Consider the following 144,179-nt stretch of genomic DNA (forward strand, 5'->3'; position numbering starts at 1 on the left):
TGACCAAACGTTTGGTCACCAATCCTAATATCTCCTTACGCCTCGGTGTTGCATTTTGCTTTGTAACACTCCTATAAAGCAGATGTTATTCTGTTTAAATGCTTCAGAAAGTTCTTTCCGCCATCATCATTACTGGAAATTCATAATATCACGGTACGGGCGGCATGGTAGCACAGTGGTTAGCACTGTTGCTTCACAGCTCCAGGGTCCCATGTCCGATTCCCACGTGGATCATTGTCTGTGCGGAGTTGGCACATTCTCCCCGTGTCTGCTTGGGTTTCCTCCGGGTGCTCCGGTTTCCTCCCACAGTCCAGAGATGTGCAGGTTAGGTGGATTGGCCGTGCTAAATTGCCCTTAGAGCCCAAAAAAAAGGCTTAGGTAGGGTTACTGGGTTACAGGGATAGGGTGAATGGTGTGGGGATTGAGTAGGGTGCTCTTTCCAAGGGCCGGTGCAGACTTGATGGGCCAAATAGCCTTCTTCTGCACTGTAAATTCTGTGATTCTATGATCACAGGAAGCATCTTCTTCATAACAGCAAAATCCCCAAAGCCAACCCAGGCCCCAGGACCACATGAGCAGGCAGGTTGTCGTTGACTATTTCTAAGAAGCCTCATTCCTATAATTCAATTCTCAGTTACATATGTTTCCAGTTCTTTATTTGATTGATCCAGTGCGCATAGCATTGACAATCACCTAACTGTCCTCCAAATCCAGCGCTCTGAAACTGAGGTGGATGAAAACATTGAGCCTCTCTTGAGCTTTGCTCCCCTTGATTCTTGTGCACGAACAGTGAAAATTAAATAATGTGCGTGCGCCTATAATATTAATGCCTCTCAACGACCAGCATCCACTCCAAAGCTCTCCCAGCTAATTTGCATACCAATACTGTGTTTAAAGGTATCACTTCCATCGGAATCACAAGGTATATTTCACTTGCATCCTAAAGTTACAGCCTTGAATTTTAATCTCTCCCTGCCTCGAGGATGTTTGCAATGCTATTACTATTTTGATTCACTTTACTAGATTATTTATGGCAGTTGATGTTGCATCGTCTTGTTATAGTCAGTGTCAGATTGTTTGTAAGCAACATAATAATTGCATTAAAGAGGGAAAAGGAGTAAATCTTTGGGCGTCCAATTTCAGCCCGATGGAATTCTTCTTGTGCTATTTGCTATTCGAATGTGACGCCGTTGAAGCTAGGCAACTCTGAAAGATTACTGATACATTCATGATGGTTTCGAGCAAATTAAGAAATGGCAAATTAAGATTGAATTTGATTAAATGCAAAGTAGCACATGCTGCTGAGAACACGAGAAACATATTGATACCCAGAACGGCAAAACATTTGTGTATGATTGTTAATTATGTGTTATTGGCATGAGGTTATTGTCCGGATTCATTCAGCGTTGGGATGCAGGGTGTGCATTTGGTCTCAACAGATTACGAACACATTATTTGAAGTTTTGGGCAATATCCCATCAAGGAATATCGATACCTGGGAGAGGGTTCGGAAGAAAAGCAATGGGTATGATTCAGTGACTTGACTAAGTTGTGAAGACGGGCCTGCAGAATTGAACTTGTTTGGTGGAGGCTGGTTTAGCACACCGGGCTAAATCGCTGGCTTTTAAAGCAGACCAAGGCAGGCCAGCAGCACGGTTCAATTCCTGTACCAGCCTCCCCGAACAGCTCCCGGAATGTGGAGACTAGGGGCTTTTCACAGTAATTTCATTTGAAGCCTACTTGTGACAATGAGCGATTTTCATTTTCAAGATGTCCAGAGATGAGCAACATTTGAAGAATGTGCAGGGTTACCAGGGAGATGACGAGGTGATGACACTGGGTGAATTTCTCATTCCGAGAGCCGGTGCAGACATGGCAGGTTGAGTGGCTTCCTCCTGCCCTGCAACAATCCTGCGATTTTAACCCCTACCTGCCTGGTGAGAACTAGGAAGACGGGTAGCTGCAGAAGTGGTCGAAGGCTTCCCACAGTATTCCCAATGAATTTGCATTGGCCTGTCATTTTAACCTTGTTAACTCTGGTCGTGCCCACCACAGGCTAGCGTGAACTCCAACGATATTTTGAAAGTGTTGGCCTTCTTATCTGGACCCTAATGCAATTAAATGACAGCACTGTATGCAATTCTCAATCCTGGAACCATCATTGATAGCTGGCCGCAGAAAGCATGGGGTCAGAAGAGGCCCAAGTAAGTTGGATCTTTTTTTGAAGGACATTTTGGACTTCTGACCTGAGTTTCCACTTGCAACCCTGATTCTCACCATACTCTCCTTGCTAGTCCAAGCCCAGTGCCAAGAAACCTTCACTCCTTTCTCTAGGAGCATCGTCTTGCCCCCAAAGGTAATCCCACTCTAACCAGCCAGTCTCCTTGATGCTCCCACCATGTTTAGGCAGGAGTAAGCGTTTCAACATTTAGATGAGGCCCATGCCTCACAGCCCCATGATGACAGCCACGTCCTACATGCTGTACTTATTGCCTGACTTATAACCATGACTTGTTAATCAGTTTCTTAAGGTGCGGAAGGCATTGATAATTGGGCCACAACTTCCTCGGAGTGGCAATCAGCATCGGATTGCCACCTCGTACCCACTTACCTGAGCTAAATAGTTTCAGTGTCTGTCTTGCCCAACCTTGCTGACTCAGGCTGGGTGAGATGCAGGTAGCGCTGCGGGTCCCTGAGACCTGCGCCGGAGTCTAAAAGGAGCGGAGTAAAGGAGGGCATGCCCCCTTTTTAGAGTACGTGCTGCCTTAAAGCAGGTGAGTTTAACTATCCCAATTAAAATGACAGGCCAGGGAGAAGGTAAGTGTCTACGGTATGTTAATGAGATTTGGGGGTGGGGCGTCGGACGTGGCAGGGGTCGGCGATCGGGGGTGGGAGTCAGACATTGGGGGTGATGGGGCCAAACATTGGGACCCCTGGACACCTGTGGGTTGGAAGGGGTCGGACATGTGGGGTGAGGGTTCAGACTTGGGGTTTGGGGGCTTCGGGTCGGGTCAGGTAGCTGAGCCATCGGTTGGGGTCAGGTCAGGTCAGGTTGTCAGGGTGGGGGGGAGCGGTCAGGTTACGGGAGGGGATGCGAGGAGGTGACGTAGGGTTGGGCCAGATCTGGAAGGGGTCAGGTTGGATCGGGGCGGGTTAGGTTCTGACGGAATTCAGGGGTTGCAGTTAGAGTTATTGTGGGGGGTGGGAGGGGCGGGGGTGGTGCAGTGAGTCCCGTGTGGCTCCAGTTTGGGTATTTAAAATAATTACACTGAAGTTATGTTTTTAATTTCCTTCTGACTCTTTCAGACTAACGATTGGTGTAAAACTAGCAGAAATATTAGTGATTTAAATCACTTTGTCGGGCGGTTCCCAGGGCAGCTCAATTGTCCAGGGGAGGTATGCACTTCTGGACAATTGCCATGTATACCCTTAACTGGGAACGTCTGAGAGGGAATTCCCAATGCATCTTTGGGGTGACCCCCATATCTAACGCTGAGGAATCAGGAAGTTATGAAACTGTTTATTTAGCTTACATTTTCAATACAGAACTAGAGACACGACTATAAGAAGAGACTTCAACAAAATCCTTTGTCAATTAACTCGTTTCAAATGGTTGTATATTGTAGATTTTCCAGTGCAGAAGGAGGCCATTCGGCCCATCGAGTCTACACTAGCCCCTGAAAGAGCACCCTACTTAAGCCCACACCTCCACCCCATCCCTGTAACCCAGCAACCCCACCTAAACCTTTGGACACTAAGGGGCAATTTATCATGGTCAATGCACCTAACCTGCACATCTTTGGACTGTGGGAGGAAACCGGAGCATCCGGAAGAAACCCAAGCAGACACGGGGAGAAAGTGCAAACTCCACGTAGACAGTGACCCGAGGCCGGAATTGAACCCGGGTCCCTGGAGCTGTGAGGTAGCAGTGCTAACCACTGTGCCACCGTGTTGCCCCAAAACACCAGTGGAGTTTCTGGGTAGGTTGAAAGTTCCCTGTGGGGGAATTGAACCCATGACAGGCGGGGATACTATGCACGATACTAACGAGGAACTGAGCAAATACTGGTACCGCAAAACACAAAAGCATTTTAGACTGGCAGGTGTGAATACACTCAAGTATGTGCACAAACTATTTTACTGGTGTAACGGGAATAAGCAGGAAATCTGTTCTCTATTACTGCCATGTCTGAATTATTCATTATGAGAGGCAAAAGTGTTACCCGATGTAAGGATTGGTAAACTGACTCCACTCTTTAAGATACTTTACTCATCGTATCAAATGAAAGAACTCAACACCATAGAGCATTATTGTATTCAGTCTTGGATAACTGGGGTTATGAAATATTAATTTGAATTGTAATATAAAATTCCAACTTTTAAAGTGCAGATGGCTAAATATTTTAATCCAAATAATATGTCAATTGTCAATAGTTTCTTTGGAAAATGACTAACAACAGCTTTGGGGAACTTGCTGGAGTCTATCATTAAGAAGAGAGAGACTGTGCAGGTGAACAGATATAATGGGCAACACGGTGGTAGTATAGCTCCAGAGCCCCAGGTTTGATTCCCAGCTGGGTCACTGTCTGTGCGGAGTCTGCATGTCCTCCCCGTGTGTGCATGGGTTTCCTCCGGGTGCTCCGGTTTCCTCCCACAGTCCAAAGATGCGCCGGTTAGGTGAATTGGCCAAGCTAAATTGCACCTTAGTATCCAAAATTGCTAAGTGGGGGTTATGGGGATGGGGTAGATACGTGGGCTTCAGTAGGGTGCTCCTTGTAAGGGCCGGTGCAGACTCGATGGGCCGAATGGCCTCCTTCTGCACTGTAAATTATATGAACTTCTAAAGTCAGAGAGACACTCACTTTTCTTTGTTTTTGAGACTATGTCACCACACCGTCGTAAAGATTGTGGACTTTCATATTCCAAGCACTGCAGGGGACTAGCAGGGACCCTGCATGAATCTAGCAGCTTTTGCTGCAGGTACGGGCGCCCGCACGTCCGGGTTGGAAGGCGTGCATGCGCACAGCGGCGGCCTTCAGCAGCCGCGCCATGGCGGACTCAGACTGCGGAGCTGGACAGTGAAATTAGACACCTGAATCGGCCACGCGCCCGACCCTGACCGCCCGCCCAAAACTTTCCCGGCCGCATATAAGGCGCACCCCCTGCCCTCCGATCAGCCCGTCCCCAATCAGGGCGACGGCGGACTGAGTCCACAGCCGCCACAATAGTTTCCCGACCGGCCAGACCATGAGTGGTCCACCCCCCCCCAAAACCGATTAAAGTTTTTTTTGGACCTCATTAATAATCGCATCAGGCCATTCAGGTGCAATGTTGACCTTCCCACCAGCAGTCTGACACTGGCTGGCTGAAGCGAGGCAGATTCAGTGGGGAGCTAGTCATGTCGGCCCCAGGAAGGGACCTCGGCCTCATAAAAATAGGGTCAGCAGGCGGGAGTGGACTCGGCCATTGCAAAATGTGTACACTCTGCACTTCGCAGGTGGTCGTGCAAAGTGGGCACTCAGCACTCGGGCAATGCGGTGGGGGGGGGGGGGGGGGTTTAATGGAAATTGCTTCAGTTTTTCCTTTTGCACTGACGTGCTGGGCTGTACCATCATTGAGGACGGCGATGTTCATGAACCCTCCTCCTCTGGTCGATTGTGTAATTATCCATCGCCATTCACCGGGAATCGGACCTGGGTCCCTGGCGCGGTGAAGCAACAGTGCTAACCACTATGCTACCATGCCATTATTGGGTTGAAAGGCAACTTAAACTTTAGGAGCCAGAGGTGCAATTATAACCATCATTAGTAAACTTGGGTAATACAATTTTGTTTTGATTAAGGGGATTCCCTGGGGTGTTAATTAGTTTTCAGCTTGGTGAGATGATGTCAATGTTGGGTGAAACTAAGGCATCAGACATTTTGAGAAAGCAGTGCCGTTCTGAGCTGAATGAAGCTGTGTGCACAACAGAGGTAGTCTGCTCTCACTGGAGGTTAGTTAAAGAGATTAACTGTATTTAAAGTAGTGCAGACTTGTCTGTGGACAAAAGGAGCTAAGACAAGCCAGTTGAAACAGCTTTTGAAGACATACAGCCAGAATTTCTTCATGGTTCTGATAGGTGTCAGATCTTTTCTGTAAAGTAGTGTCAAAAGATCTCTCTTATCTGTAAAGCAAATATTCCTCTGTGCCACTGGTATTTAAAGTGGATTGATAGTTGAGATTTTTTTCCCTTGTTTAAGTGAGAATAAGGTTAGCAATTAAGGATATTGTATTCACTGTATTGAGCAGCATTTTTTAAGGGATAATTGTAAGCTATTTTCTGTGTGATGTTCAAAGATTTTAATACCGTATTATTAATAAAGTTTGTTTTAAAATACCATATCCCAATTTCTTCAAAATATTAATACAATAATCTTTATTGTCTCAAGTAGGCTTACATTAACACTGCAGTGAAGTTACTGTGAAAAGCCCCAATCCCAATTTTTTCATGCAATCATTCCTAGAGCGAGACATCCTTTCCTCATAGTCATCCAAAATTAAGATAAAATATTGGCATTTCTGTCCTGTATCCTAGCCACTGTTGGGATCTATTCAGGGATTGTAATAAAAGTTCAGAGGGGAAGTCTGAAACAAAATAAGCAAAGCTCGTACGAGAAATGACTGGTAGCTATAGGAAAGCAAATTCGAAAGCCTTTGATAGTATCAGCACATGAATAATAAGAAGGGAATAAAAGGAGTGATAGGATAATATCAGGATCAGCAAGGTGATTTATGCATGGAGGTAGAGGACATGGCTGAGATACTAAATCGTACTTAGCATTTGTCTTTACTAAGGAAGAAAATGCTGTTAAAGCTATGGGAAAAGAGGAGGTAGTTGAAACATTGGTTGGCCTAATATTTGATGAAGAGGTGGGTAGCAAGGTAACACAATGGTTGGCACTGTTGTTTCACAGCGCCAGGGTCACAGGTTTGATTCCTGCTTGGATCACTGTCTGTGCGGAGTCTGCACCTTCTCCCCGTGTCTGCGTGGGTTTCCTCCGGGTGCTCTGGTTTTCTCTCACAAGTCCCGAAAGACGTGCTATTAGCTGAATTGGGCATTCTGAATTCTCCCTCAGTGTACCCGAACAGGCGCCGGAGTGTTGCGACCAGGGGATTTTCACAGTAACTTCATTGCAGTGTTAATGTAAGCCTACTTGTGACACTAATAAAGGTTATTATTGTTATCTTTCAAAACATGACTACAGCAGTCAAACATAGACTAACCCAGGCTTTTAACCCTGACGCCACTAAGTAATTAATTATAATACATTGACATACGCTGTCACATCTTCTGCTTCATTTTACTCTCTATCACTTTCATCAAGGGAGCTCTAGCTTTGTTTGACCAGCCTTTCCCCTTCCTAAAATGTACTGTAACTGCACCTACAATATCTCCTCACTGCAATTTCCTTTATATCTCTCCCATTAATTGGCAGCCTATAGAAAGCATCCAGTAATGTACCTCTCATTTTATTAGCTCGGAACAGATAGATTCTGTCCTTGATGCTTCCTGGACTAATTCTTTCTCCAACAGTAATACTCTCCCGAATCAATATTGTCTCACCTCCTCCTTGCTTTCCTTTCCCGAATATCCTATAATCAGACATATTCTGTACTTTACCCAGTCTTGCCTTTTAGTGAGCCATTTATTGCCACAAATTCCTATTCCCCTGTACTTACCTGCATCTCTAGCTCACCAACATTATAAATGAAAAAATGAAAATCGCTTATTGTCACGAGTAGGCTTCAATGAAGTTACTGTGAAAAGCCCCTAGTCGCCACATTCTGGCGCCTGTTCGGGGAGGCTGGTATGGGAATTATTTACTATGTTCCACACATTCACATAAAAAGCACCATAATAATATCTGAATTATGCATCGTAACATATTCTCAAACCTCATTGACCCTATTGGCCACGTTTGCTGATCTTCATTGGTTTCCTTCTGACAATTTTAAAATCATCACCCTTGTTTTCAAAGCTCTCATGTCCATGTCTATCTGTGTGGCCTCCTCCAGTCTTACCAGCCTTCAATACCTCTGTGTCCCTCCAATTCTGATGCCCTGTGCATCCGATCTTAATTGTCTTGCTTTCACCTTCCTTTGCCCTGGACTGAGAAATTCCCTCCTTAACGCCCCCCCCCCCCCCCCACCACCACCTCCCTACCTTTTTCAAAGATGTTCACAACAACCTACTCAATTGAGAGATATTCCATCTTTCGTGATTTTTTTCCTTCTTGTGCCTTAGTGTCAATAAATGTCAACAATGCCAAAAACGTCAACTGCTTTCCTGAAGAGCCTTGGGATATTTTACCATCTGTCATGAGACCAGGAAATTATGACTGAGACATCTAAGTATAACTTCACCAGCTAACAAAAATTGTATGAATTGTTTAGGGGACCTTTTTTTGAAAAAATGCAAGAAAATACACTGATCAAAAATGGCTGCCACAAGTCACATGATGTCTGGAATTGTGAGTGGGCAACTGACATGTTGCTCATGGAAACTTTACACCTTGGGGTGTCAACACTTCAAAACGTACTTATGAAAGGAATGTACAAGTGATCTGTATATTTATGAGTGTATCTCTCCAGCAGAGATCAGGCATCCATCAAGACAATGGGGATCTGCGTGCCAAAAAGGACAAACATCGAAAAGGCTCAAAACCCCTGTGAACGATGAAATAACCCCATCTCCTTTTGGTCTCCACTTTCTGGAAATATGTCAAAAGTTTCTGAGATGAAACAACATAATGTGATTACTTGTTCCGCAATAATGCCGAAAACAGACACGGAAATCAACCTCGTTTAGAATGTACAGTGAGCAGGACTCCAAGGACTGGGTTTGCCAAGCAGAGGGAGAGGCATCTGGAGAATATGCTGCGGGAGCTGTGAGGAATCTCTCTCTCTTCTACATCTACCCTCTCCAAGGAACCAGATAACTTCAATCAGCCACGATGCTCAATCATCTGCACCTCAAAGGCAAACAAAAGACTCCGAACCGTATAATCTTTTAACCTTTGTTTGGACTCTTTACCTTTCCGTACTTCTGATACCTGTATGTGTGTGTGTGTGCGTGATGTGGCATCTTTCATTGTTTCTTTCCCTGGGATTAGTGGCTAATAAACATGCTCTTTCCTTGACTCCTTTGAAAAACGTCTGATTGCCTCCTTATTATTCACTGCACAGATAGCAAAAAAAAAAAATACATTTGAATGTGGAAAAAGGCACCTGGGCGGGGGGAAAAAATGTAAAAACCTTTGTTGTGACCGCGAAAGCTGAGTAGAGGGCAGCAACCTCATTGCCCCTCACCCGAGTGTGACATGTGTTGAATGCACTATATAAATGCAAGTTGTTGTTGTAAACAGCTTCGGCACAGTTCTTGACGTTTTTCCCTTTTTTCTACAAAAGATTTCTTGCACAGAGTCCTTGACAGCTCATTTTTAATTATTTTATTTTGCATTGCACATATCCCTTCTGTACAACATATTGCTAATTTTAATGCTTATAAACATGGAGATTTATTTTACTTTACAAAATAAGAGGGTTCCAAATGCCCACTTACAGTAGCACCCAAATAAATAAAACATTTGCTGTATTTACACATCTCTGCAGGCAATGAGAGTGGAAAACAAATTGCATCATGCAATGTAAAGCTCTCTCTCTCTCATGACTCATGTGGAGCACCACATACCAAGGGGAGAAGATTTCGTCAAACACAGATCGAAAAGTGAAGATTTGGAATTGAGAAATAGTCTTTGTGATCCAGTACCTACAATAATTTTGCAGCAAATCAAACACTGTCCAAACCATCCTCAAAACACATTCAAAATGTTCCTTACAATTATACACTACAGAATCTGTACATAATAATGAATATACAGAATTATTTATTACCATAGTATATGCTATTGTTTTTAGCTTTAGCATGATAGCCTTGTTTCCTGCAATTAAGTCAAATCATTATTTCATTTTATTTACACTGTAATTACCTTTGACTCTGTACAACCGGGACAACCCCTGAATGTAAAGTTACATTTTCCATGTAAACCAGGTAATATCTGTTTATCTACATTTGTGAAAAAATATATTACTTTTTCACTACACTACTTTTCTTGAATTCATTTTTACAATATATAATCACGTGATTTTGCACATAGCAAACTTCATAAGTAAAGCTTTTTATAATACATTTCATTTAAAAAAAAGTGACTTTGGTATTTTTGCCTCTTTTAATGATAAAACCTTGATAGAAAATTGCTTTCTTAAAGCCTGCAGCTCACATGCTCTAATTGAGAAAGTGCGATGTAAAGGGATGCGTCACAGTGGACAGATTATTTCTGATTTCTTGGAAGGTTACTATAAGCAGTAAAATTAAACTGCAGGAGAAACCACATAGCATAATATCAAACCTAATGAAACGAAAATATCAACAATAAGAATTAAACCCAAGTGGAACAATCAGTGCCGGCTTTGAGTATTACATCGATGCATGCATTCCGATAAATTGCTGGCATTTAGCATTCAAGGTTTAAATTATCCTGTGGTGTGCTTTTTAACAACTGCTTGAATAATATACCACAGTAGGCTCTTTATCCCCTCAGTACTTACCACCAACCTGCTCTTAACGTCCTCTGCCTCTTTACTTCTATGCATCTGTGTATGCAGATAAAACCTCTACAAGACTGGTTGTAAAAAGCTGTTTTGTTGCTGTTTTGTCATTGGCCAATGTAATAAATGGTATCAATTACGATAATCATTTTATGATAATTTCAGGGCCCCCGACAAGATATGGGACTGGATTTCACAAGGCATCAGATCCCCTACATTCCACTGATTAAGAAGTTGGGTTGGAACCTGCCCAGGCGAAGAACGACTGACCTGCAGCCAGTTCTTTTAAAATTCATTCATGGGATGTGGGCGTCACAGGCTGTGCCAGCATTCATGCCCATCCCTAATTGCCCTTGAGGGGGCAGTATAGAGTCAACCACATTGCTGTGGGTCTGGGATCACATGTTGGCCAGACCAGGTAAGGATAGAAGATTTCCTTCTCTAAAGGACATTAGCGAACCAGATGGGTTTTTAAGACAATCGACAATGGTTTCATGGCCATCGTTAGACTTTTTAATTCCATATATTTTATTGAGTTCGAATTCCATATCCTGCCATGGTGGATTCGAACCTGGGACCCCAGATCATTATTCTGGGTCTCTGGATTACTAGCCCAGCGACAATAGCACTACGCCACCTCCGTCTGACTTCTGCCATTTGGGCAGAGTCATACAGCACCATCGTGGTGGGGGTGGGAGCAGAAAATATGGTGAGCTGTTCAAAACTCCATTGACTTCAGTGGGCCTGTAGAATCTCTCTCTTAGGATGGGCTGGAGTGCGGGGGAGCGGGTGTTTTGGGGGGGGCTGTGGGCGGGAGGGTGGTGGACGGGCTGGGGCAGGGGCCAAACAACCAGGAGGGAAGTGGCACATGGGGGGCCCTCCGATGATCCCGGGGGGTCTATTAAAGAGGGACAACGTCATATCAAGCCATGCAGGGGGGATTCTGCCAGGCTCACCACTTGGCATGGGTCTCTCCGCAGGAGGATGAAATCCTGAAGTGGGAATTAATTGTCCACTTACGGACCTCGATTGGCCCACTGGTGGGTGGACGGACTGGTCAACATGACCCGTCACTGGTATAACTGCAGAGGGGGAAAGGGTGAGCAGATCACCCGTTGGATTTAACGTGCCCCCACCCCATCCTCAAACCACCAGTGATAGAGTGTTAAATCCAGCCTGCGGAGTGTACCGGGATTAGGTAGGGTCGGTGCAGACTCGATGGGCCGAGTGGCCTCCTTCTGCACTGTATGGATTCTATGGTATTTTACAAATCCAACTTGTTTTAAACATTTCGGTGTATTCTATGTTATTAGCAACAGCAGCCCATATTTTGAACAAATTATAATCCAGTATTGGTTCAAAGCATTTTGGTAGACAAAGTACAAAGCGTGGGTAATTGAAAATGTGAACAAGGAAGTCATGAAAGGCAGGACTTAACCGTAATTAGCAGATTCAAATTTACATTTAACATATCGAAGTGAACTGTAAGTGAAGCACAATGGAAAGAACAATATCATGCTTCTGGATGACTAAAAACCTGCATATTCTAAAGGACTCTTTTTGTCAAGGTAAATGAGGCCCAGCAAACCAAAGTGGGCCTTCTAACCAGCCTGCACTCACCCAGGCACCCACAGCGCCGGCACCAGACTCGAACGCTACCCACCCATGTCTCATGAAGATGAAAATGCTTTGAGAGTGCAATCACTCCCCGAGTTTTGGAATGTGAAGTCAGGAAATGGCCCAACTCACAGTTCCCAATGCTGAGGAGAAAACGTGGCCCTGTATTTCTTTCTCTTAGGACGACTGAAAATCTTCCATTAGACCTTTTTTTATCTGTGATAAACAAGCTTCTATGGTCTTATCTCCAGGCCTTATTACCTCCTTAGTCCAAATGTGGACAAAAGAGCTGAATTCCAGAGGAGAGGTTATGGAGGCTGCCTTAGCACACAGGGCTAAATCGCTGGCTTTTGAGGCAGGCCAGCAGCACGGTTCGATTCCGGTACCAGGTGCCGGAATGTGGTGACTAGGGGCTTTTCACAGTAACTTCATTTGAAGCCTACTTGTGACAATAAGCGATTTTCATTTTTCATTTCATTTCATGACACCAAGGCACCATTGTTCAGAGAATGGCATCAAGGGACCCTGGCAAAACTGAAGTCAATAGGAACTTTGACTTCCTATTGGTCAGTCATATCTAACATAATGGAAAATGGCTGTTTTTGTTGGAGGGCCTATCTTCTCAGCCCAGTACATCGCTGCATCGGTTCCTCAGGTTGCTGTCCTCATCACAATCATCTGCCTTATCTCTGTCAGTGCATGGTGGCAGCAGTGTGTATCATTTACAAGATGCATTGCAGCAACTCGCCAAGGCCCCGTTCACAGCACCTTCGAAACCTGCGAGCTCTATTGCCTTCACAAAACAAGGGTGAAACAAGATACTTGAGAACACCATCACCTGCAAATTCTCCCCTGATTCATTCAACATGCTGACTTGGAACTGGATTACAGTTCCTTCACTGTTGCTGGCTCACGACGTTGGAACTCCTTCCCCAACAAATTTATGGACATGCCAGTGCCACATGGACGGCAGTGGTTCAACAAGTCAGCTCTCCACAACCAGCTGGAGGGCAATCAAGGATAGGCAATGAATGCTGGCTTTGCCAACAATGTTTGCATCCCTACTAAAATTGGGAAAACCTCTGTAAGACTACGGAAATACTGGTAAGAACTGTACAGTTGTATTAAAAAAAAGTATAAAAGCAATTGCCATGGCGATATGGTATAACTATAGTACAATATCTACAACTGAAACCTGTCACTTCCTGAAATATTTACACGTACGTATGAACTTTATCCACATATTGGGCATGTTTACATAATTGCATTCATGTATTTCTGTTTCAGGCATGGAATGCATGCATAAAGGTAATACAAAATAGAACAATTTAATTAACTCTGGGGTAGATTTTAACTATTCAATGGCTAACCAGTGGAAATCTAGCAGTGGGCTGATGCTGCAATAGGCGGTCTGTTCCATTTTGAAGGGTGGACTTTGTCAACATGGTGCCGGTGAGTAATGGACGGTAAATCCAGCTGAAAGCTGGGGTCTGGGCGGTGCAGCATGCGAAGTGGGAGGAGCCTGGGTGGGCAGTGGCCCATATCGTTCTTGTGGAGCCAGGAGTGGCACCCCTGCTCGTCCTGGCTCCAGAAACATTTTTCAGAAATATCCTTCTTTTTTTAAATACATTTAGAATACCCAATTCATTTTTTCCAATTATGGGCAATTTTAGCGTCGCCAATTCGCCTAGCCCGCACACCTTTGGGTTGTGGGGGCAAAAGCCACGCAAAGACGGGGAGAATGTGCAAACTTCACGCGGACCGTGACCCAGAGCCGGGATCAAACCTGGGACCTCGGCGCCGTGTGGTAGCAGGGCTAACCCACTGCGCCACCGTGCTGCCCCTAGAAATATCCTTCTTTGCGCACCTATTGCTATATCTTCTTATACAAGGGGCTGGTTTAGCACACTGGGCTAAATCGCTGGATTTTAAAGCAGACCCAGGCAGGCCAGCAGCACGGTTCAATTCCCGTACTCGCCTCCGCAAACAGGTGCCGGAATATGGCGACTAGGGGCTTTTCACAGTAACTTAATTGAAGCCTACTCGTCACAATAAGCGATTTTCATTTCATTTCAATTGGGAGGAAGGTAAACGTCTGTCAAAATTGCAACTGGACTATGTACGTTACATAATTGTGATTTGCATATTAAAAAGGGCCCCACCACCTGAAGCAGGTGAGCAGGCCAGCTGCCCACCAGGGATGGCAGTGGCCAAAGTGCTGATCTCAGCCAGTTTTGGGCCATAACCACCCTGTTTATACCAGCTCATCAAACTTGCTATCTAATCTCTAGTTTTGATAGCATTTTTAAAATGCTGTTACACCACCAAGTCAGGAAGCAAATTCTTATAAAAACAACTGATGCCACATTGATCACTCACTAGCCTATTACATCAGGTTTTGTAATGTGCAAATTCCTCCTTTGTCCTTCTTACGATGGTGGTTAATTTGGTAAGAGTTTCATTTGTCTGTTGTGTCCGGTGTTGATGGCAGATTCCCAGTCTAGTTGGTTTGTGCCATTGCTTTGAAGTTCATAGAATTCCTAAAAAAGATAGAAACACGATTGTCTTAGCAATGCAGGATAACATGAATAGAATGCATATTTTGTCGATCACCAAATCATGGCAGACTGCTAATCCTGCCATAGTCTGGACAGCACTACTACTTATTACATAAAGTAATTGAGCATCAAGAGAGCTACACCCCAGTTTTAAAACTGAAGGTTAGCTCCATGATATATTTTCAAATGTAGTTATAGCTTTGTTCGTGTTACATTTCTCAATGTATTACAATGCAGATAAACTATGTGACTGCGATTGAAATGCTAGAAAGCAAACTGCTTCCTTCAAGTTTATTGGTGGCACGGTGGTTAGCACTGCTGCCTCGTGGCGGCAGGGATTCCAGCCTTGGGTGACTATCTATGTGGAGTTTGCGCATTCTATTCCATCTTTACAAATACATGAATAGGATGGGAATAGAGGGGTATGGACCCTGAAAGTGTAGAAGGTTTTAGTTTAGACAGGCATCATGATCGGTGCAGGATTGGAGGGCTGAAGGTCTTGTGCTGTATCGGTATTTGTTCTTCTTTCTTTGTCCAAAACTAGCTGCACCATGCGCTATGTTGCACTTCCTCATTGAATGAATTCCTCATTCTCTCTACTGCTTGACTTAAAGATACATGTCCATTAAGTACCCATGGATCAAAATGATCGCGGCAAAAATAAAGAACAAAGAACATTGTAGCACAGGAATAGGCCCTATCGGCCCTTCAAGCCTGTTCCGGTCATGATACCAACCTTGGCCAAAACCCTCAGCATTTCCTTGTGCCGTATCCCTCTATACCCATCCTATCCATGTGTTTGTCAAGATGCTAAAAATGTAATTGATTAAATTAGCCTGGGCCTCAAGGTGAGTAATGACATTACCACTACACTACCATCTCATCTCATAAAGAAAGAGGAAATAACGGAATCAGCAGCAAGGACCCTTACACCATTGCTTTTAGAATGGCATTTTGCATACTAGCTCCCTCTAAATATAAAAATTTTAATTTCCCCCCTCATTCTTTTGACAGTTTTCAATGTACAGACAGGAAATACTCAGAGTTTACTAGTCTACTTGTTAACTCCACTAGGAGGCTGAAGCGTGACAGAAATTCAGTCTCTGCCATTTCTGGGGTTTCTCACGTACTATATAAGGAGGAGATACTCCATTTCCCCTGACAGAACAATTGTATTAGGGATTAGCAATTGTATTCATGAATGCTCACCTTCTCAACCTGCCCCTCGCCTGAGATCCTCAGGTCAAATTACCACCAGTCAGCTCTCCCCCTCAAAGGGCAAAACAGCCTTTGGTCATCTGGGACGATGGTGACTTTATCTTTCTTAGGGAACCAGACCTAGGATGGGTCTCATGCACTGGACGCCTTGACAGCCTGGCTCAAGTGGGATTCAGCCCTTCGCCGACAGCTGGTATGTCAGGTTAGTTGATCGGCTTGAACACCCAAAAAAAAAACAATTGCATTCTTTTCTGCTTTAACCACTGCTACTTGCAAAAACTAGCCATGGAAACAGACAAAGGTCTGCCTGCATGCACCATGAGGTGCGGGAAAGGAATTGAAACTTACAAAGGGGACTGAGGTGACCATAATTGGGATCTGAGCTGGATGATACTGGATCCTCCAACCATCGGGAGTAGACAGGCACCAAAGGTGAGAGTTTGGGAGGTGTGCAGGGATCCAGCATTCAGGCAGGCTATGAGGCCCTCATTGTCTGTCTGGCCACAGCAGCGGAATGATTTTCCCTCCAAACTGGCAATGTTAATTTGGCCTACGGCCAGCTTAATGTTTGGTGGGCTGGGTAAGACCTCTGCATTCCCATCCATGCGTTATCATATCCAAGTGATCGTCAATCACTATAATCCAATCCAGAGTCTGATTATATGATTATCAGCTATCTATCTGGAATAAAGTTCCAATTTCACGCTTCTTGGCCAGGTTATTTTCCTTAAATCTCAAAGAGTCTGACAGTAAGACTTAAACAGAATCCTCGTGATGTATCATGACATGAATTGAAATAACTACACACCAGTAATTTTGGACCAATATGCAACACTTTGATGGTATCTCAATGTAATATGAATTTGCTAATAACTCTTGTTGACGTGCATTTAGTTCCATTTATAATACGCTATCAGTCTCAGTTAGAAGGAGTTCGACAGAACAGTGAAGCGGTGAATTCTTTCAGGTTTCGCAGGCAAGTTCAAACAGCAATACATTGTAACAGAGGCAGGACAACTGTGCATCTGGGCCGCCCATCAGTAAATAATAATTAGCACCTTTGGCTTCAACGGGTGAAGTAATGAATAAACACTTGGAAGATACTGTACACAACCTGTGCTCTTCAGCAATATTAATAAGCATATCTTTATTTGCAGTTTTTTTTTATTTCTAAGTTTCACTGTGTTCGAATATTGTTCCAGAACCCAACCTGGAAATAAATAACCCCCTCTATCCTCAGTGTTCAAGACCCCGGGTGGATTTCTTTCAATCTGTTATATTGAGCTGGATTTTCTGGCTGTTCACGTCGGTGGGATCTTATAGGCTTATACCCCTGCCGTGGGTTTTGCGGTGGCGATGGGTGGGTTCAACCGGAAACCCCGTTGACAATGACGGAACCAAAACATCCTGCCACCGTCCACTGCCGAGCCACCCTTTGCTGCTGCAGAACACTGCTCTGCATGTCACACCAAACACGGATTAAGTGTCCGCTTTGCTCCATCCAGTTTGCAAATATGACCCTGATCTTCCAATCGCTTTTCATTTTAATTCTCCACTTTGTGTCTACTCTAATCTTCCTGCCATCAGTCTCCTGCTGTGTTTCAGTAATCATCAACCACATCAAAGAGAGTTAAGTGCTGTCAATTTCCAGCTCTGCATTTCAAAATCACTCAAGCATGAAGGGGGTGAGATTGGAATGAACTTAACTCTCTTTGATGTGGTTGATGTTTGCAAACATTGTGGTTACAGCACTTAGAGTGAATAAGATGAATTAATCAAGGCTCACAGCTGTTTTGTGGAAGCTGTCAATCACAGCCCAGTACCAGAAATGAATGAATGGTTTGCAGCTAATGGATCTGAGGGGTTTAAACACAGGTCACAGATTTTCTCTTTCCAGGAATGGACACTTGGCACTTCTACATGAGTGTTACATCTGTACTTTTCTTCACTGCACTGCACTGTCTGTACTCCTCTTTTTTGAGGGAGGGGGAGTCTGGGGGGTCTTTAGTTAGGGAGGCTCTGGAAGTGCGTCCCTTTAGTTAGGGGGTCCCTGTGGGGGTTACTTTAATTAGGAGAATCCCGTCCCTTTAGTTAGCGGTCTCTGGGGGATGGGAGTTCCTTTAGTTAGGGTCTCTGGGGGGGACGGTTCTTTTAGTCAGGGAGTCCCTGTGGGGCGGGTTCCCTTTAGTTAGGTGGTGTCTGGGGGTGGGGGGTGAGTATATCTGGCATTGTTGCAGGAGAGGGTGGTCCTCGGTCGACTTTGGGGCCAACCTTCTTAAGGGGTTACCCCAATGGCCCACGTGCTCCACCACGTCAGGGCCATGTTTGTCTATATCTGTTGCAATCCACGCCCATCTGATTCCCGTCGCGGACAACCAGAAACTCACGCGAGCCCAGAGAGTCTGGTGACCAGCCCACCAAGTGGATGCATCCTCCCACTGGCATCCGGCAAGAACCACGATCCCGCTGCAAGCGGGGCAGTTGGAGCATTGTGGGCGGTTTGGCACCCGGCGCAAACCTCGGACGCACAATTCTCTGCCTGACTGCCATCTGCGTTGCCGGCATCACAGGGCAGAGGATCCAGCCCAGGGAATAATATGCATTCGCAAATATTTCTAATTCAGTAATTGAATTGGCAAAGCATCATTAATAGTCAGAAAGTATCTTATTTTTTATTAAGCTTGGGTTACCTACTTTGAGCTATGTTTTGGATAGCTGAGCCATCACCCGGACAATGCCAGGACATTAATTTGCATCAGTACAATGTTTTATCACAGTCTGCATCCTTATATTAATAGTATCAGGTTAGCATGCTTTGGATCAACCGAATTGCCACACTAAAAGTAGCAAAACAAGTACGCATTTTAGCTTGACCCCTCAGTCGGAAATGAACGTGATTGTTAATTCAGATTCTTTGGAACAAACTTCATTTGAGTAAGAGGGCTTGGCCTTCGTAAACTTGCCTGCAGAACAGAAATGCAAGATTTTAAAACCGTTTTTGAATTTCAACTTAAGCGTTCTTTCAAAACAAATGTTACAGACACGAATATTCGTCGATCAGAATAAAATAAAAAATATAGGCTGGATTCTCCGTTTGTGTCAGCCATCTCACCTGAGGAAGGAGCAGTGCTCCGAAAGCTAGTGTTTGAAAAAAACCTGTTGGACTTTAACCTGGTGTTCTAAGACTTCTTACTGTATTGGAATTGTTGAACAGGTTTGAGGTTCTCTCAGCTTATTTGGATGAGAGTGGGGTGGCTACAGGATGCGTGAGTTGACTAGTCATGGCACTGTGGTACTGGAAACCATTCAAGTTGGGGGAAGCACATAAGGATGGTAGTGGTAGTAGGGAACAGTATAGTAAGGATGATTAAAACCTCTACAGTACAGAATGAGGCCATTCAGCCCATCAAGTCTGCACTAACCCTCTGAAAGAGCATCCTATCTAGGCCCACTCCCCCACCCTATCCCTGTAACTGCACCTAACCTGCACATCCCTAGACATTAAGGGGCAATTTATCATGGCCAATCCACCTAACCTGCACATCTTTGGATTGTGGGAGGAAACCGGAGCACCCGGAGGAAACACACGCAGACATAGGGAGAATGTACACACTCCATACAGACAGTCACCCGAGGTCAGAATCGAATTGAGACCCTGGCGCAATGGGGCAACAGTGCTAACCACTGTGCCACTGTTCTCTGCATCAAGGAGCCAGAGTCCAGATGGCTGCTTTGCCTGCCCGGTGCCAGGATTCGACACATCTGAACAAGGAACAAAGAACAAAGAAAAGTACAGCACAGGAACAGGCCCTTCTGCCCTCCAAGCCCGTGCCGACCATGCTGCCCGTCAAAACTAACATCTTCTACACTTCCTGGGTCCGTATCCCTCTATTCCCATCCTATTCATGTATTTGGGGCAGCAGGGTAGCATGGTGGTTAGCATAAATGCTTCACAGCTCCAGGGTCCCAGGTTCGATTCCCGGCTGGGTCACTGTCTGTGTGGAGTCTGCACGTCCTCCCCCTGTGTGCGTGGGTTTCCTCCGGGTGCTCCGGTTTCCTCCCACAGTCCAAAGATGTGCGGGTTAGGTGGATTGGCCATGCTAAATTGCCCGTAGTGTCCTAAAAAGTAAGGTTAAGGGGGGGGGGTTGTTGGGTTACGGGTATAGGGTGGATATGTGGGTTTGAGTAGGGTGATCATGGCTCGGCACAACATTGAGGGCCGAAGGGCCTGTTCTGTGCTGTACTGTTCTATTCTATATCTATTTGTCAAGATGCCCCTTAAATGTCACTATCGTCCCTGCTTCCACCACCTCCTCCGGCAGCGAGTTCCAGGCACCCACTACCCTCTGTGTAAAAAACTTGCCTTGTACATCTCCTCTAAACCTTGCCCCCTGCACCTTAAACCTATGCCCCCTAGTAATTGACCCCTCTACCCTGGGGAAAAGCCTCTGACTATCCACTCTGTCTATGCCCCTCATAATTTTGTGGACCTCTATCAGGTCTCCTCTCAACCTCCGTTGTTCCAGTGAGAACAAACCGAGTTTATTCAACCGCTCCTCATAGCTAATGCCCTCCATACCAGGCAACATCCTGGTAAATCTCTTCTGCACCCTCTCTACAGCCTCCACGTACTTCTGATAGTGTGGCGACCAGAATTGAACACTATACTCCAAGTGTGGCCTAAGTTTCTATACAGCTGCAACATGACTTACCAATTCTTATACTCAATGCCCCGGCCAATGAAGGCAAGCATGCCGTATGCCTTCTTGACTACCTTCAAACACCTGTGTTGCCCCTTTCCGTGACCTGTGGGCCTGTACACCTAGATCTCTCTGACTGTTAATACTCTTGAGGGTTCTACCATTCACTGTATATTCCCTAACTGCATTAGACCTTCCAAAATGCATTACCTCACGTTTGTCCGGATTAAACTCCATCTGCCATCTCTCCGTCTCCAAACAATCTAAATCCTGCTGTATCCTCTGACAGTCCTCATCGCTATCCGCAATTCCACCTACCTTTGTGTCGTCTGCAAACTTACTAATCAGACCAGTTACATTTTCCTCCAAATCATTTATGTATACTACGAACAGCAAGGTCCCAGCACTGATCCCTGTGGAACACCACTAGTCACAGCCCTCCAATTAGAAAAGCACCCTTCCTCTCTGCCTTCTATGACCTAGCCAGTTCTGTATCCACTTTGCCAGCTCACCCCTGATCCCGTGTGACTTCACCTTTTGTAGCAGTCTACCATGAGGGACCTTGTCAAAGGCCTTACTGAAGTCCATATGGACAGCATCCACTGCCCTACCTGCATCAATCATCTTTGTGACCTCTTCGAAAAACTCTTCAAGTTCTGCTCCAGGCTGAAGAAGAATTTGCAGTGGAGAGGGAGGATCCCATTATCATAGGTAATAATGACATAGGTAGAACGTGGAAAGAGATTCTGCATTGGCGAGTTTGAGGAGTTAGGCACTAATTTAAACAGAACATCCAAGGTTATAATCTCTGGATTAGTACCTGAACCGTGTGTAAATTGGCATAAGGTACATAAAATTATAGAGATGAATACATGGCTCAAAGACTGGTGTGTGCGAAATGGGTTTCCGTTCATGGGGCACTGACATCAGTACTAGGGAAAGTGGGGGCAGTACCACTGGGACGACCCACATCTGAACTGTGCTGGGACCAGTGTTCTTACAAACCACATGACTAGGAAGTAGAGCGGGCTTTAAACTACATAGCCGGGGGCAGGAGGGGGATGGTTCTAGAGAGGGGATACGTTGGCTTACAGAGAATACGGGAGCACTGCGAGGCAGCTGTTTAGGTGACGATACCCAGAGTGCGACAGCAAGGGGCAGAGTGTACAAACAGTAAAAAAATACAGGAAATAGGGTCGGGGGAATGGTTAAAAAAAAGTAAAATTAGTTGGTCTTTATTTAAATGCACATAGTATTCAGCTCAAAATAAATGCATTAACGGCACAAATTGAGGTTAATAAGTTTTATCTTATAGCCATTGCAGAGACACGGTTACAAGGAGATCAAAACTGAGAACTAAATATTCGGGGCTATGTGAACCTTTGTACGGACAGGCAAGAAGGAAAGGGAATAAGTATGATCGAAATAAATTATCTTGGGTGATGAGATGGAATATCTATGGGTGGAAATAAGAAATAACAAGGGAGTAGTCTATAGGACCCCTAACACTAGCTATATTGTAGGACGGGGCATAAATAAGGAGATAATGTGGGCATGTAAAAAAGTACATTAATCATGGAGGACTTCATGTGGTTGGGAAAATCAAATTGGCAAAGGTAGCCAATAGGAAGAATTCATAGTGTATTTCGGACAGTTTCCGAGATCAATATGTTGTTCTCGGGCAACACGGAAGCATAGTGGTTAGTACTGTTGCTTCACAGCCCCAGGGACCCTGGTTCGATTCCCAGCTTGGGTCACTGTCTGCGGAGAGTCTGCACGTTCTCCCCATATCTGCGTGGGTTTCCTCCGAGTTCTCCCTCAGTGTACCCGAATATGCGCCGGAATGTGGCGACTAGGGGCTTTTCACTGTAACTTCATTGCAGTGTTAATGTAAGCCTACTTGTGACACTAATAAAGATTATTATTAGTATTGTGGATCCAACCAGGGATCAGGCTACTTTAGATCCGGTAATGTATAATGAGGCAGGTTTAATAAACAACCTCAGAGTAAACTGTGACCAAAACATGGTCAAATTTAGCATGTACCGGTCATGATACCACCCTTGGCCAAAACCCTCAGCAGTTCCTTGTGCCATATCCCTCTATACCTATCCTATCCATGTATTTGTCAAGATGCCTTTTGAACGCCGTTAATGTATCTGCTTCCACAACCTCCCCTGGCAACGCGTTCCAGGCACTCACCATCCTCCGTGTAAAAGACCTGCCTCGCACATCTCCTCTAAAATTTGCCCATGCGCCTTAAACCTAAGTCCCCTGATGACTGACCTCTCCATCCTAGGAAAGAGTGCCTGCCCATCCACTCTATCCATGTCCCTCCTAATCTTGTAGACCTCTATCTGGTCACCCCTTAACCTCTGTTGTTCTAACAAAATCAGTGAGAGTCTATTCAGCCTCTCGGCATAGCTAACACCCTCCAGTCCAGGCAACATCCTGGTCAACCTCCTCTGCACCCTCTCCAAAGCCTCCACATCCTTCTGATAGTGTGGCGACCAGAATTGTCAGCAATATTCTAAGTGCAGTGTTAGTAGCAAGTATTCCAAGAGAAGAAGAAGGGTTCTAAGAAGGAAGTTAAAATAGTATTAAACTGGGCAGCACGCTGGCGCAGTGGGTTCGCCCTGCTGCCTGACAGCACCGAGGTCTCAAGTTCGATCCCGGCTCTGGGTCACTGTCTGGGTGGAAGTTTGCACGTTTTCCCCATGTTTGCGTGGGTTTCGCCCCCACAACCCAAAAGATAGGTGGATTGGCCATGCTAAATTGCCCCTTAATTGGAAAAATGAATTGGGTACTCTAAATTTAAAAACAAAAAAATAGTATTAAACTGAACGAGTGAACATACAACGTGCCAAAGATTAGTGGTAAGCCAGAGGAATGGAAAGTTTTAAAAACCAACAAAGGATGACCAAAAAATAATAATGAGGGAGAAGATAAACTCCTTGCAAGTAATATAAAAATGGCCAGTCAGAGTTTATTGAAATATAAAAAGGAGGAGAGAGGCCAAAGTGAACATCGGCCCCTTAGAGTGAGACTGGGGATATCATTATGGGAAGCCAGGAAATGGCAGAGGAGTTAAAGAAATACTCTGTGTCAGTATTCACGGTAGAAGACATTAATAACACCAAAAATACCAAATATTCAAGGAACAAAAAGGAGTGGAGGAAATAAATACAACTTTCACTAGAGAAAAGGTCCTAGGGAAACTATTGGGGCAAAAGGCTAACAGGTCCCCTGATCCTGGTGGGTTGTATCCTGAGATATTAAAGGAAGTAGCTAGGAGATAGTGCAAGCACTGGTAGTAATCTTCCAAGAATCTTTAAATTTTGAAAAAGTCCCAGAGGATTAGAAAGCTGCCAATGTAACACCCTTATTCAAAAAGCGAGGGAGACAAAAACGAGGTAACTATAGGTTATTTAGCTTAAAATCAGTCATTGGCAAAATGTTAGTGTCCATTATAAAGGATGTGATAGCAGAGCATTTAGAAATGCTGAATACAATCAAACAGAGTCAGCATGGCTTCATGAAGGGGAAATCATGCCTGACAAATGTATTAAAATTCTTTGAGGTGGCAATGAACAGGATAGATACAGGAGAACCAGTAAATATAATCTACTTGGTTTTCCAAAAAGCATTCGATAAGGTAACGCACGAAAAGCTGCTTAATGAGAGCCGATGGTGTTGGGTGTAGTACATTAACATGGATAGAGGATTGGCTGATTAATAGAAGTCAGAGGGCGTGATCTTCCCAAATGGGAACAAAGTCCCCCAGCGAGCTGGTTTAGCCGCATGTTTCCTGACACTCGCAGTGCTGAGAAACACATGGCTATTCAACGCTACTCGCATTGAACAAGGGGCCTAAATGGGGAACGCATGGCCGAGGCCGCACGCACACAGCCCTGTTTTATGCAATGGGGAGCTCTGCTCACCTGAGCTCCCCGTTGTAACAAGAGATCGGGACGCCATTTTTAAATGGTGTACCTATCTCCGAGGCCCACAAAAAAAAAATCCCTGATCTCCCCCCCAGCCGGGACGTAACATGGGAGGGTCCCCGCCACCCCCATCCCCCACAGTGGACAACCCTGGCCCAATTGTGCACATGCATAAAATGCCAGCTTGGCACCTTGGCAGAGTCAGCTTGGCAGTGCCCCACCAGGGCACCTAGACATTGCCAGGATGGCACCCAGGTGACACTGGCAGGGTGTCAGGCTGGCACTTCCAGGGTGACCAGGTGGCACCAGCAGCGCCAGGGCACAATCCTGTCCAAAGGGCATGCAGCTGGAGGCGTTCGATCCCCTTGCGACCCCCTCGAGTGGCATTCCATCCGCTCCCCATTTATGGGGACCAATACCAAATGGCACTCGCCCAAAGAGATTGAATCCGAAAGCCTCAGGTACCTCGGGAATCTGCCCTTTAGAGTGAGGCTTACTGTCTTGCTCTAATATGCAGATTTGCCAAGAAGGTGATCCCGTGGATTCACCTTGCAACGTCTCGTGAGATTGCATTGTATCTTGCGAGGCGTTGCAATCCGGGTGGATCCCAGGAGCATGGTCTGATGGCTTTCACCGGCCACGCTGCACTGCGGCGAGATGTTTTTCTGGGGCAGCGTGGTCATATGATCATGCCCAGAGAGTTGGGATAAGAGGGACATTTTCAGGATAGCAACCTGAATAATAGAGCGCCACAGGGATCAGTGCTGGGACCACAATTATTTACAGTATATTACTTGGATGAGGGAAGTGAATGTACTATTGCTAAGTTTGCAAGTGACACAAAAATAGGTGTGAAGGCAAGTTACGAGGATGATACAGAGTCTACAGAGGGATATCAACAGGTTAGGTGAGTGGGTAAAAATTTGGCAGACAGAATATAAAGTAGGAAATTTTTATTTCAGGAGCTGAATATTATTTAAATGGAGAAAGACTGCAGGAAGCTGAACACAGAGGTATTTGGAGGTCCTCGTGCATAGATCACAAAAAGTTAGCACGTAAGTTCAGCAAGTAATTGGGAAGGCAAATAGAATGGTGGCCTTTATTTCAAAGGGAACGGAGTATAAAAGTAGGAAAGTCCTGCTAAAGCTATACCGAGCACTAGTTAGTCCACACTTGGGATACTGTGAACAGATTTGTTCCCTTTATCTAAGGAAAGATAGATGGTATTGGAGTTATCCAGAGAAGGTTGACTCGGTTGATCCCGGGTATGGAGGGATTTTCTTATGAGAAGTGGTTGAGTAGGTTGGGACTGTAGTCATCGCAGCTAAGACGAATGAGAGGATATTTCACCTTGTGGGAGTGTCTAGGTCAAGAGGGCATACTCTTAGACTAATGGGTCACCCATTTAAGATAGACATGATGTGGAGATGCCGGCGTTGGACTGGGGTGAGCACAGTAAGAAGTCTTACAACACCAGGTTAAAGTCCAACAGGTTTGTTTCAAACACAAGCTTTCGGAGCACTGCTCCTTCCTCAGGTGAATGGAGAGGTATGTTCCAGAAACATTTATATAGACAAAGTCAGAGATGCCAGACAGTGCTTGGAATGCGAGCATTTGCGGGTAATCAAATCATTTAAGATAGAGATGAGGAGGAATTTCTTCTCTCAGAGGGTAGTGAATCCATGGAATTCCTTACCACAGAGAGATGCAGAGGCTGGGCCCTTAAGTATGTTCAAGGCTGAGATAGACAGCTTTTTAATCAGCAAGGGAATTAAGTGTTATGAGGATAAGGTGGGAAAGTGAAGTTAAGGATTATCACATCAGCTCACAGTCGACGATCTCATTGTATGGCGGACGGAGCAGATTCGATAGGCTGAATGGCCTATTTCTGCTCCCACGTCTTAGGGTTAAAACAGTTTTGATTTGATCTCACTGTGTATGTACCGTGAAAGGAATCCAGCTGTTAACATACATAAACAGAATTCAGAACTAATTGAAGTTGCATTGAACGAGTAGCGTCTGATAAAAGTGGGACCTCAGTTTTTAAAATGTGAAGTCACAACTTGGCACACCAGCTAAAAATAACATTGTAATTGCACTGCACATTAGGGACCAGATCCAACATTAATCATGGATTCGGAGAATCACAGAGAGCTTACAGCGCTGCAAGAGGCCACTTGCCCCATTGTGGCTGTGACGGCAGAAACATTGTGAAAAATAGCCCTGCAGTTTACGGCACTTCAGGTACACATTACGAAGCCGCATACGTAGCATGGGAAGGCAGTGGCCTAATTGAATGTAACTTCTTGTCGAACACTTTGGAAACAGTCAAGAGTTGTCTTTTGTTGAACATTCTTTCTTGTTAATTCTTTGAGCAAAAGATTGTGTACTTTGAAACCCGGCTAATACCCTTGAGTCAACACATCAGTGCAGTCACTGTGGGTCTTTGTGCGCAAAACTCATCTCCCAGGTGTCAAAAAGTTAAAATGGAAAGCCTCTTGTCGGTGGGAGAGTCTCGGGAACAGTTTATTCTCTAAAGTCATTCTCCTTCCTGGATGAATGGGGTTAGTTTTCTCTTGACAGAATCAGTTGTCCCTGCCTGGGGAAATTAATCTTTCTGACGGCTAAAAAAAAAAACAAATTTATAAATAAACTGCATTAACTCAGTACTGGTTATGTTTAAATTACAATAGAGAGCAAAAACAGGATTGGTGCAATCCAATTCTACAGTCATCCTGATGCAGGGTGTACAACGTTTTACAGTATTATTAAAAGGGTGTAAAACAAAGCGCTAAGCATTCCAGATTAGTTAGCTCAACTCATTATTTTGTGCCAGTAACATGCTGGCGATGTCCAATTGTTATAACCCACAAGTGTCTTACAGGGTGTAAACAATTAACTTCCCCGTGAATCTTGCAGAGTATGAGCTCCCCTGTTGTGGGGGTGAGAAACCTCTAAACAATGTGCAGTTGGACGGTATATAAAGTCGGACATTTAGGCACTGGTAAAGGCAGACCCAGTTGGGATCTACCGTGTGATGTACATAATCGTTGCTGTAAATATAGCACAGTGGGTAGCACTGTTGCTTCACAGCTCCAGGGTCCGAGGTTCGATTCCCGGCTCAGGTGACTGTCTGTGTGGAATCTGCACGTTCCCCTTGTGTCTGCGTGGGTTTCCTCCAGGTGCCCCGGTTTCCTCCCACAAGACGTGCTGTTAGGTAATTTGGACATTCTGAATTCTTCCTCTGTGTACCTGAACAGGCAGAATGTGGCCATGAGGGGCTTTCGCAGTGACTTCATCGCAGTGTTAATGTAAGCCGACTTGTGCCAATAAAGTTTATTGTAATAAACTAAAGCTTCTTTGATCTACTCTGTGTGGACTCCTTCGTGGTCTTGTAAAATCAATGTTACTAAAAAATATCACACATTCATTATTTGTCTGAAGCCACAGAGTCAGGCTAGATGGCCAAACTCTACAATGCTCCAATACATTATTGAGGAATGGGATATGGATTTACATCCAGGTCACACGGTGAGTTCCAACATGTAGAGTTGCCAGGCGGTCATATCAGTTATGCAGTGAAAACTGAAAATAAACCTCATGCCTTCTCCAAACAATGCCCCTTTGCTCCCTGTTCCTGCACAGCAATGAAAGGAAAGTGAATAGCAGTGAGTCTTCTAGTCTTATCACAGGTGTATCGGCTGTGGGCAGAAACTCAAAGCTCATAATGTAGCAAGTCTACAGCAAGCCTCAGATGCGGATGAAGTCTTTCCTTAGACTTACAAATACCATTGTTATAGAATCAAAATTCATGGTGTGGTTTGCTGTTAAGTTAATGAAAATTAGGCAAACTCTGTAAAGATTGTGGATTCGAAACAGCCAGCTTATCGATCACTCGGAGGGTGAAAATAGAAATCTACCCAATAATTTCTCAATCCTCAGCCAGTTCTTCCTTGACTTTCCTAGGATGCTTGAATATAACCTGTTAGATCTTGGCACTGGATTCCTCATTAGTTGCATGAACCTCTCTAATACTTCCCTTATATGGATTGCTATGACATCCTGGGTCAGTGCCAATTCCACTTGACCCAGAGTCGCAACTCGGTTCTAATTAACTTTTATTTTAGAATATCCGAGGTCTTCGGCTAGCCAATAACTACAGTCACCAGATTTGCAAATTTAAATACAATTAACTTTTTTTATTGTTGACAATAATTAACTATAATTAAATAGGTAACAAATACAACTGGTTAACTACTAGCCAATCTCAAACCATTTTAACTCACTCCATCCCTCTATACACACACAGACAAACACAGAGGGGAAATAGGGGTGTAAAATAATGATAAAAGTAAAAGGGTAAGAGTCTTTGTTTCAGATGGGCAACTTCGAGTTAGTTTCTTCTCCAGTCAGACTTTCAGATGGATGTTACCTTTCCTTTCATTCACAGAAATAGCAGGCAGACAGCGTGAGAGTGAGATAGAGAGAGAGCTTCTGCCTTCAGGCATTAGGCAGCAGAGCAGAGCGAGAGGGCTGGATTCTCCGCACCCCGACCGCCGCAATCGCGGCCTGCGCAGGAGCGGAGAATCCATTTTGCTGCAAGGAATCGGGACCGGCTTTGGTCCCCTGATTCTGCAGACCCCGGAAGGCGGCATACTCCCCCCTGTGACCTACCCGGGGCGATTGCCAGAGGCCCGCTCCGCCCCCGATCAACCAAAGTCCCAACGGCGTGGAACTAATGTGCTCCAGCTGGTGGGGATACCCGCATGGCGACTGCGGACTCAGTTCGCGGCCACCCTGGTCGGGGTCAGGCCGATCGCAGGGCGGCGGCGGGGGGGGGGGGGGGGGGGGGGGCCTTATCGGTGGCCGGCAAATGCTTGTGCGGGAGTTGAGGGTCGGGCACGCAGCCGATCGGGAGGTTTCTTTTCGGGTCCAGCTCTGCGGATCGAGTCCGCCATGGAGCACGGCATGGCCGCTGGAGGCTGCCACCTTGCACATGCGCGGTCTCCGACCCGGAAGTGTGGGGGCCCGTATCTGCAGCAAAAGTTGCGAGATCTACTCCGGGTCCCTGCTAGCCCCCTGCAGGGCTAGGAACTCATGTCCCTCTGATGCCAGTGTTTCTGGTGTGAAACTCTACCGTTTTGACGCCGGCGTGGGGGACGTCGTCCCAATAATGGAGGATCCAGCCCAGAGAGTTGCTTCCACCATGAGGGTCCAGTGGTTTCTCTTGAGCTCTCCCCGAAAAATCACACCTGACAGGAAACGGTCACTGTTATTTGCTCGGTGGAATACTGTCCCTGGCCAATTCATTAGCCACTAGCTAATGAATCTAAACTAACCCCTCCAATCTCTTGGCTGTCATAAAGTCTGAGTTCTGCCCAAAATACAAAATTTTATAACACAGTGCACTCTTGAATTCCTTACTTCCTCTACTCGACTTAAAGGTATGTCGCCATTAACGACAGATAGGCCAAAAATGATAAAGACATTATGAAAAAAATAACTAAGGGAATCAACTGGAAGGGCCCTGAGAGGATTATAATATTTCTCATTGAACTTCTTACCAACTTAGGGTTTACCACCTTCCCAATATCCATCCCTTCTGTAGACATTTGTATCCTGGCAATTTCTATGTTTACTCTCTTCACCATCCTCTCCTCTCAGGGACTTCACCTCATATTACATTTCTTGTTAACATATTTGCAGGACAGTTCGTTTCTCCTTTGTAAGCCTGAGGAAAGTAGACTGACACCTAACTTCAGCCTGGTTTTTTCATAGATAGATCCATGGATGCTGGTTTTTGAACATGCCAAAATCATAATTTGGTCAATGATGAGTATTATACATGTGTTGCACTGCATGTTCTAAACTGCGTGACGTTTTGGACTGAACTGAACAGACAACACCTTTCAAAATAACTGCTATCAACAACAAGGTCCAACAATTACAACAATGATTACTGACATGGATCAAATAGCACTAGCCCATAATATTTTCCACTGGCATCAGTAATTTCAACGCATATCGGGACTTGATTATTTATTGAACAAGGAATAAGAACAACAGCAGTTCACATAATCCACAAGTCAAAAAGGAGGGGATTACATAGACAGGACTTTCCAATTTATCATTTTTTTGGAACATCAAGCCCCATATAATACCTTACTTACACTGTGCTGGCTGGAAACTATAATTAAAGTTTATGATGTTTGGCAGCTTGTCAGAATTTTGAAGTTGGAAAATTATCCCAAAGAATTTACCCAGTAAGTGACGGAGCTCGACAGACATAAACATCCCATTCTGGTGTTGAGTTAACTGGTCCCTTTGGTAAGACTGATATAATTTGCCTCAGAACTCCTGGGGTTCAGGAGTGAGAATTAATTTGGGGAGTTCTGATTCCTGACTAACCAGGGCTTCCCGTTGGCATCATGACCGTGCAGGCAGTCAGCAGAGTTAGGTTTTCCAATGTCAAGGCACCAAGAATCACTGGGCCGGGTGTCAAATAGGCAAACAATGCGCGTGCAGAAAGGATGAAGAGCTTGACGAATGCCACTGCCCCCATTCACACAAAATGGGCGCAAAACGTCATTTGGACATAACGATGAGCACTTACGTTAGTTTGGCTCAAGTAGAACAGGAAAAAAAAATGTGGGAACAGTCATTTAAATGGCTGAGTGAAATGTGGGAGGAGGTAATTTTGAAAACGGTCACCAGACAGATGTGCATTGCAGGTTCAGCAAATGACACAGCTCTGGCACTAATCGGGAGGCATCTTGGGATGATGCAAGTCGTTTCTGCCCAATGCAGCCTTCCCACTTGCTGCAATGATAGTTTGACGGCTAATTTCCCATTTTCATTCCACTTTCACCAAACCGCTGCCTCACAATAATTAGAAATTAAATCATGAAAGGCCGATGGTTACTCGTTAGGCACCGGTGGGGTGCGGGGCGGGGGATTCAACTGTAAAAACGGAATAGACAATTGAAGCACTAATTTAAGATTCCAATTTAATTGTCACGTGGCTGAGCTGGAAAGGGTAAATTTTCTCTCCACTCACACTCGTTCCACCTTAAGAGGGGCACAAATGTTTGCTTTGAAATTAAACATACATGAGGCTTGCTTGGAAGCAGATAGTCACCAGCAGTATTCTTCATTGATGTTTGATGCGGGGCGGCACGGTGGCACAGTGGTTAGCACTGTTGCCTCATAGCGCCAGGGACCCGGGTTCAATTCCGACCTCAGGTGTCTGTGTGGAGTTTGCGTGTTCTCCCCGTGTCTGCGTGGGTTTCCGCCAGGTGCTCGGGTTTTCCCCCTCCAGTCCAAAGATGTGTAGGTTAGGTGGATTGACCATGCTAAAATTGCCCCTTAATGTCCAACGGTTAGGTGAGATTACAGGGATGGGGTGAGGAGCGGGCCGAGGTAGGGTGCTCTTTCAGAGGGTCTGCGCAGACTCGATGGGCCAAATGGCCTTCTTCTGCACTATAGGCACTCTACACCAGCTGTTGGAATACGTTCCTCTGGTTCATGTAGGTCACTTCATCAGGAGTCCAAGTGGAAAGACGCGGACAGAACTGTGCAGCTTTGGTTAATGTGATGCTGGTCAGTCGCAAAAATATTGAAGTTATTGCAGAAAACTGACTTAGGCTGGAGATGTCACCAGTGATTTCCTAAGCCTGCACAATATGCAGAAACCGAAAGGAATGGTGCTTTTGATCTTTGGGGTTGGTGCGTAGCATTTTGGTCATGTGAATGATTCGCTGCCTTTGACATTGGTTGCATAAACGCTGTGGCAAAATTCAAGACACAAGCTTGTCTAAGTAATTGATAAACATGCCGCACTCACTGAGTTGGGAATCACTGGCCCCAGGCACATGGTAGGAGGTGTGACTGAGCTTCTCTTTCTGGCTGTGAATAACGAGGGATCGAACATAAAGAAAGTAGAGGGAGGAAGTCAGGTTTTAAACCAGAATATTGCACAGGTAGTCAAATAACAAAAGGTTGCAAGAAGGTTGAAATGCATTAAGACAAGCATTAGAAGTCAAGCAAAACAACCAACCAGAAGCCATTGTATATTCATTATTTCTGCATCACTAGCTGAAGTCTAGTCGTACTAATTGAATCAATTGGATCATAGTTGCCATTCTGTACGTTCACTCTCTATTTCACAATTTATATCAAAGTTTGCCAGAGTTTTGTTCAGTTCAGTTTTGGAGAGACAGAAGGGCTACAGAAGCAAGAGATGTTTCCTTCATGACAAAAGTGATTTCACTTTGAAAGCACCAGATTGGTTGTAAAAGATTCTGTGCTGCCCTCAGGATATCAAAGGTGCTATATAGAGGCGGGTGTAAAAGTAAGATATTCAGACTTCTTATGAAAGTAACCAATACCTCTGCACTCAAGATGATTCTATCATAGATCTGAAGTTTGTAAAAGTTTCATTCACCTCGTCAAGTATGGGTGGCACCAATAAGACTTATGAGGCTGAATGCAGGGTCAAATTTACAAAGGAGAGGCCACCTAGTCATATCTTTGCATTCATTTGTTAGGCTGCAGTTAGTTACTCGCTATATATTCATATTAAAGCTATATTGCACGCCAAGCTGAAACCCTCCTCCATACCTTTTTTACCACTAGACTTGACTACTCCAATGCATTCCTGGCCAGCCTCCTATGCCTGACCTTTCATAAACTTGAGGTCATCCAAAACTCTCTTGCCAGCACCCTAATTCACTCCAAGTCCGGTTCATCCAACGCCCCCTTGTGCTCACCCACCTCCCGGTAATGTCTCAATCTTAAAATGGTCATCCTTCAAATTCCTCCATGGCCTTTACCTCACCTATTCTCTGCAATTTCCTCCAGCTCCACATCACTTCAGGCAATCTGGACTCCTCTAATTCTGGCCTCTCGAACGTGCCCAATTTTAGGGGAATTCCTAATGGTGCTTTTACATGGGAACGTACATCGAAAATAGAAACAGGAGGAGGCCATTCAGCCCTTCGAGCCATCTCCTACATTCATTATGATCATGGCTGATCATCAAGTTCAATACCCTGATTCTACCTCCCCCCATATCCCTTGATCCCTTTAGCCTCAACAGCTTTATCTATTTCTTTCTTGAAACCACACAACGTTTTGGCCTCAATTACTTTCTGTGGTAGCGAATTCCACAGATTCACCAATCAAACTATCACCCCTTAGTTCTGGACTCCCCCACCATTGGGAACATTCTTTCTGAATCTACCCTGTTTAATCCTGGTTGAATTTTGTAAATTTCTCTGAGATCCCCTCTCACTCTTCCAAATTCCAATGAATATAATCCTAACCAATTTAAACTCTCATCATGTGACAGTCCCGCTATCCCAGGCATCAACCGGATAAACCTCCGCTGCACTCCCTCCACATCCTTCCTCAGGTAAGGATGCTGAAACTGCATACAATCCTCCAGGTGTGACCTCTACAACCCCCTGGACAACTTTGCGAACCAAAGTATTTCAATGCCTTCCTGGGAAGCTTCACGTTCCTCACATTCTGTTCAGCTCACTCTTCAGCCCACTTCCTGTCCTGCAGCAACATGCTCACTACCCCTGTCCTTTTTGACCGCGTGCCTCCCAGTGCCCCAACACGTCATATTTGACCTTTGCCAGGCGTACCTTCAGCTGCTGTAGCCCGTAGCTCCGAAATTCCCTTCCTGAACCTCTTTGGCTCTTTTTCTTCCTTTGATATCATCCTTAAAACTCACCTCTTTGTTCACCTGCTCTAACATCTCCTTGTGTGATCCTGTGCAAAAACATTTTGTTTGATAACGCTCCTTTAGGGGATTTTCACAGTAACTACCTTGCAGTGTTAATGTAAGCCTACTTGCGACATGAATAAAGGTTATTATTATTAAAATGTCTGAGGATGTTTTACTACATCAATACAAGTAAATCTACTCTATAAGTGCAATTTCTAGCTGTTGTTTCTCTATGCTTGGTGTCTGGAATTGCTAAACGGTGATACAGTCACCAAAAGAATTTAGAAATGGAAGTGCACCATCGTTTGGGGCTATTGGAATTAATTTGGCTTGCCATTGGGCAGCAAGATGGCACAGTGGTTAGCACTGCTGTCTCACCGCACCGAGGTCCCAGGTTCGATCCTGGCTCTGGGTCACTGTCTGTGTGGAGTTTGTCCATTCTCCCCATGTTTGCGTGGGTTTCACCCCCACAACCCAAAGATGTGCAGGCTAGGTAGATTGGCCACGCTAAATTGCCCCTTAATTGGAAAAAATTAATTTGGCACTCTAAATTTATAATAAAAAATGTTGCTTGACATTACTTTTCTTCTTGGTCTCACTGACTGCTTTTGCTAATCATCCAATGTACCATTCCATTAATTTCCCGCTAGTGTGTCCTTAGACTGTGTACTAACTCATAGAATTTACAGTACAGAAGGAGGCCATTCAGTCCATCGAGTCTGCCCTGGCCCTTGGAAAGAGCACCCTACTTCAGCCCACACCTCCAGCCTATCCCTGAACCCAGTAACCCCACCTGACCTTTTTGGACACGAGGGGAAATTTAGCATGGCTAATCCACCTAACCTGCACATCTTTGGACTGAGGGAGGAAACCGGAGAAGCCGGAGGAAACCCTCGCAGACGCAGGGAGAAAGTGCAAACTCCGCACAGACAGTAACCCGAGGTAGGAATGGAACTTGGGACCCTGAACCTGTGAGGCAACACTGCTAACCACTGTGCTACACTGCCGCCCATATACTGATATTCAGCTAAGGATTGGGAAGGCCAAAGCCATCAACTTTAGCTCCTGCCACAAGCTCTGTGGACCTGCTGCCAATTCCATTTCCCTCCGTAGCCCTTCTCTCGAGTGCTGCAGACTGTTCACGATCACGGCATCCCGTTAGACCCTCAAGCTAAATTTCCAACAGCATCGCACAGACTGTTACCTCCACTTCCATTATGTTGCCTGTGATCATCCCTCTTCCTAATGGTACTTTAGCGAGCTGATGTCTTCCAATGCCTTCCTGGGAAGCCTCACGTTCTCCACTTCTTGTTCAACTCAACTCACCCTTCAGCCCACTTCCTATGTTGCACCCCAATCCTTTTTGACCTTGTCCCTCCCAGTGCCCCAAAACGTCACATGTAAAATTCTCATTACCGTTTTAAAATCCTGTGAGTTCTCTCCCATTCGTAACTTCCCCCAATCTTTGCTCCCTGAAAGCTCCATTTTTTGTGGACGAGCTTTTTTGTGGACCCTCCTGCCTATTTGCCTTGCCCCTGATTGCTGTTCTTCAGGCACATATGCCTCGTCCTCTAGAATTCCCTCCCAAACTCCTTTAAAATACTTCCATTGTTTTGACCAAAGTCAGCTCACCCGCCTATTCCCTCCTCTCTAACTTGGTGGTCACTTTATGAAAATTACGAGTCTGCATTTTCGGACGCTTTTCTGCGTCAATTTAAGTAAAAACAGATAATATTGGCAGCAGGTCGCGTCTGCGGAGAGAGACAGAGTTAACAAAATGATAACAGAATGTTAGCTCTGTTTCTCTCTCCACAGACGCTGCCTTAAATATTGAGCATTGCGAGCATCTTCCAGTCCTTCTTTCACATTTGCAGCGTCTGCAATATTTATCTTCGGCACAAATGTAAGTTGTTATTTTGTTGATTATTTTCACAAATAAAAGTACAAGCATAGAAAATCGGAGCAGGAGGAGGCCATCGGGCCTCTGGGGCCTGCACCATCTAAACTTCCAGTCCGCAAACATTCACAAAGTTCCCTCCGGAAATATTTTTTTTTTCCCCAGAAAGTCGTGTTATTAATTCCCCACACTGACAAGTTAAATCCCTTCGCGTTCAATTCTTTGCCAAGAAAATTAAAGCAGCTGACAGATATGTCAGGCAGCGGGCTGAAAAACACACGGACATTCATTTACAAATGTGCTGTGTTCACTTTTAGATCATAGACTCCAATTCAATTTGCCCTCACTCCATTCTTTGGTCCGACTGGGTGGTCGGGGAGTGGGTGTTGTGATCGGGGGGGTGAGGTGAGGGGACTGGGGGGGTGAGGGAGGGGAATGGGGGGCGGTGAGGGAGGGAAATGGGCAGGGAAGTGGGAGGGAAATGGTGGGGTGAATTGGGGGGGGTGATGAAGGGAAAGGGGGGGAGGGAAATTGGTGTGTGGGGGTTGGGCTGGTGGCACAGCCTCGTCCTTGGATAATCTGGAGACAATGAGGGCCTCCCTAGTCCTCCTGGCATGTCAGGCCCTTGCCGCTGCCAGTCCTCCATCCTCCACCTCCTCCTCAGGCTTGTCCTCCAGCCCCTCCTGAACTGCCTCATCATCCTCCGACTGTGATGAAGCTGCCTGCCCCTACGCCTCCTCCTGCTCCTCCTCCGGCATGTCACCCTTCTGCTGTGCCAGAGTTTGCAGGGCACAGCAGACCACAAGGCAGGAGATCCCCTGGGGGGTGTTCTGCAAGTCACCGTCAGAGCGGTCAAGGCATCGGAGCCACAGTTTCAGCAGCCTGCTGCCCTGCTCAACGACAGCACAGGTGGCAAGGTGGGCCTCACTGTATCGGGTTTCTGCTTCGGTCTCATGCCTCCGCACTGGCGTCATCAGCCATGACCTCACCGGTTATGCCTTGCCACCTACGAGCCAACCTGTCAACCTGTCAACCTGGGGTGGTCCTCAAAGATACCGGGATTTCTGACTGCCCCAGGATGTAGCTGTCATGCATCCCCCCAGGGTAGCGGGTACGCAGGTACATGATTCTGCGGTGGTGGTCACACATGGGGCGAATTCTCCGACCCCACGGAGGGTCGGAGAATCGCCCGGGGCCGCCGAAAATCCCGCCCCCGCCGTGGCAGAAATTCTCCGCCACCCGGGAATTGGCGGGGGCTGGAATCGCGCCACGTCGAGCGGCGAGCCCCCTGCGGCGATTCTCCGGCCCGCGATGGGCCGAAGTCCCGCCGCTGGGAGGCCTCTCCTGTCGCCGAAGTTTCAACCACCTCTGGTGGCGGCGGGATCGGTGGCGCGAGCGGGCCCCCGGGGTCCTGGGGGGGGGGGGGGGGGGGGCGATCGGACCCCGGGGGGTGCCCCCATGGTGGCCAGGCCCGCGATTGGGGTCCACCGATCGGCGGGCGGGCCAGTGCCGTGGGGGCACTCTTTCTCTTCCGCCGCTGCCACGACCTACACCATAGCGGAGGCGGAAGAGAATCCCCCAGCACGCATGCGCCGGTGGTGACGCAGCGGCAGCTGCCGCTGACGTCACCACCGGCGCATGCACGAACCAGCGAAGGCCTTTCGGCCAGCCCCGGCGCCGGCGTCAAAGGCCGCTGGTGCCGGTTTTGGCGCCAGTCGGTGTGGTGCCAACCGCTCCAGCGCGGGCCTAGCCCCCAAAGGTGCGGAGAATTGGGGAGGCCCGACGCCGGAGTGGTTGGCGCCACTCTGCTACGCTGGGACCCCCCGCCCTGCCGGGTAGGGGAGAATTCCGCCCATGGTCTGAACATTCAGAGAGTGGAACCCATTCCTGTTAATATAGGGCACTCCCTAATGCCCCGGTGCTCACAGGGAGACATGCATACCATCGATTGACCCCTGGGCCTGGGGCGTCCCGGTGATGGCAGCAAACCCTGCAGCTCCGGCATCTTGGTGGGCCTGGCTCAAAGGTGGTATAGTCTGATGCCTGGGCATACAGAGCATCCGTCACCTCCCGGATGCACCTGTGGACGGATTAATGCGATATGCCCCACAGGTCCCAGCTCGAGCCCTGGAATGACATGGTGGCATAAATGTGTCAGGCTGCGGTGATCTTCACGGCCACTGGGAGCAGTCTTCCTCCTCCTCTGCGGGGTGCCATGTCCGCGAGGATATGGAACAGGTGCCACACTGTCTCTCTGCTGAGGTGGAGTATTCTGCGGCATATGCTGCCTGTCAGTTCACAGAATGACCAACGTCGCCTGCACACATTGGGCCATCACTGGCCTCCACTTCTGAGTCCCTTCTCAGCCTAATCTTCAGGGTGTGCGGTGGTCCCCTGCACTTGGTGTGCCGCCTCCAGCATGAATTGACGTTGCTGCCTTCTACGCCTCGGTTGCCACAAGCACTGTGAGGGCAGTGTCACCGGGATCAACACCAGCAAACATTGTTATATCTGGAAGGAATTGGCGAAGGAAACAGACTGACAATCAATTGGGGCTTCCATCCCGGAACCCTCAAATCCCAAAAGCCTCCCCCATCCTTACCATGACTGTCCTGCCTTCTCTCAGAGTGCCATCCAGCGACCCAGTTGTGCTGGCAAAGCTGGCTCTGCGCACTCACCCCCAGCCTCATCAGGTACCCCGACACCCCAGACCTCTGCCAATAGGGAGCATGTTCTCAGCTGCCCTCCGCTCATCAACAAACATATCCTTTGGCCGCGAGATCGGCGGCACGAGCGGGCCCCCGGGGTGCTGGGGGCGGGGGGGGGGGGGGGGAGGGGGGGTGCACGGTTAAGCCGCTGCTCTTCCATGTATGATTTCATAGAATTTACAGTGCAGAAGGAGGCCATTCGGCCCATCGAGTCTGCATTGGCCCTTGGAAAGAGAACCCTAACCAAGCCCACACCTCCACCCTATCCCCATAACCCAGTAACCCCAATTTTGGACAGCAAGGGCCAATGCACCATGTCCAATGCACCAAACCTACACATCTTTTGAGGGAGGAAACCGGAGCACCCAGAGGAAACCCACGCACACACGGGGAGAACGTGCAGACTGCGCACAGACAGTGATCCAAGCCGGGAATCGAACCTGGGACCCTGGAGCTGTGAAGCAAGTGTGCTAACCACTGTGCTACCCAGATTGATTGTTGACAGCTGCCTAAATGGTGCTAACGCTCCTACAGTACAGGCACACTGGTCAGGCATCAATGTTTGCTGGATATGCAGAGTGTTAATCATCCACTGAGACACGGCACCTGTGCGTTCGAGGAGGCACTTGAGTGTTCAGGAGCATGAAGTGCTCTCACATCTAACAAGGCTAATTCCTCATTTGAAATAGCCCTCAGCTGTGAAGCTGGAGGCTGCTCTCAGTTAAAGGGAGTGAAATTGTCTTTCGGGGAGAAGCCACAGCAGCGCTGTGTCCTGGAAGTGTTTTGCAGGACAGACAGGCTGCAACTGTGGTTGCTCCAGTTATGGGTCTTCACGGTATTCAAAGATGGCTTGAAGGCTTCACAGGCGCAAAGACCCTCTCCCACCCCCGGCCCAGGGGTGACCTCTGACCTGGAATTCTCCAGCCACCCGGCCATGTCCAACCCCCTGAAGGCACGCCCCCCCCACCCCCTCACTCCACCCCACCCCGAGCACTGGGACAGTAGCTCTGGTGCCCTTGGGCTGCATGCCGGAATATGGAAATGGCTACTCAGCTCTTCAGTTCCCATCAGAAACCATTGCGCTCACTTCACATGTTAAAAAGGAATACTAAGTGCCGCCTATTTGACATCCTATGTGAGCTAGGGAGTCGAATAGTTCCCAGGAGGCCGCTGCATTTGACTTCAATCTCGTTAATGAGACCGAAATGAATGCAAATTAGGGTTTAAAAAAAAATAAATTTAGATTACCCAATTTTTTTTCTTCCAATTAAGGGGCCAATCCACCTACCCTGCACATCTTTGGGTTGTGGGGTGTGAGACCCACGCAGACACGGGGAGAACGTGCAAGCTCCACATCAAGGGTGACCCGGGGCCGGGATCGAACCCGGATCCTCAGTGTCGTAAGGCAGCAGTGCTAGCCTCTGCGCCGCCATGTCACCCGTGCAAATTAGGGTTAATAATATTCTCGCCATCAGGAGTCGGTCCGGTGAATTGCCCGATGCGAATCTCAATTTTGCCCTCTCTCGCTGTTCACCCAGCCTGGATCCGCGCCAGGTGAAATGCGGTTGCTCAATCACGCCGCATGCTCTGAATTTCATATTTGGGTCGAGCCCAAAGTCAGCCTGGGGCGGGAGCGAATGTGAAACCCGCTCCTCTCCGAGACTGCGCTGTTGGCGCGACATTAATGGCCACCGAGCATGAAACATGCTCAGTTAATGACTGAGTGCGAACGTGGAGGGTGGGCGCTGTGAGGAGGGAATGTGCGGGCTGGCGCTTCCAACGAGCTCCCTCCAGGGGGCCGACGCTGTGGAGCTGTCGGAGGGAGCTGCTGCCCTGTAGGTAATAAAGATCAGCAGAAAATTACAGGTGTGTGTGGGCAGAACAATCGTACACAGACCTCCATCCCCAGACACAATCTGTCAATTTCACTTGAGCCCTGAATTTCCTCACGCCCTGGATCGAAGTTTCAGGTGAAAGGTAGAGGGCACCTTGCCAATCGGACAACCCGCCAACCGGATTGGCAGGCAGGCAATGTAAAATCCCAGACAATTGCTGTTTCATTCATTTAAATTGCCTTTTTGGATGGCAGCGGGGGTGCTTCTGACTGTTGCGAGTCCGCTGACTGAAATATTATGCGAGGGCGCGGTGATGCCAGAATGTGCGCCTGCCGCCTGCTCGCACCATCTTCCGCGCCCTCAGGTCAGGTGCGCCCCAGCCTAAGCAACGTAAACTTCTGGTCAATGGTTGTTATTTAACATGTCTGACAAGCACAAATCAGGGTGGCACGATAGCACAGTGGTTATTGATAATAATAATCCCTTATTGTCACAAGTAGGTTTCAATGAAGTTACTGTGAAAAGCCCCTAATCACCACATTCCAGCGCCTGTTCGGGGAGGCCGGTACGGGAATTGAACCCGCGCTGCTGGCCTTGTTCTGCATTGCAAGCTAGCTGTTTAGCGCACTGTGCCAAATCAGCCCCTAATTAGCACTGTTGCTTCACTGTGCCAGGGTCCTGGGTTCGATTCCCGGCTTGGGTCACTGTCTGTGCAGAGTCTGCACGTTCTCCCCATGTCTGCGTGGGTTTCTTCCGGGTGCCCCGGTTTCCTCCCACAAGTCCCAAAAGACATGCTTGCTGGGTGAATTGGACATTCTGAATTCTCCCTCAGTGTACCCGAACAGGCGCCGGAGTGTGGCGACGAGGGGATTTTCACAGTAACTTCATTGCAGCGTTAATGTAAGCCTACTTGTGACAATAATAAAGATCATTATTGTTAAATGCGCGAATGCTCCTGTCCTTAAACATACATGGATTTATCCAGAGCACTTTGCCTGAGAGATACTGAAGCAGGACAGGAAAAAGTTTTTAAAACTGCTTGAATTATTTCTTTGAACAGTCGAACTGGAGTTGAAAACTTTTTAATTTCCCATTCCATTTTAAGATTGTCTGTCATGAAGATTTGCCTGGTGATAAAATGTGTCATTATTAAGTTATTTCTGATGGATAAGATTAAGCAGATGCAAAATGAACCATGAGAACAGCTCCGGTCCCACGAGGGGCATTAATTAATTGGAGTTTACTTTCTAATCTCACGATATCAAGTCTGACATCATAATACCAAATTTAGAAGTCATGTTTCATGCGTGGTGTGTACCCCCAGTTCAGGACAACAATCTCAGTCGGCTTAATTACAAAGAAAAGGTTCAGTTAAGAATTATGACACAGAGGGATCGTTTGTGCAGTTTAATTTTGTGGATCTTTGCTTGAAAATGCAAATAATCTCAGACAGAGCGGTGCTTCTGGTCGAAACGAAATGGGAATTTGATTTTTTAAGCATATTCTATGTTAATACGATTTTTTTTTTCTATTCTACACACTGGGATGCATAAATTAAATCCCCCAGGACCATGTTGCAATGAGATAGTGCATTGGTAATAAAATTCCAATTTGAATGAGTGTTGTTATTCTTCAATAAATTTCAGTTCAAGTCACTAATGGAAAAGATTTTTTACAAAGCCATCTTTTTTCAATTACTGGAGCAGAAAGTAAGTATAATACATCAGCAGAATACGTAATTCTGAACAAGATGGAGCTCACAAATTTCTGTGGATACCTTATCCTCAGAATTTGATCCAATTGAGGACGTCCAGCAATCTTAGATCCATGGGCTGAATCGTTCAACACTCACCCCCTGGCCCACTGGCGGGTTCGAAGGCAAGTGCGACATATTGGGTGAGATTCTCCGACCCCCCGCCGGGTCAGAGAATCCCGGGGGGGGGGGGGGGGGGCTGGCGGCGCGAATCCCGCCCCGCCACCCCGATGCCGGTTGCCGGATTCTCCGGCGCCGGTTTTCGGGCGGGGGCGGGATTCACGCCTCCGGTCAGGGCCGTTGGCAGCGCCCCCCCCCCCCACCCCAGCAATTTTCCGGCACCATGGGCCGAGCAGCCGCCTGTTTTTGGCCAGTCCCGCCGACGTGGATTAGACATGGTCCCACACGACGGGACCTGGCAAATAAATTGGCAGGGGCCGTCAACGAGGAGGGGGGGGGGGCAGGGGGATCAGACCCCGAGGGGGGGGGGGGGGGGGCCACGGTGGACTGGCCCAGCGATCGGGGCCCACCGATCTGCGGGCCGGCCTGTGCCGTGGGAGGACTTCTTCCTTCCGCGAGGGCCTCTGTAGGGCTCCGCCATGGAAAAGACAACCCCCTGCACATGCACCAGCCGGCATGATTTCATGCGCGGAACCACGCCGACGGTTCCACACATGCGTGAGATCTCGCCGGCCCTTCGGCGCATGTGCTAACTCACACAGTCCCTTCGACGCAGCTTGTGCAGTGTCAACGCCTCCGCCGTCCACCAAGCCCCCGGAGGTGCAGAGAATTCCGCACTTTCGGGGGCTGGTGACGCTGGAGTGGTTGCCACCGGTTTTCCTGCCGGCGTGGGGCATTAGTCCCCGGAAAGGAGCATCCCGCCCATTAATTCTGGGTGTGTCCAGGACCAGGGATGACAGTCTGAGGATTCAGGGTAAACAGAGATGAGGAGACATTTCTTCACATAAAGAGTGGTGAGCCTGTGGAATTCATTACCACAGGATGTAGTTGATGCTAAAACATTGAATATATTCAAGAGGCGGCTAGATATAGCACTTGGGGAGAATGGGATCACAGGTTATGGGGAGGAAGCAGGATTAGGCTAGTGAGTTGGATTATCATCCATGGTCGTGATAAATGGCGGAGCAGGCTCGAAGGGTCAAAAAGCCTCCTCTTACTCCTATCTTCTATGTATCTAGCGGGTGGTCTACCTACTGATGCACCCCCCCCCCCCCCCCCCCCACCCCTGGACCCCCACTGGAACGCATCCACTGGGATTAAATCTGTGACTGGGACACAGCCTGCCTGCCAGTGGGCCAGCAATTAATTCCCTCGCCCCTCTGCTGCCAGGATTTAGGCAGTGGATGGAGAGGCCCATACCGAGTGCCCAGCCCAGCAGATTTATCTGCGCAGGTGGGGGTAGAATGCAGCCCTCCAGAAGCCCCAGAACCTGGGGAGAGCCCTTCCAAGGTGTACGCTCTGCAGTTTCTGTTTCTTAAGTCCAGCCTCTAGGCTTTATTGCCCAGGAACGGTGGGGGAGAGTAACGCAGGGGAAACTCCAGTGACCCATTAGTCCAACACCATGGTTTTATTTAGTTAAAAATACAATAAACTTAATTCTAGCCTTTTTGTCAGTACCTTTTCCGGTTTTGGAATTCACACCTGTGAAAACTGTATTGAAGTATTTATGTGATATAATCCATTCTATTCCGTGTTGACGGAGGGGCCATAAATATGGCACGGAAGGGTGTAGGTTATGAACGTAGAACATACAGTGTAGAAGGAGGCCATTCGGCCCATCGAGTCTGCACTGACCCACGTAAGCCTTCACTTCCACACTATCCCCGTAACCCAATAACCCCGCCTTACCTCTTTGGATGCTAAGAGGCAATTTATCGTGGCCAATCCACCTAACCGGCACGTCTTTGGACTGTGAGAGGAAACCGGAGCACCCGGAGGAAACCCACGCAGACACGGGGAGAACGTGCAAACTCCACACAGTCACCCAGCGGGGAATCGAACCTGGGACCCTGATGCTGTGAAGCCACAGTGCTAGCCACTTGTGCTACCGTGCCACCCACAAAAGTTATCTAGGATTGAGCTGAGAGGATGTTGAACCTGAGGAACTCTCTACCACAGAAGGCTGTGGAGGATGTCACTTAGACGGAATCTCCCTGACCCTATGGTGGCATGGCGGGTGCCAGGAAAGTTGTGCATAACCTTGTCGTGAAAATTCCCCAACACAGCCCTGCCTTATAGCGGCTCAAGATATACATACTGGGTCTTACGGTGTCACCAAAAGGAGTTTATTAAGGAAGATAAAATGCAAGCACTACATTGGCACGGAGTAACTATGTACAGGTGTTCAGTCCACAGCTCCCAGGTTTAGTCTGCGCAGCCCTTCCGCACCCCGGCCGGCGGCCTCGTGCTGGCACGCTATTGGCCGGGGTTCGCGCGCTCCCATATGATTGGCTCAGATCCCATCACATGGGCACGCGACCTCGCCCCCTTAAAGGGGCTGCGCTACCACAGGCTTCATTTCTGAAGTGGGCAGCCACTGGAATTGGTGAACCATTACGGGGGGGAGGAAGGGGGGGATGTAATCAATATAGCTAAGGCCTCACTCAAGGACCATTTTCTTACTTATTGGAATTTCCTTGTCGCCACACAGGCCTGCTACTGTTTTGGGACCGTGCAAGCTTTGGAGGAGGCCAGGCCTCTCAGTGGGAGTTTGGGAGGCCCACTGGAGGCTGATTACTGTATTCAGGGCTCCGGCAGGCCACAGGCATGCCTGCCGAGGATTTCCCCCTCCATATTTAGGCACCCCACGGTTGCTTTTGTAATCCGAGTTTCACGTGTGCCTTCACTTTGAAGAGATCCCGGTGTCGCCCTCATTGTCAGGAGGGCTCACTTCTCCTGGTTAGGTTGCCGATTGGGCATTGTGTGGGCCCTCCCATCGGCCCTCTTGCCTCCCTCTTCACTGTGCTTAATGAGATGGCGAACGCAGAAGCGGCCTGCTGATTGGCCGCTGCTGGAAGATCTCCCTTGCTGGTACACTGCTGAACCAAGTGGAGCCAGGACGTGGTAATGATCACGTCACGCCAAACTTTTTCTAAGTGTATAAGACTCTACTCTTTGTTGTCAAGATAGAGTGCAATAATACTGCATATGAAGAGTTCACAGTATTTGTCAACAGCAAAGGCAACTGCCCTCTGAATGTGCATCTGGTGTTTAATTGCAAGCATGCATTTTGTGCTCAGTTTCCTCATGCATGTCATGTCAGTTTCTCCTGAGCTAGTATTCAATCCCTTGCTTTTACATCATCATCATTCTTCCTGCCTCGCCCATGCTGGCTGCTTGTGGACAAAGACTATCTCCTGACCACCTGGCTTATGGGTACGGGTCCCAGCACAAACACTGCAATAAAAACCATGCTGCACTCAAGTGTTCACCTGGGGCAATAGATTGGTGTTCTCAAACAGAGATTGCACTGGCTGGACAGGCCTCCAAGGGCCCTTCGGTACAAGCCAGATTCCAAACGTATCCTTGTCTGCTGCAACTTCGTTCCGCAACCGTTTCAAACCCCCCCAGGAGGAACAAATGGAGGAATAAGATGAAGAGGAGAACAAACTACGGGCGGCATGGTAGCACAGTGGTTAGCACTGTTGTTTCACGGCGCCAGAGTCCCAGGTTCGATTCCCGGCTTGGGTCACTGTCTGTGCCGAGTCTGCATGTTCTCCCCGTGTCTGCGTGGGTTTCCTCCGGGTGCTCCGGTTTCCTCCCACAAGTCCTGAAAGACGTGCTGTTAGGTAATTTGGACATTCTGAAGTCTCCCTCTTGTACCCGCACAGGCGCTGGAGTGTGGCGACCAGGGGCTTTTCACAGTAACTTAACGTTGCAGTGTTAATGTAAGCCTACTTGTGACAATAAAGATTATTATTATTACAGGATGTGTGACTGGTAGTACCGTTGCCAGCTGTCACAGCTCTGTCCAGCACCTCTCTGAGAAAACATAATTTTTGCTATGATCTGTTGGGCAGGTTTTCCTGCCCAATATCCAACTACAAAAGAGCTTGATCCAAGTAAATGTAACAGAGAACCCTGACTCCATACACCAGCTGTTGAAATATAATACAGGCTGCCATGTGAATTCTCCTCTCTTCACGGAAAGCAGACTGAATAAGCACTCTGCTAAGACCAGGCAAGGCTTTGAACAAATAGCTGGTTTATTTACATAAAACACGTAATTGGACAGTATACAGACGGACAGAATGAGAACGCATATTCTCTTATGCCCTTGGGTTAGGAAAACAACAAAGAATCAACTTGCTTTCTGCCTGGACTGGAACTCAGACAAAATGAAACTACGTTTTCCGACTTTAAACCTTTGAAATTATATAATATAATAATAATCTTTAATAAACAAGTGGGCTTACAATAACATTGCAATGACGTTACTGTTAAAATCCCCGAGTCGCCACACTCTGGCGCCTGTTCACGTACACAGAGGGAGAATTCAGAATGTCCAAATTCACCCAACAGCACGTCTTTCGGGACTTGTGGGAGGAAACCGGAGCACCCGGAGGAAACCCACGCAGACACGGGCAGAACGTGCAGACTCCGCACAGACGGTGACTCAAGCCGGGACCCTGGCGCTGTGATGCAACAGTGCTAACCACTGTGCTACCGTGCCACCCTGATTCAAATGCTAATATACTAACAACTGGGGGCAGCACGGTGGCGCAGTGGGTTAACCCTGCAGCCTCACGGCGCCGAGGTCCCAGGTTCGATCCCGGCTCTGGGTCACTGTCCATGTGGAGTTTGCACATTCTCCCCGTGTCTGCGTGGGTTTCGCCCCCGCAACCCAAGGATGTGCAGGGAAGGCGGATTCGCCACGCTAAAATTGCCGCTAAATTAGAAAAAATGAATTGGATACTCTGAATTTTAAATATATATACTGACAACTCTTTCCTTCGAGCATGGGCCGTCTCATTCAGAATTCATTCCAGCATTTGCTGTTCACCCCTGCCAGGGGGCATGCTGAGGACCCACATTATGTCACCTCAACTCTAATCTGTAAGGAGTTATTCTAAAAGATGGAATTTTGACCAGTCGCAGAGTAGAGAAGAAGAGGATCAATTTCAACATTAGAGTTGCGATGTAGAAAGGCTGCACCCTGGTTGACTGGTGTCTCCATTAATGCCCAGATGGAGGTTGTGAGGGCGTGGAAGGACACACTATTCCCCAGAACTGAGGTGGTAGTGGTGGTGGCGGGGGACTGGCAGAGAACATCTAAGGCAGTAAATAAAGAACGAATTGTCAGAGGTTGCCCAGGAGGTGATCAGTAATAGTGTTATGTCATGTACCTCAATACGGTTCAGGAAATTTGTCAATGACCCGATCAAGTTGAGAATAGTTCCACATCCCCCTACGTCTGGCTGCATGCACATCTTCCCATCCTTCTCAGTTTGCCTCTCAAATCTCGTCCATCGCAGCACTCTTCACACACACTTAACCTTGTAGGTGCGCCCATCAGTCTCTGTCGACAGCACTTCCTCACATTGCCATCTATCTATCCACCACAAACACACCCTTGCCCTTAGACAGTTTCAAACCTCTCCCTGATACCCTCCCTCACACAATGGCCTGCTATCATTGGTTAAGGGCGTCATTACACTAATGCATTGGCCCTGATCTCTCCCCCCTGGCAGAAGCAAGAGGGAGAGAAGGCTGGAAGTGCTTCTGCAAGCACCTCACACCTGACGCACAAAGGACAGGGAGGTATTGGAGATCAGTGAAGTTCTGGCATCCCCGGCTGTCAGAGAGGGGGAGTTCCCAGCAATTTGATGAAACAATTAAGTATCAGCAACTCATGTCATATGACACTCAGTCATGTTGACTTGATTTTGAGTGCTGGACCTTCCCACTGGAGACAGGAAATAGGAGTCTTGTCTGTGTTTATGTCAGACATGTGGCTCCGCTGGGACCAACTGAGTATTGCATTTTCCCAGGGGTGAGCCTTAATTGGGATAAAGACGGGATCCGGGTCCAATTAAAGCTTATGGGACAGGAATGGAGACAGGTTTCAGACAGCCATCACTTAGGCCGTTGCTTGTCCTCAGGCAGAGAGTTTGTACCTAAACCTGCTCCTGATGAGACAGAGGAGCCAGGGGACTGGCACTTATGAGGGAGTGGGGAGAGGTCCTCTTCCGGGATGGTGGCAGGAAGTCAGGCCATCATGCAGCAGGGCACCTTTCTCTTCAGCACCATATACCTCTGCCTGAGAGGATTACAGGGCAACACCTAACTACTCACGGGGCCTCACGGTAGCATGGTGGTTAGCATCAATGCTTCACAGCTCCAGGGTCCTAGGTTCAATTCCCTGCTGGGTCACTGTCTGTGTGGAGTCTGCACGTCCTCCCCGTGTGTGCGTGGGTTTCCTCCGGGTGCTCCGGTTTCCTCCCACAGTCTAAAGATGTGCGGGTTAGGTGGATTGGCCATGCTAAATTGCCCGTAGTGTAAGGTTAATGGGGGGGATTGTTGGGTTACGGATATACAGGTTACGTGGGTTTAAGTAGGGTGATCATTGCTCGGCACAACATCGAGGGCCGAAGGGCCTGTTCTGTGCTGTATTGTTCTATGTTCTATGTTCTACTCCAAGTACTGTGTCCTGTGCCCTCTGTCACTTGGATGATGCACCGTTGCACAACCATCTGTGAGATGCTGCAGTGGTCCGCAGCTGCCGTGGGCGTAGATGTTTTGGACAGCCTGTTTAAAGAGTGGCAGTCTCCTTTGGTACAGCTCTCAAACATGTATAGCACTGCCCATGGATCCTGTGCTCACGGTGGTCACTCCTTTCCTCTCGGGCACTCGTCACTCTTGTCTGATCTGATGCCCATTGCTCTGCCCTTCCTATTCAGGTTGCAGCTCCTCAGTTTCAATGGCCTCTATTTCTGAGGGTGCGGCACCCATTTTCAGCTTCTTGGTGTCCGGGTGGAGCCCAAACAGTCTTGTCCACTGCTCCAATGCTCAGACACATTCAGAAGGATGACGGCCCTTTGTACTGGCAACATATTTAATGTCGGGTTCTTCCCCTCACCTGTAATGGAACTTTAACTAAAAGGCTAAATTTAAAAAAAAGATTTTTTTTTTACTTACCTTTTCCTATCTCCTTCCTATCTCCAAGAAATGTCCTTGCTCTCCATGTAGCTAATCTGATACGAAACAGCTCCTGAAATCTGGCGGTCACCCTGAAATTCAGAAACTTACCAGAGACGGGTTCTTAATAAGCCCGTAATGAAGCAAATTAGATCCTTCATGGGGGTAGGCATGTTCAGAGGCCTTCTCACTTTCATGCCATCAAGAAAATGGGAAAGGGGAGCACGTATGTGCAGCACGGTAGCACAGTGGTTAGCACAGTTGTTTCACAGCTCCAGGGTCCCTGGTTTGATTCCCGATTTGGGTCATTGTATGTGCGGAGTCTGCACGTTCTCCCCGTGTCTGCATGGGTTTCATCCGGGTGCTCCGGTTTCCTCCCACAGTCCAAAGTTGTGCAGGTTAGGTAGATTGACCATGCTAAATTGCCCTTAATGTCCAAAAAGGTTGGGTGGTGTTACCGGGTTACGGGGATAAGGTGGAGGCATGGGCTTGGGTAGGGTGCTCTTTCCAGGAGCTGGTGTAGACTCGACGGGCTGAATGGCCTTCTTCTGCACTGTAATTTCAATGATTCTACGATGTCGGATGGACTTCTGGCCTTACAGCTTGGCTGCCACTTTCTCCTCAGATCCACTTCTGCTTCCATCCAATTGCGGCTGAAATATCTGGCCTTAACAGTGAATGAAATTTGATCACCTACATAATATTAACTTATGGCATATTCTAATCTTTACAATTATGTATTTTATCACCCACAGGGACTTCACAAACAGTGCATGTCCAAATGCAACAAGAACTGGACAATATCATGGCTCAAGCTGACAAGTGGCAAGTGCCACACAAGTGCCAGGGCATGATTATCTCTGACCAATGTGAACCTATGCCATCACCCCTCGACATTCAATGTCATTACCAATACTGAATAGCCCACTATCAACATGCTGAAGGTTACCATTGACTAGAAACTGAAGTGAACTTGCCATTTAAATATTGCCAAGAGCCAGTCAAGAATCCTGAGGTAACTCACCTCCTGACTCTCCAAACCATGTCCACAATCTGCAAGGCACAAGTAAGGAGTGTAATGGGTTATTCGCTCCTTGCCTGGATAAGTGCAGTTCCAACAACATCCAAGCAGCTCGATGCCAGCCCAAGTGATTGGCACCTCATCCGCAAATATTCATGCCCTCCACCTCCGACGCACAGTCACACCATCTACAAGGTGCACTGCAGGAACTCACCAAGGTTCCTTCGGCAGCACCTTCCAAACTGATGACCACTCCCATCTAGAAGGCCAAGGGCAGCAGATACCTGGCAACACCACCACCTGGAAGTTCCCCTCCAAGCCAATCACTACCCTGGCTTGGAAATATGTCGCCGTTCCTTCACTGTTGCTGGATCAAGATTTTGCAACTCCCTCCCTAACAGTTGTGTGGATGCACCTACACCACATGGACTGCAACGGTTCAAGAAGGCAGCTCACCATCACCTACTCAAGGACAATTAGGGATGGATAAATGCTGGCCTAGCCAGAGAAGCTCACATCCCTTGAATGAATAAAAATAAATTGAACAGAAGTCAGTGAATGTTATGGACAATGATTCCTCTGAGGAGCTGAGCCTTTCTGAGGGTTCACCATCACACGACTCATGCAGGCCACGCAGAAGCTCAGGTGCCCACACTTCAATGGGACCATGTAGGCAAATAGATGAGATTTTCACCTGGTGACTCATGCTTCATATGGTAAGCAACAGCAAATGGTGATGACAAGGACTAACTGAGCGGTCATTGGGGACACAGTTTCTAACCAGCTGAACACAGATTCTGGAACCCACAAACCACCGATGAAGAATTGTTGTACAGCAGCAGTGTGCGATGCACTGACAGGCTTTCAAAGCAAAGTGACCACAATTACTGACTGAATGGAGGTGTCCACCACAAGCATATGTAGGTTAATGTTGCAGGGCATTGCAATGATGTCTTCTTGCATGAATAGAGTGGCCAACACCTGGAACATCAAGAGTGACTGTTTCCATACCGAATGGGACCACAGATGCACAGGCTCTGGGTGACAACATGTCAGCCACCAATAGAATGACAGATAGCTTAGCCTTGACCTCACAGCGGCACCAAAGTACACATCAATGCAGCGGTATCTTGTGAAATGTGTCTGGGACACTTGAGGGGGGATGGCAAAAGGGGGCTTGTAACTGGGAAAAACCCTTTCCTGTGAGCAGATCGGAAACTAGCTGTGAATACTGAATATTCATTGCAGTATTGCCTTGGATTTCATTCAGGCCCCTCAATTACATCTGTGCTTTTGCCCTGTCCTGTGTTCACTGAAGACCATGAAGAAACCTGGAAATTATGTCCATGAAATTAAGTTTGAGAGTGAGTTGGAATATCACTCAAGCTAAGAAATTAACTTAAGGTAAAGGATCTCCCGAGGGGGTTGCATGAAAGCATTGTAACGCTCCCCAGTTGAATCCCGAAGTCGGTGGGTTGGAGGCAAACTGACACTGACAATTTCATTGATCTTAACCCCCCTCACCCACAGCCAAACCCATACGATCCTCAAGATTAAACCGCCCTTGCTGATTCTGAGAAAGACATACTGCTTGTGCATTGTGTCCCCCCTCCCGTTAAGTCATTTGATCAGTCACTCTGCTGAATGCAAAATATGCCATTAACCATTATTATCCGTGTTAACTACATTCGATTTATTATTCAGCTACTGAAGTGGTTTCCAGTTAGAATTGTTCTCGAGGCAGTGATTAACCTGCTGGAAAGTCTATGTGGATCCCCCGGGGTACCCAGGCCCAGGTTTTCCAACAACTGACAAAGACGAATCAGTGATGACGAGTCATGGTGCTTTAAGGGTTATTTCAGCAGGAACAACTTGCTGATTTCTGTAACAATTACAGTCATTCAGGAGGCAGAATCTATTAGCGATTAAAGAAGGATTTCAGGTAGTCCCTCTGGCACACTGACCACATACAAACAATAGGAACTTTAGAAGTATCAATCTAAGGATGATAGGACTACGTTCACTGATCTGTTTTGGGCTATTTATAGATCAAACATTGTACGAACAAAAGAGCAAAAATGTTAATTGATTTATCCTGTTGCCCCATGAGGGAACCACACTCAAAACAGTTAGCAAACTAGAGAAAGAGGTACAACACTGTAGCACTAGTCCCCTAACACATAGTCCATTCAAAGATGGTTGGGTATACCATTGGGTATTGGGACCCCGGCCGAGAACTCATTGGCCGGAAGCCATAGAGGTTTCTATAAAGGCAGGAAGGGAGGGGGACAAAGATATGCATCTCCAACACACCAGCGACAAAGACTAGGGGCAGGATTCTCCGACCCCCCGCCGGGTCGGAGAATCGCCCGGGGCCAGCGTCAATCCCGCCCCCGCCGTGTCCCAAATTCTCCGCCCCCCGAGATTCGGTGGGGAAAGGAATCGCGTTGCGTCGGTTTGCGACCGGTCTTTGATTGATATACTGGTTGAAGTAGCTGAGATTTAGCACATACAAGAGAAATATTTGGTCTATGTTTACTTTATCAATCCCATTTAGTATTTTATACACCTCGATCAGATTCCCTCTCATCCTTCTACACTCCAGTGAGTATAAGCCCGAACTGTATAATCTCTCCAGATACATCAACACTTTCATCCCCAGAATCAACCTGGTGAACCTCCTATGAACTGCGTCCAATGCCACCACATCCTTCCTCAAATAAGGAGACCAAAACTGGACACAATACTCCAGATATGGTCTGCCCAACACACTATACAATTGCAACAATACTTCTCTACTTTAATGCTCCAGTCCTTTTGCAATAAATGCTAACATTCCATTTGCATTTTTAATTACATGCCGTACCTGCAAATCGACTTTCTGTGATTCATGAACAAAGACGCCCAGATCCCTCTGCCCAGACGCATTTTGAATCTTGCTTTCCATTTATATAATAATTTGCCTTTTTTTTGGTCAAAATGGATAACCTCACACTTATCCACATTGACCTCCATCTGCCAAATCTTGGCCCAACCTCCTAGCCTATCTATATCCATCTGTAAAATCTTTATCGCCTCTTCACTGCCTGCTTTCCAACCTATTTTAGTATCAACAACAAATTTTGCTATGTTACATTCTGTCTCTGCTTGCCTGCTTTATATAGATTGTGAACAGTTGAGGTCCGAGGACTGATTAGTAACATTCTGTTTAAAAGTAGACAAAGTTTGAGATTCAAGACACTTGCACGGTGAATAAAGCCACAAGATTCCACAGATTTTGAGGAAATAAAAATAAACTTTACTGTACAATATCAGAAAGATAAATAATTTCTAATATCTATCTTGTAGCCATGATGTGGAGATGCTGGCGTTGGACTGGGGTGAGCACAGTAAGAAATCTTACAACACCACGTTAAAGTTAAACAGGTTTGTTTCAAACACGAGCTTTCGGAGCGCTGCTCCTTCCTCAGGAGAATGAAGAGGTATGTTCCAGAAACATATATATAGACAAAGTCAAAGATGCCAGACAATGCTTAGAATGCGAGCATTTGCAGGTAATCAAATCTTTACAGATCCAGAGATAGGGGTAACCCCAGGTTAAAGAGGTGTGAATTGTCTCAAGCCAGGACAGTTGGTAGGATTTCGCAAAACCTAGATGCTCCGGTTTCCTCCCACAGTCCAGGCCAGATGGTGGGGGGTGAATGTAATGCGACATGAATCCAAGATCCCGGTTGAGGCCGCACTCATGCGTGCAGAACTTGGCTCTAAGTTTCTGCTCGGCAATTCTGCATTGTCGCGTGTCCTGAAGGCCGCCTTGGAGAACATTTACCCGGAGATCTATCTATCTATCTTGTACGCTAATATTCAGAGTATGAGGTACATGTGAATTAACAAGCAAACTGTGATGAAACACACCATACTAGACAATAAACGGCAGATGTGACCAAGACACAATCTGTGGATTTCTCAATAAACTATCCAGATGTCAGTAACACAGTGGGTCAACCAATTGCACTGAAACTCTGTCTCTCTCATGAGGAATTCCAGACATCACCTTCAAGGATCTAACCTGAGGATTCTCTCCAAATGTTGCTCCAATTTAGATGGTATAAACATTGGCCCCTCTCATAGGTTTCAATCTTGTCTCCTGAGATTCCTTTCCCCCGGATTCCCGAGTTGACACCCAAGCACCAACTCCTGTGGGCAGCACGGTAGCACAAATGGATAGCACTGTGGCTTCACAGCGCCAGGGTCCCAGGTTCGATTCCCCGTTGGGTCACTGTCTGTGTGGAGTCTGCACGTTCTCCCCGAGTCTGCGTGGGTTTCCTCCGGGTGCTCCGGTTTCCTCCCATAGTCCAAAGACGGTCAGGTTAGGTGGATTGGCCATGATAAATTGCCCTTAGTGACCAAAAAGGTTAGGAGAGGTTATTGGGTTACGGGTATAGGGTGGATGTGAGAGTTTAAGTGGGTCGGTGCAGACTCAATGGGCTGAATGGCCTCCTTCTGCACTGTATTATCTGTCTATCTATCTAACTCCCTACCCCCATCTACCTTTGGGCCCAATCCCTGTCCCCTCTCCCTATCTTGCATGGCACTGTGCTCCTGGTCACATCGCCCAGGTTTTCAGGTTGTTTCCCTTCGTAGCACGGGCATACTGGGCCCCAGGAAGGTAAAAATGCCAAATCTGAACATGTGCTGCCTGACCCTGGTCTGCGCAACACAAAAGGTCCAGGTCTGTCGGAAGTTGAAGTTTTAGACCTCTGCTCCCAACACTAAGTTAAGTTTGACTTTCATAACACAGTAAGAGGTGCCAGATGCATCTTAGCACCACAAAGAACAAAGAACAATGCAGCACAGATACAGGCCCTTCGGCCCTCCAAGCCTGTATTGGTCATGATACCAACCTTGGCCAAAACTCTCAGCAGTTCCTTGTGCCTTATCCCTCTATACCCATCCTTTCCATGTATTTGTCAAGATGCCTTTTGAACACCATTAATGTATCTGCTTCCACAACCTTCCCTGGCAGCGCATTCCAGGCCCTCACCAAACTTTGCCCCACGGACCTTAAACCTATGCCCCATGGTGACTGACCCCTCCACCCTGGTAAAGAGTGCCTGCCCATCCAGTCTATCAATGCCCCTCATAACCTTGTCGACCTCTATCAGGTCGCCCCTCAACCCCCGTCGTTCTAATGAAAACAGTCCGAGTCTCTCCACATAGCTAACACCCTCCAGACCAGGCAACATCCTGGTAAACCTCCTCTGCACACATTCCAAAGCCTCCACATCCTCCTGGTAGTGTGGCAACCAGAATTGTGCGCAATATTCCAAGTGCAGCCTTACCAAAGCTCTATAAAACTGTCGGATGACTTGCCAGTTTTTACACTCGATGCCCCGTCCAATTTGATGGTCTTAATTATATAACAAATCATGTGATTCTACGGGCTTTATTATATTGCTTCTTATTCTTGGTTTATGAATTACAATGGCACGGTATAGAATCTTTACCTCAAACATTCCTGCTTCACTCAGACCTGCGCATGTAATTGGGAAACTCAGTACGCGACAATTCATGTTTCCCAGAATTTCCCATCTATCAGCTTTTAGGGAAATCATTGTGGGAAATCATGGAGTATAACCTTGGATCGACAATGCGTATTCAGGAAATCAGGCCTTACATGTTCCGGTGAGTTTTGAATTGGGTACATGCCCAGGATCTTAAAATCTGTTTCCAATATGCAAAGCTTGACACCAGGACTGGTAAAAACGTAGATTTGCCCTATTTATAGATGAACAAATTCCTTAGAGGATAAATGGTTATTGGTCTTAAACAGTGTCAATAAACAAATGTCTGCAGGATAACCACACAATTGGTTACATTTTATGTAGCAGCAACAAGTCATTCACCCCCAGCACATATCAGGAAACTATGTGGATATTTAGCACTGAACAATGATAGCACGTTCTGAGTAACACATATCGGTTGAATTATCAGTGAGTGATGTACAATTACTGCGGGATACCAATATGTGATGTCTATGCACTCCAGTGCTTTTCATAATTGAGACAATCCTTCGCATACATAAAATATTTGCTGCTTTAAGAACTGTTGATCCTTTCTTTTTGAGATGTTACTAAAATTTAAGAAACAAGTCAACAGAAGATAGTCAAGTTGGCCATGAAGAGGGGAGAAGGGCACCATGGTAGAACAGTGGTTAGCATCGTTGCTTTACAGCTCCAGGATCCCAGGTTAGATTCCCGACTTGGGTCACTCTGTGTGGAGTTTTCATGTTCTCCTTGTGTCTGAGTGGGTTTCCTCCGGGTGCTCTGGTTTCCTCCCACAAGTCCCGAAAGACATGCTGTTAGGTAAATTGGATAATCTGAATTCTCCTTCTGTGTGCCCGAACAGGCACTCGGGGCTTTTCACGGAATGTGGCGACCAGGGGCTTTTCACAGTAACTTCATTGCAGTGTTAATGTAAACCTACTTGTGACAATAAATGATTATAAAAAAGAGGGAGAGAATCTCGGGAAAGGTTCAAGGATGAGGAGGAGAAGGCAGGGCAGGCGGAGATGCGGGGGAGTTTTGGCTGGCTGGACCAAAGGCAATGGAGGGATACGAGGGTGAAGAAATGACGGATGGTTTCGACTGTGACAAAATAGAAGCCCGAAAACTTCCTGTTGGAGACGAGGCTAAAGGAGGCAGAGGAATGGGGCTTAATGAGGATACAGCAGGTAGTTGAAAGAAGTTGGCTATTATGCTTTCTCTCCAGGGCGAACCTGCAGTCGTGGTTGAGTTTAGTGGAGAAGGCGAGGTTGTCATTCAGTCATATCTAAAGATCATCGGTTGGAACATGATAAAACATGGCTGCCTTGTGCGTCCTGGAAATTTTGTTCCTCTACTTCCAAGTTGACAGGGGTAGTGAAATGTTTTGCTTCCTCATCAATCAATCTTCCTTCCAAGCAAAATCCTGTACAAAGCAGAAATTCTCTTGGCACACTTAAATCAGCTTTCGGTTCTTTTAATTTCTGCAGCAAGATAATAATAATAATTGCTTATTGCCACAAGTAGCCTTCAATGAAGTTACTGTGAAAAGCCCCTAGTCGCCACATTCCAGCGCCTGTTCGGGGAGGCTGGTACGGGAATTGAACTCACTCTGCTGGCCTTGTTTTGCATTACAAGCCAGCCGTTTAGCCCACTGTGCTAAACCAGTGCTCAATTACAATCTCACCTCCACCTTTGATATCCTTTGTACCCAGCAAAACGCTCTCTTAACCTGGTCATTTCGCTGGTTATGACCCCTCAATTCCTTCTAGTCCAAGGAATGCAGACCTGACCTCAAAGGGGGACAACTGGTTAACCAATCATTCATCGCCTCATCTGACTGGACCACATAAAGCAGTATCAGGCGCCCGCCTGCGTCAAAGCTGCTCACTCTTCCAGGGTCATCCTGGATAAAAAGACAACTCTTGACTTCTCTTTGTCCCATTACAAACTGTGTCTTAAAGCCCTCTCGCCCGCCTCCTCCATCCTCACTTCCAACAACTATGCACTCCTCCGATTTTGGGCTCTTACGCATGCTTCACTTTAGTTGCACCACCATCAGCAGGTGTGCGTTTACCAGCACAGGCCCGAACTTTTGGAATTCCCTTTCTAAACCTCTCCACTTCTCTGCCGCTTTTTCCTCCTTGAATGCACTCCCGAAATGTCATCCTTTTGACCAAGCTTCTGGCCATCTGCCCAAACCCTCATTATCTGGCTCCGTGTATAATTTTGTTTGATAACACTGCTGTGAAGCACCTTGGGACGTTTTAATACATTAAGGGCCCTGTATAAATGCCAGTTGCAATTGTTGTTTTAAGCCCATCGCTTTGCTGAACGATTAAGCCCATGGAACCGTTTCAAAGGACCGACCCCCTAGTAATTAGTTCCTGGATTTACTATGCATGCAGATTCTAGGTTCTCCACCCAATTGAAATGGGTGGATAATATAAACTGGTAGAAATTTAACCAAAAGCCATGTTCTCACTCAAAACTCAATTCTCCACTTGAGGAAAGTAGTCAGTGAAATTGCTGGCCTCTCCCTCCCCAGAGATGATGCTATTATGTTCAATACTTCAGGCAATCTCACCACAGTTCTATACACAGCAATTTGTTTGTGTGTACAAATTAGAAGTAAAGAATTCCTACAGTGCAGAAGGAGGCCATTCGTGCCGTCGGGTCTGCACCGACCCTTGGATTGAGCACCCTAACTCAGGCCCACACCCCCACCCTATCCCCGTAACCCAACCCAACCTAACCTTTTGGGCACAAAGGGGCAATTTATCCTGGCCAATCCACCTAACCTGCACATCTTTGGACTGTGAGAGGAAACCGGAGCACCCGGAAGAAACCCTTGCAGACATGGGGAGAACATGCAAACTCCACACAGTCACCCGAGACTGGTATTAAACCCTTGTCCCTGGCATTGTGAGGCAGTAGGGCTAACCACTGTGCCGCCCTATATATAGTATACAAAACAATAGATTTTTCCCATGGCTGTCTGGGGTGTATATATATATATGTATACATGTTTCCAGGTTTTTCTTACTGAAGAACCCTCAGGTCAAATCATCCTAGGCATCTGTATGTTGGTTTATTTTTATCCATGTCATTGCCAGTCACCTTTTAAGGCAGACTTCACATGAACCAAGAGAATTGAACCTGAAAACACCCCGGGTGATTTTTTTTTTTAATACAGTTTGCATCTTAAGTAAAAAGTCTACGGGGTAGAAATTGGACAGGGCTTCAAATCAAGCGTGATTCCAATAGTAAACGGCGACCTGTGCGTGACTGCATAGGCAGAAGGTTCGTCCTCGTGGCTCATCGTCACAATTTGGGTGACGCATCGTCAATTAGGCACACTTGCACAACTGTCTGTCAAGGCATCGAAGTTCACAATTAATTCACAGGCTGTGGTGATGGCAGGCAATTGAGAGGGGACAAGGATGAGCCTGTAGTGGCCCACAATTATTTTATGGGGCCTGGAGAAACATACCTGTTCCTTCTAGTTTTCTACTCATACCTTCAGGTTTTCATTGCTATTGGAGATTTTTTTTTTCATTGATAGTTCATTTGTTAAAAACGTGTTTAAGTCTTTCTTTCAATCTCTTCTCTCTCTCCTGCCTCAATCCAACCTTTCTTTCAGTCACTCGCTGGTGCAGGATTTGAATATTGCTGAAAAGGGAGATATATTGCCGAAGCTTTTCATTTAGCACTCATCAGTACAAACTCAAGAATGCCAAATTTCAAACAACCACAACAATTTATACCACCTGAAGGAAAGGGATGATGACTGGCCATCAATTCAGCCATTATTGACCGAGGAAAAAGCATCGAGGAACTACAGGCTCCCTTGCTTCTTGAGTAATGGAAAAAATGCACTTGGATAGATCATAATCCTTTTGTTTACAGAGGACGGGCTCCTGTCTCTGAATGTATGTCACTTCCAGCAAGCGTGAATGAGGCATGTTATGAGCTTGACTGATTATCTTAAATTGGTTGTTGGTGTAGCCATGAATATATGCAGGATTTTTCAGTAAGTCCAATAGCAGACCCACAATGAACAGTAGACTTTTTACTTTGGGTTTTGCAAACGTGGCCTGGTTGAGTACAGTCGATTCTAAACAACTGAAGGAACATATTTTTTCATATGATCAGCCAACAATTGAGCAACATTGTGCATAGATTTCCAAGTTGGTGTGATGCACACAGCATAGTAGCAGTGTGAAATGCTTTATTTATCTCGCCTTTCCAGGGTGATTTGAAGTACACCGGGCATTTTGCCGGTCTGAAAGTAGCCCATTCACGAGTTTGCAAAATACGCATCGAGCAATGACCTGGTCAAGGTGGCCAAGACTATGGAAAGCACTCCTATTCTTCATCCTGACTGGAATAACCCCCACGAGGTCCATGGGGAAACATAATTGATCTCCCCGTGGGGCCCATGGAGTGCGAGCTTCCCCAGTAGTGGGTGGAGGCTCAGTCGGCTGGAGCTCACAAGAGCGAGCATAAAAGCCAGCCCAAGCAGGGACCACTGACAAGTTGGTTGTCCCAACGGGGACTGTGAAGTGTAAATAGTTACTGCCATGGGAGGTTTTATGTTCTGTTAAATAAATTCCTTTGGCATTCATACCCCTGGCTTCCAGGTCATTATACAGACCAAGGGGGATCTGCAGCTAGGTGCCGATTACCAAGCACTCCTTTCTTCCTGGTGTCGCACAGGGTGTTCAACAAGATGGAATAGAAGTTTGGCATTTACTCTTTTTCAGGGACATCCTCAGAGAATTTCTGGAATAAGTGTGGCTCAATTGTTTAAGTGTCCCAGAAAGATTCCCAATGTGTTTTAGAGGTCCTCTTCGCAACATCAGCAGCATAGGCCATGAAACGGTGCACATTCCACCAAATGATAAGTCCCCTCTTTAAGCAGCGTTGGAAATGGGCAGCAATGCCACGTTTACTTTCACACAGCTGGTCAGCGGACGTTAGTTGAAGTGCCAGCCATCAAAATGCCATGCAGCCTCTTTAATGGGTGCTGCCAGACATTTGAAGTGGCAATCAACTGTTTGACTAGCCACCGAGCAGCCATTTCTAACCCTGGTCTCTCACCTCCTTTTCAAGGTGGCGTCTTGGGCCAAATAGGTGTTTCAGCTTAAGGTCTCTTCTTCAGCACCATAATGTGGAGATGCCGGCGTTGGACTGGGGTGAGCACAGTAAGAAGTCTTACAACACCAGGTTAAAGTCCAACAGGATTGTTTCAAACACTAGCTTTCGGAGCACTGCTCCTTCCTTCACCTGAGGAAGGAGCAGTGCTCCGAAAGCTAGTGTTTGAAACAAACCTGTTGGACTTTAACCTGGTGTTGTAAGATTTCTTACTGTTCAGCACCATAGGTATTGGGAAAAATCACCACAAAGTCTCTGCCCCAAGATAACTTTCAAATTAAAGTTTACCATAACTTTAGACATTCCCGATAACATTATTTGATAACATATGCAAGTCTATCAAAATACAATTCACACAAATAGTTAATAATTAAACTCTTGACCATTCTCCGTGTCATTCAGCATGCAGTTACGTAAGAAGCCAGCCCCACTCACACAATGCTTACAAAAGTTTTATACATTTTGAAGGGGAGTCTCTGGAGGTTGACTGGAATAATTAGATTAAGGGCAACATCTGCAGCCTTGTAATGTGATTCTAAAGGCTTAACACTAACCATGGTTAAGTGCTTACGGTGTCACCTGCCCTTTTGCTAAAATTCCGTTGTTGTACGTTTCAGGTTCTTGCTGTAAGTTAAACTACCTTCACACTTAAATTACAGTGGATTTGGATCAAATTTACAACTAATACCTTATTAATAGCGGTATTGATGGCAGGTTAGTGAGTGTCTGTGATCCAGCCTCTTAACATCCTACTGCAACCCAACCAAATGCACTTGTACTTTCCTTTCCACTGGTAATAACAACTACTCCTTTTCAAAGTAACTAACACATTCCATAATTGTTAAATAATGTTCATGATCAATCTCTGAAATGCAAATATTGATGAAAAAATATTGATGCATTATGCTGTGAAAACGGACCCAAATTCAAGTTATCTGACTCTTCAGGTATGGCAGCTGCTCAGCAAAGACTGTATGCAGAGAGCTGTGAACACAGCCCAGTTCATCATGCAAACCCGCCTCGCATACATTGACTGTCTACAGCTCCCGCTGCCTTAGGAAATTGAGCAGCATAATCAAAGACCCCTCCCACTCAGGTCTTCCAACTTCTTCCATCGGGCAGGAGATACAAAAGTCTTAGAACACGCACTAACAGGCTTAAAAACAGCTTCTACCCCACTGTTACCGCACTCCTAAATGACCCTCTTGTGGACTAAATTGATCTCTTTACGCATCACCTCTACTGAGTAGTACTGCACTCCTGTATGCTTCACCCGGTGCCTGTGTCTATCTATTTACATTGTATATTATGTGTGCTCTGTATGTTTTTTCTTTTGTGTATGGAATGATCTATCTGGACTCTACGCATAACAATACTTTTCACTGTACCTCAGTACACGTGATAATTAAACTAATCCAATCTTCATGCCCCCAAAAAAGCTGCTTCAATTTTAGGATAAAGGTGACATACAAGGGATGGGCACAAAATGAAAGAACTGACTACTAGGTGAAAATGCACACGATGCAAGTGGTTGCAAACTAGCCGTATGATGCACAATCAATGGACACAAAACGTAGGTGAAGTCCGAAACGAAAGGCTTTAATTAGCAAGATGTGAGCCCGGCAGCAGACGTACAGGATAATGGCTGGCTGCCGGGGACAACGGGTTCTTATACCCCGCCTCGTAGGCAGAGCTACTTTCCTCTTAGCCAATAGGGATAAGAGGCACACAATACCTGGGCCAATGGGCAGCAAGTCCTCTGCACCAATGGCAGCTTCCACTCCCAGGTACCGTAATACCCCTAGTCATACTACCACACCGTACATTGGGCACATAAGGCAAAGTGCGTACGTCTGTTGCACCCTGCGTAAGCCGGCCAGACGGCAAAGTTCCACGCTCTTTTCTCCTGCTGCGCTCTCTCTATTAGGGAGAACATTTTGGCGTCTCTCCCGTTATGGAGCACCTCGGTAACCTCTCTGCCACTGCGGTGAACTGTGAACTCTGAGATCCCTGTGGGTGCATTTCAAGCTGCAGTCTAAGTGGACACATCTTAAGCCCCACAATGACCTGGACGACAACAGGCACTGCCTTCCATGCCCTGGGCCACGGCTCAAGCCGTGGCTACAGAAGGTACCTCTCATACGTGAATCTCACCATAGAGCAATGTGTGAGAAGTGTTCTCTGAACAAATACCAAATAACAGCAAAGTTAAAGCTCATAAAATGAAAATTGCAAATTGGCTGCCTGACAGCAAACTGAGATTATTGATTAATAGTTTTATTTTGGACCGGAGGAAGATTCTTAGTCAGGCACCCCAGGAGTTGGCATTAAGACTCCTGTTTTTTCTGCTATTTATAACCTAGGACTTTGGAACAGGAGTAGGCCATTTGGCCCTTCGTGTCTCCTCTCCCATTCGATAAGGTCATGGCCGACCTGACAGTGGGTTCAACTCTACTTTCCCGTCTGCAACACCGCCCCCCCCACAGTAAGTGCCCTGGAATTTATTTTTTTTATAAATTTAGAGTACCCAATTCATTTTTTCCAATTATGAGGCAATTTAGCGTGGCCAATCCACCTCACCTGCACATCTTTGGGTTGTGGGGGCAAAACCCACGCAAACCCGGGGAGAATGTGCAAACTCCACATGATGTGGAGATGCCGGCGTTGGACTGGGGTGAGCACAGTAAGAAGTCTTACAACACCAGGTTAAAGACCAACATCGTTGTTTCAAACACTAGCTTTCGGAGCACTGCTGAGGAAGGAGCAGTGCTCCGAAAGCTAGTGTTTGAAACAAACTCCACATGGACAGTAACCCAGAGTCGAAGTGCCCTGGAATTGAGTGCACGGGACACAATCACAAAAATTTTGAATGACACAAAATGTGAACTGTGAGAAGGATGGTATTCAACTTCAAAAGGACACAGATATGGGAGATATGGGTGGATATGTGCCAGATGCAGCAAAGTGTGAAGTGTGAAGAGGAAGAATACTGAGAGACAATATAAAATAATGGGTAAATTCCAAATGAGGTGCATAAGCTGAGGAAGCTGGAGGGTATATGTGTACAAATTACTGAGGGTGGAATGGCATGTTGAAGGCACGGTTAACAAAGCATATGGGACCCTGTGCTCAGAGCACAAAAGTAGGGAGGTTACGTTAAATCTGTGTAAAACACTAGTTTGGTCTCAACTGGAGTATTGTGTCCAGTTCTGTGCACCACACTTTAAGAAATATGTGAAGGCTTTAGAGAGGGTGCAGAAAAGATTCACGACAACGGTTCCAGGGAGCATCAACTTCATTTGCATGCATGGATTGGAGAAGCTCAGGCTGCTCTCTGTAAAATCTCTCCAGTGCAGAAGGAGGCCATTTAGCCCATCGAATATCTGGACCAACACTCCAAAAGAACACACCACCTCGGTCCAGTTCCCCACCCAAAGCCGGAATCGAACCCGGGACCCTGGCACTGTGATGCAGCGGAGCTAACAACTGTGCCATCCTGCCACCCACCCGGAAGAGAGGGTTGAGAGAAGCTTTGATAGAGTTGGATAATTATGGGCAGCACGGTGGCCTAGTGGTTAGCACAACCGCCTCACGGCGCTGAGGTTCCAGGTTCGATCCCGGCTCTGGGTCACTGTCCGTGTGGAGTTTGCACATTCTCCCCGTGTCTGCATGGGTTTCGCCCCCACAACCCAAAAACGTGCAGAGTAGGTGGATTGGCCACGCTAAATTGCCCCTTAATTGGAAAAAATAATTGGGTAATCTAAATTTATAAAACAAAAAGAAAAAACAAAAGAGTTGGATAATTATTCGAAGAGAAAATATTTACAGGGCTACAGGGAAAAGGCAGTGGAATGGGATTAGGTAAACTACCCTTGGAGCGAGACGGCACAGACACGAATGGCTGAGTGGCCTCCTGTGCTGTCAACCGTACTGTGACTCTAGGTTAATCAGTAACCTGAAGTGACGAACCAGTAACTAGCCTATAGGTTCCATACGATGTGTGGGAATATCCGGCCATTCCAGGCGATGGGATCTTCTCTGCTGGGGGACGGAGGGTGTGAACGATGTGAAATCAAGCTGACAGCGGTGGGACTGGTTGCCCCTGCCGCCGGCGAGAAAACTGCCCCAATGTTTTCAAATGGTGCTGATGAGGCGCCTCCCAGTGGTTAGTGTTGTGAGTTGTTGGTCAATTCAGCACAGGCAGAAAACAGACCCCTTTTGGCGGTTTCCAGCGGGTCCAGGAAAAACCCACGGCCACGTGGCCAACCCATTTAATCTGAAACCTGTCGGAACTCTAGTTCAAATTGCCGATACCATAAATAATGGGTTGAAACAGCTTATTCGGTATTGCAACACAAAGCAACTAACATAAACCAAGATGTGTCCTCTGGAAAATTGCACTGTAATGGGGTCAATACATAGTTTAGATAGAAGCATTTATAGCAGGATGCAGCCATACATGTAGAGCAGAATCGCATAGCAGAGGAGGAAGCCATTTGGCAGCCTTTGCAGCTTTCTGATTTAAAAAACTATCCAATTAATGCACTCGCCGATTCATCCCCCATAGCCATGCAATTTATTTTTCCTGAAATTACTACTAAATCTGCTTCCACCACCCTTTCTGGCAGTACATTCCAGATTGAACCATACTCGTAGAAAATTGAAATGCTGTGTCTTTTTGTGCATGAGAGACTTTAAAAATATACAAATATACTACGTACGGTCGCTAATCTAAATCAGGCTCTCAAGTCTGGCTAATGCAACGCTTCCTATCGATTTCCACAGCATTTAATTATGGATAAAAGCAAATTACTGCGGATGCTGGAATCTGAAACGAAAGAGAAAATGCGGGAAAATCTCAGCGAGTCTGGCAGCACCTGTAGGGAAAGAAAAGAGCTAACGTTTCGAGTCTGTTGACTCATAGTCAAAGCTTTGTCAAACCCAGCTTTGACAAAGAGTCATCGGACGCTTTTCTCTCCCTACAGATGCTGCCAGACTTGCTGAGATTTTCCAGCATTTTCTCTTTCGTATTTAATTATGGAGTCAGTTTACAACAGAAAAGCTCAAGGTCTCTAGTTTTCCTCATTCATGGAACAGCAGAAACTTAACAGCACAGAAAAAGGCCATTCAGCCCATTCTGCTTGTGCTAGTTCTTTGGGAGAACAGTGGCGCGGAGTCGGTCAGACCAGTTTTTGCCGTAACCCACCAAGTTGCTCATCTTCAAGTATTTATCCAGTTCCCTTTGGACATTGTTTATGGAGCCAGCATTTCAGGCAGAGTGTACCAGTCCCCAACAACTCTCTCTCCCCTCATCTCCCTTCCCAATCTTTTGCCAATGATTTTGAATCCATGAACTCTCCTTGCTGATCCTCCCACCAAAGGTGAGTCATCCACTCTGTCGAAACCTCTTAACATCTCGAAGGCCTCGAATAGGTCACCAATTAATCATCTCTGTTCCATGGATATCTTAATTTTTCCAACCGACCCTCGTGAATGAACTCTCTCATTCCTGGTAACGTCCTGCTGTTAAACCTCAAGCATAGGATCATAGAATCCCGACAGTGCAGAAGAAGGCTATTCGGCCCATCGAGTCTGCACTGACCCTCTGAAAGAGCACTCCACCCAAGCCCACTCCCCCTCTGTATAACCCTATAACCTAACCTGCACATCCCTGGACACACTAAGGGACAATTTAGCTTGGCCGATCCACCTAACCTGAAAATCTCTCATCTTCCCAACTAGTAAGCAAGGTCCTTTTTTCAGTGACACCCTTGGCCGAATGAACATTAGCAGAACGGTTATCCATGTAGCATTATATGGGCAAACCTTTCTCAGATTGTTCCTTGTATAGGATTTCCTTCAGTATTAGATAAGTAACCTCAATATCCATTGCTTCTACTAATGCTGGTGTTTCAGCAGCCAAGGTCCTTTTAATTACCCTTTTTACTTGCTTCGGCTTCCCAGACTAATGGACAAGATTACTTTTTCCCACCAAGAATTTGATACACACTAAAGTATCTATCCAGAAGCATCACTAAAAACTAACCTCATGGGTGGGATTCTCCAGTCACGCTGCAATGAATGGGAGATTTAGCCGAGCGCCAAATTCTCCATCCTCGCTAGCGGCAGTGGGGCAGCAATATAGCATAGTGGTCAGCACTGTGGCTTCACAGTGCCAGGGTCCCAGGTTCGATTCCCGGCTGGGTCATTGTCTGTGCGGAGTAGGCGCGTTCCCCCCGTGTCTGCGTGGGTTTCCTCCGGGTGCTCCGGTTTCCTCCCACTAGTCCCGAAAGATATTTTGTTAGGTGAATTGGACATTCTGAATTCTCCCTCAGTGAACCCGAACAGGCGCCGGAATGTGACGACTAGGGGCTTTTCACAGTAACTTCATTGCAATGTAAGCCTACTTGTGACAATAAAGATTATTTTTATTCTTATAGTAGCGGAGTGGACCGGTAACGATGAATCCCGGCCCATATCTCCTGGATAACCCAAGGCTGGAGGGCACGTGAGGGCACATTTCACTGGATTTAATTTCTTTAATGATTTATTTATCTTCAGAACTTCCTCAACTGCAGCATGTTTCAGTTTCAATACCTCCTAACTGGCATCAACTCTAATCTGAGTGCACAACCAGTTCAACTGCCCAATTGGACTTCTTGATTGGTCGGTTTTTACATAGAATTTACAGTGCAGAAGGAGGCCATTCGGCCCATCGAGTCTGCACCGGCTCTTGGAAAGAGCATCCTACCCAAGGTCAACACCTCCACCCTATCCCCATAACTCAGTAACCCCACCCAACACTAAGGACAATTTTGGACACTAAGGGCAACTTAGCATGGCCAATCCACCTAACCCGCACATCTTTGGACTTTGGACAAGGTTTCTTCCTTGGTGCTGGATCTTCTCTTTTGTGAGGACCTGGCCCATTTTATTCCAGTGTGGTTGACATTTTCTGAGTAAGACTCTTCATTCAAAGTCAGTCCAGACAAATTCTGCTTAATGTCTAACCCTACATATTTAAAGGGTCCCGAAGCCTGGCTCCCTAACTCAAATTCCTTCTTTATTTTATCTATCATCATTGCTCAAATTCTGCAGAACCGCCCTACAGAAAATCATTGAAATGCACGATAAATATGCCTGCTAGCTTCTCCTTGTGATACCAATAGAACATTTAGCTGAACACAAACTCTTTTCAGCAGGACGGACCTAACTGAGAAATGCCACATCCTTGACGCATCATCAATCCCATAAACACCCTCGTTTAATTTCCACAGTTTCCTTCCTATTTCGCCAGCTTCTTCAGGTGGTTCCAAAAACTCTTCCCTTTGAAATTTCTCACACTCCCAAAACAAATGCAGCTTTTACATCAATCGGTTTACATTCCTGGGAATGTGTTGTCAATGAAGGAATTCTTCAAGCTCACTTTTCCTGAAGTGAGTGAATCCACTCTGACATCTTGATCGGCAAGGCTCTCGTTGAAACTCTGAGCTACTCACCCGGCTTTAGCCTTATACCTGCCGTCAGGAAGTACCTTTTCTTTGCATATCCACCTGTGTGATAAGGTTGGCTGCCCCCAGTCTGGTATTTCAGTGCATACACCAAATCCTTTCCAACTCTTTCTGTTTGCTACCCTTCATCAACTTATCTTCTAATTTGTTAGTAGCGCCTAAAACTTCTCAATTGCAGGGGCTTCTACTTCTAGTGGCATTCCTAGCCTGTTCTACAGACTGTTTTCTCACCAAGCTACGTCCTCTGCTTGCCCTCCTATCTCTATCTGAACTGCTGCTCCACGATCTCTCCCTCCTGCCATTGTGGTGCCTTTTGCAGGTCTGTGATCTTTTCCAAGGATAGTGATTACTTCACGATCCCCTTTCAAAACTTGCACTGCATTTTCTGTATTAGCCTGCGTTTGTTCCTGCCCTCCCAATATGGTGGTGACCCTCTATGCACTGGCCCCCCTACTGGCATATATGCTACTGCAATGAGAGCTTTTGGCATTTGTCCTTTGGGATAAATAGCCTTATCGTGCTCTCCAGTCACAGTGATGTTATATATTCTATATTGCCATGGTAGGGCAGAGATCACTTTGCAGCTCGGGTGGTCAGCTAAGACTTTGTGAACATCTCCTCAATTGCTGCATGATGTTTTTTACAAATCACATAACTAAATGGACTTTCCACCATTATGCACATTACTTTGGTGTACATGTTTTCGACATTTCTGTTTCGATTAATCATTGACAAATTTCTCTCCATTGTCAGTTTGGAACATTTTTCCATGATCTTGTCCACAATTACCTTTTTGTTACGACCATATACTGGTGTGACAGACCAAACTTAATTTCCATGTCTCTGAAGTATAAGAGAAAAATGTCTTTCTCCTTATCCCATTCATTCAAGTCCATTGTTACAATTTCGTTCACATCTCTGGCAAATGGGAGACTCACCAAGAGCCTTGATGGTGTCCGACTATATTTCTTTACATCTAACACTGAACTTTTCAATAAGTTTAGTAGGTTCATCGCTTGCATCCTTGCATCCTTCAGCAGAATTCTTAGCCTATGACAAGATGGCTGGCAAAATGCTGAAGTTGTTTTCAAATAACTGGGCTGGATTCTCCGTCGGCGGGATCCTCCATTTCGCCGAGCGCACTCACGCCCAGGGATTTCCCGACGGGGTGGGGGTGCCCACAATGGGAAACCCCATTGGCCGGTTGCCAGGACGGAGGATCCCCCTGCCGGCGGAGGCGCGCTACACCAGAAAACGGGTGCGGGACGGAGAATACCGCACCTTGCCTTTTATCCTTTAAACTCCAACCCTCTGAAGAGATTAGAAGTCTAAGGTCTTGTTAAGGAGATACAATAATGTCCCGATTGTGTACACTCTGAATCTACAGATTTCTCAAAAATAATCACCTCATTGAGTTCCACATCTAATTTCACCTGAGCCCTTTTCACAAGACAGCTTATTGAACAGTTAGAGTGTTTCACTGGATACCACATCCGTGTTGATAAAGCGGTTTACCCCAACTATTCCACGTGGAATCACCACTCCCCAATGATTTTAATGTATTATCACCCTGGAACCTGAAGTAGAACTTTCATGTTCCTTAACCTTATTTTGCTTTTTACTATTTAGGTAACATTTTAACCACTCCAATCCATATACTGGGGGGACATACACCCACGGCCAATCACAGCACAATTGAATGAGTCCACAACAAGAGCACCCATCACTGGGCTAAGACTTCTGGTGATCTGTCTGGATTCTTTCTGACTGGACAGTAAGATCATCTTCCCTTTCTGACCCTCCCTTGTCGTGTGTCATTATTGCTAGCCGCATCACTGCCGCCTTTCCCGCCCATTATCGGCCTCTGCCGATATTTGGGAAAATTCGCCCAAAGGTCAACGGTCATCCACCCCACCAGTGTTCCAACTATTCCCATTTATAGATACCCATCACCTGTTTAACAATGTAATTACCAGTAATATGGGCACCCACCACCGAAGTTAACCTGAGTGGACTGCACCTCCCTGATTTGTCATTCTTCATGTTTCTACAATAGCGGTCCAACATCAACAACCCTCGAGTAATAATTTATGGGCAGCACGGTGGCACCGTGGTTAGTACTGCTGCCTCACAACGCCAGAGACCCGGGTTTAATTCCAGCCTTGGGTGACTGTGTGGAGTTTGCATGTTCTACCCAGGTTAGGTGGATTGGCCATGCTGAAATTGCCCGTTAGTGTCCAAAGGTGTGCAGGTTAAATTGGGTTGCAAGGATTGGGCGGGAGAGCGGGCGGGGGTGGTGTGCTATTTTGGAAGGTCGGTGCAGGCTCAACGGGCCAAATGGCCTCTGATGGAACCATCAATTTAATCTACTTACTACAGAGCCAGCCTGTTACCCGTTGATGAACTCTCGATGAACCGCAGGCTGACTCTGGACAAGGGTATTTATACAGCAGCACAGGGGAGAGGAGTCATGGGCGGAGCCAAGGTGGAGCCCTGTACAAACTCCTGAGCATTCCCAGAGCTACTCCCCCTAGTGGTCGGATAACGCTACTGCGCTTACAAAGGTATTGGTAAATACAGTGTGAATTACCAAGTTACATTCACCACAGCCTCCTCCTGCACTGTCGGGATTCAATGGATTTAGTACGTCAACCATGCCCTATTTCTCCATGAAGGTTTAGCATCCTTCATGGGTCCAACGTTTATGAAACTAACCTCTTACAGTTTAATATGTCCCTTATAGACATAGCTTTCTTAATTTAATGTTTACATGCAAATGAATTATATGCAAGAGACAGGAAAGTGCCAAATAGCTCACTCTTTTTGTGGCCATGGTTTAAATTGGAAAATTCAATGAATGTTATACTTGGAAGTATAACAACTTCCAAGTGATGGCAAGCAGGTCTGGAAAGGATTTTGTGACAAATATGCTGACAGCAAAAAAGTGTGAAGGCAGACATCTCAATGCACTGCATACAGCTGTAATTTAAAATGGATACTTTCTTGGGCTGGGCAGTGTTTTATAAGCTGGGTGTCAAAGGAGGTGAGGCTAAGGTGGAAGAGTTTCCAGAGAGTATTCCAATGATGAGGTGGCTGAAGGCACAAGCACCAGTATCAATGAATAATGCATCAGAATGCAAAGTCAGTGCAAAATATTGATTTGGGGATTGGCAGAGGAGGGTTGGGGAGAGTGATGGAGGTGGTTTTGGGGGGGGGGGGGGGGGGGGGGGGGGAGTGGGGGGGGGGGGGGGGGGGGCAGAACCAGAGTGGTTAGAGGCTCAAGGTGAAATTTAATCTACTCCCCTATGACGGGTTTGGTGCCAAAGGTGTCATTTAATTGGGCAGGAAGGTGATGGGTGAGGGTTCTCCCCCGAACTCACCTATAACCATCAATGCCTGCCAACACGTGGGCAGCACGGTAGCATTGTGGATAGCAAAACCGCTTCACAGCTCCAGGGTCCCAGGTTCGATTCCAGCTTGGGTCACTGTCTGTGCGGAGTCTGCACATCCTCCCCGTGTGTGCGTGGGTTTCCTCCGGGTGCTCCGGTTTCCTCCCACAGTCCAAAGATGTGCAGGTTAGGTGGATTGGCCATGCTAAATTGCCCTTAGTGTCCAAAATTGCCCTTAGTGTTGGGTGGGGTTACTGGGTTATGGGGATAGGGTGGAGGTGTTAACCTTGGGTAGGGTGCTCTTTCCAGGAGCCGGTGCAGACTCGATGGGCCGAATGGCCTCCTTCTGTACTGTAAATTCTATGATTAACCATGAGGTATTCTTTCAGCTCTTTGACCTCAGCAAATGACGATGGTGCACACGTGAATGAAGTGTTATTCACAGGTTACATTTAAAGTTGAAAAGCACAGTGCCCTCTTTGTGCTCTCAGCGTGTCGTACGCTCATGGCAAAAAGGCTGGGGAGAAAGTTACGGCCATGATGCGCAGCCTCCCAGTTTGTTCAGAAGATTCTTTTACAGCCTGCCCGTCGTACCTGTCGCACTGTCAGCTGGCGGTGGTTTCGACCACTGAAAAGCTTCCTCCGCCATTTGGCGGCCCAGGTCTGCGACCTACAGGGCCATATTCTAAATTTTAATTGTGCGAGCACTCTCAAAAACCAAGAGACCGGATTGGTGGCCCATTTTCCTGGCCGCCGCCGGGAACAGCAGGCCACAGTTAAGATTCCGCGTGGGTGCGGAATTCATTTTGACTGAAGCCTTGTTGTGCAACTATGAAAACCAGTGTGTGAGAAAAACTTTTCAAAACTCCGTTATCACTGGAGCGCAACAAAAAAAACTGCTATTGCTTTCGCAATGATGGCCTCACGGGTATCTGAAACCACCCTGGGCCCAGGTTGATACACCATCCAGCCATATCCTGCCCCAATATCCTTGAGAGACATTGCACAGGATTCAGAGGTGCAACCAGTATATTGTAGTTCTGAGTGACTGGAGTGAACATGATAAATTGTGGCTTAATTCTCACAAAACCGGAAACGTGAATCGTGATCGGGTGTCTGGCACAAATTGAGGTTCGCGCTTGGCGTTGATTTGGGCGCCATGCCATGGTCCCTCCCCGGTGGCCAAACATGGTTTGCTTCCCCCGCACTGGGTGCAGGGACATGCAAAACCAGCTTTGCATGGATTTAAAGGTGATTAGCGGGTTGGACACAGTATGCTCCGTGGTTTCCTCAATGCTCCATCCCTCTCAGGCGGAGGTCATGCGGGTGAGAATTAGTACAAGTAAACAGGGACTGTGCGCCGTGGCTGCAGAGCAGGAGCGGGAGGCGAAACAACATTGAACAACTGTTGGGCTTGTTGTGGAAGGGCTGCCCGGGCTACGGACACGGGTATTCGCCCCTCGGGATCCGGGTGTCCTGTCACAGACCGCCATTGCTGCAGTCTGACTTTTAAACGCACCCCTTTGCTGCTACTTACAGGCTCCTAGCTGCTCACACTGCTGAGTGCTGCCTGTATCCTTTGAATGCTCAGAGAGCATCAGGTCGTCTGGGAGCCCACCCAGGTCACTCCTCCGGACACCCTCACACCCCAGCTGTATCATCAAGGGAATAGGCTCAATCAGGGGCCCACCAGATGTTGACACTCCTCAGAAGCTCTGCCCCACTACAGAGGAAGCAAGGGTTCGGGAGAGCTCACCCCATCCAGAGGACATCTGCACGGTGGCGTTTGGAGGCCTCTTTGGTTCTCCACCCCTCTCATGGCAGAGGCTTGAATACTGCCCCAACGGGAACGCGAACCGCACACAATTCAGTAAAGGCCTCAATACTAAGGGTGCGATGCAATAGCCACACTGTCCCCGAAAAGCAGCGCTCCATTGTGGGCGTGATCACTTTTAGCAAATCCGCACATTACAGCGAGACAGCTAGACTCACTTTAATATGCAGTTCTCAAGGTACCGAGGCATTGGGATTTATCCCCTTCACCGTGGCGATCTCGTGCGAGCGCTGTTCCATATTGGTCCCTACAAACGGGCATCTGACGGACTGACACTCAAGGGGGTTCTCCCAATGGATTAGAGGCCCCTATGTGCATGCGCTTTTGGCGGGAAAGTACCCTGACAGTTGGCAGTGCCAGACTGACACCCTGGCAGTGCCACCTGGGCCCCTGGGACTGACACCCTGGCATTGCTCAGGTGACACTGTCAGCTGGCAGAGGCACTGCCAGGGTGCCAAGCTGGTGTTTTCTGTGTGCTGCTGATTGGGCTGGGGTGCCCTGCACCAGTGTTGGGGGGTACGCGGGGGCCCAGGGACTCTTACATAGTGCATTGGGGCTTGGGGGTGGGGGGGTGGGGGGGGGGGGGGGGGGTGTCGTGTCAGGGCCCTCGGAGATCATTTACAAACAGGCTATGTGTGGCCTCGGCCACACATTCCCCGCTGAGGCCACTTATTTACCGCGAGCGCTGTTTTATAGCCCTGTGCTTCTCGGCTCTGTGAGTGCCGGGAAACACGAGGCTAAACACACTCGCTCAAGGAATTTGTTCCCATTTAGTTGAATCGTACCCTGACAGAGAATCCTGCCCTGTTTAAGAGAAACAAAAACACGAAATTAACCTATGGTAGAATTAAGGAGAAAGGGAAAGATTCTACTCATTTTGTATTGTCTCAAAATGTAGGAGCAATTTTGTTCTCCATTGTTTCCGTTTAAAAAGCATGTATAAATATTTTGAGCCTACAAAAGGTGGGAGACATTGCCTCTGTCTTTCCTTGTTATGCAAGAATGTTAAAGGTTTTGTTTTGATGTGGAACCTAAGTTTTTTTTCTGTTATGTTCAGTTCTTTTACAGTCTCTTGAAATTACATAATTGAGTCTGATGATCCAGTTTCCAAAGGGAAAACCAAGAAAAAAGAATCATGACTTCATTCATATTTTGTTTTGCAAACACATGGGGTGGCATTCTCCGCTCCTGCGCGGAATCGGGAAGGCCGTCGTGAACTCGGCCGAGTTTCACGACGGCCTCGGAGGCCGCTCATCGCACCTAATTCACCCCCACCCGGGGGGCTAGGAGCGGCGCTCCGTAACACTCGGCAGCCGGGCCTTGACGCTTGCGTCAAGGCGGCGCGCCAAGAATGACGCGACGGCGGCGCCTATGTGACATCAGCCGCGCATGCGCAGGTTGGCCGGCTACAACCCGCGCATGCGCAGCTGACGTCACGACGGCTCCAACCCACGCATGTGCGGTTGCCGTCTTCCCCTCTGCTGCCCCGCAAGACGTGGCGGCTTGATCTTGCGGGGCGGCGGAGGGGAAAGAGTGCGTCGCTTTGAGACGCCAGCCCGACAATCGGTGGGCACCGATCGCGGGCCAGTCCCCTCCCGAGCACGGCCGTGGTGCTCACTCCCCTCTCCGCAAGCTTCAAACTAGCACTTGGCGCCCATGTTCACGACGGCAGTGACCAGGTGTGGTTGCCGCCGTCGTGAACCGGTCGGGAACGGCAGTCTGCTCGGCCCACCCGGGCCAGAGAATCGCTGCCGCCGTGAAAAACGGTGAGCGCCGATTCTTCCGAGCGGGGGGTGGGAGAATCGCGCCCATGGGGCGGGAGTCTGCATCCCGCCGCACCCGTTGTCTGGCTGCGGCGCACCCCCACCGGCAGCGGGATCCTTTGTCCCGGCAGCCAGCCAATGGGGATTCCCATTGTGGACGCCCCCACACCATGGGGGACTCCGCGGGTGTGAGCGCGCTGCCAGCGAAGCAGGAAATCCCGCCGGTGGAGAATCCAACCCATGATATTTCATTTTCTGTTACCTATTCTGTCTTGTGTTCAGTTAATAAATATCGGCCTGAATTGAACTGGAACTGAAGTTAACTATCCTGCTATCAGCCTGGTTATCTGAGAGTACCTCATTCTGGACTCGGGACTAGCGCATGTAAAAGAAATGATAGTTTTGGATTTATGAAATTATTACTGGTTTGAATTAGAATTTTGGAACATTTCACCTATGTTTTTTGTATCTTCCATATTATATTGGTTTAGCTCACTCGGCTAAATCGCTGGCTTTTAAAGCAGACCCAGCAGACCAGCAGCACGGTTCGATTCCCGTACCAGCCTCCCCGGACAGGCGCCGGAATGTGGCGACTAGGGGCTTTTCACAGTAACTTCGTTGAAGCCTACTCGTGACAATAAGCCATTTTCATTTCATTTTCATTTCATATTGGACATTAAAGTTCCTCCTGGGCTCGTGAACGAAATAGAATGGGAATAAGTGGTAACTATTATGTAAAACTGAATGAGAGGAAGTGATTGATGATATAAAGTAGGGAAAGGAAAACTGCTCCACCAAATGGGAATCCTTCCAAAATAATTTGCTCAGCTGAATTGGGACTAAATCACCTGCGGGCAATGTGACAAGAGATATTAATCTGGTCTCAATGTACATTCTTTAAAAGTCATACAAGTGTAGCTGGGACTGATAAATTAAGGGTTTCCTCTTAGAGATGTATCCTTGTCAATGAATGAACCTTTTAAGCAAACCTCTACGACCCAAGACACCCAGACCATGTGGGCGGCGATGATCGTGTGCGCGCAGACTTATTACATGTTAAGCCACTGACATGCGGAAATGCATGGTGAAATTGAACTGAAGAACAAGTCTTAGACATGCTCGGTTACTTGGCAATAGTACAACATGAAATGGTTAATGTGGCTTCGGAGTGTGAGACAACTTGTTGAATCATCAAGGCACTGACACATACAGTACTCCACTGGGAAACTTGCTCATTAATGAAACAAAGCTGAGAGAGTTTAAAACAATGATAAGTATCAGAGGGATTCAAATAGACGTTGAGGCAGAGAGGGATATCCTGCGGGATTCTCCGTTCCCGAGACTGTTGACCCCAGGGCAGGATTTGTGATCTTCCACAACAGCAAACCTGACGCTGCACCGATTCAGCGACTGTTAAGCGACTAGCAGCGGTGGCACGTGGTACACAATCGATACCAATGAACAAAATCCCATTGTGGGCGGGATCACTTTTGGCAAATCTGCATAGTAAAGCGAGACAGCTAATGTGCAGATTCTTGCCGTACCTGAGGCTTTGAGATTCATCCCCTTCGCCTCGGACAGCAAGTGCTGGATGGTACTGGTCTCCACAACCGGGTACCAGATGGAAAGGCACTTGTGCCCCCCCAGCTGCATGTTGTTTGGACAGGGTGGTGCCCTGAAACTTCTGGTGCCACCCTGGCACTGCCAATTTGCCCAGGTGGCACTGCCAGGGTGCTGGGTTGGCACTGCCAAGCTGGCATTCTTTGTGAGTGTGCAATCAGGCTGAGGTGCCTAGCATTGGTGTTGGTTGGGATGTGCATTGGAAGGGGCTGGGGACCCTCCCATAGTGCGTCCAGGCGAAGGGGAGTCGGGGTTGCTTCGGGGGCCTCAGAGATCGGGATGCCATTTTTAAATGACGTCCCGATCTCCCGCTGGGGAGTTCCAGTGAGCGGAGCTTCCCAGTGATCAAAACGGGGCCATAGTTTCCCAACCAATCAGAAAGTGTGGGCGGGATAATGCACCAAATATGTCAAAGGAAGGACACCGACTTAAAGGGAGCCTGGCAATTGGTCAGAATGTCTGAACTGTCCATTGATACTTGGGGCTTCAGCATCCAAAGGAGATCTGGCTGCAAGATCTGAGGGACTGAAGTGAGATGATGTTTCCCAAGGGCAGGAGAAAGAGGCCAAAATCTCAAATTAAGCAAGCATAAATGGAAGTGGTCAAAGGAATCAGCAGTGGCAATGTGGTCCACTGAAATTGTAACGTCCAAAGAGGTTCAAGGATCTCAGGATGGCAGGTCAGCTGTGTGGCACAACACGTTCACTCCAACCCTTCACTCTTGTCCATCCCTCCTCTCCAAAAGTATCTATTTCTCACCTCCACGATCAACTACTTTCACCTTCTTGCGAGGAGAACTCAAAACTCGAGGAGAGGCAGAGAAGCGGGAGGGTGGAGCTCCAACGGTTGCAACTTAGTGGCCGCAAGCAATGCAATCCCAACTAGTTCATTGTGAAGGAGGTCTTATTTCGAGAGGATGTAAATGTCAGCAATGATTTGCCATTAATGTTTGAGCCTTCTGGCGCCAACTGTTCTCACATTGGGAGAACTGATCCTCTGTCTGCAGACCCTTGTTGGGGATCTCCCTCGATTTGTATCTGTGTATCAAACCCCTCTGTCATGTGGGACGGCATGTGATTGGAGAGGAGATGGGTGGTGCTGGTGGTGCTGCTCCTAGTGTGGTTGGTGTTGCTGCCATTGTCATCATCAGAGGTGCAAGATTGAGCGCATGTTCTGCTCCTGGCCGCAGTGAAGGCTGAGAGCAGGGAACTGCAGCCGAAGATGAACAAAGTCTCAGACAAATGAAATGATTCCCAAGCAGTTAGAAGTCACTTGTCATGCCATGAATGCACATTCTCAGAAATGCTATGAGCACCAGCCTTTGATTTAGGTGTGGTTGCAACAATTTGGCTTCATTCTTTGAAACCTTCCCAGCCTGATAGTTGAAGAAACATTCCCCCAGTCACCTGGTCGCTTTGACAAAGAGTCATGGGACTCGAAACGTTAGCTCGTTTCTCTCCCTATAGATGCTGTCAGACCTGCTGAGATTTTCCAGCATTTTCTCTTTCGCCCCCGGTCACCTGGTGTATTCTGGCGAGTTCCAGACAGTTCCGTGAGCACCTGCACTGGCTGCAAATGCCTCAATGCTGGGTGAAATCCTCAGTTAATTGCCTCTTGAAATCTTGTAATTAGATTCCTGACAACTCTCTGGGATGGGGGCAGAGTTCCCCAATTACCCTTCAAACCCATTAGGTTAAACCATTAAATGAGTAAGATTCTGTTAAACTCCCAGCCCGCACCAATGTTTGGGACTTTAACCACCGCCCCCCCGCTGCAGAACACCCACCCCCCTCCTCCCACCAACCCGCATCTGAACCAATCTACCCTTGCCAGTTAAAATTCTGCCCCATATATCCACTTATCTCCAATGAGAAAAAGTCTTAAAATAGTTGTGCCTGATAGCTGTCTTATTCATTAAAACAAGATATGTGTGGGTGAGGCAGAAGATGGAAACCTGAGTAACCAGGGACTTTATATGTAACACGTTTTGATATGGATATTGGAGTTTTAGGTTAAACCAGTGGTTTGTTTCACAAGGCCCAAAGGTTTCTGAATTGCAGCCGAGGTATAAGATTGGGGTCCTGACCGACAATCAGAGCGATAAGACACAAAGAAGACTGGCTAGACGCAAGAGGAGGAGTGCGTGAACAGTTAAAGAGTCATGTCTTATAATGGTAATGGTTAGGGATGTGAAGATCAGTCTGTGCTGGAGGTGTTTGGGCTAAGATTGGATAGGGATGAATGGAAAGGGTGAGGATAGTCCCCGACGCTAATCAACAGGAGAGGCATTGAAGGAGGATACTGTGGCCATTCATGTCAAAACAGTGAGAAAAATGAAAGGGAATAATTTACCACGGCCACAGAGAGGAATTTGTAGAATCCCTACAGTGCAGAAGGAGGCCATTCGACCCATCAAGTCTGCACCGACCCTCTGAAAGAGCACCCTACCCAGGCCCAATCCACCGCCCTATCCCGTAACCCCACGGGCGGAATTCTCCGACCCCACGCCGGTGCAGAGAATAGCGGGACGCGCCGTTTTTTCCCACGACGCCAGTCCGACACGCTCCCGCTATTCTCCCCAACGGGCAAATTTTCCGACCGCCTTTCCCGCGAATAACCCCGTCAAATTGGGATTGGGGGGGAGGGGGTTGGGGGGGGGAGGGAAGAAGAAGGGGGGGAGAAGGAGAAGGGGAAGAGGGAGGGAGAGGGAGAGGGAGAGAGAGGGAGGTAGAGAGAGAGAGAGGGAGGGCGAGGGAGTGGGGAAAGGGGGTGGGGGGAGAAGGAGAAGGGGGGAGAAGAAGGGGGGAGAAGGAGAAGAAGGGGAGGGACGGAGAGGGGGAGAGAGAGGGAGGGAGAGAGGGAGGGAGAGAGGGAGAGGGAGTGGGGGAGGAGAAGGAGAAGGGGGGGGAGAAGGAGAAGGGGGGGAGGGAGGGAGAGGGAGAGAGAGGGAGAGAGAGAGAGGGAGGGAGTGGGGGAGAAGGGGGTGGGGGAGAAGGAGAAGGGGGGAGGAGAAAGGGGAGGAGAAGGAGAAGGGGGAAGGAGGGAGGGAGAGAAGAGGGGGAGAGGGGAGTGGGGGAGGGATGTGGGGGTGAGAAGGAGAGGGGGAGAAGGAGGGGAGGGAGGGAGAGAGAGCGGGAGGGAGGAAGAGGGAGTGGGGGAAGGGGGTGGGGGGAGGAGAAGGGAGGGAGAAGGGAGGAAAGGGGGGAGAAGGAAGAAGGAGGAGAGGGACGGAGAGGGGGAGGGAGAGAGGGAGTGGGGGAGGGCGGAGGGAAGGGGGTGGTGGGGGGGAGGAGAAGGAGGGGGCGAGAGAGGAAAAGGGGGGAGGGATGAGGGGGAAGAGAGAGGGAGGGAGAGAGAGAGAGGGAGAGGGAGTTGGGGGGGGGTGGGAGGGAGAAGGAGAGGGGGGGAGAAGGAGGGGGAGGGAGGGAGAGGGAGAGAGAGGGAGAGGGGGAGGGGGAGAGAGGGGAGGGAGAGAGAGGGAGAGGGAGAGGGGGGAGAGAGGGGGGGAGGGAGAGAGAGAGAGAGGGGAGAAGGAGAAGGGGGGGAGAAGGAGAAGGGGGGGAGGGAGGGGAGAGGGAGAGAGAGGGGGAGAGAGGAGAGCGGAGGGAGTGGGGGAGAAGAGGGGTGGGGGAGAAGGAGAAGGGGGGGAGGGAGGAAAGGGCGAGAGGAGAAGGAGAAGGGGGGAAGGAGGGGAGGGGAGAGAAAGAGGGGGAGAGGGAGTGGGGGAGGGATGTGGGGGTGAGAAGGAGAGGTGGGAGAGGAGAGGGAGAGGTGAGGAGGGAGGAGACGAGAGAGCGGGAGGGAGGAAGAGGGAGTGGGGGAAGGGGGGTGGGGGGAGGAGAAGGGGGGAGAGAGGAGAAAGGGGGGAGAAGGATGGAAGAAGGAGGAGGAGGACGGAGAGGGGGAGATCGAGAGGGAGGGGGGAGGGAAGGGGGGGGGGGGAGAAGGAGAAGGGGGGAGAAGGAAAAGGGGGGAGGGAGAGGGGAAGAGAGAGGGAGGGAGAGAGAGAGAGGGAGAGGGAGTTGGGGGGGTGGGAGGGAGAAGGAGAGGGGGGGAGAAGGAGGGGAGGGAGGAGAGGGAGAGGGAGAGGAGGGAGAGGGAGAGAGAGGGGAGGGGAGGGGGAGAGAGGGGAGGGAGAGAGGAGAGGGAGAGAGGGGAGAGAGGGGGAGGGAGAGAGGAGAGAGAGGGAGAAGGAGAAGGGGGGAGAAGGAGAAGGGGGGGAGGGAGGGAGAGGGGAGAGAGGGAGAGAGAGAGAGGGAGGGAGTGGGGGAGAAGGGGGTGGGGGAGAAGGAGAAGGGGGGAGGAGAAAGGGGAGAGAAGGAGAAGGGGGAAGGAGGGGAGGGAGAGAAAGAGGGGGAGAGGGAGTGGGGGAGGGATGTGGGGGTGAGAAGGAGAGGGGGAGAAGGAGGGGAGGGAGGGAGAGAGAGCGGGAGGGAGGAAGAGGGAGTGGGGGAAGGGGTGGGGGGAGGAGAAGGGGGGAGAAGGAGAAAGGGGGGAGAAGGAGAAGGAGGAGAGGGACGGAGAGGGGGAGAGAGAGGGATGTGGGGGAGGGAAGGGGGTGGTGGGGGAGAAAAGGAGAAGGGGGGGAGAAGGAAAAAGGGGGGAGGGGAGATGGGAGGAAGGAAGAGAGAGGGAGGGAGAGAGAGAGGAGGGAGGAAGAGGGAGCTTGGCGGGGGTGGGAGGGAGGAGGAGAGGGGGGAGAATGACGAAGGGGGGGATGGCGGGGAGAGGGGTGAGAGAGGGGGAGGGGAGAGAGAGAGAGAGGGAGAAGGAGGGGAGTGGGAGAGGGGGAGGGAGGGAGGTGAGAGAGAGGAGAGAGAGGGGAGTGAGTGAGAGAGAGAGAGGGGGGAGAGGGAGTGGGGGGGGAAGTGGGTGGGGGGGGGGAGAAGGAGAAGGGGGGGGAGAAAGAAGGATAAGGATGGAGGGACGGAGAGGGGAGAGGAGAGGGAGGGGAGAGAGAGGTGAGGGGGGAGAGGGAGTGGGGGGAGGGGGGTGGGGGGGAGGGAGAGGAGGAAAGAGAAGGAGGGGAGGGAGGGAGAGAGAGGGCGAGGGAGTTGGGGGGGTGGGAGGGAGAAGGAGAGGGGGGGAGACGGAGTGGGGAGGGAGGGAGAGGGAGAGAGAGGAGAGGGGGGGAGGGGAGAGAGGGGAGGGAGAGAGGGAGAGGGAGAGGGGGAGAGAGGGGGAGGGAGAGGAGAGAGAGGGAGAAGGAGAAGGGGGGGAGAAGGAGAAGGGGGGGGAGGGAGGGAGAGGGAGAGAGAGGGAGGGAGAGAGAGGGGAGGGAGTGGGGGAGAAGGGGGTGGGGGGAGAAGGAGAAGGGGGGAGGGAGAAAGGGGAGAGAAGGAGAAGGGGGGAAGGAGGGGAGGGAGAGAGGAAAGAGGGGGAGAGGGAGTGGGGGAGGATGTGGGGGTGAGAAGGAGAGGGGAGAAGGAGGGGAGGGAGGGAGAGGAGAGCGGGAGGGAGGAAGAGGGAGTGGGGGAAGGGGGTGGGGGGAGGAGAAGGGGGGAGAAGGAGAAAGGGGGGAGAAGGAGAAGGAGGAGAGGGACGGAGAGGGGGAGAGAGAGGGAGTGGGGGAGGGAAGGGGGTGGGGGGGAGAAGGAGAAGGGGGGAGAAGGAAAAGGGGGGAGGGAGAGGGGAAGAGAGAGGGAGGGAGAGAGAGAGAGGGAGAGGGAGTTGGGGGGGTGGGAGGGAGAAGGAGAAGGGGGGAGAAGGAGAAGGGGGGGGAGGGAGGGAGAGGGGGGAGAGAGGGGGAGGGAGAGAGAGAGAGAGGGAGAAGGAGAGGGGGGGAGAAGGGAGGGAGGAGGGAGAGGGAGAGAGAGGGAGAGAGGAGGGAGTGAGAGAGAGAGAGGGAGGGAGAGGGAGTGGGGGGGGGGGAAGGGGGTGGGGGGGGGGAGAGAAGGAGAAGGGGGGGGGAGGAGAAGGATAAGGATGGGAGGGACGGAGAGGGGGAGAGAGAGGGAGGGAGAGAGAGAGAGGGGAGGGAGAGGGAGAGAGGGGGGAAGGGGGGTGGGGGGAGAAGGAGAGGAGAAAGAGAAGGAGGGGAGGGAGGGAGAGAGAGGGAGAGAGAGGGAGGGAGAGAGAGGGAGGGAGAGGGAGTGGGGGGAGCAGGAGAAGGGGGGAGAAGGAGAAGGGGGGAGGAGGGAGAGGGGAAGAGAGAGGGAGAGAGAGAGAGAGGGAGGGAGTGGAAGGGGGGTGGGGGTGGAGAAGGAGAAGTGGGGGAGAAAGAGAAGGGAGGGAGAAGGAGGAAGGGGGGAGGGAGGGAGAGGGAGAGAGAGGGAGAGAGAGCGAGAGAGGAGAGAGAGAGAGGGAGGGAAAGGAAGTGGGGGAGAAGGAGAAGGGGGGGGAGGGAGGGGAGAGGGAGGGAGAGAGAGAGAGGGAGGGAGAGGGAGTGGGGGTGGGGGGTGGAGAAGGAGAAGTGGGGGAGAAGGAGAAGGGAGGGAGAAGGAGGAAGGGGGGAGGGAGGGAGAGGGGGAGAGAGAGGGAGAGAGAGCGAGAGAGAGAGAGGGAGGGAAAGAAAGTGGGGGGGAAGGGGGGAGAAGGAGAAGGGGGGAGGGAGGGAGAGAGAGAGGGAGGGAGATGGAGTGGGGGAAAGGGGGGTGGGGGGAGAAGGAGAAGGGGGGAGAATGAGAAGGGGGGAGAAGGAGAAGGGGGGAGAAGGCGAAAGGGGGAGGGAGGGAGAGGGGGAGAGAGAGGGAGGGAGAGAGAGGGAGTGGAAGGGGGAAAAGGGAGTAGGGGGGAGGAGAAGTGAGGGGAGAAGGAGGGGTGGAGGGAGGGAGAGGGAGGCCGCTCGCGCCTTTTTACGACGCGGAGCGGCGCCATTCGGGAATCGCAGCATTTTCGCGTCATTTAACGCGTGACACCCGCAGCCCCGCTCCTAGCCATTTTTGGGTGCATGAATAGCTCGGGAGTGGGGCCGTATCGGGCCGTCGTGTAGCTTGGCCGATTTAACAATGGACATCCCGATTTTTATCGGGAGCGGAGAATATCGCCCCACATCTTTGGAAACTGCGGACTTAACTTCTTAAACATTGTGTAATTTGAGGTTTGAGATCAAATGGTATCGAAAGAGAGAGACTGACAGCTGTTTGACTTGAGGGCATGGCTGAATGGTTGATGACAGCAGCTTTGAAAAAGATATCTTGGATGGTGAGTAACATGGAAGCGAATCTTACGGATGAATGAGCTTGAGCGGGGTACAATGAAAGATAAAAGAGAAATTAAAGAGAGAAATGGGTTCACACCTAGGGCAGAGAATCGTACCTAATAAAAGGCTTGGTAACTTAAGTAGAGGGATATACTTTAAATTACTTGGGTGAAAGATTTTCTTGAGATGGTGCAGAACAAAGTGAATTTGGATGGGCAATATCGGTGATGAGAGATAAAAGGAAGCGATCAGGGATAACCATGAACATGATGGAGACCATCAAATGCCATGGTAGACAGCAGTGTCAAAGAAGTGGCTATGAATTCACAGATCATACAGGGATATTTAGGGAGGAAGAGAGATGTCCATGAATTTAGACAGCAAGGGAAAACTTAAAATCGCTGTGGGTGAAAGGTGACTCAGTATAGAGGGTGAGGGTGGAAATGAAGTGAATACTTCAGGCAGCAAGACCGGATGGGGCTTGGAATTCAAGCTCAAAGTATTCTAAACGTCTCAAAATCAGTTAGAAGTTCAACTTGTGGGAACACGTCATTGTACTTTGTTGAGAAGATAGATGGTTGAGATGACTAGGAACACCACAACCTGAAAATGTTCCTCGAAACCAGACAGCATCCTAACTTGGAACTATATCATCGATCCTTCAGTGTCACTGGGTCAAAATCCTGGTACTCCCTCGCTAACAGTCAGCCGTTCAAGAAGGTGAGGAGCAATAAATGCTGGGCCTAGCCAGCAACAGCCACAACCTGAGAAAAACAACAGAAGATTGGTGCAATCCAGTGACTTTGGGAAGAATTCCCGCAAGCTCCCACTGGCGTGTTCGATGGCAGGCATGTTGGGAGAATATGACGGGAGGAGGCCCAGAAATTGGTCTCGTCATTGTGAATGTACAGCGGGATCCTCCATTGGTGCAGGCCATGGCGAGTTGGAAAATCCCGCCAGAGGCCGGCGTGAACCTCATTTGCACTTTGCGATGGAGATGGAGGCTCCACAGTCCCACACTAGGTCTGTGGTGCCGGTGGGAAACACGCCAACATCAAACACATTTGGAACAACGTGGCAAGCGGGTGCCAGGGGCTCCCTCTGGAGTTCAGGGTGGAGACCGCCCGCAACCTTGGACCCTGGAACAGCACAACAGGTGGATAGGCGGTGTGGTGAACCACTGTGTGCACCTGTATTAGGGGATGTAAGGTAGGACCTGCACTACAGGTTCGCCGGTAGCCCCTGCAGGCCAGCTCCGCCCATATAAATATGCGTGTCCTCCTCCTGATCAGCCATTTCACCAGCTGCAGTAGGAGGCCATGCATCTGACTGTAATAAAGCCAGTTGTACCAATCTGAGTCTTTTGTGCAATTGATCGTGCATCAGGCGGGTAAGATTTCAAATTGAACCCTGCAGATTAGGGGTCCTGGAGGGGGTCCATCTTCCAGCCTCAGAATATTCCAGAAGTTCTATCTTCATTTTCAGCAAGTCCACTTTCTTTCTTTGGTAGTGAGTCAATTATGTCGGGCACCTTTTTAAAATGGCACCCGGACACGGCAGCGGACTACATGCGGTCCAGGTCACTGAATACAATGTAAAGCTCCGGATGCATGATTAATGAGGTCGGGGCCGGAAGATCTGGCGTGTTTTCCCACCATACACCACAGTGCGAAGCGCGCCAGAGCACTTCATCTCAAAATGGGAGCATCCTGACCATTATCTTTTAGCCAGAGTTCAAACAATAGGATTATACTTATTACGTTAAAATTAATCTCATGTGCTCACAGTGACTTTCTTGTGGGACCGTGTGAGGTAATTATGTTCTTCAAGTTAAAACCTACAACCTACATTCTGCCTGGACTTATCAGAAGCAAAATTCAATTGTCTATGTTAAGTAAGTAACATCTGCTGTTCTCTGGTAAGAAAAAATAAATAATGATCAATGTTTATCATTATTATCCCTGCATGTGCATTCCTTACGTTCTGTGGATCCACAATCGCTGATATTGAGCGTATCTATTTTATTGTTTATTCTCTTGTTTATAGCTGTGAATTATTACGTATTTATACGGGGATGAGGGAAATTGTGATGGTGATGGGAGATGAAATGAGCGGCACAAATGGTTTTTAAGCAAGTCCAGTGATGAGTTCAACGTTTGGTTCGTTAGACCTGTAAATTTCAAAGGGGGAAATGGGTTTTAAAATGAGCTGTGAAGTAAATGTCCCAGATGTTGAAACAGCAACTAGACACCATTGGCAAATAGAACCAATTAAGAATTTTGCAACTATCTAATTGCCACAAAACTTGCAGCAGAAAGCTTTATCGGAAAAGTTACATTCCTTCAGAGAAGCAGCTGGAAATGCTTTCGAGATTATTTTCTGCACCTTGTGACTGGATTGCAGACAAAAGCTTTCACAGGAAATGTGATATTTTTACAAAAATGAGCATTCTGAAGAAACTGTAATGAAGGCAGTGATAGCGCAGCCCCTTTAAGGGGCCGTCCTTCGCGGGCCATGTGATCCGCCCGGAACCTATGGGGTTGGAGTGCACAAACCTGGGCCTATCGGGTCCCTGGGTGCCGCGGGTCATCACAGTGAGCCTGGGAGTGTAGGTAATTAGTCCTGTGTTGAAGTGTGTTGAGCTGTACATATGGGCTGGGATTCTTCGGTCGCCAAAGCCGAGATCGATCGGCCGGAGAATACCTGTTTCCGACAAAATCGGGGGCGGTGCCGCTTTCGCAATGCTCCGGCTCCTCCAAAATAACGTGGAGTACGCCTCATGCCATATCGACGGCTTCAGGACATTGCAAGAGGCCCGCACCCCGATGCTCCGCCCCCGACCGGCCGAGCTTCTGACGGCATCGGTCGCGTGTGTCGTCTCATCCGTCGGGAACTCGGCGTGGCGGCTGCGGACTCAGTCTAGCTCCGCCACAGTCGGGGGAGGGCCGATCCGCGGGAGGGAGCACTTTGTCTGGGGCTGGGGACACTGTTGGGGGGTGGTCCGGGGCTCGTGAGCCGGCCAAAGGGGGGCACTATTTTGCAGGCCGGGACGCGCCTGGCCGGTGCCATGTTGCACGGCGCGTCCGCTGCAGGCCGCCGCCGTGTGCCTGCGCAGCCACGGACCCGGCAATTCTCCGGTTCGTATCGGCTGCTAGAGCCGGGTGCTCTACACTGCTCGGCTACCAGCCCCAGCCAAACAGAGCATCGGTGGCCGTTTTGCGCCGAATTTTCGGTCGTAAAATGTCACCGTTTCCACGCCGGCGTGAGGACATAGTCTCCGAATCGGAGAAAACACCCCATGAAGTTTGTGATTTAACACCGCCTCGTCGTATATCCCCCCACTCACTCTACAAAATTGTCGAGGAAAATAAATCAGACCAGTCCAAAGGAAAGTTGTTGACTTTTGGAAGGGGAGAAGGGTGTCCTGAAAAAGAATAAGAATAAACTACAGTCGAATAGCTGTGCCGCTTTCAGGAAAATCTACCCATTCGATTCGGAGGTGGAAAGTTAAGGCCAAGATGTTGAAAGGCTTCTATACTTTTTCGCTGCCAATTAAATCACGGCAGAAGACAAGCAAAAAATGATATCACTCACAGTTTGCGGCCCAGAAACCTATAACTGCTCCAGATACCAAATCCTTTGATCGGCTCTTGCAACTGGTGAGAGACCATTACAATCCGTGGCCATCCGTTATAATGCAACATTCTAAATTCCATTCAGCCATTAGGGCTCCTGGAGAAACAGTATCCACCTTTGAAGCCAGGCTTCGACAGGTGGCTGAACATTGCAAATTCGGTCCATCTCAGTGATATGTTAACCGACCGCTTGATCGGCGGCGCCAATACTCAGAAGAAGTTGCAGAAATCAGAATATCCTTAGACAAGGCAGTTGATTTGGCTCAAACGGCTGAAAGCCCTGAAGAAAGCACTTTTGAACTGCTAAGGCTTGCAAAGCGAGGTAAATCAGTTATGGCGGGGAAAACGGCGGCCGCTCGGTGTACCAGTAGCGAGGGTGCGGCACAGCCTGAGAAAGGCCGTCAGTAATAAGGTCTAGAGGCTTGTTATCGTTGTGGGGGAGACCATCCCCAAGGCAGATGCAAATGTAAAGAGTTTGTCTTTTTATGATGTAATAGCAAAGGCCACATACAAACCAGATGCCGTGTCAGATAATCTACACCTAGGTCCCCAAAATAAAACGTTAGCGACTCCAGTGAATAAGCTTATGGAAGACCCCAAAGAGAAGACGGAAGTCTAGAAGCTCAACACGGCGATGTTAAGACACCCTCCATCAAAATTGTCCTTGTTGTTAAGGGCTGTCCATTAAACATGAAGGTCGATACAGGTGCTGCTGCCACGGTGGTAGGAGAGCAGACATACAAGTATCTACAGGGAGGGAAGCAACCCTTGAGTCTCAATAGTGCAAACGGCACTTTAGCCACCTATACCGGGAAGGTGATGGGCACGATGTCAGCACCATTCTCATACTAATACCTGTCGCCCAGCTGCCCTTAACTGTAGTAAAAGGACAGAGACTGAGCCTCATGGGGCGAGATTGGCTGAAGAAAATCAAGCTAACCTGACTGGAGATATTCAGCATCACGGACAGTGCTTTCCAGGAACCACCCTTTCAGAGACAGCATAAAAGGGCTAAAGGCCAAAATCTACATTCAGCCTGATGCAACACCAACATTTTTTAGAGCCCAACCGGTGGCCTTGTGCTCTAGAGTCCTAGAGATTTACAGCATGAAAACAGACCCTTCAGCCCAACTTGTCCATGCTGCCCAGTTTTTACCACTAAGCTAGTCCCAATTGCCTGCATTTGGCCCATACCCACTATACCCATCCTACCATATAATTGTCTAAATGCTTTTTAAAAGCCTCTGGCAGCTCGTTCCAGACACTCACCACCCTCTCTGTGAAAAATCTGCCCCTCTGACCCTTTGTATCTCTCCCCTCTCACTTTAAACCTATCCCCTCTAGTTTTAGACACCCCTACCTTTGAGAAAAGATGTTGACGATCTACCTTATCTATGCACCTCATTATTTAATAGACCTCTATAAGCTCACCTCTAAGCCTCCTACGCTCCAGGAAAAAAAGTCCCAGTCTATCCAGCCTCTCCTTATAACTCAAACCATCAAGCCCCAGTAGCATCCTCGTAAATCTCTTCTGCACTCTTTCTAGTTTAATAACGTCCTTTCTACAATATGGTGACCAGAAGTGTACACAGTATTCCAACTGCACCAAAATGTTGAAGTGGAGCTGAAATGCCTGGAAGACCAGAGGATAATTACACCGGTGTAGTTTTCGGATGGGCAGCACCAATAGTCCCAGTGTTAAAGCCAAATCACACAGTAAGGATTTTCAGCAATTGCAAGGTGACTGTGAACAGGGCTGTGAAAGGAGATGGATATCTTATTCCTGGGATGGAGCACCTCTATGCGAAATTAGCAGGAGGCGGCAAGTGCACTAAATCAGATCTAAATTATGTGTACCAGCAGCTCGAGTTGGAGGGAGAATCAAGGAAATTCGCCACCATAAACACACACAAAGGCCTGCAGTATATTTCAGCACCCAATGAAAAGACGTGTATCCGGACAATGTCTTAGTAATGTGGGCAACTTGCGATGGGCATAATGCCAATTTGGAAGAAGTCCTCAGGACATTCAAACAAGCTGGTATACACCCGAAACACAGAAAATGCACATTGCAGGCCAATGAGGTCACGTATTCAGGTTTCAATGTTGATGCAAAAGGCTTATACCCTCTTGAGGAAACGGTAAAAGCGATAAAAGGAATGTGACTGAGTTGAAGCACTTTTTAGTGATGGTCAAGTATTGTGACTGCTTATTACCCAAATTGTCCACAGTTCTGGTGCCCCTGCACCAACTGTTGAAGAAAGAGCAACGATGGAAGTGGGTAGATTCCCAGAGAAAGTCTTTTGACGAAGTGAAACAAGGCCTACAATCGTCGAACACTTACTTGAACATTTTACCCCAGATAAACCATCATAGTTATGTGTGATGCATGGCCTTGTGGCATGGGGGCGGTATTTTTCCAAAAGGTGGAAGATGGCCATATGTTTATGGCCACCACTTTACCAATCTTCTCAGACCATAAGCCATAAATTGGGCTTTTCCACGAGGAAAAATGGTTCTGCCAATCACATGGACCAGAGTTTAAAGATGGGCAGTGCTGTTGGCTGCATATTGTTACACTTTTCAACACAAACCAGGGACACAGATTTCAAATGCTGAGGCTTAAAGGTGGCTTGACTTCCACAGATGTCATTCCACAGGAGATCGTTCTTGCTCAGGATTTTCTCAACACTTTTCATTTTGTCATCCCATATCAAAACCTTGACTGAAAGGTTTTATCAAAGGTAAAAAGAATGGTTCTAACTGGCTGACATTTTGATAAGTTGGAGCAAGTCAGCCCCTACTTGCAGCACAGGAGTGAAATTAGCTGTGAAGAGTGGCGGGGGGGGGGGGGGGGGGGGGGGGGGGTTTCTCCGTCGGCGGTATCCTCTGCCCCACCAGCAGCGCACCCGTTCACGCGCGTTTCCCGACAGCGTGGGGTAGCCCACAATGGGAAACCCCATTGGACGGCTTATGGAATGGTATTTCCCAATGTTGCATCAAAAATGTAATTGTCATGTGGGAGAGAGATTGTGTGAGTAGGAGAGAGATAGTGTAAGTGGGAGAGATAGTGTGAGTGGGAGAGAGATTGTGTGAGTGGGAGAGATTGTGTGAGTGGGGACAGATTGTGTGAGTGGGAGAGAGATTGTGTGAGTGGGGAGAGATTGTGTGAGTGAGGAGAGATTGTGTGAGTGGGGAGAGATTGTGTGAGTGGGGAGAGATTGTGAGAGTGGGGTGAGATTGTGTGAGTGGGGAGAGATTGTGTGAGTGGGGAGAGACTGTGTGTGTGGGGAGAGATTGTGTGAGTGGGGAGAGACTGTGTGAGTGGGGTGAGATTGTGTGAGTGGGGTGAGATTGTGTGAGTGGGGAGAGATTGTGTGAGTGGGGAGAGATTGTGAGAGTGGGAGAGATTGTGCGAGTGGGAGAGATTGTGTGAGTGGGGAGAGACTGTGTGAGTGGGAGAGATTGTGTGAGTGGGGAGAGATTGTGTGAGTGGGGAGAGATTGTGTGAGTGGGAGAGATTGTGTGAGTGGGGAGAGATTGTGTGAGTGGGGAGAGATTGTGTGAGTGGGGAGAGATAGTGTGTGTGGAGAGAAATTGTGTGATTGGGGAGATAGTGTGAGTGGGGAGAGACTGTGTGAGTGGGGAGAGATAGTGTGAGTGGGGAGAGACTGTGTGAGTGGGGAGAGATTGTGTGAGTGGGGAGAGACTGTGTGAGTGGGGAGAGACTGTTTGAGTGGGGAGAGATTGTGTGAGTGGGGAAAGACTGTGTGAGTGGGGAGAGACTGTGTGAGTGGGGAGAGATTGTGTGAGTGGGGAGAGATTGTGTGAGTGGGAGAGATAGTGTGAGTGAGAGAGATTGTGTGTGGGGAGAGATTGTGTGAGTGAGAGAGATTGTGTGTGTGGGGAGAGATTATGTGTGTGGGCTGATTTCAAATAACATGGCAAAATTTTCAAAAATCCCAGTCACAAGGGATAGAGTATGAGAGAAATTCAAGGGGCTAAAGACAGACAAGTCGCCAGGACCTGATGAACTGCACGCTAGGGTTTTAATGGAAGTAGCTGCAGAGATAGTGGACCAATTGGTTGAAATAGCTTGGGCGGGATTTTCCCATTCCCAGCGGGGCGAGGGTCCCGGCGGGACGGAGTGGCGTGAACCACTCCGGCGTCGGGCCGCCCCAAGGGTGCGGACTCTTCCGCACCTTTAGGGGCTAGGCCTGCCCTGGAGTGGTTGGCGTCCGGCCGGCTGGCGTGGAAGGCCTTTGGCGCCACGCCAGCCAGTGCAAGTCCACACATGCGCTGGAGCATCAGCGGCTGCTGACGTCATCCCCGCGCATGCACAGATGGGGGGGGGGGGTCACCTACACGCCGGCCATTGTGGAGGCTGACATGGTCGCCACATAGGAAAAGAGTGCCCCCACGGCACAGGCCCGCCCGCGGATCAGTGGTCCCCGATTGAGGTCCAGACCACCGTGGGGGCACCCCCCCCCCTCCCCGGGGCCAGAACGCCCCGGGCCCTCACCCCCCCAGGACCCCGGAGCCTGCCCGCGCTGCCAGGTCCCGCCGGTAAGGGACCTAGTTCAATTTACGCCGGCGGGACTGGCATAGAAGCAGCGGATCTTTGGCCCATCGCGGGCCGGAGAATCGCTGGGGGGGGGCGCTGTGAGTGGCCGGAATCCAGCACGGCACGATTCCCGCCCCCCCGAATCTCCGGTGCCGGAGAATTCGGCGGCCGGCAGGGGCGGGATTCACTCTGCCCCCCAGCGATTCTCCGACCCATCGGGGGATCAGAGAATCCCGCTCCTTATAACTCACTAAATTCTGGGAGGGTCCCTAAAGATTTGAAAACAGCCAATGTGACTCCCTTGTTCAAAAAGGGAGGAAGGCAGAATGGAGGGAATTATAGCCCAGTTAGTTTAACAGCAATTCCTGGAAAGGTGCTGGACTCAATAACCAAAGACGAAATAGCTAATCATTTCGGAAAGCTGAATATAATCAAACTTGGTCAACATGATTTTATCAATTTGATTTTGGTGATTCTAGTGATGATATCAGAAGATTGCAGGCACGGTAGCACTGTGGCTAGCACTGTTGCTTCGCAGCGCCAGGGTCCCAGGTTCGATTCCCGGCTTGGGTCACTGTCTCTGTGGAGTCTGCACGTTCTCCCCGTGTCTGCGTGGGTTTCCTCCGGGTGCTCCGGTTTCCTCCCACAATTTACGAAAGACGTGCTGTTAGGTAATTTGGACATTCTGAATTCTCTAAGTTTCTAGATTATACAAAGTTACGCAGAGGGACAGGTGGTATTGAGGAAGCGGGGTGGGGGGGGGGGGCTGCAGACCGACTTGGACAGGCTAGGAGAGTGGGCAAAGTAGTGACAGATGGAATGCAATGTGGAAAAGTGTGAGATTATGCATTTGGTAGGAATAATGGAGGCATAGACCCATTTTCTAAATGTAAAACGACTTAGGAAATCAGAAGTACAAAGTGACTTAGGATTCCTTGTTCAAGATTCTCTGACCAGGGATGTACTTCTGAGGCTGTATAAGGCTCTGGTCAGACCCCATTTGGAGCATTGTGAGCAGTTTTAGGCCTCGTATCTAAGGAAGGATGTGTTGGCCTTGGAAAGGGTCCAGAGTTGGTTCACAAGATTGATCCCTGGAATGAACAGCTTGCCGAATGAGAAGTGGTTGAGGATTCTGGGTCTGTACTGATTGGAGTTTAGAAGGATGAGGAGCGACCTTATTGAAACTTACAGGATACTGCGAGGCCTGGATAGAGTGGACGTGGAGAGGATGTTTCCACTTGTAGGAAAAACTAGAATCAGAGGGCACAATCTCAGGCTAAAGGGACGATCCTTTAAAACAGAGATGAGGAGGAATGTCTTCAGCCAGAGAGTCGTGAATCTGTGGAACTCATTGCCGCTGAAGGCTGTGGAGGCCAAATCACTGACCGTCTTTAAGACAGAGATAGATAGGTTCTTGATTAATAAGGGGATCAGGGGTTATAAGGAGAAGGCCGGAGAATGGGGATGAGAAAAATATCCGCCATGATTGAATGGGGGAACAGCCTCGATGGGCCGAATTACCTAATTCTGCTCCTATGTCTTATTGTCTTAAGTACAGGGTAGGTGGGTTGGCCACGCTAAATTGCCCCTTAATTGGAATTTCTTTTAAAAAGCAATATTCTGTGCTTTCAACAGTATCCAGAAAAATTTAAATGTTAGCTAGCTAGATTCACCCTGAAAAATGAAATACAAATTACTCACATTGCAAATTCCGAGGTGTTTTTCGAAAGGATGGGAAAGGCACTGGTGACTCATTGCAGATAACGGACAAGATTCTCCGTTTGCGAGACATTAGAACATAGAACAGTACAGCACAGAACAGGCCCTTCGGCCCTCGATGTTGTGCCGAACAATGATCACCCTACTCAAACCCACGTATCCACCCTATACCAACTACCCCCCCCTTAACCTTACTTTTTTTAGGACACTACGGGCAATTTATCATGGCCAATCCACCTAACCCGCACATCTTTGGACTGTGGGAGGAAACCGGAGCACCCGGAGGAAACCCACGCACACACTGGGAGGACGTGCAGACTCCGCACAGACAGTGACCCAGCCGGGAATCGAACCTGGGACCCTGGAGCTGTGAAGCATTTATGCTAACCACCATGCTACCGTGCTGCCCTTTCTCATGCCGGAGCTAAACTGCACCTGATTCCCAATCCTTAGTCATGCAATCTTTTGCATGGCGAGGATTGCGGGGAATTCCCGAGGAAATCTCACTATCGGGTCATCGTTTTGAGTGGGCGGTACACAGCGAGGTCCCGAGGCTGCTCCCCCCCCCCCCCCCCCCCCCCCCCCCCCCAACAATGCAATTCAGAGCCCCCGGGGATTTTCTGGGTCACCCCTTCTCCCCCAATACAGGGCTGACCCATACTGAACAGAAACATTATGGCTGGGATGTAACGCACCATAGCGAGGTGAGCGCAAAATACCCCGAGAGTCAAAAAATAAGAATCTCGGCGATGAGATCTCATGGCCCCATTGATCGGCATTAACTCAACAAGGATATCAGCCTTCCTAATAGCTAAATACAGGGCTTCCTCGTTGTATCGCCCCCTCCGCACTGTCACATTGGCGAGCGCTGAAAGTTTTCCATAATAATGATAGTAATCTTTATTACAGTCACAAGTAGGTTTACATTAAGGCTGCAATGAAGATGCTGTGAAAATCCCCTTTTTGCCACATTCCAGTGACTGTTCGGGTACACAAAGGGAGAATTCAGAATGTCCAACTCACCTAACAAGCACGTCTTTGGGGACTTTGTGGGAGGAAACCGGAGCACCCGGAGAAAACTCACACAGACAGGGGAGAACGTGCAGACTCCGCACAGACAGTGACCCAAGCCGGGAATCGAACCCCAGTCCCTGGCACCATGAAGCAACAGTGCTAACCACTGTGGTACCGTGCCGCCCATGGGGATCGGGCAAAGGGAAACCCCTGGGGATGTGCAGTTAAGTACATCCCCAACGGGGGATTAGAGCAGTGCGCTCTCCGGCACTGCCAGGGGGCAAAATTAAGGGGCAGTGCTGGGGGGAGAGAGGAGCCTCTGGGGAGGGAGGGGTTGGGTGCTGGTACCCCGTGTGCACGGGGGGAGGATGTCTCTGTGCTTGGGAGATGGTGTTCCTCTTTTATTTTTAACTGGATGGTGGCAGAGCTTTGACAAAGAGTCATCGGACTCGATAAGTTAGCTCTTTTCTCTCCCTACAGATGCTGCCAGACATGCTGAGATTTCCCAGCATTTTCTCTTTTGTTCCCTGTGTGGGTGTTGGGTAGGGAAGGGGCAGTAGTGCGTTCGGGCTGGGTGGGGTCAGGAATTGCTTTGAGGACCTTAGAGATTGGGATGCCATTTATAAATGCACTGAATAGTAAGGCACAATTTCACAGAGCAAGCAAAAGTCAGAAATCAAGTTCTGATGGATCAATACTGAAGTATATCTCTGTTGTGAGCCCTCTCTCACGGTGTTCAACTTCCATGGATACGGAGGATATTTTGCTTAAAGAGGAAACTTCTACATCAAATTATTTTGGGCTCAATAAAGGAGTGTTTGCTGGATAAAAAAAGATCTGATGCACAGAATGATACTTCTGTGGACAGAGACCCAAACATTTGCATGATTACTCTTCTTTTGATTCAGATGAAGGCCACTGATGCCCAGTGGAAACTCTGCTGCCTCGTGAAAACTGATGCTTTCTAGCTGCCAAAAACAGTGAAGGGTGCAGTATCTCTTGAAACCTAACAGTTGTCAGTTGTTTAATATATGTGCACACTGAAAGATGCAGATATCCCCTGAGGCTGGTCCAGAACAATGCAACAGCATGAAAGCTTCTATGAAAAGCACAATGGAAAACTTGACTACCACAAAATAGGAAGACTCCGAAGCAGGTTTTGAGCGCAGACCATACTAAAATACACAGTTGAACACTTGTGTGTTGATCTTGTGAAGCAGAGGCGGTACAAGTCCAGAAGTAATAATGGTGAGGAATCTCAGATATCATTGCATCTGCATTTTTGCTCCTTCCTATTTTCTTTTTTTTAAATAAATTTAGAGTGCAAAATTATGTATATTTTTCCAATTAAGGGGCAATTTAGCATGGCCTATCCACCTATCCTCCACATCTTCGGGTTGTGGGGGCAAGACCCACGCTGACATGGGAGAATGTGCAAACTCCGACAGTTGGTAGGATTTTGCAAGCCCAGGCCAGATGGTGGGCGATGAATGTAATGCGACATGAATCCCAGGTCCCGGTTGAGGCCGCACTCATGTGTGCGGAACTTGGCTATAGGTTTCTGCTCGACGATTCTGCGTTGTCGCGTGTCCTGAAGGCCGCCTTGGAGAACGCTTACCCGGGCTTGCGAAATCCTACCAACTGTCCTGGCTTGAGACAATTCACCCCTCTTTAACTTGGGGTTACCCCTATCTCTGGATCTGTACAGACTTAATTACCTGCAAATGCTGGCATTCTAAGCATTATCTTGCATCTTTGAATTTGTCTATATATATATGTTTCTGGAACATACCTCTTCATTCATCTGAGGAAGGAGCAGTGCTCCTAAAGCTAGTGTTTGAAACAAACCTGTTGGACTTTAACCTAGTGTTTTAAGACTTCTTACTGTATCCCTGTCTGCACATATGTCATTATTCACTGCACAAAATAACTTAAATTCATCACCAACAACTCTCAAAGAATACTCGGCAAGCAAATTAAATGGGAATCTATTGCGCCAGTGTTGATTTTAACCAGGAGCAAGTGGGCCAACGCAAAATGTACTCATTGGCTTGGATTCCATAAGATATGGTTATAAGGTGATCAAGGTTGGGAAATAAATATTCCAATGTACACAACATTTCAAAAAGCCAGGCAGAATGGAAAAGGAGGGGTAGCCCTCACAATAAAGGCTGACGTAAGGACAGTCATAGAAAAGATCGTGGGCTGGATTCTCCGATTTCCAGGTCATGCCCGGAGGATCCGTGGCATTGTACGTCAAAAAAATCGGCGGCGCCGCCGCACCCGATCCACCGACCGGCGATGGGCTAACAGCCGCGCCATGTAAAACCCCGGCCTCCATGACAAAAACGGCCCGAGAATTGCTGGGGCCCGTGGCCGCGCATGCGCACGGCGATGACCAGCAGCCGTGCCGTACAACATGGCACCGGCCGTGCGCAGACCAGGACCTGCCAGATAGTGCCCCCCTGGACATCCCCCAGCCACTCCCAACCAGACCCCCCCCCGGCCACTCCCAACCAGACCCCCCCCAGCCCTCGCTGAAGTCCCGCTGGCCAGCTGCATGGCTCCTGCCCGATTGTGGTGGCGCTGGACACTGTCCGCAGCCGACACGCCGGGTTCCCGCCCGCTGAGACCACATGTCCCCCACATAGTCGAGAACGCGGCCCATCGGGGGCAGAGCCTCCGGGGAGGGGGGGCCCTTCAGGTGACATACTGATGTCGTCCTAACGGCGTGCGGCGCAGTCCTCGATGACACCGTTTTGGACGGGGCGGAGCAGCCGAAATCAGGCACTGCCCCCGATTCCATCGGAAAAAGGGATTCTCCGCCCGATCGGCTATTACAAAATCGGCGTTGGGGAACGGAGATGAGGGAGTATCATGAGTATGGGCGGAGGTTAGGAATACCAAACACTTCTGAAATTGGTTTGCAGGCCTCCTATTATAGTTATACCATTGGGCAGAACATTAAACAAGGAATAACTGGAGCTTCTAAGAACTTAGGAACTTTATTTTTATCATATATGTGGGGAAAGTTAAATGAACAAAAGTCATGTGGAAAATGAATTTGTCGATGGCTTTCACAATAGCTTCCAAGAACAATCCACTGTAAAACCATCTAGGGGGACAAAGCTATTTTTGTAATAAGGCAAGGTTAATTAGTATCTCATAGTAAAAGATCCTCTGGGAAAAACTGATCGTAATACAATTGAATTCCATATTACGTTTGAGAGCAACATTCTTGAATCCAAAACAAGAATATTAAACAAAGTTAATGACACAGGTTGAGGGAGAGCTGGCTATGGTTAATTCGGTAAATAAACCAAAATGGATGGAGTAAATAAACAATGAGAAATATTTTTATAAATGATTAAATACGATTCAATTATCAAAAGGCTTCATTTGCAATTGGAGGTCCAGAACCCAACTCTCAGATAATTTTCGGATGCTGGCTTCATGTTGCATCTGTGGAGCGCACCTGATGGCCATCATCTGATACATCAAGGGCTCCAAAGTGGAGTTGGTCGATAGCTTTAAGTTCCTGGGGGGTCACCATCACCCACAGTCTGTCCTGGTCCACTCACATTGATGCAACAGTCAAGAAAGCCCAACAACATCTCTACTTCTTGCGGAAGCTAAAGAAATTTGGCATGTCTGCATCAACTCTCACAAACTTCTACAGATGTGCGATAGAGAGCATCCTATCTGGCTGCATCACAGCCTGGTATGGCAACTGCTCGGTCCAAGATCGCAAGAAACTGCAGACTGTGGTGAACTCAGCCCAAAGCATGACACAAACTTGCCACCCCCACATTGGTTCTGTCGACACCTCTCGCTGCCTCAGGAAGGCAGACAGCATTATCAGAGTACCCCTCCCCCCAAGGCATTGCTTTCTTCCAGACCCTTCCATCAGGCAGAAGGTACAGAAGTCTGAAGACTCACACATCCAGACATAGGAACAGCTTCTTCCCCACGTCTACAAGACTCCTCAATGATTCCCCCTCTGACTGATCTGTTCCCTGTAAGAACACTATTCATGATGCCCTATACTGTTCTTGCTCATATATTGCTTTGTTTGGCCCCTTGTTCCACACTGTAACCAATCACTGTTTTGTCGATGTACCATTTGTCAATGTTCCTTGTGTCTACTATGTGCGGACTGTGTACGTTCCTCGGCCGCAGAAAAATACTTTTCACTGTACTTCGGTACACGTGACAATAAATCAAATCAAATCATCTTCAAATGTAGATGGTGATGTAAATGTAGCAGCAAAACTGGTATCCAATCAGTGGTGCCCAATTAGTGACGCCAAGCTTTGCCAGGAGATGGGGGCTGCCTGCAGGACGCAATCATCAAAGACAGGCAGAAGCCAGGACAGGGCCTGCCGCTGTCTTGTGGAAGGAAGAAGGTCCAGCAACCTTACTGCTCAGTGAAGCAGCCAAATGTCCAACTGCGCAGTTGGACACAGTGAAAATATAACTTAAAATTGGAAATCATTATGAAACAAATGATTGGATAATTTCCAGAAAAGAAATAATTGTACTCTGAGATAGCTCCCAATAGAATTGTGAAAATAAAGTAAAACAATGGAGGATAAATCCCCAGGTTTACAACGCAGAAGCGGGCCGTCGTGACTCTGCCAGCTTTTTGCTGGAGCAATTCAAAATTAATTGCACCATTAAGCTCACTCTATGTAGCCAAGTGCAGAACTATAATCACAATTACATTACGTCGCAAGTATTTTTAACTATAAAACCATTTTAATTCTTCCTCCGAATTAAAGGCGACGATGACTTAATAATACCGGTTCTCAACTGATTCCAGTATTGGCACTGCCTGTTACTCAAAGCGGATCTCGAGGAAGGACTCTCGTCCATGCTGCACCTTTGTAAAGCAACAGTCAAAATTTGCCACCCACATCACCAGCAAGTGCCTTCAGGCTTCTCAAAACGGTTGTAGCACCAGCACCTTATTTGAGATTGATTCCGGCTAGTAAAACACGGCATCCTTGCATTCTGGTCAAGATTAGGTTGCCTTAAGACTGAAGGTTCTAGAAACAATGTGCATCACGCGGCATTTTAAATATGCATATTTCCGTCCTGACACCAACTTTGACGGCTTGTTTGTCAGCTAAATGGTGTTTGTACCCTTTTGCCAGTGAGAGGTGTACACTGACCTTGTGGCTTCTGCGTGAACTTTTCTTGCTGCTGCTAACAGCAAAAACATCCACAAAAAGGTTTCTATTTTTACACTCCAACAAATATTTGAGAAGCTTTGTTGCCAAGTACTTTCTTTTTCCTGCCTTAGTTGGCAAAAACTGGAGAAAATATTAGGTTCTGATGGTTCGAAAACATTTATACGTAGAATAGCAATTTCACAGCAGCTACTTCCTGCTTTGACATTTGTTGTACGTTTTCTGAGATAAATGAACCTTTGGACGAGGACTTTTGAATATTTTGGCACTTAAAAAAACAATGCTCATTAGTGACCGAAAAGAAGTAATTTTTTTCTAAATAGTCAAATAATTATTGTATTTCAAAACGTTTAAATCAAATTACATGCAAAACTGACATTATCTTCCAATCACACTTATTGTACTAATCTAAGTTAATGGATAATATCTACATAACTCTACCATCCGACGAATGTCACATTGTAACTGCCCCTGTGATTCTATACTTTTTAAATAATAACAATAATAAAAATCTTTATTATTGTCACAAGTAGGCTTACTTTAACACTGCAATGAGGTTCCTGTGAAAATCCCCTCGTGGCCACATTCCGGCGCCTGTTCAGGTACACTGAGGGAGAATTCAGAATGTCCAATTCACCTAACAGCACGTCTTTCAGGACTTGTGAGAGGAAACCGGAGCACCCAGAGGAAACCCACGCAGACATGGGGAGAATGTGCAGACTCCGCACAGACAGTGACCCAAGCCGGGAATCGAACCTGGAGCTGTGAAACGACAGTGCTAACCACTGTGCTACCATGTCCCCCCAACTGGTATTTCCTAATATTGCATCAAATATGTAATTGTCAGGTTGCTCTCGGCTGAACAAGACTTTATGGGCATGAACAGGGACCAAAAAGTGACAGATAATCAAAGACTGTATGTAATACTACAACATAGTGGCACAACTGTTGGGCAGACAACTTATTCATTCCAAACACTTTATGATTTTCAAAGCTTTTTACTCATTGTAATTATCTATCCAACAGTTACAAGCACTACTGACATTCAAATTTATTGTGACACCTATCCAAAAAGGACATTACCTACAATATTCTTTGATGTCATGCTGCTGTTTTTATCGATGTGCGCATATAAGGCTGCTTTGAAAATATCATATCCATCATTCTGATCATTTCTGCCAATCCAAGTATAAAAATGAATGATCTAACCAGGTAAGAAATAAAGTTCTTGCTGCACAGAAACTTTTCCTATCCAGTTACGCCTCAACTGCGGAAAGTGGCAGTGGGTCAAATGCAATATAACTGGGGCAGAGTTCTCCCATGCCCCCATCTCTGGAGGGATAGGGTGGTGATGGGGGTGGGGGAACAGAATACGGTGTGAGTCCCAAAGATTGCTTTCACCTTGGCTTAAAACTTTCCGATGCTGCCCACTTTGGTGGATCGGGAAATCCGTTGGAGGCCAGTTAATGGGATGAGACTCTTCCTCCATGCCCAATTTTCCGCTACGTTGGCAGGAAAATTCACCAGTCCAGAACACGTCTGGACCAATAGGGCATGCGGAAGAAGGCCTGGGGCAGCTTACGGAGTTCAGGATGGAGGCCACCAGAGGCCCTGGATCACCACAGCAGTGGATGGGGGGGACGTATCTATCAGGTGGATCTTCAGGGTCAGTATCATCAAGAACGTCCATCTTCCAGCCTCAAGAGAGCCGAGTCCATCTTCTCTCCTAAATGGTGGGTTAGTGATGAAGCGCGGCTTTATATGGCACCCAGGTATAATGGCGGGACGCGTGCAATCAAGTATGCTCTGCCACAGAAGACAGCACAAAATGCCTGGATGCAAAGTTATTTACGCCGCGGCTGGAAGATGCGGCTCCCCCCCCCCCACCCCCACAGCAGGAAGCATTCCCCATCCCCGCCCCACCACAGGACTAGGTCTCAGGTGGAAGAATTCCACCCTGGGTCTTTAACGTTGTCATTCTCATCTTTCTTTGTTTTACACATTATCAGATTGCAATATGGAAAAGAGAAAGGTGTTATAACGTTTACTGTCGGATCTCACTTTCTTTCTTGAGCTTAATATAAAGTACCAGCTAATGGATGATTGCAGATATCTTAACTGTTTAAAGTTGAACCAAAGTTCAAAAGCATCTCCTTCCAAAGGAAAAGCACTTGGCAAAATTTTAAACACATTTGAAAAATGCTTATGTGAACTCAATATGATAAATTATGTACAGAGCCATTAACAGTGGCTTTCTCTTCTATCCATCTTTCTTTTTACATTGTGTCAGGAGGAGCCGGTGGGCTCGAATATATCGACAAATGACCATACAAATTATCAGAGTCTATTTGATTGAAAGTAGTATAACACTGGGAACTTAGCTTATTGTTTTTTAAGCCTGAACGTAAAGCAATTGGTGGAGAGCTTTATATCACAACATGAAATATATAGAATTGTGGGATATAGCTCAGAGCCATCTAAAGTGCGACATAAATGCAAGCTCTTTCAGCCATTCCACTAAAAGGGAAACATGGATTTGAATTTTTCTAAATATTTTTTCTTTTTTTATATACAAGATTTCAACAATTGAAGTTACCTTAAATGGGCAGCACGGTAGCATAGTGGTTTGCACAATTGCTTCACAGCTCCAGGGTCCCAGGTTCGATTCCCGGCTTGGGTCACTGTCTGTGCGGAGTCCGCACGTTCTCCCCGTGTCTCCGTGGGTTTCCTCCGGGTGCTCCGGTTTCCTCCCACAGGCCAAAGGTGTGCAGGTTAAGTGGAGTGGCCATGATAAATTGCCCTTAGTGTTGGATGGGGTTACTGGGTTATGGGGATAGGGTGGAGATGTGGGCTTGGGTAGGGAAACGGTGCTCTTTCCAAGAGCAGGTGCAGACTCAATGGGCCGAATGGCCTCTTTCTGCACTGTAACTTCTGTGATTCTAGGGTGCACATGCATGCAAACATCTCTTATAAATTATAAGTGCAAAAATAAATTAATAAATAAATTTGCGGAAGACTAAGAACTGTGAAAGATATGAACAGGTAAGTAGCTAACGGTTTCAGAGTTACTGTACCTGTTCACATTGCTGAAAATAGGAAAATGCTGCCGAAGCTTCACGTCTTGCACTCATCAGGACAAATATAAGAATGCCAAATATCAAATGATCACAACAATTTATACAAGATTGGCCTGATGAGTGATTTTGTCCCTAGGACCCCAGCTTTGTAAGCTCCATGCAGAAACATAGACATCAGAAAAAAAACTGCAGGACAATGGCTGTCCCGATCAGATCATTGTTCGCTGTATATATCGTGCAAACTTGCAAATGGGCCAATTGCCACCACTTTTTTCGGTCCACCTCAAATTATCCTGGAAAGGCAAAGTTTCCCAAATTGTGAGCAACAGCAGGTTAAGAAAGCCATTTCACGCCACTACTATGCCCTGGCGACATGAGCGGTATTTTCCCGTACCAGCCTCCCCGGACAGGCGCCGGAATGTGGCGACTAGGGGCTATTCACAGTAACTTCATTGAAGCCTACTCGTGACAATAAGCGATTTTCATTTCATTCATTTCATTTCCACCGATAGGAAACTGCCATAAAGATATTCTGCCAAACACAAGTCTTTCCTGTCTATCATGTTGAGGCCCCTCATAATTTTGCACACCTCAATTAGGTCGCCCCATAGCCTCTTCTATTCCAAGGAAACCAACTCTAGCCTATCCAATCTTTCCTCATGGCTACAATTTTCAACATAGTGGCAACAATCCTGTTAATCATCTCTGTACTGTCTCCAGAGCAATTATGTCCTTCCTGGATTGTGGTGACCAGAGCTTGAAACAAAATTCCAATTGTGGCTTAACCAACACTTTATACAATTCCAGCATTATCATCCCTGCTTTTGTATTCAACACCTCACTCAATAATGGGAAGCATCCCATATGCTTTCGTTCCCACCTGTCCTGCCACCTTCAGAGAAAGAAGGCATATACTTTTCTCACAAGGACTGAAGGAGGAGGACACTCGTACTCTGTGAGGAGGTTTGACTGGAGTTTAATGGCTGTGGGTTTTTTCCACAAACATGGGAACAATGACAGAAGCATTTCATCAGCTTCATGAGGGCTGGAAAGGTGAATGAAATGCAAGGTGGCATTCCCGCATGTGCATTAAAATGGCCATGACACGCACTGCATCATGAAAGACCTGTGCATAGGAACTTAACAAAGACAACTTTGTGCATCTAGACTGCGGGTCATTTCACACTAGAGTACCATGGTAAGAGTACAGAGTCAGCATGGGGATCTCAGCTGAATCTAACATGGATGAGCAAGATGCACGTTTCTCTGTCGTGCATGTTAATGGCCAAGCCAGTGGTGTCTTCTGGAACATTGGCTGCATGTTCACGCTCCACATCCCCTTCTTCCTTTTCACCAAACCTCATACAATGCCAAATCCACCCCTCTCAGCGGTGCGCAGAGTGCAGCACACCAAAGTATGGAAGACCCCCCCCAAGGGGGCCTTTTCAAACGGCTCCCCCAGAATGGTCTAAGAAACTGCAGCACAGTTTCAAAAGCCCGATGGCCTACTCAATAGTTGTTATTATCATTAAAGGGGTATGCATTTCATGTGCCTCGTTGATGGGTTCCGCAACAACGTCAGCAGCCACATCTTCAGCTGAAGACCCGTTACATAGGAGCCATCACCAAGGCTCTCCGGTGGAACGAACAACTGAGGCTCCTGAGACTGTCCCAGTATGAAAATGAGTCATCGCAGCTTCCTGGGATATCACTGCACACTTGCAGAATCCATCTGCGATGGTTGCATACTATTTGCACATTGAAGAGGAATTTCTTCCTGCTGACAAAAGTACCTGCTTGCTCTGAGAGATGCCTGATGGCAACATGTGTACAGTTTAAGTAAGGTAAAGTCGCCATAGTCCCAGATGACCAAAGGCTGCTCCCCACTTTGAGGGGGGAGAGCTGACTGGTGGTGATTTAACCTGAGGGTCACCATACCTCAGGTGAGAGGCAAAGTTGAGAAGGCGGGACCTTCATGAATAACCTCATATATAAAGTTTATGGACCTGAGCGAATCCCGCCAAGGTGACAAAGCCAGCTGCCCTATCGACCTGACAAGCATCATCTGTCCAAAATGATCTGGCTCAATATCGGAAATGATCTTCGCAACTGGATGGTAATATCAGCTTCTGGCCTTACAGACAGCAGCAGTGAATATTGTACTAACATTGGTAGCCAATTGGTATTACCTTAATTTTGTATGTGAAGACATGAGTTAAGTTAGCTCGTATGGGGTGTTTTTGTGTTTTCAGAGACAAATGTATCCTATGGAAGTGCCTTTGACAGTTAGACTCCCATTGTAGGCACTTCCATTGTCAGACCACCAGTTTAGAGCTGAATTTTTTTAATAGAATTTACAGTGTAGGAGGCCATTCGGCCCATCAAGTCTGCACCAGCCCTTACAAAGAGCACCCTACTCAATCCCACTTCTCTACCCTATCCCCATAACCCAGTAACCCCCACTTAATCTTTTTGGAACCTGGGACCCACTATGCTACCCAACAATTGTGAAAGGTTTTGCGAGGTGTAACATAATTTTTTTTTTTGTTTGTTCATGGGAATCGCATTTATTGTCCATCCCTAATTGCCCTTGAAGGGGAAATTAAGAGTCAACTACATTGTGTTGGGTCTGGAATCACATGTAGGCCAGACCAGGCAAGGACGGCACATTTCCTTCCATAAAGGCCATTAGTGAACCAGGTGGGGTTTTATGACAATCGGAATGGTTTCATGGTCATCATTAGACTTTTAATTCCAGATTTTTATTGAATTCAGGTTTCACCATCTGCAGTGGCGGGATTTGAACTTGGATCGGCAGAGTAGTACGCTGAGTCTCTGGTTTACACAATGGCAATATCACTAAGCCACCGCCTCCCCCATATGGTTGAGTGAACAATGAATGTATCATTTTTACAGCCCATAAAGGGAGGAGACTTTTATTCCAAAATCTAGTTAGACTCAAACTCAGATTTAGGTGAAAAAAGACATCGGGGGTCACTTTTAGCATTCCCAATGCAGAAACAGGTGTATTAGAAACAGATATTGGAAATTTACACAAATTTGAGCCGCTTTGTTGGGGCAGCAGGGTAGCATGGTGGTTAGCATAAATGCTTCACAGCTCCAGGGTCCCAGGTTCGATTCCCGGCTGGGTCACTGTCTGTGTGGAGTCTGCACGTCCTCCCCCTGTGTGCGTGGGTTTCCTCCGGGTGCTCCGGTTTCCTCCCACAGTCCAAAGATGTGCGGGTTAGGTGGATTGGCCATGCTAAATTGCCCGTAGTGTCCTAATAAAATTAAGGTTAAGGGGTGGGGTTGTTGGGTTACGGGTATAGGGTGGATACGTGGGTTTGAGTAGGGTGATCATGGCTCGGCACAACATTGAGGGCCGAAGGGCCTGTTCTGTGCTGTACTGTTCTATGTTTGTGTGTCCATTTGTCTATTGCAATTATTTTGTTTGTCTTGCTCACTTTATGATTTGCTAGATTATCTTCTTAGTGTAGTTACAAATAAAATCTTTTGCAGACTTGCCACCAAAGCTTGCAACATGAAAACCTCTTGCTCGCTATAGCTCTGAAATGTAATTAGCACTCTGCCAGATATATTCATCGTACTAAGTAATACTGTAAAAGTTTAGCTCAATATCAGTAACAAATATGTATATACAAATCTCTACTTGTAGTCAGAATTGCAGGGTTGCCAATTCTATGTTCAGACATGAGAACTGCTAAGAGAAGCACAATAAGACAGTAAGAAGTGTAAAGCAATTGTCCTTACCTTGGTTCCTATTGAATCCATTTGTAGCAATATCCTGTTGGATATTCGCTGACGTTTATTCTTGCAACTTTGTCTTCTATCCCTTCAGTTTTCTTATTAAGACATTGATCAGAATCCATTATATAGATTTTTTTAAAATGTAAATTGTTTTTCAAACTGATGCAGCAAAGCCTGTCACCTGAAATCCAAGGAATGGCTATGAACCTTCTGGAGTCACATTGGCATGTTTGAATATTGTATGTGCACACAATGTCTACTGTCTTGTTCACTGTGAACAGAAATGGAATACCACAATCAAATAAATGCCCTGAAAGACAATTATAGTTACTTCAATAGTTTCACAGTCTATTGTATAAAAAAATGGGGCTGGATCCTCCGCCCTGCCAGGCCACATTTTTGCTCCGTTATGCCAGCTGGTCAATGGGGTTTCCCATCGTCAGGCAGCCCCACGCCGTCAGGAAACGCCCGGTAGCCGGCAAAACGGAGAATCCCACCCATGGTTACCAGCGCAACTGAGATTGATAGACAATAACATTGGAGTGAAATACGGAAAATATTTGATTATTTTTTAACATCTTATATACACTGGTCTCAAGTAAAATAAAAATGTATCAAATTTCATCATTAATATCTTTTGTGGCATATTTTTAAAACTGAGAAACTATGGTATGGGGCAAATGCGATTGTACAGCGTAAATACCGGAGCAACTTTCCATCGCTCCACTATCAGCATTTTGTTTTTAAATTTAAAGTACCTAATTTTTTTTTCCCAAATAAGGGGCAATTCAGCATGGCCAATCCACCTACCCTGCATATCTTTGGGTTGTGGGGATGGGACCCACGCAGACAAAGGGAGGATGTGCAAACTCCACACGGACAGTGACCCGGGGCCGGAATCGAACCCGGGTCCTCGATGCCCTGAGGCAGCAGTGCTAACTATTGTGCCGCCCCGCTCCACTGTCAGCACTGAAAGATGCTAAGAGTCAGCATGGGTCAAGGATCAGACAAAATCACCGTAGCTCCAATTATCCAACTTCTTAGTGCGACTTTAAGCTGGCAATGGTGCCACACAAAATAACCCACATTAGTCGCGGTGGCACAGTGGTTAGCATTGCTGTCTCACAGCGTCAGGGACCGGCGTTCAATTGTGGTTTTGGGAGTTTGCACCTTGTCCCTGCATGGGTCTCCTCCGGGTGCTCCGGTTTCCTCCCACAGTCCATAGATGTGCAGGTTCAAAGATGTCCAAAGGTGGATTGGCCATGCTAAATTGCCCCTCAGTTGTCCATAGATGTGGGGGTTAGGTTAAGGGATTATCGGGATAGGGCAGGGAAGTGGGTTTGGGTGGAGTGCTCTTTTGGATGTTTGGTGCAGACCCGATGGGCCGACTGGCCTCTTTCTGCACTGTACGGGTTCTAAGATTAGTCGGAAAGTAGGAATTAGGGAGCAACATCTTGAGTTTAAAATGTTTGTTTTACAAGCCTGAAGATTTTTGAAGGAAGGGAAGACTGAGAGAGGTAAAAAGTTCTAGTTTTTAGGTCATATATAAGAGTCAGCTCGGATAAGGAGATTGTGCCTTTAGATCAGTTCATAGAACATAGAATTTACAGTGCAGAAGGAGGCCATTCGGCCCATCGGGTCTCCAGCTGCCGTTAGAAAAAGAACCCACTTCAGCCCCACACTTCCACCCTATCCCCGTAACCCCACCTAACCTTTTTGGACACCAAGGGCTATTTAGCATGGCCAATCCACCTAACCTGCCATCTTTGGACTTTGGGAGGAAACCAGAGTACCCGGAGGAAACCCATGCAGACACAGGGAGAATGTGCAGACTCCGCACACACAGTGACCCAAGCCGGGAATCGAACCTGGGACCCTGCCGCTGTGAAGCAACTGTGCTAACCACTGTGCTACCGGGTCGAAACAACGTTGATGTTGAAACAAGAAAGTGGGTAAGGGGGCGTGTTTACACCTTAGAAGGGATAATAGAATTTTTCAGAAAACATTGACCATTACAGTAAATGGAGAAGGTAGTTTGGAGGCTAAATGAGAAAGGGATCGCTCTCAGACAGCAAGCTTTTCTCCTGTAACCGCAGAGGGAGAACGTGATATTTCACTCGACTAGTAGTCCTGAGGCCCAGGATAATGATCTTGGGACACGGATTCAAATCCCACCACAGCAACTAGTGTAATTTATACTTCATTAATAAAATCTAGAATTGAAAGCTAGTCTTGGTAATGGTGACCATGAAACTAACTATCATCGATTGTCATCGGGGCTGGATTAGCACAGGGCTAAAGAGCTGGCTTTTAAAGCAGACCGAGGCAGGCTAGCAGCACAGTTCAATTCCTGTACCAGCCTCCCCGAACAGGTGCCGGACTGTGGCGACTAGGGGCTTTTCACAGTAACTTCATTTGAAGCCTAATTGTGACAATAAGCGATTTTCATTTCATTTCGTTTTTTTCATTTTCATAAAACCCTCTGCCATCCTTGCCTCTATCTAACTCCAGGTGCACTACAATGTGGTTGACTCTTAACTGCCCTCAGAAATGGCTCAGCAAGTCATTCAGTTCAAGGACAACTAGGGATGGGTAATGAGTATTGCTGGCCTTGAGAAAAATGCCCACATCCCATGAAAGAATAAAGAGGGAAAAAAATATTTCCTAGTCAGGCTAGGAAGGTACTTGAATAGTTTCCCCTGATACAAGAGTAGTAATTAAGTCTGGGGTAGACCTGAGCTTTGCTGGACGTTCAATCTTATTCATGGAAAATATTGAAGGGTAAGAAATAAAAGTAACCTTCATTGATGCAGCATTAGCAAAGGAACAGATTTTACATTTTTACATTTTTAGTCAAAGGAGAAATGAAAGTTGAGGATTACAGCTAACAGAAGTTAATTTGACTTGTGGTGCACATGAATAAGTTCTTCCTTTGAAGACACAGGACGGAATCTTACCAGAAAATGGCAAAGTGTCAGTTTGGGCAGGAAGTGGTTAGCACTGTTGCTTCACAATGCCAGGGATGCGGGTTTGATTCCCGGCTTGGGTCACTGTCTGTGCGGAGTCTGTACATTTGCCTCGTGTCTGTGGGGTTTCCTCAAGGCGCTCCAGTTTCCTCCCACAAGTCCCGAAAGATGTACTTGTTAGGTGAACTGGACATTATGAATTCTCCCTCAAGTGTACCCAAACAGGGGCCGGAGTGCAGCGACGAGGGGCTTTTCACAGAAACTTCATTGCAGTGCTAATGTAAGCCTACTTGTGACACTAATAAAGATTATTATAAATGTGCTACGCGTCGGCGGGATTTCTCATGGAATGCTAAGCTTCTTTGCCAAATAAAATGAGTGGCCATGGTTTACTCCATCATTCTGGTGGGGCAGGGCATCCTTTAACTCGGAACCGGTTCCAAGCAGACCAGGGAGCCATCTTTAAAGAGCGCACCAAACAGCGCTTCAGTCTAACGGCCCTCAGCCCACATCATGGAGGTTCCGAGGGCTCTGTCCGAATCCCACGACATTCATCGCCGGCATCCCCCTGCCCACAACACATCTGCCCCTCCCTCCCCCACCATGGGTTTCCCACCCCGGTACATGTTAGCACTGCCACGTCAGCACTGCCAACCCATGCCAGATGCATGTGCCTCTACCCCCCTCACCCCCAGGGGCTATACCTAGCTCTGCACCCTCGACTGCCTCAGGCTGGGCAAACCTGTTGCAAATGACACACCAGTGCCCGGTGAATATTCTGTGAGGGAGGGAGCCAATGACATGTATTGAAATGAGGTTGCCGGGATCCCGCAGCACAATTCATGCTACTCTACCAGAGAAGGGGGCGGACGAATATTCAGAAACCCAAATCACGCTGGAGAGAACAGTGTTTTTTGATTCTCACTGAATTTTGAGTTTCTCATCGGCGGTGAGCGTGGGCTCACCCAAACTTTACACTCAAGCATCATGAATGGAGCGGAGGCGAGATGGAGTTGGATTTGGTGTCAGCCAATTTGCATGGAATTCCCATCCCTTTTTCATTTCTTCAGAAATTCTGACCATGTTGGTGGATCGCGGCTCTGGAAAGTGTGCAAAATAAGCCATACAACATATTTCCCCTCATTTTTGCATGGGCTTCAAGAGAATCAGGAAAACTCTGGACACTGGAGATATGCAGAGGAGGTTCACTTGGTTGATTTCAAAGTTGAGAGAATTAGTTTATGATGAGAGACTAAGTAGGCTGGGACTATATTGGAATTTAGAAGAATTAAATTGAAATTGAAAATCGCTTATTGGCACAAGTAGGCTTCAAATGAAGTTACTGTGAAAAGCCCCTAGTCACCACATTCCGGCGCCTGTTCAGGGAGGCTGATACGGGAAGGCGCCGGAATGAGGGGGGATCTTATCAAAACATATAAAATTATGAAGGGAATAGTCAAGACAGAAACAGGGAGGTTGTTTTTACTGGCAGGTGAAACTAGAACTATGGGGTTTTGCCTCAAAATAAGGGGGTAGCAGATTTAGGACTGAGTTGAGGAGGAACGTGTTCGCCCAAAGGGTTGTGAATCTGTGGAAACCTCTGCCCAGTGAATCAGTTGAGGCTACCTCGATGGATGTCCCTAAGGCAAAGATAGCTAGATTTTTGAACAGTAAAGGAATAAAAGGTTACGGCGAGCGGGCGGGTAAGTGGAGCTGAGTCCACAAAAAGATCAGCCATGATCTTACTGAATGGTGAAACAGGCTCGAGGGGGCAGATGGCCTACTCCTGCTCCTAGTTCTTATATTCTTATATTTACCCTGGCCCCCAGCATTTTCCAGACAGAATATAACATTTTGAAAGCCATACAAAGCCTACAACCGCATCTCAGAAATGGTAAAACCAATAAGTGCTCAATTTAATCCATATATTTTGCTCTGTTGCTACAGCTGTGTGGGTCATTTACAGGGCAGACAAGTGTAACAGTGAAGTGAATTAACCCATTGGACTTTATACACATCTGGAACATTGCTGAAATACTGCTTCCTATTGGTCAGTTAGAACATTGCAAACTTATATTTAAAAATGGGTATCCCAGTTTTGTGGTAGACAAACTCACCAACGAGCAACTCTCTTTGATCCATAGGCAGAGAGAATTTTCACTCCACCAGTTTTCCCAAAAATAAACAATCCCAGAACATAATCTCCAATATTTTCATTGCAGAATTGAAGGATATGTTAAGAATGTTGCAGTAAGGACTGGAAGAGTTTGATCTGTGGGGAATTCATAGCTATTGAGTGCAATCATCAGCGAAAGCAGAGTCAGGACTGAATGAAGAACCTGTGGGCGGATTTCATATTCTCCCGCTGGTGGGTTTTCAGGCAGGGGTGCCTGAGGTCCTCATATGGCCTTCCAACTGCCCCCCCCTGACAATTTTACTGTTGTATGGATGAGGCCTAAGCCTACCCACCTACCCTTTCCGCAACTGAGGCCCTTAAGTAACCAATGAAGGGCCGCTTCCCACCCATCCCCAATGTTCAGGGGCAGTACGGCAGTCTGGAAGGTAACCCTGCTCAGGATTTAAATGGGAAGGGGCGAGTGTGCCTCCATAAACAGCCTCCTTTCAGCTTTGGACATCCCTTCACTACTGCTCACCTCAATTTCCCTGCAGGTGGTCCCTTCCATTTCCCCCGCTTCCCCCAGCCACCCTCCCCTCCACCAACCACTGGCTTCTCCACCAACACCCCCAACACACTTTTCCCTGGACCTCGTCGCCTCTTCTCGCCCTGAGGGTTTGCCTCCTACATTGACCTTGACATTGAGGTTGGATTCAAAACCTGAAATCCAGCCAGAGTTAATTGAATGAAAGTTAGGTGTGTGCCAATAACAGCAGCACACATACAACAATTTGAGAGAAAGCTAAGTAGCCATATACAGATCCTTAGGAGCACGCCATCTAACGGGAAATGCCATACCCTATCAAAGGAATTAGCAAACCAGTGAGTGGACAGTCTTTTTTGAAGGGTGGGGGCTTGCCTCATGTTCTAATGTGTGTAGTTGCTAGCCGTCAGGGACATGGTGGCGCAGTGGTTAGCCATGCTGTCTCACGACACCAAGGACCCGGGTTCGATGCTCGGCCCAGGGTCACTGTCCATGTGGAGTTTGCACATTCTCCCCGTATCTGTGTGGGTCTCACCCCCACAACCCAAAGATGAGCAGGGTAGGTGGATTGGCCACATTAATCATAGAATTTACAGTGCAAAAGGAGGCTATTCGGCCTATCGAGTCTGCACCAGCGCTCGGAAAGAGCATGCTACCTCCACCCTATCCCGTAACTTAGTAACCCCACCTAACCTTTTTTGGCCATGAAGGGCAATTTAGCATGGCCAATCCACCTAGCCTGCACATCTTTGGAATGAGGGAGGAAACCGGAGCACCCGGAGGAAACCCACACAGTCACGGGGAGAACGTGCAGACTCCTCACAGACAGTGACCCAAGTCGGGAATCGAACATGAGGTCCTGGAGCTGTGAAGCAGCTGTGCTAACCACTGTGTGACTCGGCCAACGTTGTCGACCTCATACGCTGCAGGAAAGGATGTCCCAAAGCGTGGTACATTGGTGAGACCATGCAGACGCTGCGACAACGAATGAACGGACATCACGTGACAATCACCAGGCAGGAATGTTCCCTTTCAGTCCTGTCACTGGATCTGTAAAGACTCAATTACCTGCAAATGCTCGCATTCTAAGCATTGTCTGGCATCTTTGAATTTGTCTATATATATGTTTCTGGAACATACCTCTTCATTCACCTGAGGAAGGAGCAGTGCTCCGAAAGCTAGTGTTTGAAACAAACATGTTGGACTTTAACCTGGTGTTGTGAGACTTTTTACTGTGCTCACCCCAGTCCAACGCCGGCATCTCCACATCATGGCTACCATTACAAATGACAGCTTAAACTTTGCAAGAAGTTTGGAATACATTAAAAGGTCCCCTGTGTCCCAACAGCACCATCCCAAAGCACCAGCTCCTTCAACTGAATGACTTTATGCTTTCCCACACTAAGCTCTTGCATTCCATAAGCTTTCTGACAAACAGGATACGTTTAAAAAACAAATTGCACGTTATATCCAACCAAAGGGTGGGGGGTGCGGGGGATTTCAGCAGTGTTTCTGGTGTGGAAGAAGTGTAATAAAAAAATACAGGGAAACTCATCTGCAAATCTCTTCATTTCGTTTGAACTCCCCGAGTCTCAATGTGTCTCAGTTAAAACAGATTGGACCAAAACCGCATCGAACGTCATTGAAGCAAATACAGGGAGCAAATAAAGGCTCCCTGTTGGAAAGGGAAATGCTGGATATTCTGGAGTTTGAAGTGAATGTGGCCAGCACAATGCCATCCCAGCGCTCGCTGTCATTCTGAACCCACTGTGGACCCACTACACTCCATTCAGGAAGTGTCTGCTCATTGTGGCACAGGACAATTTTGCACCCCAACAGTTTGAAATTAATTCGTCCATCATCCGCTAGTCCCCACCCCGGGCACGAAAGGAAACCACGATTCCCGCTATTCGCCAGCAAACCCCCCCTCCCTCCAAAAAAAGAGGGTCAGTGAAAACCCCTTTCATACCTTCTCGGTTCACCGTCAGTGCGTGGCTCCCATCACCTGAGACGTGGAGGGCGACTCATTCAAAGTACATATTCCACAACACGCACCCTTTTATCCAGGGCAAGGGGGGGTTTGATGTTCATCCTGTGCTGGCGTTTCTTAAATTCCATGAAGAAAAAAGGCCGAAAGGCATCGTCCAGTGTGGAGGCAGGCAAAATAAATAAAATCCCATTTCCTGGGCTGATATCCACCTTTCGCAGAGTGCAATTGGATCCAAGGGAGTTCGCTTCAACAGGGAAATGTGTTAACTGGTTCCTCCCGCTAAACTTTCGGAAGAGAAGGGAAGGTGTGTGCCTGGAGCTGGATCCGGGTTGGTAGTTGGGGGTTATCGAAGCCGGAAAGCGGCTTTCCAGAAAGTGCAAGTTCAGTTCCCAGCTTCGCTGTATCTGCTCGGCTCTGCAGCCGGCGAGTTCGCCACACATTCCGCAAACGTTGAGCGATTGCCTCCGTGACAATCTTCCTCGGTCGTCGGAGCCGCGGACCGGCGGCAGCCAAAACAAAATTTAACGGGGATCGGGGGGGGGGGGGGGGGGGGAAGAAAAAAAAGTTTCCAGAAGTTCACAGTTTTCGAGAGGCAGAGTAGTTAAAGTGTGCAAAAGAGCAAGTTCGTGCAGCTGTTTTGGGAACTTTGTCTAAACGGTAACCTTCCCATTTGGATGAGGTGAACGTTATTCTGACACTTAAATGTCCCCCCTCCCAAAAAAAAACATCCCCAGAAATAACAGTTAAGGCGGGAAGCGCTCTCTATGTACCTATGCCAAAGTTCGACAGAGCTGAGAAAGTTTGAGGCGATCTTTGCAGAAGTCGAGTGGTTTCCCCCCTCCTGTAAACATTATTAATATCCCCCTCTGCTGGAGCATTCCACTGAATTTCCCGGTGTTTTCAGGAATATATGTGTAACGAGTCCCCCCCTTTATTTCCCCCGGCAGTTCCTGATTGACACTCGACTGGCTGCTCATGGCTTGAAGCTCCTGTACGCTGGAACTCGCTTCTTGTTGGGATTTAATTTTTAAAACCAGATGTGTCATTTTGGAGCACTTTTGATAGAGGCCGACTCCAGTATTAACAGAAATACCTCGATAAACCTGCTGTGTTCAAACACATTTCGACTTTGGCTCTTTTTTTAAAGAATATATAATAATAAGTGCTGTATTACCAGAAGTTAATTGGAGCAAATGCAAACAGTTTGATCAGGATTTTGTAACAAAAAAGGTCGGTTAGAAATCCCCCAAAAGAGAGCGAGAAAAGGAGCCTGATTAAATCCTTAATTCAAACTATCAGACAGCATTCAGGAGGTCAGCACGATTTAGAAACCAACTTGGACATCGAAAAGAACAAGGGTTATCGTGGGTTTTGTACGTGTGTGGATATATCACTGGGAAAGTTCAGTGCAAATTGAATGACATTCCCGTACAAAGTTACTAAGTGTTGTCTGGGTGCACTGCCTTGGAATCTGCATCTTACACGCAACCCTTGACTGGCCAGAGAGTTTAAAAGTTGTCTTCTTCGCTGTGGGAAGTGGATGGGTGGGTGCAAGACCCTCCTGGAAGAACCCCCCCCCCCCCTCCAGTCCGCAGGTACTGCCCACCTGGTTCTCCCTTGACCCCTGTTTTGTAAAGAGATGAACTTATTGCCTATAGAGTCAATTTTCTGCCAGTGCTGGTTGAGGCACCGGGCACAGCTCACCCCTGGAGGGAGAGGAGAAGGGTGGTGGCGGGGGAAGTAAAGAGGAGCAGGAGAAAGGCGACCTCCCCCCCACCCCCCAAAAAAAACCTAGTCTCCCCCCCACACCCACACCTCCCAATCACACATCAGTCTCCACCGCTTTGAGCTGCAGAGAGTTGGGCTGGGCGCTCTCCGTGCCGTTGTTTTTGGATTTCAGACAGAGGGACTGCTTCAAGCCTTCCTCCATCTCCAGGTATTCGGACTTGTTGCCCAGGCTGGAGGAGGAGGAGGAGGTGGTGGAGCCGCGGAGCTTCTTGAGGAGGTTACCCGGGAGGTAGGGGCAGCTGGCGGCGGGGCTGAGCTGGGCGTGCTGCTGCTGCTGCTCCTCGTTCTCCCGGTGGTAGAAGTAGTTGAAGTTGGAGACGATGACGGGCACGGGCAAGGCGATGGTCAGCACGCCGGCGATGGCGCAGAGCGAGCCCACGATCTTGCCGCCCACCGTGATGGGCTTCATGTCGCCGTAGCCCACCGTGGTCATGGTGACCACCGCCCACCAGAAGGCGTCCGGGATGCTGGTGAACTGCGAGCGCGGCTCGTCGGCCTCGGCGAAGTAGACGGCGCTGGAGAAGAGGATGACGCCGATGAAGAGGAAGAAGATGAGGAGGCCCAGCTCCCTCATGCTGGCCCGCAGCGTGTGGCCCAGGATCTGCAGCCCCTTGGAGTGGCGCGAAAGCTTGAAGATGCGGAAGACCCGCACCAGGCGGATGGTGCGCAGGATGGCGAACGACATGGCCTGCTGCCCGTTGGCCTGGCGGTGCGCCAGCTCGGTGCCCAGGGTGATGAAGTAGGGCAGAATGGACACGATGTCGATCATGTTCATGATGTCGCGGAAGAAGGCGGGCTTGCTGGGGCAGGCGGCGAAGCGCACCAGCAGCTCGAAGGAGAACCACACGATGCACACCGTCTCCACGATGAAGAAAGGGTCGCCGAAGGTGGCGGCCAGGCGGCCGGCCGGCCGGCGGGTGGCGTTGGCGGGAAGCGCGCCGCCTTGCGGGAAATCGCGGTCGTCGCGGAACTCGGGCAGGGTCTCCAGGCAGAAGATGACGATGGAGATGAGGATGACCAGCACCGAGACGATGGCGATGCCCCGCGCCGGGCTCGAGCTCTCCGGGTACTCGAAGAGGAGCCAGACTTGGCGCCAGAACTCTCCGCGCGGCAGCGGCTTCTCCGCCTCCTTGACGAAGCCCTCCTCCTCGCGGAACTTCAGCATGGCCTCGTCCCCCAGCTGGTAGAACTTGATCTCTTCGGCGAAGATGTCGAAGGGCACGTTGACGGGCCGCTTGAGGCGCCCGCCGCTCTGGTAGTAGTACAGAATCGCGTCGAAGCTGGGCCGGTTGCGGTCGAAGAAGTACTCGTTGCGGAGCGGGTCGAAGTAGCCCATGCGGCGGGCGGGGTCGCCCAGCAGGGTGTCCGGGAACTGCCCCAAAGTCCGCGCCTGGGTCTCGAACCGCAGCCCCGACACGTTGATGACCACCCGCTCGCCGCAGCTCCCGGCGGCGGCGGCGCCCCCGCCCCGCCGCGGCGCGTCTCCCGCCGAGGACGTCTGCTCGCCCTCCATCGTGTGATGCCGCTGGCGGGGATGGCGCCGGCGGCGGGGTCCCCCCCGCTCCTCCTCCTCGTCGTCCGTCTCCTCCTCCTCCTCCTCCCGCTCCACCTCCTCGGGCGGGAGGCGCGGGTTGCCCTGGCGACGCCGCCCGCCCTGATTGTGGGCGGATCCCGCCGCCGCCGCCGCTGCTGCCACGGCGGCCGCCGCCCGCGAGTTGGCCAGGCGCTCCCGCCGCTGGGCGTAGCCGTAAGGCGGGTGGCTGTTGCAGCCTCCGCCCTCCACGCTCACCATGGCCACCTCCATCTTCCCTTGGCAATGGCGCCAGCCTCAGGCCACACACAATCTACCCGGGGGTTTGCTCTCCCAAGCGGCCACTCCTCCCCTCTCTCCTCTCCTCTCTCTCTCTGGGGGGGACACCTCAGCACTTTCCAGGACGCCCCATTCTCAGGCTCTGCAAAAACAAAAAGAGAAAAAAAACACAATGAAGAAAGTTGCCTCCAGTCAGTCTGTGCACATGGACCCAAAGAAAACACTAAGAACATAGAACATACAGTGCAGAAGGAGGCCATTCAGCCCATCGACTCTGCAGGACCCATTTGAGCCCTCACTTCCACTCTATCCCCGCAACCTAATATAACCCCTCCTAACCTTTTTGGCAATTTATCATGGCCAATCCACCTAACCTGCACATCTTCGGACTGTGGGAGGAAACCGGAGCACCCGGAGGAAACCCACGCAGACACGGGGAGAACGTGCAGACTCCGCACAGACAGTGACCCAGCCGGGAATCGAACCTGGGACTCTGACGCTGTGAAGCCACAGTGCTATCCACTTCTGCTACCCTACTGCCTAAGGTGGGAACTTGATTTGCAGCATTTGACCAAATCTTCTTTATAGGCACAGTGCAGAGATAAATATTATTAAAACACTGAATAGACCCCAGCTCACTGTAATATTCACATCATTGTGTGTGTGTTTGATATATCTGATGGCCACCCCTTTCTCCAGACCGATTATGATGGGGGCGGGGGGGGGGGGGAGAAGGGGTGCAGATGTTCTTGTTCCTATTCCTACCAAGAAGTAGGACTTTTGCAAAGGGTATTGGTGCAAAGCCATCCGGTGTGCCCCCTCCTCCACCCCTTCCTTGCTGTTGCAATGATGGTCAACCTCGCATTGTAACCACGGCATACACCTTGGCTCAAAGGGCCAAAAGGCCTGCTCCTATCTTCTATATATGTATCAGCCCCACAGCTTCAACGCAGGAGTTAAGTTGTGTGGAGGGAATCACTGCGATTTTCATGCCAGTGTGGAGAGCTATAAAAATATAAACTTAACCCCCTCCACCCCACAGGACGGGCGAAGACACAAAAGCAGTAGAAGCGGTTTTAATTGTTGATGTGGAACTAGATCAGCGGGGCAAATGGAAACGGTGCGCGCGTGTGAAATAGAGGAGGACACCGAGATTGGTGAGACTGTGTGTGTGTGTGTGTGTGTGGTACAGCAACTGAAGACTGTCACATCATCCCAGCAGTTCAATTGCGTTCAGATCAGGTTTGCTTTATCGACATACCACCCGCCGCCGTGAATGCGAACACACTGGAATCCAAAACATCAACAGCAACAACAAAAAATAGACCCAGGCACACCAGAACATGCAGCGAAGCACAAGAGAGAGCAAGAAAGGCCAGAAAATACTCACCATTTACCCCCGATAGATAGAATGGAGATTCAAGTTGTGCCTGCAACCCATGGCGTTTCTGGATTCTGTTCGTCACTGCCCAGTCTTGCTCGGTTGTGACAAGCACTAGCGACCGACGAACAGAGCCAGAACCGGCCGCTACAGCCACTGCACGGCCGTCCTGACCGCCCTCCAGTTAAATCTCAAAAGACATTGATTTTTGTTGTTGTTGCAAAGGAGAAGCAGAGAGTTGTATTCATGTGCAGGCGGCCGTGGAGAGAGAGATAGGGAGAGAAAACACACAGAGAGAAATAAAATCCAGGAGCATCGTCCGTGCATTTCGAACCTAACGTGTTACTGAAACGGTGGCAGGTTTTTTTGTTGTTGTTGTGGGGAAAATAATAAATAATAATCCCTCCCAAATCGCTGCAGCTGATAACAACATTGCCAGGACCCGTTTCATGTTGACTTTTTCCTGCAATACAGCATTTTCTTTCCAGGATTTATTCGCTTCGAAGGCAAAACACCTACAATTATCACGCGTCAGTGAATACTACATTTATATACGTCTTACTGTTGCTGCTTGCAACTCCAATTGTGCTGTGCATCGTCAAGGGCAAAACGAAGCACTTTCTCACCTCGTTCACAACTGCCTTATATCCTCCCTTACTGGTGGGAATAGAAACTGCAGTTGGAAATAACTTTTAAAATTAGCCCGGCACTTACATAACGTGGTACAAATATTATATATATACTTTTATGCGCGCGTGTGTGTGCGTGCAATGCTAAAATGAGAACCGAACTGTAACAAAGACAGACTTCCTCCCCTCAATGGCCAACAGAGTTGACGCTGTGTACTCTGCTAAGCGCAAACTTTGCTTGTTTGACACAGCAACAAGTTTCAAAAGAAATCCAGCGCACACCACAACATCGAATGGGCCAGTGAGTTAACATGGGGATGGTCCTTATTGTTCGGGATTTGAATTGTAACTTTTCATTAAAAAAAACGCCAATTCTAATATTTAGGGTGCTAACTTTAATTTATCAATCTTCTTTAGATTCATTCATCCCAATAACTCACCCTGTTCAACTGAAATAGTTGTGAGGGTTTTTTCCCTTAGTGCCCGATGAGTCATAGAACGTCCAGTCATCAATCGGAGTGGTAAAGTACTGTACTAGCTTTAAAGAATCATTGCAGAAGGAGGCCATTCTGCCCATCGAGTCTGCACCGGCCCCTTGGAAAGAGCACTCCACTTAAGTCCACACCTCCACCCTATCCCCATAACCCAAGCAACCCCACCGTACCTTTTTGGACACTAAGGGTGATTTAGCACGGCCAATCCACCTAACCTGCACATCTTTAGACTGTGGGTGGAAACCGGAGCACCCGGGCGGAACCCACGCAGACAAGGGGAGAATGTGCAGGCTCCGCACAGACAATGACCCAAGCCGGGAATCGAACCTGGGACCCTGGAGCTGTGAAGAACAGTGCTAACCACTGTGCTGCCGTGCCACCCGTAGAACATTTTTTAAACATGTGATTTTGTAAAATTTGAAATATTAAGCGCTCGTATATTTGCACAAATATATTTGTCTATGCCAGATTTGTCTCCCAGGGGTTTGGGGTGTGGTGAGGGGGTGGTAAAGTAGAGTTGAGGATCCCAGAGCAGCCATGAGTTTGTTGAATGGCAGTGCAGGTTGGATGGGCTGAATGGTCTACTCCCGCTCCTACCTCTTGTGCTCTCCGCCTGGCCCAGTAGTGAAATTAAGAGTTCCGGTAGGAATGGAGGAACGACAGGGAAGGAGGATTCATTCGTGTGAAAAAAGAAATAGAAATAAAGAGAAGGGAAGAGGTTTGATTAAGATGGAGAAAAAAGGAGTCAGAAAGAGGGGAAATAAGCACCAAAAATGTCAAATTTGGCATTTCAAAAATTGACGCCATGAAAGACTGATTCTCAACAGTTCAATTTGTTCCTTTTTGGGCTGGAAATTCAATTGCCATTGCATTAACAATGAACATGCTGTTAAAAAGGTACTTATGCTATTAATTGTGAGTCCTCATGTTTCTGTGGTGAACTTAATGTGCAAATCCAATTAATTCTGTGGCAGAGTGGTTAGCACTACTGCCTCACAGTGCCAGGGACCCGGGTTCAATTCTGACCTTGGGTGATGGTGTGGAGTTTGCACTTTCTCCTAGTGTCTGCGTGGGTTTCCTCCGTGTGTTCCGGTTTCCTCCCACAGTCCATAGATGTGCAGGTTAGGTGAATTGGCCATGATAAATTGCCCAATTGTGTCCAAAGATATGTACATTAGGTGGGGTTATGGGGATAAGGCAGCGTAATCAGCCTAGGTGGGGTGCTCTTTCTGTGTATCAGGGCAGACTCGATCGGCCGAATGGCCTCCTTCTGCACTGCAGGATTCTATGGAAATGATGGGTAGGTCAAAGGTAAGATGGCATTTACGTGCAGCATAAATTGGCTGGCAAATTGTGGAGATTTACAGTGCATGCAACACGGTGACACAGCGGTTAGCACTGCTCCCTCACAATACCAGGGACCCAGGTTCGATTCCGAACTCAGGCGACTGTGTGGAGTTTGCACATTCTTCCCGTGTCTGCAGGTTGGGTGGATTGGATATGCTAAATTGTCCCTAGCTGGGGCTGCAAGGAAAGGGTGGGGGATTGGGCATAGGTAGAGTGTTCTTTCAGATGGTCAGTGCAGATGCGATGGGCTGAATGGCCTGTCGGGATCCTACGTCATACCACTTTATCCCCTAAAATCAATCGTCAAAATTTCTGATTCCTTTATATAAAATAAGAATATTTATTGTTCCAAAGGCTTTACAATAGCTTCATTTTGAATAAAATCACCGGGGTCAGGTGGTAGCATAGTGACAACGTCACTGTGTGGGATATCCAGAGGTCTTGGTCTGGGGGATATGGGTAAACATCTCGGGTATATAGCTAGCCTCATGAACGGTGAACATGCCAACTATCGTTGATTGTTGTCAATGACAACAATTCCATGGGGATGAGGGGAGGGTGTGCGGGCTCTGCACGGGCGGCGGTTCGGAGCCGGGATCGAGGCTCGGTCCTCAGCACCAGGGGCAACAGTGCTGACCACTGTGCCACTGTGCCACCCATGAGAAAACATTTAAAAGCAAAAAGTACTTCCGAACTTTTTTGAGTCACTCACGTCCTTTAGCGAAGGAAATCTGCCACCCGTACCTGGTTTGGCCTACATGTGACTCCAAACCAACAGCAATGTGGTTGACTCTGAGCTATCCTCAGTTTCAGGACAACCAGGGATGGTCAACAGATGGTGGCATTGCCTGTGTCATATCCATCCCCTGAAAATATATTTATTTTAAAACTGCATTTCAGGCAGGCAAATAAAATAGTGAGTAGGTATGTTCCTTTCAAAAAGTGTTGCAGCTTCATCAGCCAGGTACGCATTTTTATTTTCAGATTCTACCAAGAATCTGAATTGCCAATCCTAACATGAAAGGGCAGCACGGTAGCATTGTGGATAGCAGGGCAGCACGGTAGCATTGTGGATAGCAGGGCAGCACGGTAGCATTGTAGATAGCACAATCACTTCACAGCTCCAGGGTCCCAGGTTCGATTCCGGCTTGGGTCACTGTCTGTGCAGAGTCTGCACATCCTCCCCATGTTGCGTGGGTTTCCTCCGGGTGCTCCGGTTTCCTCCCACAGTCCAAAGATGTGCAAGTTAGGTGGATTGGGCATGATAAATTGCCCTTAGTGTTGGGTGGGGTTACTGGGTTATGGGCAGAGGGTAGAGGTGTTAACCTTGGGTGTGGTGCTCTTTCCGGGAGCCGGTGCAGACTCGATGGGCTGAATGGCCTCCTTCTGCACTGCAAATTCTATGTAATCTATGTAAAACATACAAGAAATGCTAGTTTACCATTTTGAAAAGATGTGTTTTAAAATGAAGTGCTTTTTTTCAAATGTTTAATGATTGTTTTTGGTTGCAGGTTCACTGGTTGTATACAAGAAAGTTATAATATAGTTATAATGCAAGTATTGGTTTCAGCGTTATGTTGAGCCAGGAAATCCAAGTTATACTGTCGGCAGTGGCTGCAGCTTACACGGTATATGACAAAAATAGCAGATTCAAATGCCAAATGGAAACACAGTAAAGTAGTAAATTTGTGAAAAGGCTTTTATTCAGATTGTTCGCAAGTTACCTGACCCTGAAAAATGTTTGGGCTTTCAATTGAAAAAGACAGGGGTGGGATTCTGCATCCAGTGAAGCTGGATCGGGCGGGGAATCACGCGTCAGCCGAAAATCGAGGCTGCGCCGGGTGCCCAGCGGAATACCATGCTCCGGTGCCTTGACAGAGGCGTGAATGCATTCTACTCCGCACATACATTCAATACCATTGGCATATCATTAACGGACCTGCCCCGGTCTTCTCCGTGATGCTCCAACTCCGCCAGGAGCAATTACCGACAGCAAGGCTCACTTGTGGTTTTTCAAATCAGGTAACAGGCACCATGGCTGCCGAGGGAGAGACCGGAGGTGGGTCATGTTCTCAATGGCACAGCCATGGGCTGTCAGTCGTACAGCTGACAGGGGGGGAGGGGGCATCTGCCAGGGCCCAGGGGAGTAGCGGAGTGTGACTAGGGGATGGGCCCCCCCCCCATCCCCCACTCCGTGCTGATTGGTCGGCAGGGCCCTATGAAAATATTAGACAGGTTTGGCTAATCCGGAGTTACGAGTGCGGAATTTCAGTTTATCACTGCCCCATTCTGTGGGATTTGCTATTCTGTCGGAGAGAATGGTCAGCTACTTTGATGGAACCAGAATTTTGCATCATCTGAGTTTGACTCATGGCGTGACTGAGCTTGCACTGGAGTGAGGGAGTTTGGAAAAGGGGTTGTTAAGTCTGCTCGCAATATAAATTATTCATATCCATTGCAGAATCAAATAATTGGTTTGTTTGCATTTATGGTTGAATAGTCACAAAATGTGCCACGTTGCCATAGAGCTCGTGATGATGTGAAGATGCTGGCATTCGACTGGGGTGGGCACAGAAAGAAATCTTAAAACACCAGGTTAAATTCCAACAGGTTTGTTTGGAGTCACTAGCTTTCGGAGCGCAGCTCCTTCATCAGGTGAGTGAAGAGCTGGGTTCCACAACCACATATATAGACAAAGTCAATGATGCAAGATGATACTTTGAATGCGCGTCTTGGCAGATAATTAAGTCTTTATAGGTCCAGACAGGGTGACTGGAGAGAGGGATAATCACAGGTTAAAGAGGTGTGAATTGTCTCAAGCCAGGGCAGTTAGTAGGATTTCACAAGCCCAGGCCAGGTGTTTGGGGGTTGAATGTAATGAGATATGAATCCAAGGTTGAGGCCGTATTCATGTGTGGGAAGCTTGGCTATCAGTTTCTGCTCGGCGAATCTGCATTGTCGCCTTGGAGAACGCTTACCCGAAGATCAGAGGCTGAATGCCCTTGACTGCTGAAGTGCAAAGACTTAATTACCTGCAAAGACTTGCATTCAAAGTATCATCTTGTATCATTGACTTTGTCCAAAAATGTGGTTGTGGAACCCACGTCTTCACTCACCTGATGAAGGAGCTGCACTCCGAAAGCTAGTGATAGAGACAATGATTCAGGGTGGAATCTTGGGTACAAAATTCTTTTGTTTGATTTATTTGTGTGTGTTTCCTGACAAATGCAGGTCTTTCAGCTTGGGAACAGACGGAGGCAATTTTAGCTCTGCTTTTGTGGAATCTGCATCATGAGGGAGCCAACAAGAAGCAATAGTCAGTTAAGCCTGCATTTGAGGCGGTGAAAATATGAACTTCATCGTTGACTGCGTGGTATGCGGATGGGTCTGTATCTTAGTTTGGCTTTCAAGAGGGAAAAGCAGTTGGAAGATTTGCTCTAGCTTTAAGCTGGTGGAGGAGATCTACAGTGGTCCTCACAGAGCCTTGTGGCAGAAAGAAGTCTGCAGATTTAACTTGGAAAGTTTTCAGAAGGCTGCTGCACATCAGCTTGCAACCCAAACAAGGGTCTGAAGACTTCACAGTTGTGAAGTCTGTAAAAGAAAAGTGGAGGATCATTTAATCGAAAGCTAAAGGAAAGATCTCCATTGAATTTTTAACTCAAGGGATAGCTGGAATACTGAGGTGAATTAAAGTAAATTCCAGAGGGCCCTGGCATACCTTTTGGATTGGTCCCAGGAAAAGTGAATGAACCTTCAAGATTTTGTAAGATAAGGGAGGTGGTGGGGTGGTGGAGAAGGGTAGTAAAATGTAGACCTGAGTTTATAGCATCAGCCTTTATAAACTATAGCATTAAGTTAAACATATTTACTTTGCTTCGTTCTTTTTCGATATACAATAAAGTTTATTTTTTGTTTAATAAGTGTAAAATTTTGTGGCATAGTTCTGTCGGCTAATTTCTGGGCAATCAGATTTCTTCTTTCAACATTAACAGTCCCAAACAGGATCACAGCAATATTGCCGGCCCTAGGTGGGATTTCAAATCGACAGTCTGATACAGGTGCACAAGTATATTGGCTAAGATTGAAGCTAGCAGGATTTCACAGTGAACTGTTTTCGTACTTTGTGATGAGCAGAAACACTGAGATGCAATTTTGAACTTGCTTCTGGTGGCGAAGAACCTTGAAAGTTTAATTCTTCGGAATTGACTTGAAATAGACGTATACCTCCAGTTGAACCTGAGGAAGGTGGCGCAACTGCAGAATTGGATTTTCACAGTAACTTCAGTTAATGAAGGGTTACTAGTGACAATAATAAAGATTATTATTATTTTGTTTTTGGATTTTGCCACAACAGGAACGACAAACATGCAGGATAGTGGCCCACACTGAAAAGCAGAAATATTTGAGTTCAGTTGGAAGCAGGTAACCCAGAAGACATTTAATAAACAATGAACGTAAAAACGCGATATTGTTTCTTTCACAAAACAAGTGCCCCTTACACCCACGTAACCATGAACGCATGCCAACCATGAGGTGTGCCAGTTCATTTAGCTCCCTGACTATGCTAGTCCCAGCAAATAACAATGCTGCACATGAGTAAAGTGAAACCAATGTGATGTAAAATATTTACAAGTGAAATTTAAATCTGAAAAACACCCGTGCCACCTCTGTGCTCTCAGTAAGTCTTAAGTTCATATCAATGGAATTGGGCAGCAAAGCCGCGGCCATTTATCCAGGAGGCTCTTTTCTGCCTGCCCACACTCGCTGCATTGTCAGCTGGTGGTAGGTTTCACTATTGAGCAGCTTCCCTTGCCACGTGTCTCCACACGGGGACCAACAAAGTGAAAGGGTGCAAGGAATGCACCCACATCCTGTTCCACCATCAGGAACGGTTTAAAACTGCACCCACGGGGTCCGGGGAAAGGATAGCAACTCCATTAGCAACACAAATTAATCATACTGATTGCAGAATCAAAGGAGGGATTTTCCATTCCCATTTTCGGTGGGGGGGGGGGGGGAGTGGTGACAGGAAATCCCCCGGGGGTCCCAAAACATGGTTTGCTCCGGCGGGATGTCCCATTCTGATCGTCCCTGTACCCCGCCAATGACGTAACAGGAACCCAATGTTTCCAATTATCAGACCTTTATACCTGATAATACCATAGTTGGTCTCTCACAGGTACAGGGCCCCATTGATGTCACTAATGTGGCTCTCCATGCCACATGGCATCAAGGACTCCGGTGGTCCGTGACCACCAGATGAGGATCATGCACGTGCGTGCACATATTCCAGGGAGCGTGCATGATAGAATCATAGAATGATCGAATTTACAGTGCTGAAGGAGGCCATTCGGCCCATCGAGACTGCACCAGCTCCTGGAAAGAGCACCCGACTTAAGCCCACGCCCCCACCCTATCCCCGTAACCCAGTAACCCCACCTCACCTTTTTTGGACACTAAGATCAATTTAGCATGGCCAATTCACCTAACCTGCACATCTTTGGGCTGTGGGCGGAAACCGGAGCACCCGGAGGAAACCCACGCAGACACGGGGAGAATGTGCAGACTCCGCGCAGACGGTGACCCAAGCCAGGAATCGAACCTGGGGACCCTGGATCAGTGAAGCAACTGTGCTAACCACTGTGCTACTGTGCTGCCCCCTGATGCTACGGGATAGCTTCATCCTTCAGCAATCTCAAATCCCTGAGCTATGTGAGGGTCAACCACGGATGCAGGGTTGGCTCGTTGGGGTCAAGGGATACCCGCTGAGGTCTTGGCTGATGACCCCTCCGTGGAGGCCTGAGTCCGAAGCAGAGGTCCATTTTAACAAGATTCACAATGCCCCCCCAGTTTGTGAGTAAACGGTGCATCGTGGCTAATTAAGAGGCTCCCCAGCCTTGACAGGTCCAATGGGACCCTCCCATACAGCCCCCAAAGGGCCTCCCGCATCGTTGTGGTCTGCTGTGTCCTACATAACGCGGCTAGCGTCCTTGATGATGATGACCAGGAGAAGCGGAACGTCTCTTCTGAAGAGGAGGAAGTCCAGGAAGAAGTGAAGGGAGAGGCTGAAGGGGAGCCAGAATATGGAAGCCAGGAGGGGTCGAGGGTTTGCATGGTCAGAGGAACACGGAGTGCCCTCATCGCTTCTCGCTTTGCACAATGGAACCATTCTGCTGTCCGACAGCTGTACAACTGCCCTCCCACCCCTCCCCCACCCCCCACCCCCACCCTCAACCCACAGTGCCTCGTGACCTCTGCAATCAAGGGAGATGGTCCACATGGAAACCACAGCTTCGGGATGCTAGACCTGGGGAGGCATTGGGCCTGCTTAGCTGGTCAATGCAGGAGGGTGATGGCGCTGACTCCCCAGCTCATGTGTGAGTGAGGTTCGGGCCTACATCCCTTGGTCCCGTAACACCAGAGGAGGATTAGGAACGAGTGTCTGGGATTCACCGATTAATGACAGAGTCCTTCCAGGATTTGTGTTACTCTTGGTTTGAGTGGGCCTAACTGGTTCCCTTACATTGAGGGCATGTGAGAAAAGCTGTGTTCAGATGGGGGTGGAGACCGATCTCAGTGGGAAGTTTGGGTAAAAGAGAGTGAAGCCTTAAAGTTGTGAACAACAAGAGGTTTCAATAAGGTGACCAATGCAATTGTGACATTTCATTATCACCCCCAACTATCTGTGCCTAACTTCACCTGTGCCCGTTCTGGGCACCTACAGCTTCTTACTCTTGTGAGCCCTCCCACTTCATCTCAGTGTATCCCCAGAAGTGGAGGCAGCCTACTGCCTTCCATGTCAATTCCATAGCACAATTGCTTCACAGCTCCAGGGTCCCAAGTTCGATTTCGACTTGGGTCACTGTCTGTGTGGAGTCTGCACATCCTCCCCGTGACTGCGTGGGTTTCCTCCGGGTACTCCGGTTTCCTCCCACAGTCCAAAGATGTGCAGGTTGGGTGGATTGGCCATGAAATATTGTCCAAAATTCTATGATTAACCTAGGACAAAAGTTCGGCGCAACATCGTGGGCCGAAGGGCCTGTTCTGTGCTGTATTTCTCTATCTCTATCTAATGTCTTGTTGCCTCAGATACCCTGGTGTCCTCTGGAAGGCAGGGACCTAGAGAACCCTGGCCTACTTTCAGTGGGCACTGGTGTTGCCATGTCACCCTGTTCTGCCTGCTGTGATATGCCAGTATCAGCAATGTATTTAAAGGGCTTCCATCATAGAATCATAAAATTGCAGTGCAGAAGGTGGCCATTCGGCCCATTGAGTCTGCACCGGTACTTGGAAGGTGCACCCCACTGAAGCCCATGGCCTCCCTGTAGCCCAGTAACCCCATCTATACTTTTAGACACTAAGGGGCAATTTAGCATGGTGTAAGTTGTAGCAAACTCATCAAAGGACCAAAATAAACTGGACATGTTGGAACAGCACATTCCATTTTAAATGGGCAGATCAGGCAGACAACGGAATCAAGACAAACAGGCCATGAGTCATGAAACAGCCCAATCTCATTCAGAGACCAGGGGCAGTTGAAATGCAAATCACTTATTGTCCTGGCCAGACGGAAGCACAATACCTTAATGAGATAATGATTAAAGTTGTCTCCAGCGACCATTGTCAAGAGACCAGCAGAAACCAGAGACATTGCAAGTTTTTGTAAGGACGCTGATTACATTATAACACCTTGTGATTGGGGAACTTGATCACTTCCATTCTATCAAAAATCAGAAAAGCTTCCTTTGTCCTGGAACTCACCTGTGGGAGGGTCAGTGTTTGACCCATTCAGGGTCTTGCCGTTAAAAAGTCAAGTCTGAGGAACTGTGAAGAGGAAAAAGAAGGAACTCTGCCCTCCTGCAAGAACTCTACTCTCCTGAAAGAAACTCTACTCTCTTGCCTGACACACGCTTCGCCTGGCTGAAAAGAGACCACGAGAACTGAAGGAGCAACAGCCGCAAGGACCAACCGGCTTGGAAGAAGATCTAAAGAAATCTGTGTCAACTTTTTTTTTTAAACCTATCCTGTCCCTGGAGCGGTGAGTATATTCCTCCAGCTCACAGAAAACTCCCAATTAGTATAGCTTGTTGAGGTTTCGGGTGGGTGAGTGAATGTATCTGTGTTTGCATCGCGAAAGTAAATCTGTGTAAACTGTGAGTATTTTCGATGTGCCGTTTATTCTCTTGTTTTACACATAGGGCGGAATTCTCCGCTCCCGCGATGAATCGGGAAGACCGTCGTGATCTCGGCCGAGTTTCACGACGGCCTCGGAGGCCGCTCCTCGCACCCTATTCATCCCCCCCAGGGGGCTAGGAGCGGCGCTCCATAAATCTTGGCCGCCGGGCCTTGACGCTTGCCAAGAATGACGCGACGGTGGCACCTAAGTGACGTCAGCCACGCATGCGCAGTGGTCCCTCTTTCTCTCTCTCCTGTGAAGTTGCACTAGTGGGCACTTCCGGGTGACATTTCACCATCACAGCAGAGAGACTCACACAGGCGTAGGTGGCAGTCAAGGTAACTGGTGTGGCATTAGGACAACCTCACTGGTTAGGTACCAACAGTGAGACTTGCCCCCCTCTCTCTTGCAAAGCTGTCCCAGTGCGACACTTCAACACCTACAGGAGAGAGACACCCACAGTTATCTGTGACACCCAATACCGGCCTGTTGTGGAGTAAAGGGAACCCTTTTCGTTACAATGGTCAATCCACCTAACCTGCATATCTTTGGACCGTAAGAGGAATCGGAGCACCCGGAGGAAACCCACGCAACCACGGGGAGAAAGTGGAAACTCCACACAGTCACGCAAGGCCAGAATTGACCCAGGACCCTGGAGCTGTGAGACAGCAGTGCAAACCACTGTGCCACTGTGCCACCCATAAATTTAGAGTATCCAATTCTGTTTGTTTCCAATTAAGGGGCAATTCAGCGTGGCCAATCCACCTAACCTGCACATCTTTGGGTTGTGGGGGGTGAGACCCACGCAGACACAGGGAGAATGTGCAAACTCCACATGGACATGAGGAGAATGTACAAACTCCACACGGATAGTGACCCAGGCCGGAATAGAACCCAGGTCCTCAGCGCCATGAGGTAGCAGTGCTAACCATTGCGCCAGCGTGCCGCCACCTTATTGCAACCCCTTGTGTTCCTGCCATATCCCTGCCATATGTTGCCCCCTGTAGCAACCCCCCCCCCCCCCACCCCCACTCCACCCTGCCCCCCGGCCGATGTGGTGTTACATTGGCAAAGCTTACAACAGCTTCTGCAAAATAATAATAATGAAAGTAGGCTTCAATTAAGTTACTGTGAAACGCCCCTGTTTGGGGAGGCTGGAACGGGAATTGAACCCGCGCTGCTGATCTTGTTCTGCATTACTAGCCAGCTGTCTTAGCCCACTGTGCTAAACCAGCCCCTGAAGCTGTCAAGGGGAACTGGCCAGGGGTGCAAAGCTCTGTATAGCCCTGAGGAGTGAGGGGAGGGGGAAACATTCCTGGGCAATGCCCTGGTACTGACCCCTCACAACATGGCAGTGTCAACATGGCAGTAGGAACCTCTTAGTAGCAATCTGGGGCCTGTGCCAAGGCAGGCTCTGTTAGAAGCACCATTGAGTTGAGGTTTCCCTAATGTGGGAGGGTGGAAATTGTGTCCCACTGCTTGTTGGGGGGTGGAGGGGGGGCAGGTGAGGAGTCACCCTATGTTTGTGGGGAGGGGTGCCCAGATGTTTGTTTGGTGGGGGGGTGGTTGCCCCAATGCTTGTGGGGTGAGGCAGTCGGTGCCCAGAAACTTTTGTGATGGGGGGACCCTGTTCCTTGTGTGGGGGGAGAGGGCCCAGTGTCCATATGGGGATGGGGGAATGTTCTTCTCAATGCTGATCATTGCCCTTTTAAGATGGCGCCCCGATCTCTGTGAAGCTGGCATTGCCAGCTCTATCAGGCTCACCCCGCCGTAGTGCCAGTAAAAATCAGTGCTGAGGGGAATATTCCACCCTATGTTTCTGTAATTCCCACTGAGTTAAAATATGAATAAAGAGAATGGACTTAAATGCTCCAGGCACGAGTCTGGGAGTGTTATATCTTTGAGTTTGCCGTAAAGAAGAAAAGGTGTGGAGATGCCCACACTCCTGATTCTTACAAACACAATGAAATGTTTTATTAGGGATGTTGTTCATATAACTAAAAATGGATAACTGAAGGCCGTGCAAACACTCACTGCTGACGTCACTACAAATCAGGTGATGCTTCAGCAGCAGGGATGTATTCTCTGATACATTACACTTCTTTAATGTAACGACAACAACTCAACATTTGTACAACAGACCCACTTGTGGATTATCTCTAGACACAACGTACAACTCAGTAAGACAGTCTTTCGGGTGTTCTTTTTAGGTTGTATTGGACGCTCTGGAATCTGGCTACTCGAGACCTTGTAATGTTACACCACCCTGGGGTGGTGCACGGTCAATTCCAGCCCCATAGGCCCCGGAGACCCAACACAAGTGAACTAACCAATAATCCGTATATATGTTTTGTCATCTCTGACCCTTGACTGCTCCCATGATTTACAGGCACCAGATGTGTAGGGAAAACAGTGTAACTGTTCATTTATAACAAGAACAGAGATAAACATATAATAGTGATATCAGAATAACGGCCTGCTAATCTAATTATTCCCCCCTTGTTGCAACCCCACCCTCAACCAAAACACACACAAGACAGACGCACAGAGAGAAGGGGAAGGGTCAAAAAGTGATGAAAAGGGATGAGAGATAGGGCAGCATGGTGGCGCAGTGGGTTAGCCCAGCTGCCTCATGGCACCAAGGTGAAATTAAATGAAATGAAAATGAAAATCGCTTATTGTCATGAGTAGGCTTCAATTAAGTTACTGTGAAAAGCCCCTAGTTGCCACATTCCGGCGCCTGTTCGGCGAGGCTGGTACGGGAATTGAACCGTGCGGCTGGCCTGGCCTGATCTGCTTTAAAAGCCAGTGATTTAGCCCAGTGTGCTAAACCAGCCCCTAAAATCACTTATTGTCACAAGTAGGCTTCAAATGAAGTTACTGTGAAAAGCCCCTAGATGCCACATTCCAGCACCTGTTCAGGGAGGCTGGTATGGGAATTGAACCGTGCTGCTGGCCTGCCTTGGTCTGCTTTCGAAGCCAGTAATTTAGCCCTGTGCTAAACTAGCCCCAGGTCCCAGATTCGATCCTGGCTCTGGGTCACTGTCCTTGTCGAGTTTGCACATTCTTCCCGTGTCTGTGTGGGTTTCGCCCCCAGAACCCAAAGATGTGCAGAGTAGGTGGATTGGCCAAGCTAAATGGCCCCTTAATAGGAAAAAAATAATTGGGTGCTCTAAATTTATTTTTTATAAAATGGGATGAGAGATGAGTGTCTTTGCTGCTGATGTTGCAGTCTTTGTAGCCGACTATCTTCCCAGGATTCGGAATGCCGAAACCACCAGTTGGTTTGGAGATTCTGGCTGGAACCTTCAATTAGAACTTTCAGGCTGGAAGACCTCCTCTGGGGAGTTACTTTCACCTATACTGACCTGGACTTTCACTCAGAACATCCCTCTAAGGTCTGTTCAGTTTTAACTTGTCTCCACCAGATTGACCATCAACCTCACTGAGATAAGATGCGAGCTCTCCACACGAGAATTTTAAGAGGGTTTCCAAACAGCCCCTCTGTCTGCAGGTGCTGCTGGACTGGATGCTTCTGCAGATTAAACTGAGACTTGCCAACAGCTTCACAGGCTGCGCAGAGAGAGAAAGGTCTTTAATCGCCGGCCATCAAGATGAGAGAGAGATCCGAGCTGTTGCTCCCCAATCACTTGCTCAGAAGTGAAGCTTAAACTCTGCAAGGTGGAGCCTGCCTGTGTGTTTCCAGAACATTCCAGGAACCAGCCCCAAACGCGATCGAGAGCCAGTCCTGGGAAATGAAAGTAGCCGATTGGCTGCCACCCAAGTCCATCACAATATGTCATCACTGGACCAAACCAAATAACACATTGCCCCGGGAGTCTCCTTGGGGCAGACCATGTAACATCTTGTACCAAGGTGCCTTGGTTTTAAAATTAAAGGTTGAAATCCACCTGAAGGGCACAAGTTCCAGCAACTATCCAGGCAGACAAGTTATAAAGGTGAAGGATTATAGAAAATAAAGAAAATACACCAGGGAAACCAAGTTTAAACAAGAGGAGCCTTACAGTGAGTTTCCTTCATAGGTGCTACTTCCTGGGAAGTTACTCCAGTGTCCATCTCTATAGGTATTGGGCAGTCCTCAGGAACAGAATCACAACTTATCCCTGTGTCTGACCTCTGTTCTGAAGTATCACTGTCTGCATTGTCCAAGGGAAATACATCTTGAGAAGTTTCCGCAATTTCACTTTGTGAAGCTTGGAGCTGGTTAGTATGACGTTGCCAAACTCTTTAATCATCCTTCTGTGCGGTGTATGATATTGGACCTGTCTTTGCTCAGATCTCAGCAGGTACCCATTTCTCATCGGTGATGTAGCTTCTGGCCAGCACTCACTCTCCTTGATTGAATACTCACTTTTTGGAGTTCTATTCTCTCCTAGCAATCTGTCTTTTTTGGTGGCGTTTGACAATTTCTGAAGTATTAGCTGATACTAACAAATCAGACTGTGTTTGCAATTTCCTCCTGAACAGCAGCATTTCTGGTGAACCCTGTGATGCGTGTGCGGTGTTTCGACAAGACAACTTAAGAATTTGTTTACTCTTCTTACTCTTGTTTACTCTTCTTACCCTCAATATGTTGATGGAATGTTTCAATGATTGAACGAAACGTTGAGCCAACGCCTCATGTTGCAGGATGTCACAGAGCTGACTTTACGTGGTGCATACCGTTCTCTCTTAAGTAGTCCTCAAACTCCTTCGAAGTGAACTGAGAACCATTGTCACTTCCGACCAAATCCTGCAAATATTTTGTCCAGCTTCTGAATGGTTTGTTTGGATGTCATGAATTTCATGATAAGGACTTCTGGCCATTTGGCGTGTGCAATCAGCAGGAACATGTGACCCTCCACGGGACCACCATAGTCTATGTGTATTCTCTGCCTGAAGGCATTATATGTGAGACAACTGCACCAACTCCATAGGGTGACGCATCGCAAGCAAGTTGTAACTTCAGCTTGGGAGTGTCGTGAACCAAAAACGTTGACTTCTGTAAGAAGCCGTGGCTGTGTCAGCCATTCCCACAAATGTAATGGTTACAGTAGTGGAGCGTTTCTTAGTTTTGCGCGGGACTGACAGTGCCCCACTTCCTCTTTGATTTGAGCACCTAATCCTGGCCACCATAAATAACTTCATGCCAATTCTTTCACCCTCACCACACCAGGTTATACCTCATGCAGTTGGTCAAGGGCTTTACTATGCAAGCATGGATCAATAATCACTTGGCATCCCATAATAAAGTTCAATTCTGAACTGTCAACTCAAATCTTTGTGGGGTGTAGTCTGAATTTTTATGATGAACACCTGACCATCGTTCCTTTTGGACCATCACCTTCCCTATCGCTGGATCAGTGTTTGCACACCTCTATACTTAAGATGAAGTCACAGGTACATTATCCACGAGTGACAAACACAGGATGTTGATCAAATGCTCTTCAAGTTCTTGTTTGGCTTGTAACGGCAATCTTGACAAAGCATCAGCATTTATATGTTGCTCTTACAATATTGGATATCGTACGTGGCCGACAATATCAAAGGCCATCTTTGTAACCTACCAGCTGCTAAAGAAAAATACATTTACACGGCCCAAAGATTGTTGTCAAGGGTCAATCATTCATTTAGAGGGTAAAATGACATGCCTAAATGGAATGGTGGAACCTGCTTTCCCTGAAAATGGCGCTCAAAGCCTCTTTTTCTAATTTCTAGCGTAATTTATTTCAGCAGAGATGGCATTGAAAGCGGATGGCATTAAGCTACCTTGTATTAGCACAGTGGGCTAAACAGCTGACTTGTAATGCAGAACAAGGCAGCAGCCCGGGTTCAATTCCCGTACCGGCCTCCCTGAACAGGTGCTGGAATGTGGCGACTAGGGGCTTTTCACAGTAACCTCATTGAAGCCTACTGGTGACTATTATTATTATATAGGACTTATCTTCTGGATTTGCTGGGTGAATATGTTTGGTAGCAGCATGAAAGTTTTACGCCCCATCACCTGTGAAACGTTGCGACCTTTAGGTTCTCCGGTGTTTGACTTGCTCTGAGATATAATTGGAATCTTTCCTTGTATGAGTTCCAAGTCTCTCAGTCTTCAACAAATGCATCCATGGTGCTTGTTTTCCCTCTGTTTCTGGATCCCGGTTCCTATAGTCTATAGTTCAACCAACCTCCTCCATTCCAATCCTTTTGAATGTTCGGCACAAGCAATCCCCTTATCCACCACTTCTGAATCCCTGTTCCCGTAACCCATTTAGCACCACCACATGTGCAGTTTCTGCAATCCAGGTTCTGTCCCTTCAATGGTCGGCAGGTTTTCGAACTGTCGTTCTTCTTTACCCACGGTTGTAATTTATTTTTTTGATGGTAAAAGCCTTCAGCATTGGCGGCTTACTTCGCCCGCTGTGTGCGTGTGAGTCCTGTCCCGAGAGTCTTCTCCGCTTTCAATGCCACCTCCGCCGATTTTGTCGACAATCTTTTTTCGTTTATTCAGCAATTCCGTTTTCTTGCCTCAATCCTCATTGCCAGATTTCTCTTTTAGAATATCTTTAAGTTTGCCGCAAATTGAAAAGCTATGGAGGTGCCCACACTCTGGATTCTTACAAACATGATGAGAGGTTTTATTAGGGATGTTGCTCATACAAACTAAGATAGAAAACTTAAGCGCGTGCAAACACTCGCTGCTGATGTCGCTACAAATCGTGTGACACTCCACCAGCAGGGATGTATTCTCTGATACATAACAGGAGGTTTGCTGTATTTATTACCTAGTCCATTTAATTTTAGTTAATGCTACTATAAAGCAAATTAGTTTCCAAGTATCTCACATTGAAAATATCAGTTTACAGGAGTGATCTTGATTCGATCAGTTTCTGAAATGCGAGAACCAATCATTCAATGATAAGATTTAGCCTGAAGTATATAGTGTGCCTAGAAGGCAAACAATGGTATGATACACTAATTATAGGTTTTGAAAACAATTATAATAGAAATGTTGTCGCTATGTATGGTGAAAACCACTAAAGGTTTTGTTATCATTGTCTTTTAAAGGGGAAATGTATCCAGCGACGTTTTATTTTAACTTGTTCGGATTTTACATTGATTGCAAAAGAATTCAGCTATTTCAGCTGCAAAATCCACGCAAAGCCTATTGGGATATACCGAATAGGAGTGACTATCATGACGTTTCAAACTTAACTAGGATTTAAAAGAAGAGTATTTTAATCAAACACAATGTAAAATCTTACAACCTTAATGAATGCAATAATAATGGCGCCTTCAACAACGATCTGTGCACAACATCAACTTCTTGCATTTACATGGCGCCTTTGACATGGTGAAGTATCCCACCATGCTTCACAAGTGCACGGCGAGATAAAAAGTTTCAGAGGTAAAGACAGTCGGCCAGGTTATCAAAAGTTTTTGGTGGAAGTTGTTGGTTTTAAGGTTCACTGAGTGGAAAGTTTTGGGAGGGTAATCCAGATTTGGGATATGGGGGTTGCTGCCTCGGCGAGGGTTTATTGCCCATCCCTAATTGCCCTTCAGAAGGTGGAAGAAGGCCTTCTTGAATCGCTCCAGTCCCTGGGGTGTAGGTACACCCACTTGGCATGTCATAACATTCAAGGCTATGGGCCACGTGCTGGCAAATTTGAGGGGAGTCAGGTGTTTTTCCTGTGTTGGTGCAGACCCAATGGGCCAAAGGGCCTCTTCTACACCGTTTCTTTCTGTGCGGAGGAAGTTCCAGGATTTTGACCCAGCGAAAGTGAAGGAACAGCGATATAGTTCCAAGTCAGGATGGCTTTGAGGGGAACCTCAAAGTACAGACAGCAGACTCCACGATCACTGACACCAACCATGACCCCCCCACCTCGTGATTGAAGCCTTCTGCCCTCACCTACTAGATTCCACTGTGGATATAAACAAAGCATTTAAGGGTTTTGATGCAAATTTAGACAGTCTGACAATGCACTGACACTAATAGAGTCCCTCCTCTCTTCTGTTAAGCTCCCAGCAATCTCTGAGGACCAAAGGTTGGTCCTAAATGCTCCTGTTTCTAAAGGAGAATTGCATTGAAGGAGCTTCAGTCTGAGAAGGCCAGGACTGATGGTTTCGGATGTGAGTTTTGAAGGGAATTTAGAATCTTGGGATTGGATCCGCTGATTGCCATGAATTATCACTCATCTGAAGCAGGGCTACGGCCGCAGACTCACTGGGAGGCGAATATTTCCTTAATTCTGAAGGCAGGCAAGAATCCAGAGAGTGAGGGCAGCACGGTGGCACAGTGGTTAGCAGTGTTGCCTACGGCGCTGAGGACCCGGGTTCGAATCCCGGCTCTGGGTCACTGTCCGTGTGGAGTTTGCACATTCTCCCTGTGTCGGTGTGGGTTTCACTCCCACAACCCAAAGGTGTGCAGGGTAGGTGGATTGGCCATGCTGAATTGCCCCTTAATTGGAAAAAATTATTGGGTACTCTAAATTTTAAAAAAAAGTATCCAAAGAGTGCGCACCCGAACATTTCTATTCCCCATATTCATGTGGTGGAGCTACAAAATTAATTTTACAAAGTCGAAGCAGTGCCATTGGATGGACTCTGAGGGCGACCTCCCCCCTTTCCTAATCTGCCATTCAAGTGGTCCCTTCGGGTTTTAATTATCTGAGTATAGTGATTACTCCCTCCTTTAAACATTTGTATGGGGCAAACTTCCCTCACTAATTGCATCTATTAGGTTGTCTGTTGGTCAACCTTGCCAATTTCGTGACGGGACAGGATAGCGCTAATGAAGATAAATGAGTTGCATTGCTCATTGTATCCTTTACATATGCTGCCAATTTTGCCTTCTGCTAAGATTCTAAAATAAGTTAATGGGATGCTTACTTTCTTTACATGAAAAAAACATTGTTTAAAAGTAGCCAAACTGCAGCTTCCCAGTTCAAAGTGGGGGTGTTAGGGATGGTGATTATTAAAATACATCAATTAACCTCACATCTTAGGGGTTGAGTCAGAGAGGACCCCTCACTCATTTGGCTCGACATTGAGGCAGGCTCCTCTGTAAACTCCTTACAAGCCTTGTTGTTTAACAGGGATTTAATGATAATAATCTTTTATTGTCACAAGTAGGCCTGCATTAACACCGCAATGAAGTTACTGTGAAAAGCCCCTAGTCGCCACTTTCAGGCGCCTGTTTGGGTACACAGAGTGAGGGGGAATTCAGAATTCTCAGCCGGTACGGGAATTGAACCCGCACTGCTGGCATTGTTCTGCAATAGAAACCAGCTGTCTAGCCCACTGAGCTAAACCAGCCCTGTTAAAGGCGCCTAAGAAGAATAAACAAATCCAATCCAATCCAGATGCGGAATCCTCCGCACCTTCGGGGCTAGGCCAGCACTGGAGGAGTTGGCAACGTGCCAACCGGCGCCGAAGGGCCTCCGCCAGCCGGCTCGAGTTGGCACATGCGCAGGAGCACCAGCATGTTCCCAGAACCGCTGGCGTGATTCTTGTGCATGCGCAGTGGATTTCTTCTCCGCGTCGGCCATGACGGAGCTTTACAGCGGTCGGCACGGAGGGAAAGAGTGCCCCTATGGCACAGGCCCGCCTGCAGATCGGTGGGCCCCGATCGCGGGCCAGGCCACCGTGGGGGCCTCCCCGGGGCCAGATACCCCCCCCCCCCCCCCCGAGGACTCCGCAGGCCGCCCGCAGAGCCAGGTCCCACCGGTATAAACCTTGTGTAATTTACGCCGGTGGGACTGGCCGTAAAGGGGCGGCCGCTCGACCCATCGTGGAGCGGAGAATCGCTGGGGGGGGACCGCTGTCAATGGCCCCTGACTGGCACGCCGCGATTCCCACCCCCACCAAAAAACTGGCACCGGAGAATTCCGGCGTCGGGGCAGGATTCATGCCCCCTCCCCCCCGGCGATTTTCCTGCAAATCTCTTTAAATCCACACCCTCTCATTCTCGATCCTTTAACGAGCGGGAACAGTTTCTCCCCGTCTACTCTGTCCAGCCCCCTCGTGGATTTTGAACATCTCGATCAAATCACTTCTTAACCTTCTTCTCTCCAACGTGACTAGTCCCAACTTCTCTAATCTAACCTCACAGCTGAAGTTTCCCATAACTGCGACCATTCCTATAAACGTCTTTTGCATTCTCCTCAATGCGTTCTCTTCCTTCCAATAGTGTGAAGCCCAGACTGTGCACAATACTCCAGCTGAGGTCTCACTATTGTCCTAGCTCTTATATGCTATACCCTTATTAATAAAGTGAAAATTACTATGTGCTATATTAACTGCCCTGTTCACTTGCCCTGCCGCCTTCAATGATCTATACAGGTATACACCCAGGTTCCTCTGCTTCTGTACCCCTTTTAGAACTTTACCTCTTATTTTATATTGTCTCTCCATGTTCTTCCTACCAAAATGCATCACCTCACACTTCTCCCCATTGAACATCATCTGTCACCTATCTGCCCTCCCCACCAACTTGTCTAAGTCCTTTTGAAATTCTGTACCATCCTCTTCACAGTTTGCAATACTTTCAAGTTTTGTATCATTTGCAAACTTTAAAATTGTCCCATTCACACAAGATCTAAATCATTAATATATATCAGGAAAAGTAAGAGTCCCAATACTGACCCCTGGGGAACACCATTACAAACCTTCCTCCAGTCCGAAACATATCCATTGACCATTACTCTCTGTTTCCCATCATTCAGTCAATTTTGCATTCCATGTTGCCACTGTGCCTTTTTTTCCGTGAGCCACCTTCTCAAAAAATTCCAGCAAGTTAGCTGAACATGATTTCCCCTGGAGAAATCCATGCTGCCTGTTCCTAATCAACCCACATTTTTCCATGGGATTACTAATTCTATCCTGAGTAATTATCTCAAGAAGCTTGCCCACCAGTGATGTTAAGCTGACTGGCCTGTATCTGCTGGGGATATCCTTGCAACCTTTTTTGAACAAGGGCGCAACATTTGCAAGTTTCCAGTCCTCTGGCGCCTGCCTCGAGTCTAGAGAAGTCTGGAAGATTATGGCCAGCGCCCCTGTAATTTCCATTCTCACTTCCTTCAATATGCTCGGATGCATCTCATCTGGTCCCGATGCCTTGTCAACGTCCAGTACCGACAGTCTATTCAACACATGCTCCTTTTCAATTTCAAACCCTTCTAGGGACAGAGTTTCCTCGTCTGTCACCATGGCCTGGGTGCATTTCCCTCCATGGTAAAGACGGATGCAAAGCGTTAATTTAGTACCTCAGCCATGTCCCCGGCGTCCATCTGTAAAATCCCTTTTAGGTCCATAATCATCCCGACTCCTCCTTTTACCACCCTTTTACTATTAAAATGCGCATGGAAGACTTTGGGATCTCCCTTTAATTTTGAATGCCTGTCTTTTATCATAATCCCTCTTTGCTTCTCGAAAGAGCTTTCTCACCTCCCGTCTGAACCTTCCGTATTTCTCTTGGTTCGCATGTTGTATTTCCCACTTGATGCTTGTCACAAGCGCACTTTTCATTCCTTATCTTAATATCTATCTCCTTTTTCATCCAGGGAGCTCTGGATTTGTTTGTTCTACCTTTCACTTTTAAGGAAATATCCCTTGAATGTGTCCGGATCGTTTGTGTTTTGAAGGAAGCCCATTGTTCAGCTACAGTTTGTCCCGCAAACTTCTCATTCCAGCCTAACCGGCCCAGCTCTGTTCTTACCCCATTGAAGTCAGCTCTCCTACAGTTAATTATTTTTACTCTGGATTGCCTAAAATTCTTTTCTATCATCATCCTAAACATTACGATACAATGATCACTGTCTCCTAACTGAGTCATTCCTTGACCCTTCGAGGCCAGCATTTGCTACCCACCCCTGATTGCCATTGAGAAGGTAGCGGTGAGTTACCATCTTCAATGACTGCCCTCCATCTGATGCAGGTACGCCCAGAGTGCTGCCAGGAAGTCAATTAGAGGATTGTGATCCAATGACAGTGAAGGAACAACAAAATATTTCCAAGTCAGCATGGCGTGTGATTTGGAGAGCAACCTGCAGATGGCGGTGTTCCCCTGCATCTACTGTCCTTGACCTTTCAGAGTTTAGAAGCCATGGGTTTGCAATGTGCTGTCAAAGGAGACTTGGCAAGTTGCTGAAGTGCATCTTGTACGTGGTACACATTGCTGCCACTGAGGATCAATGTTTAAGATGGTGTCAAGTACTGCTTTAGTCTGCAAATACATTTCAGTATTTCAGGATCATCCTAAAATGCAAAGATAACCTCCAGTTTCTCTTCTCTACTGAAAACCATCTTCTTAAACTACTGTCCCCTGTCTGCTCCACTCTTGCCTCGAACAACAAGTTGGAGGAGCTCATGAACATTTTTGCCAGTAAGATTGAGACCGTTGACTGAAAGATTAGCTGCCTCTGCCAATCCGTCCTTTCCTGGAACAAACGTACCTTAAAGTTCTGCCCTGCTGGAGTCCTGAACTTGCATCTTCCTCTAATTTCTCCTTTATCTCCCATCTTTCCCTGTCCCAGTTCAACATCTCCAGAAGACCCACATCCTGTTCTCTCACCCCTATTCCCACTAAACTGCCGACCAGCCAACTTTATCACCCAGTGCTATTCTCGCTTCAGTGTTGTCAATCTCTCCTTTACATCGGTTACCAAAAAAACCTTTACCCCTCCGCACTTGCATACACCCACTCCATCTTCAATATTCTTTTCCTCTCCAACGTCCTTGAACATGTTGTCACTTCCCAAATCCATGTCGGTCCCTATTATGTATTTTTAAAATTCCCTTTTCTTCCCATGTACTTAATGTTGAGCTGCTCGCAGAAAAATACTTTTCACTGTACCTCGGTACACATGGCAATAAACAAATCCAATCCAATCCAATCCAGTTTTTCATTGAATCATAGAATTTACAGCACAAAAGGAGGCCATTTGGCCCATTGAGTCTGCACCAGCTCTTGGAAAGAGCACCCGACATAAACCCACACCTCCACCCTATCCCTGTAGCCCAGTAACCACAGCTAATCTTTTTTTTGGGGGGCACTAAAGGCAATTTATCATGGCCAATCCACCTAACCCGCACATCTTTGGACTGTGGGAGGAAACCGGAGCACCCGGAGTAAACCCACACAGACATGGGGAGAAAGTGCAGACTCCACACACGCACTGAGCCAAGCCAGGAATCGAACCTGGGACCCTGAGCTGTGAGGCAACTGTGCTAA

The 144,179-nt window shown here is 47.9% G+C and overlaps 1 protein-coding gene and 1 long non-coding RNA gene across 2 annotated transcripts; both read right to left on the reverse strand.

Annotated features, from left to right (window-relative positions):
* Positions 1–14,003: 14,003 nt before the first annotated feature.
* LOC119971955 lies at positions 14,004–117,051 on the reverse strand. The gene is made up of 3 exons (XR_005461956.1): positions 115,312–117,051; positions 107,720–107,987; positions 14,004–14,804 (listed from the first exon to the last, which is right to left on the reverse strand). It is a non-coding gene; the product is annotated as an uncharacterized LOC119971955 (long non-coding RNA).
* A 102-nt stretch (positions 117,052–117,153) lies between these two features.
* Positions 117,154–120,879, reverse strand: LOC119970960 (potassium voltage-gated channel subfamily A member 4-like). Its single transcript, XM_038806071.1, has 3 exons — positions 120,321–120,879; positions 118,730–119,072; positions 117,154–118,645 (listed from the first exon to the last, which is right to left on the reverse strand). Exons 2-3 carry the CDS (start codon positions 118,922–118,924, stop codon positions 117,155–117,157), a joined length of 1,686 nt encoding a protein of 561 aa, XP_038661999.1. The 5' UTR covers positions 118,925–119,072; positions 120,321–120,879; the 3' UTR covers position 117,154.
* Positions 120,880–144,179: the final 23,300 nt, after the last annotated feature.

The sequence above is a fragment of the Scyliorhinus canicula genome, chromosome 9 (assembly GCF_902713615.1).
Source record: "Scyliorhinus canicula chromosome 9, sScyCan1.1, whole genome shotgun sequence".
Taxonomy (NCBI): Eukaryota; Metazoa; Chordata; class Chondrichthyes; order Carcharhiniformes; family Scyliorhinidae; genus Scyliorhinus; species Scyliorhinus canicula.

Excerpts from the sequence above, each read along its gene's own strand:
- LOC119970960 (XM_038806071.1), bottom strand. The coding sequence starts at position 118,924 with ATGGAGGTGGCCATGGTGAGCGTGGAGGGCGGAGGCTGCAACAGCCAC. Across the intron at positions 118,646-118,729 it reads CGCGCCTCCCGCCCGAGGAG|CGGCATCACACGATGGAGGG; the intron begins GTGGAGCGGGAG and ends CATCCCCGCCAG.